General features: G+C 41.4%; 1 protein-coding gene, 1 long non-coding RNA gene and 1 other non-coding gene across 3 annotated transcripts in view; 2 read left to right on the forward strand and 1 right to left on the reverse strand.

Annotated features, from left to right (window-relative positions):
• The first annotated feature begins 10296 nt into the window (after positions 1-10296).
• Positions 10297-114988, forward strand: FAM53A (family with sequence similarity 53 member A). The gene is made up of 5 exons (XM_065404942.1): positions 10297-10343; positions 40754-41002; positions 49230-49284; positions 52270-53072; positions 113797-114988. The coding sequence occupies exons 2-5, from the start codon at positions 40925-40927 to the stop codon at positions 114121-114123; spliced, it is 1263 nt and encodes a 420-aa protein (XP_065261014.1). The 5' UTR covers positions 10297-10343; positions 40754-40924; the 3' UTR covers positions 114124-114988.
• On the reverse strand, positions 109088-109195 carry LOC135879791 (U6 spliceosomal RNA). The gene has a single exon (XR_010561466.1). It is a non-coding gene; the product is annotated as a U6 spliceosomal RNA (small nuclear RNA).
• A 24500-nt stretch (positions 114989-139488) lies between the features above and the next one.
• LOC135879422 (uncharacterized) overlaps positions 139489-144179 on the forward strand; it is a 5859-nt gene continuing 1168 nt past the window's right edge. Inside the window, exon 1 of the long non-coding RNA XR_010561456.1 lies at positions 139489-139636. This is a non-coding gene — a long non-coding RNA (uncharacterized LOC135879422). The remainder of the gene's footprint in view (positions 139637-144179) is intronic.

A 144179-nucleotide genomic window follows, 5' to 3' on the forward strand; every position in this document is an offset into this window, starting at 1 on the left:
GTGTGTTTTGGCTGGATCCCTGCCAAGCTGGTGGCAGGCAACCCTGCCACTGACAGGGCCCTGGGTTGGGACCCTGTGGAGCGGGAGGGCCTGGGTCCCCCTATCCTGACTGCCAGCCAGGTGGTGGCCCATCCTGACAGTGACTGACTCTGGCTGCTAGGCTGTGCAGCCCTGAGCCTGGGGAAAGCCATTGACTCTGGCTGCTAGGTCGCGCAGCCCTGAACCTGGGGATGTGCAGGAGTGACCACGGGCCTGACCTGTGATAACCAGTTTTTAAAGACCTGTGGCTGATTGCTATGGAATGGAAGGCACTTGTCTTTGGCACAAATTAAAATCTGACTCTAGAAAATTGAAAATGAGTTTAAATTGCAGATATCTGGATAAACAGGATTGTAGTTCAATAAGAGGAAAAATGCTGAATTAAGGCAATGTTTGGAGTCACTTATATGTACTTCTCTGACACTCTAGCTCCATTCAGGCAGGCACATACTGAAGTCTGAACTGAAATCAAATTACTATGTCCAGTTCTGCAGTTTCAATCATGTTTATAGGGGTCTTTTTGTCTTGAATTAGGCAAAATGTGAGCCCAACAGGAAATTAAGCAACCAAGCAAAATCAGGAAATTCACTCAAGTGGCTTAGCCAGTGGAATGCCATGGCTATCTGCAAACTAAGGCTCCAAAGAGAAAAGGTTGAACTGCAGTCAGATTTATTTTCAGAAAGGCTAATGTGCTTTTAATTTGTATAAGACTAGTAACTATGAAAAAAACCAAGGCAGAGCTTTACACTGTTGTTTTGAGATTTGTTTTTTATTCTTAATATATTATGCATACATATATACATATAGGAGTATAACAATACTCTACTTATACAGCAAACATCAGACTGCCACATTCTCAAAATTTGGTGTTGAGATACTTTTTTTTCTTGCTATAAATCAACATTTTTATGTTTAAAAGCTCAAAATGAACTGGAGCAGAAAATATAAATTCAGAAATTGCTCCTCACTCCTCGGACAAAGAAAATCTATGATGATTCACTTTAAACATCCAAGCACTATTTATTTTTGTAGTGGCCTCTAAAATTGTGTGTGTAACTCCGACCGACTCCGGACAGGATCAAACCTGGGATCTTAGTGCATAAGCCTCTACCACATGAGCTAAAGCCCATATAGCTCTTCGCTAAGGCTATAGAGCAAACTCATATTAATCTCGCTCTAAGTGGTCTCGGTGCCACTAGATGGGACAGAACACCACACCCAGCAGGTATGTGGGTTACATGTGCAATTTTGCATGTCCAATATTTTTCTGCATCCAATTTTTTGCATGTAACCTCTGATTTGCATATTTGCAGTAAGCAGAATACGTAGACATGTATGTATGCCTAGGATTCTTACTCATGGACTGGGACTCCATTGTGCTGGGTGCATACATACACACAACAAAAAGGTGAGCAAAGAACAAACTAAGTGGAAGACAAGAAACAACAGATGGATACAGACGTGGTGGAGCGCAAGAAAACAATGACACTACTGGTCAGCACGGTAGGTAGTGGTATCACTGTACCAGTGGACTAATCATTGTCGTTGTGATGAAGGAGAATTCTGAGGAAGGTTTTGAAGGAGGATAATGAGTGGCTTTGCAGATGTTTACAGGGGACTCCTCCCAAACGTGAAGGGCAGCGTACAAGAAAGCGCACAGGTGCTTGTTTGAAAATTTAACCAGTAGGTGATGGGACTGACATCACTGGCCGAGTAGAGAGGGGAGTTTATGCTTAGGCAGGGAATGAAAGATAGAGTGTGGGATTGGCTGTGAAGGCCCTTGAAAGTGAAGACAAGCAACTTACATTTGCTGTGACTGAGAAGAGGGAGCCAGTGGAGCGATGCAAAAAGAGGGAGGACATGGTCAAAGCAGCGAGGAAAATTATCTTTGCAGCGGCATTCTGCAAGGATCTGAGCAGGGCAAAATGGCATTTGTCCGAGAGAAGGCTGTTGCAGTAAGTTGATGAGCGCCTGGATGAAGATTTTAGCTGTATGGATGTATAGGAAAGGTCTGATCTTGGAGATATTATGCAGAAAGAATTGGCAGGATATACACACAGCCTGAAAAGGAGTTGAAGATGACTTCCCGATTACAGACCTGAGTGACAGACAGGATGGTGATGTTCTCCACAGTGATTGAGAAAGGACGTAGCGGGAAGAGCTCGGGGGAGAGACTGAGTTCTGACAGCTAGACATCCAAACGTAGATGTCAGAGAAACAGGCTGAGCTGCTAGTTTGGACAGAAGGAGACAGGTCTGGGGAGAGAGATCTGTGAGTCCTCAGCATAGAGATGGTAGCTGAATGTGTTTGCGGATGAGATTACTCAGGGATAAGATGTGAAGGGAGAAGATGCAGTGTGAGCATAGAAAAGAGGTTTTGCATGCAAAACCCTAGGTAAAGGACATTGTATGCCTAGTATTTTGGGCATGCATTATTATACCCACAATTAGACAACTGAGTTGAGGATTGTGTGAAAACTTGGCCCGTAATCATAATTTTGAATATTGTCATAAACTATAATGGTTTCTTCCTTTATCAGATGATAGTAATGCTCTGAATATTTTGTATCAGATAAAGTGAAATAAACAGATTACTGGCCTACAACGTTTGCTAATAAAATCTCTTTATTTCCAGTAAAGTTTTCAAGTTTGAAGGGACTTTGGTTCCTGGGAACACGTAAAAGTTACTGAGGCCTGACACAAAGCTCCTTGCCACAGCACACCATGCTCACCACAGTTCTCAGATTTCCGAACAGAACAAAAGAAAATGCATAGTTGTGTGATTCAAGACAATTCCCATCCTGTGAGTACCCCACCCGTCCAAAATTATCCTGCATAGGGATGCTACTATAAATTAGTCCATTTCTTTTGTGCCCAATAGATTTCTGGGAACCTAGTTATAGAACAAGAGACCAGAAAGTTGGAAAATATGGTTTCATTTTTAAAAATATTTTAGCTAATAAAAATCATCAGAGGAGAAATGGCTGTTGGTGGTTTGACATAATTCAATCTTGGATAGTGGTGAAAAACGTCAGTGATGTTTTGGGAAAGCATACCCTGGGTAGTTGTACCTAACTTTATTTCCCTATGACTCATGTCACATATCCCCTCAGAAACTGCCAAAAGCGTCCCCAAAAACTGAGTTGCTTGCAACAAATTTATATTTTGACATCCTTCCAGATTCTATAGGATCAAAATTATTCTAGCCAAATTCTGCCTGCATACACAAGGCATCTGCACCTGACATTATCTTTTCAGGGCAAAATTTTGGCCCCATGTTTCTTTATATTTAGATGACCTTTGCAAACTGCCTTGTTTCTCAGTTTCAGATTATTTTATTTAGCATTCTTATTGCTTTATCTTACTCACTACAACTCCTCCAAAGAACAGACAGTAAGGGAAAGCAGTTTACAGACAAGCAAACCTTAATCTGTTAGAACAGTCAGAGCTAAACTAGCTTTAGAACCCACCAAAAGGCAAACAGTTAGGTCAGGACTTCCCTATACCATCAGAATCCAGACATTTAGCTGTAGGATTGCCAAACAAATAGACTTGGGTGGGGAAGTGTGAAAAGCCAGTTTGATAAATTAGGCCATGCTAAAAATTCCCACTCCCATATCCCACTAGAATATGAGGGATGTCATGGGACTCTTAAAGAAGATTGCAGCACCTGCTCTAAGTAGGACTACAGAACCAGTTTGGTTTCTTTCTTCACCCATCACCAAGAAGATTCCATCAGCTCTGGCCCTAAACCAAATGGTGCCCCACACGAAGAGCATTTTCAGTCTCTTCTCCCCCCCTCCTCATTTGTTAAACTTTTGAATACCTTATTTTTTATTGCATATGTAGCCCATTTCACAACTTTGATGCATGATTTACCCCGTCATATAAGATGATACATTTGCACGCTAGATTAGATAAGCAAATAAATTTTTCCCCCTCTAAGCTTATAGAAACTTGTGAATTTTAAGAATAACTGAAATGTTCAAACATCAATACCTGAAACATTTTACCTCAAACATTTTTTCCCTTTTGTCGCTAACAACAAAAAGAGCACCCCGAACTTGGTGCCCCCCAAACCCAGCACCCCAAGTGATTGCCTGGGTCGCCTGCCCCTAAATCCGGCCTGGGCTTCATGGGCTAGGAGATGGCATCCAGGTTGGTTGATTGCTTGCCAGCTAAGGGGGGTTGCAAACTGTCCCTGATACAAAGAGGATCAGCTAGGGTTTTATTGCATCTGGAATCTTTCTGACAGGGCTTCATAAATTTCACCGGTCTCTGAAAACAGAGGCCCCACTTGTATCATAAGTATTTTACAGGGGAACAGATGAATGGCCAGAAGAGGAATATTATGATTTTATGTAACTTAACTGAAATTTGCTAGTAAAATTCTAGACTGCTTACCTGTATTACTCTCTCAGCTCTTAAGATGCAGAAGAAACAGTGTGGAGCAGTTATGCATATGCTCAGCTGCTTTTGGATTAGTAAAGTTAATGACTTCACACTTTAAAATGTGATTACTGCATCATTATATGGTGCAAAATATTTTTTAGTTAATGCAAAATGCACACCTGAAATTTAATATAATTCTGCACTGTGGATAAATATGGCATCTCATTCACTTTACTGCTTCTCTCGTTTGCATAGGCGTGGGAAGTAGGTGCGTGGGAGGTGCTGCAGCACCCGCAGGTTTTGCACGGGGTCTTAGCTGCCTGCCCCATGCCCGGGCGTTCGGCTCCCGGCCCACATGCAGGATCCTGGCTGCCAACCCTGTGCCCCAGGGCTCCACCCCCACCCCCAGCTGTGGCCCCAGCCTCAGCCCCTTTACCCCTGTCTGCACCCACGCCCTCCCTGCTCCTGGCCCCAGCTCTGGGGGGCGGTGAGGGGCGTGGACAGGGGCAAGGGGGGGCACAGCTCAGCACCCCACTCTAAAAACTGTTTCAGCACCACTGCTTGTTTTTTTAAAAGATAAGATTCGATTCCACGATGAACCCAGAGGATATGTAAAAATCTATGGGTTAGATTGGCACAATGTCCTCCCTGCTTCCCTCCTTGCTAGGGGTGGGGAAGGGGGGTTAGTGTGGTGGTAATTCACTGCTGGCCTATAGTGGCAGCAAATTGCTCCCTCACATTCTAACCCTAACTCAGCTCTCCTCCACCACACCAGTCAGCAGGAGGCAAAGCCCAGGCTCTCACTCCCCTCTTTCAGCAAAGGAGGGAGAAGCACCTGTGTACCACTGTACAATGGGACCCAAGATCCAGGTGGCTTATGGGAGTTTTAAACTCCATCGAACACTCCTGCATGGGCATACAGCGAAGGGATGATTTAGCCCAAAATATATAGATTGCTATTTTTAATATATATTCTAGAATCTTCAAAATGTAGAGCTGGAAGGGACTTCAGTAGTTCATCTAGTCCAGCCCCCTGCACTGAGGCATGATCGAGTATACCTATATCATCCCAGATGTTTGTTAAACTGGTATCTATCTGTATAAACAAAATACACTCCCATTTAATCCGGTACTTTGAGTGTATGGTGGGATGCAATAAAATAATCCAGAAAATGGTATTTTAGAATAGTCATCTCGTACAGTAGCTCTGTATAGTGCTAGATGATTACTATTGAACCTTGTCGCAGAGGAACTTTGGGTCCACACTTTCTAAGACCTCAACTATAATCCAGATCTTTGCCGGGTCTCTACTCTTGTTGGTATAGAAACTGGGGAGAGACCATAGCTGAACACTTGATGCCACTTGTTAAAGTTGCCACTTGCCCTGTTTCAGACTGGGGATATGATTCTTAACCCCCCCACTTCCAAGCTAGTCTCTAGTTTTTGGGCCCCCTGCTAATGTGGGAGTGCTACTTAGTATAGGCGCTGACTCCGTGGGTGCTCCAGGGCTGGAGGACCCATGGAAAAAAATAGTGTGTGCTCAGCACCCCCTGGCCACTGCTATTCCCCACCCCCACTGATCAGCTGATGTGAGTGTGGGGGTGCCGCTGCTGCCCAACAGCTGATGTGGGGCTGTGTCGCTGCTAAACAGCTGATGGAGGCGTTGCTGTTGGCGAAGGGCTTGGGGGAGGGCAGAGAGCGGCTGGTGGGCGGGAGCCTCGGAGGGGCGGAGTGGGGGCAGGAAGAGGTAGAGCAAGGGCGGAGCCTTGGGCGAAGGGGTGGAGTGGGGGCAGGGCCCCAGGCAAAGTGGGGGTGAGCACCCCTGGGGAAAGGTAAAAGTCGGTGCCTATGCTACTTCGGCATCTTCCACATAGCTTGTCCACTTGTTGGTGCCTCACATCAAATAGAATAGGAAGCCATTAGGTGATTGGAGGAGTGTGCCACCTGGTACAATTACCTGCTCGTGGCTCAGATCCCCACCTGCTCATGTGCTAGACAGAGAAGAGTGGGCCCATCAGAGGTAATGAAAAATAGACTGGAAGCTTTTCCTACGTGTGACAGGGGAAAGAGACCGGGAGAGCTGCAGAAAGAGATGTCAGCGGAGGGAGTGGGAGCAAATGAAGGTAAGGACTTGTGAGAGTTAAAGGAGGGAAGGAGACAGAAGATCTAAGAGGTATAGACGATGAACCTTACTACAGGACCTGGAAAAAGAGTTGAAAAAATCATTACTGCAAAGACTTTTGTTCCCTATAACATGATAGGAACAAAGCAGTGTGGCAGCACTAAGCATACATAATGTCTCAAGTTTGTTAGGATTGAAACTTTGAAAAAGTTAAACCAATAGGTAAAAGAGAACCCAAGGATATAATCTGATTAGAGATCTTGTCAAAAGCCTTTTGATAAAGTCCCTCACAAGAAGAATCTACTAAAGAAACTTGGTAACTATGGCATGAAAGGTAAAATTATAAAGTGTTAAAAACTGATTACATGTATGACTAAATGGCCAATTCTGTGTGTGGAAAAGGGTTAGTAGTGAAGTGCCCCAGGGATCAGTTGTCTTCAATAGGGAGTTATTTGTACAAAAGTGATTGCAGGATATGGCTGTATCACTGCCAAACAAGGTCATGGACAGGATCATGAAAACAGATGGAATACAATTTCTCATGTGTTTAGAATGGATAAGGCCAGAAGATGAATACAACCAAAAACTATTTCAAGGACCAGCATTAGGAGCTGAAGGAGAGACCTGTGTACTGTAGGTAATCTCTTCAGAAAATCTTGGAAGTAAACTAGTGCCTGAAGAGGTAGTGTACAAAGAGGTCATTTGTTTCAAAGATAACTTCTTATACTGTGATGATATGGGAAGGGTGTTCTGACAAAATTGTTTGGGAAGGCTTTAATGCCAACATGGACATTAAAAATACAGGGGATAAATTAAACAAACTGGGTGTCATAGGGCTTGCAAAGAAGAAAAGCAAAACCTGACAAAGGAAATTCTGAAATAGCGTTGGGGGGTAAATGAATTCTGATTTGGCCATATGCTAGTGCTAGAATTAAAAGCATGAAAAACAAACAGTATGAAATAGGGGTTTCCTATGGACAAATATAGCGATGATTTTGGGCCCTAATTCTGCATCGGAATCTGTTAGGTTTGGCTCTTGCGCCACTGCAGTCTCATGATGCATCACAAATTTACAATGTAGTCAGATACAATCAATACATAGGAAAGATTGGGAGGAAGGTAGTGTTGTAACATTATATTACTATAAATATCTACAAGCATTGGAAGGTGGAAATAGCAAAAATCTATTAAAAGGATTTTAATTTATGATTCTATTAAGGGTAGTTGTAATTCATTATTGTGGTAATGATAGGTATAAATGCAGACATAAGAGCAGGGCCGCCCAGAGGGGGGGGGGGGCAAGTGGGGCAATTTGCCCCAGGCCCTGGGCCCCACAGGGGCCCCCATGAGAATATAGTATTCTATAGTATTGCAACTTTTTTTTATGGAAGGGGCCCCTGAAATTGCTTTGTCCCAGGCCCCCTGAATCCTCTGGGCAGCCCTTTATAAGAGACAATCTCTGCCCTGTCTTAGTGCTGTCCAAACAAACACCCTCCACTTCCTATTGTAGCTGCCTTGGAACTGCTTTTCAAACACTCCAATAGAAGCCTTTCTTGTATAATAAGAAACAAAACCAGTCCATCCTGTCCTCCATTTTGAGAGACTAGAAAATGGGGATGTGGAACGATGGGAGTTTTCCAGAAGCATTTGATGCCTTCTCCCACAATTCCCCTGGGTTCCCCTAAGGTTTTCCTGGAAGCCAGAGGGCTGGGAACTGTGGGATAAGACAACCAGAGAGCAGTGCAACTGTAACAGTGCAGTACAGCACAAAGTAAGTGTGCACATCTATTCAGGAAGTCAAGTGAAATTAGTTATGGAGAATATATCAAGAATGTTAAAAGTTTAAAAATAAAATAAAATCCTGTAATGAGGGGAGAATCTCAATGTCATCCAGTCTGCATATTGCTGCCATTTGAGGTTACAGTGACTCACAATTTCCCCCAATGGTTCCCATAGAGACTAGTGTTCTTCATCCATCTGTGTGGGCATCCTTAAAGAAAAGAATGGAGACTTTTCAGTCTTTCCTGTCAACCTCTGCTACATCTCTGAGGTGAGAAGTAAAGTCACAGACCATGGTCGGTATCAACTGCTACAGATGGACCCTGGAGGATGAAATCCTCCTGCTAGCCACAGATAGGAGATCTTCTACCCACAATACCAGGACTGTCTCAAGCGTGTGACCTTGCCTGAAGTGCAAATGGGTGAGGTCCAGCTGTAATGGAAGCAGTTCTTGGCTAATCACTCAAAAATGGGAGCTCTGACACCAGAGGAGCTGGAAAGGTTTCCTGAGGATTGGCTGGGACTTTGCTGTACTTTAGAAGGGACAGAAGGCTGCTCTCTATGAAGGCGGCATTGGACCTTGCTGCCAACAAGGTACCTTTCACCATCTAGAATGGGCCTGGATCTGCATCTCAGGATCTTGGAGTTGCAGGGAAGGATGAGGAGAATCCCTCAATCCTTCTCTCCAGCATTGCAAGCCTTTTTTAAGGCTCTGGCTGTGCGCGTGTCTCAACCCGCCTCACCCAGCCTCGCTGAGGCTGAGGACACTGGCACTGGGTGGGTGCATCAACCCACCTCTCCCGGCATTGCCAGCCCCTCTGAGGCCATCAGCACGGGGTGGGCATGTGTCTCAACCCCCACACCTGGCATTGCCAGCCCCTCTGAGGCCACTGGCACTGGGTGTGCGTGTGTGTCTCAATCCCGTCACCCGGTATCCCCCAGCCCCTCTGAGGCCACTGACACTGTGTGTGTGTGTGTGTGTGTGTGTGTCTCTTAATCCCCTCACCCGGTATCCCCCAGCCCCTCTGAGGCCACTGGCACTGAGTGTGCATGTGTCTCAATCCCCTCACCCGGCATCGCCAGCCCCTCTGAGGCCACTGACACTGTGTGTGTGTGTGTGTGTGTGTGTGTGTGTGTCTTAATCCCCTCACCCGGTATCCCCCAGCCCCTCTGAGGCCACTGGCACTGAGTGTGCATGTGTCTCAATCCCCTCACCCGGCATCGCCAGCCCCTCTGAGGCCACTGGCACTGGGTGTGCGTGTGTGTCTCAACTGCCCTTCCCCAGGCTGTCTGAGCCCATAGGCTCCGGGGAGCGTGTCTCTCAGCCCCTCCCCAGCTCTGAGGCGCAAGCACTGCAGTGGCCCCAACAACCCCCCCGAAGAACTGAGGGCGGGGGTAGGACGGGCATCGGGCCTCACCCCCACTCTCCCTGAAGCGCGCATGCCCATTTCCCAACAAGGATCGCATCACTAACCCCTCATTACCACTGCGCATGCGTTCACCGCTGTAACGCGTCCACATCTCATCTCAGGTTAATGAATTAATACACACGCGAGAGGAGCAAAGGCTCGGGCGAGGCTGTTCTTTTGCGGTTTCAGCCAGGGATATTTTGACATTTTATCTCAGCCAGAGCACGCGATACTTAACAGAGCAATACTTCCTTAACAGACACCTCCCGCCCCCCGCGCCTAGCATGAGCGCATGCGCATGTGTACTACATATGGCGCCGTGAGGCCGCTATGTCTTCTGGGAGTTGTAGTCCGGAAAGGGCCATTGAATGGGGCATCGCTGCTGTATAAGCGCTCCTGTGGCTAGTCCATCCCCTGTGGGCGGGGTGAGTGTGCAGTGCGGCCCTATGGCGGCGGGGGTGAGAGGTCAGCGGCTTGCAGACCTGGCCAATGGGAGGATCGTGGCTGGAGGGGGCGGAGCTCGCTGTGTTTTGTTCAATTGCCATTGAGGAGCGTTGTTCACATATGCGGAGGGAGGCGGCCCGGGCTGGCCTTGGAGGGCAGGTACCTGGTGGGGGCAGCGGGGCGGGCACGGGGAATGAGTGTGAGTCCGGGAGGGAGAGCGGCGGGACAGGTATCGGTGTCGCTATCAGCCGGGGGGGCAGTGGAGACAAGGACAACGGGGGCCCGGTACAGATGCCGCGGGTGGGGGGTCACAGGTACCAGCTGCAGTGGGGGGAGGTACCGGGCGCAAGTAGCTTCCGCGGGGGGACGAACTGCGGGGCCGGGCACAGGTCCCTGGGCGGCGGCGGGGGGAGTGGGGGAGCGAGCTGCGGGGCCGGGCACAGATTCCTGAGCGGCGGGGCGAGCTGCGGGGCCGGGCACAGGTCCCTGGGCGGCGGCGGGGGGAGTGGGGGGGGGCGAGCTGTGGGGCTGGGCACAGGTCCCTGGCCGGGGGGGGGGGAGTGGGGGAGCGAGCTGCGGGGCCGGACACAGGTTCCTGAGCTGCGGGGCCGGGCACAGGTCCCTGGGCGGCGGCGGGGGGAGTGGGGGGGGGCGAGCTGTGGGGCTGGGCACAGGTCCCTGGCCGGGGGGGGGGGGGGAGTGGGGGAGCGAGCTGCGGGGCCGGGCACAGGTTCCTGAGCGGCGGGGCGAGCTGTGGGGCTGGGCACAGGTCGCGGGGGGGGGGGGGGCGAGCTGTGGGGCTGGGCACAGGTCCCGGGGGTGGGGTGGGGGTGAGCTGCGGGGCCGGACAGGTCCCTGGGTGGCGCGTGTGTGTGTGAGCTGCAGGCCGGGCACAGGTCCCTGGGTGGCGCGGGTGTGTGTGTGAGTTGCGGGTCGGCCACGGGTCCTTGGAGGGTGGGGGTGTGAGCTGCGGGGCCGGGCACAGGTCCCGGGGGGGGGGGGGGCGGGGGAGCGAGCTGTGGGGCCGGCCACAGGTCCGGGGGATTGGCAGGGCAGGTGGTTGGAGGCATGGGCTGCAGGGACAGGCGTAAGTCTTGGGTGGGAAGGGGCAGGGCACATGTACTGGCGGTGTGTGGAGTAGTTTGCTAGGCTGGGCACAGGTACGGGGGGGGGGCAGTTAACCAGGCCTGCACAGGCACCAGCTCGCCCTGTGTGTGTATGGTGCTGATGGGGGCACAAGCAATGGGGCCAGGCATAGGTACCATAGGCATGTGAGGTGGGGGGGGGCAGAGGGGCGAGCACAGCTACTAGCTGTGGGTGGGAAGGGGGGGGAACGGGCAGGCAGCGGGGCTGGGCATAGGTACTGGCTGTGGGATTTGGGGGATCAGCTGGGGGAGTGACCACTCAGATATGTTTCACAAGGGGTAGTGGAGGGGCTGGACATGGCTTTGTGGACAGAAGGGCTTGGGTACTGGCTGATGGGCAGCGAGGTCAGGGTAGCAAGGCACCTTGGTTCCTCTGCCTTAGTGCATCTCCCTTGGGGAGAGCATACAAGTGCTGGCTGAAAGGGCTGGTCAGAAGGGCCCTATTCTCTTGGGATGGTATGGGTACTGAGCACCCCTCCCTCCACCAAGTGTAAGAGGGGAAGGAGGGACTTGTGCAGTGCTGATATATAGGATAGGGGGTGGGATTGTGTGTGTATGTATGTACACTGAAGGGTGGCTTAGTGTTTGTGTGGAAGTGGAGGTGATCATGTAGTACCTGTGTTAGTGTAACAGAAAACCACTGAGCACTACTTGCTTGAGGAGGTGTGATTCCTCACTCATGGCTGTAAATTGGTGACAATATCTATAATGGAGTTGTATTTAACATGATAACCTCTTGTCTCGATTAACAATTTTTAGTTATAGTAATTTTTAATATTTGTATTTGGTGTCAGGTAATACAGGCTCAGAATAAATGTTCGCTTCCCACCACCCTTTCAGCTGTTTACATTTGTTTTATAGTTGGAGTGGAAACAAACTTGGTTTTGGCAGAATAAAAATGTAGTAACATCAATAATTGCTGCCTAGATTAAAATTGGGTTTTATGTATTGCACTGTTATAGGTTAGAAGATAAAGCTGCTCCTCTAGGCAAAGAATTCTCTGGCCCTTATGTAAATGTATATATGTTTGTATATGAATTTTGCAAAGATAAATTTCTTTGGTGTTCATGTAAACACTAGCTCTTAGCACATTATTTTGTATTATGTCATAAAATATACATCCTGAAATATTTTAAGAGCTAAATAATTACTCCTTCAGCAGTTGAGGCATATGCAGTGGAACCAAGTTGTGTTAATATAGCTACACGTCTTCAACAATATCAATATTAGTCTTTTTGCAGTTCATTCCAAAATGTTGTTGTTTTTTGATAACAAATGCCTTTGTGGTTGGTGAACTAATTCTCATGTTAGTTGGTGAACTAATTCTCATAGCTTAAAGCATTTCAAGATCCGTTGGGATAGAAGATGTGATGTAAGTGTAAGATTGTTATTATGACAAACTCACATTGGCTGTATCTTTTTTCCAAACTGTGAGTTGGGTTTTTTTGTTTTTTTTGTTTTGTTTTTTTTAAGTGCAGTGAAATTCGTTCTCTGCAGTCACCCAAGTGACCAGCAAAACTAAGTTGCCTAGGAGAGGAAATCTTTAAAGGTCAAATAAAATTGTACTGGAAACCTTGCACACTCTAAAAAGGTAACTTTAAGATTAGGGGGATCTTTGCTGGAGATGGCCTTGTATTTTAGTATCATATATATCTTTTTCTAAACCTTGCCTGAGTTCTAAAAATAAAACCCTCTTTTTATGTACATCCTATCATATCTTTCCTAACTGTGCCAATAAATAGCTCTTTGAAAAATAGAATGCTTTATAGTAGTAACAGTACTTTAGGTCGTCTGATGGAGAGGAGCCTGAACTGTTCATGGGAAATCAGAACAGATAGATACTGTTTTGTTTTGGTTTTTTAAATGTGCATGCTGAGTTGTAGGCCTCAGGATGAGTTTAGCCAGCTGGTCAAATCTATTTTCTGGTCCACTGTGCTTACATTAAAATTAGCTCGTGTGAGCTGTTGCAGGCTTCGCTGTACATTGCCCTGAATTTTTGTGTTTTGCAGCTTTAAAATGTGATTAATCTTATAAAAATAGCTTTGAGCACAAGTCTTTGAGAGTATTTGGTAAGGAAAATGTTTTAATTATACTTTGTGTATGTGTGCTATGAATTGGAGTCTCAATGTTCAGAGCACAAAATTCCAAAAGTCTCCTTAATGAAGCATGGGATTTAAGTTGGGATTGTATTAAAAGTTTAAATGATTATTGAAGCTTTTCAGGCATGAGTGCATGATCAAGCCAACGAGGACTTTTTGTTTATTCCTGTATAACTATCCCATTTTTGAATTGGAATGTAACTTAAAGATTTGCTTATGGGGAGGACATGTGCTTGGGGTGAAGTGTAGGCAGATAATAGCAATTTACAGTACCTTAAATCTGATTTTAAAAAAAAAGTCTATTTTAAATTACTATTATATGTTGCTCTAATGACTTTTTAAAAATAGGATTGCTGCTACTTTATATCAGATCCCTAGGAAGCATTCATCCATATTTTTTCTGTTCTCTGTGTTGTGAAATACAAACTTGTACTCAACTACAGTTTTCACTAGAATATTCAAGTGCATTCTGTGTATGAGACATAAACATAAAATATCTGGCTATAATTATTTTGTTAATACTTGGCTCAGTGATGACTGGATGAGCCATATGGTGGTAAACTTCTACAAAATTTTATGTTGGAATAACCGGACTGTATTCTGTAGGCCTCAATCGCAGAAAACCAGCAGTTTGTGTCTAGCCCAACCTGTAACACTCCATATCTTAAATATTTAATATAATATAGCTCACTTACTACGTTTCAAAAACTATATTGAATTCCAATATTCTACTTTTCTTCTCTTTAAATGCAAGTTTTGTGCAAAGTATTATGATTTGGATGGGAAGAGAGAAGTATTATGAATAGTGCTTTCATTTTTTCTACATTAAGTTTTAGAAATCCAGTTTGTATGTCAGAACTTGTGGGAAATTTAGTTGATGTGATTGGAAAGCTTAATGTAGTAATTTAAAGTAATGTCATAGTAACATTACTACTTAATTTTTTAAACCAAAATTGTGTGTTGTGTGGGGTAATTTCCCCCCCTCTCCCCCCAATCCCCAAGAATTCCTCTGGAGTCTGGTAGCCATTGTTGGGTTTTTGCCCCCCACCCCCCAAAACACATTCCTTTGTGTTAACAGCAATGATGATGGCAGTTCTGGTCACCTCCTGTGGTTTGATAGATTATTCCCTTTAGAAACGTGTACTTAAAACTTTCCAACCCTGATTTTTGTTCCTGCAATAAATTTTATGATGCCACTTAGAGTTGTATTTGAGGAATCTGTTTTTTGTTTTTGCTTTGATTTTTTTTTTTAATAGTAAGATAAATCTCTTGTCAGACCATGTTAGAAGGTAGGTGATCGTGGGTTTATATTTTCATTTTTTTAAGACTTTAACACACACAGTTGTTCTTTGCATTCTTTGCATGTTTGAGGGAGGTGATGAGAACACTTAAAACATAGAAGAATTTTTCTGTTTGGGCATGAGTTTATAATAAGTTCAAATTTTCTCTGTTAAGGGATCTGAATTATAGTATTTCATAGGAAAATTTAAGTTAAACTTTTAAAAACTATGTTTCTATGAAAAAAAAGCTTGTTTAGTATCTAAAATATTCTCTTTAGAAGTCTTTGGTTATAAAGATGTAATTTATCATGCTCTCCTTATTTTTATGGCAATAGATTTTGTCCAGTGTTTGCTGTAAGATATTTTTGCTACTTTGATGTAAATATTTTCACAATGCCTCAATCCATTTTATGCAGAGATACAATGGGATAATCCAAAAATATCAGAAATCTAGCATGGCAGATTATGTAAATGGCTCCTGCCTCTTGTCTCCCTCCTATAATATCTAGCTTCTAAATTTTCACAGGCACACTTGTAGCATCTTTACAGTGTGGCCAAGAGCATTTCTGTTTATCCAGCTGAAGGAAACAGTTTATGACAGTAAATGACAGTATGTATATTATATTGTGAAACAAAAAAGGGGTGCTTCTGTTATTGGGGAGATTATGGGGGAGTCATTTGATACAAGATAGTCTGTGCTAACTATGGGGAGAAAAATAATGTTGTGCTAGCTGAATATGTAGCTCCTAATACTGCATATCTGTAGTGGTTGATATTAGTGTATAAGTGGACTATATTAGTAAAGTGGATACATACCTGAGAAGCAGTGATTTGTACTGACAACTTTTTTTTGGACATGTCTTGAGGCTTATGTGGTTAACATCTTAGCTGTCAGTGTTTATTAAGTATTCTTTCATACATTTATATTATAAAAGAAACAAAATATTGCATAAGAATATAAGAGTGGCCATACTGGGTCAGACCAATGATTGATCTAGCCCAGTGTCCTGTCTTCCGACAGCACTCAATACAAAGTACTTTAGAGGGAATGAACAGAACAGGGCAATTTCAAGTGATCCATTCCCTGTCATCCACTCCCTGCTTCTGGCAGTCAGAGTTTAGGGACACCCTAAAGAAAGAGTGTGGAGTTGTATCCCTGACCATCTTGGCTATAGCCTACATGAACTTATCTAGTTCTTCCTTGAACCCAGTTATACTTTAGGCCTTCACAAGGCATTCCACAGGTTGACTCAGCAAAGAGTCCTGTGGCACCTTATAGACTAACAGACGTATTGGAGCATGAGCTTTCGTTCAGCCACGAAAGCTCATGCTCCAATACGTCTGTTAGCCTATAAGGTGCCACAGGACTCTTTGCTGCTTTTACAGATCCAAACTAACACGGCTACCCCTCTGATACTTGACACAGGTTGACTGTGCATTGTGTGAAGAAGTACTTCCTTTAGTTTGTTTTAAACCTGCTGCCTATTAATGTCATCATGTGACCCCTGGTTCTTGTGTTATGTGAGGGGTTAAATAACACTTTCTTATTCACTCTCCACACCATTCATAATTCTATAGACCTGTATCATATCTCCCCTTAGTCCTCTCTTTTCAAAGATGAACAGTCCCAGTGTTTTTAATCTTGCCTCATATGGAAGCTGTTCCATACCTTTAATCACTTTTGTTGCCCTTCTTTGAACCTTTTTCAATTCTAATATATCTTTTTTGAGATGGTGCTACCAGAACTGCACACAGTATTCCAGGTGTGGGCATACCAGTGCTGCACATTGAGTGGATGTTTTCAGAGAACTATCTACAATGACTCCAAATCTTTCTTGCATACTAACAGGCTCTAAATTAGCTATCATTTTGTATGTATAGTTTTCCAGTGTGCATTACTTTGCATTATCAACATTTATCATCTGCCATTTTGTTGCCCAGTCACCCAGTTTTGTGCGATTCCTTTGTAATGCCTCACAGTCTGCTTTGGACTTAATTATCTTGAGTAATTTTGTATCATCTGCAAATTTTGCCACCTCACTGTTTACTCCTTTTCCCAGATCGTTGATTCAGTCCATATTTTTTTAAATAATATATAAAATTCTATGAAATCTTAAAGCCAATGAGGTTGTTTTCTTAATTCTAAAACTTTGTTAGAGGGACCCTGAAAGTCAAATTTCGCAGAAAAAATAAGTTTTGGTGATGGGTTTAAATTAAAGGCAAATTTACTGAGCATAAGCCCAAATATGAAGTATGTGTGTACTTTAGGCTATCCACTGGAATTTTTTAAAAGAAGATCTACAGTATTCAAATCAAATATTGTGGCATTATGCTAATGCAAGAAAACCCAAAAGATGGAAAATAACTACGAATCAAGTGAAATGGACTATTCTGGACAATGAAAACCAGTTGCATGGAATACTGAAACTGCACAAATAGTGGAAAAGCTAGATTTTGATGTATACATTAAAAAGATCTTCCAGTCATTCTTCAGTTCTTAATTTAACTGTTTATACGTTTATTTTATATTGGGAAAGACTGATGTATGAAAGCATAGTTGTTCTGACTCTTTCATTTGTTAAAGAGGGAGTTACGTGGCTCAGGCAGGCTTGTTACTAAATGTATTTATTTACATGAAAAGACAGTCAATTTATCAATAGCATTTTCAGCTGTGATATTAAAAAAAAACAAAAAACCCTTTTTGTTGATGATGAAAACTGAATTTGTACCTAATTTATTTTTCACCATTTGAACTTTGTTCATATCTCACTTCAAACAGTGAAACAGGCTTATTAGTTTTACCGAATGGTTCTTATGCCCTAATGCAGCAGTTCCCAAACACTTTCCCTGCATGACACCATGTTCAGATGTATTGATTCCTATGATCTCAGACAGCATGGAGGATGCCGTTTAAAAATGGTGTCCTCCATGTAGCATGACCTCTCACACACCTGTTGATTTCAGTTGGGCTTCATGTGAGCAGAGGGTTCCGCTTGTACAGATCCAGTTGTAGGATCAGGGCCAAAGAGTATAAAAATTAATCATACTGCATTACTTAACTGGCAACAGCAAACACATACTAGATGCTAGTTTTGCAAAAAAGTTTTAACAAAAATGATAAAACATCATTGCCATTATTCATACCAATGGAAGAGTTGTGTAGCATAGCAGAAAGAGTTATCAGGCTGTTCCTGAACTGATTGAGCCAAACTGAGCAGGGGAGGGTTGATGGAGAAATCCAGTACAGCACCCTGAATACATTTTTTTTGAAGGACATGCATTGTTTCTCAAAGTTTATGTAGTGGGAAGGCAGGATATAATATAGAATAGCTTTTCTCTGAAGAATGTCTGGCTTTTTAAAATTTATTTAAACATTTACCTTGCTCTGAAAAATATTAATTTAGACAACAAGCACAGGACTTGGTGGTGATGGGGGACTTCAACTACCCAGACATCTGTTGGGGAAGATAACACAGCAGGGCACAGATTATCCAGCAAGTCCTCGGAATGCACTGGATACAATTTTTTTATTTCAGAAGGTGGGGAAAGCAACTAGGGGAGAGGCTATATTAGATTTGATTTTGACAAATAGGGAGGAACTGGTTGAGAAGTTGAAAGTGCTGGGCAGTTTGGGCAAAAGTGATCATGAGATGATAAAGTTCATGATTCTAAGGAATGATAGGGAAAACTGCAAAATAAAGATAATGGATTTCAAAAAGGCAGACTTTAGCAAGCTAAGGTAGTTGGTAGGTAAGATCCCATGGGAAGCAAGTCTAAAGGGAAAAGCAGTTTGAGAGAGTTGGCAGTTTTTCAGAGAGTATGAAGATCACAAAAGCAAACTATCCCACTGCGTAGGAAAGATAGGAAGTAGGGCAAGAGACCACAATGCCTTAACCAGGAGATCTTCAGTGATTTGGGGGCACCACCAAGTCTTGCTCTGCCCTGGTCTCAGCCCTGCTTTCAACTGTGGCTTCTGACCACAGTTCTGGGGAAGGGAGGGGGACACCAGTTCCATTATGGGGAAGGGGAGGCGTGACTGAAAATGTTTAGGGGGACCCCTCGTGTAACACTTTTGCGCAAAAAAAAAAAAGCAAGCATCATTCTGGGATGTATTAGCAGGAGTGTTTTAAGCAAGCCATGAAATGTAGTTCTTTCATTCTACTCTGTGCTGATAAGGGTTCAGCTGGAGTAATGTGTCCAGTTCTGGGTGCCACATTGCAGGAAAGATGTGGACAAATTGGAGAAAGTCCAGAGGAAAATAAGAGACTGGACTGAAATCCAGGGCCTCTATGGTGGCATTCTCAGAAATGCTTCCAGTTCCATGCGCAGGGCCGGGTAGGCAGGCAGAGCTTCAGAGTCTCAGTGCATGGATGAGACGATGGTGTAGGGAGGAGGGGGGTTTAGATTTATTAGGAACTGGGGAAACTTTTGGGATAGGGGGAGCCTATACAGGAAGGATGGGCTCCACCTAAACCAAAGTGGTTCCAGACTGCTGGCACTTAACATTTTAAAAGGTTGCAGAGCTGTTTTTAAATTAAGAGATGGGGGGGAAAGCCGATTGCTGCAGAGGGGCACGTGGATCGGACAGAGACTTCTCTTAGAGGAGAGTCTATTGATAGAGATTCTGTAGGTTTCAGTCAGGAGGAGAGGATAAAGTATGGGCCAGATCAGACGAGAAACATTCACATAAAAAAGAATCTGACACATCAGAAAAGGGCAGACAAATAAACAGTGACAAGTTTTTTTTTAAAGTGCTTGTACACAAATGCTAGAAGTCTAAATAATAAGATGGGTGAACTAGAGTGCCTCGTGTTAAAGGAGGATATTGATATAATAGGCATCACAGAAACCTGGTGGAGTGAGGACAATCAATGGAATACAATCATTCCAGGGTACAAAATATATTGGAAGGACAGAACAGGTCATGGGGGGTTGGGGGGGAGTGACACTATATGTGAAAGAAAACGTAGAATCAAATGAAGTAAAAATCTTAAATGAATCCACATGTTCCATAGAATCTCTATGGATAGTAATTCCATGCTCTAATAAGAATATAACAGTAGGGATCTGTTATCGACCACCTGACCAGGACAGTGATAGTGACTATGAAATGCTAAGGTTGATTAGAGAGGCTATCAAAATAAAGAACTCCGTAATAGTGGGGGATTTCAATTATCCTCATATTGACTGGGTACATGTCACCTCAGGACGAAATGCAGAGACAAAATGTCTCAATACTTTAAATGACTGCTTCTTGGAGCGGCTGATACAAGAACCCACAAGGGGAGAGGCAATTCTCGATTTAGTCCTGAGTGGAGCGTAGGATCTGGTCCAAGAGGTAACCTTAACAGGACCTCTTGGAAATAGTGACCATAATGTAACAACATTGAACATTCCTGTGGTGGGAAGAACACCTCAGCAGCCCAACACTGTGGCATTTAATTTCAGAAAGGGGAACTATGCAAAAATGAGGTTAGTTAAACAGAAATTAAAAGGTACAGTGACTAGAGTGAAATGCCTGCAAGCTGCATGGACACTTTTCAAAGACACCATAATAGAGGCCCAACTTAAATGTATACCCCAAATTAAAAAAACACAGTAAAAGAACTAAAAAAGAGCCACTGTGGCTTAACAACTATGTAAAAGAAGCAGTGAGAGATAAAAAGGTATCTTTTAAAAAGTGGAAGTCAAATCCTAGTGAGGTTAATAGAAAGGAGCATAAACACTGCCAAATTAAGTGTAGAAATGCAATAAGAAAAGCCAGAAAGGAGTTTGAAGAACAGCTAGCCAAAAACTCAAAAGGCAATAACAAAATGTTTAAGTACATCAGAAGCAGGAAGCCTGCTAAACAACCAGTGGGGCCCCTGGACAGTCGAGATACAAAACGAGCACTTAAAGACGATAGTCATTGCGGAGAAACTAAATGAATTCTTTGCTTCAGTCTTCACGACTGAGGGTGTTAGGGAAATTCCAAACCTGAGCCATCCTTTGTAGGTGACAAATCTGAGGAATTGTCACAGATTGAAGTGTCATTAGAGGAGGTTTGGGAATTAATTGATAAACTTAACAGTAACAAGTCACGGGGACCAGATGGCATTCACCCAAGAGGTCTGAAAGAACTCAAATGTGAAGTTGTGGAACTATTAACTATGGTTTGTAACCTGTCCTTTAAATCTGCTTCTGTACCCAATGACTGGAAGATAGCTAATGTAACGCCAATATTTTCCCTGCCCCACCACAATCCCTCAAAATAATGTGGCTTTTTTCTCTTAAAGGTCATACTTTTTAAACCTTTTATTTCCCAATTTGATTGTGAAGTGTGTAATGGCTTTCTGCCTTCAAGTTTTCTGTTTGACGTTGAACTTTTTAAATTTTGGATAGGTGGAACCATAATATATCACATCATGGGTCTCCAAAGGTCTGCTGCATTGGCAACTTCAGAGCTCAAGAACTATCCCTAATCTGCATAAAATGGAGCAGTTTGTATCCATCCTGATCCTAAATAGGGAGGTTCAAGTGAGAACTGTGGGATACAACATGTACAGCTCTGTCTTAATTTGAGCAGCAAGTCTGCTTGAGACTAAATGGAGTGGGGTCCTGTAGCCTCCATAGGCCATAACTCCATATGAAAGATGTGGCTGGCCCAATTCAGCCACAGGCTCTTCGTATGCCATTTTAGTGAATTGTTTGCCTTCATATGATGTGTGATATCATAACACTTCCAAAAAGTAGATCTATCTTCATAACATATTGGGGGGGCGGGGACGACACTTTTCCTCATAAGAACTTGTAGTAACTTTAAAGTGCTACTACATGCTTTTGTACACTGCTTCCTGCTGTTTGTGAAAACGGGGTTTTTTATATATATTTAGGGGTGTGTGATTTGAGTCTAGATTCATAAGTACTGCACGGTTCACCTGCCAAAGTTTGTCAAAGACTTAGCCCAACTGTCCAAGTCTAACACACTTGCTGGTCTTTATTTACATTATCTATTTGTATTATATTAGTGCCCAAAGCCCCAACTAGGATCAGAGCACCACTGTAGTAGGTGCTATACGTAGGAAAAGACAGTTCCTGTGCTGCTGTGCTTTCAGCTCAATTTGAGGCAAGACTTGAGTGAGGCAAGTTAAAAAGGTGGGGTGAAGAAAGAGAGAAGAGGAATGAAAATCGTATCACATGGATACTTGCATACATTGGTTCAAATGATGTTGGATTAATTTCTTTTAGTGTAAAATACACACCTAAAGCTTTCTGTAAACTTAGTTTCACAATGCCTTGTTTCTGATGTAAACTTCCAACAACAAAAGGGAGAGACCAGACTTGTATGGCATGTATATAACAGAGACTCACTGTTCCTTGGAATGAAGGGCATTTGGGAGGTATAATGGTAGAACTACTGTTCAGAGAAACAAATTTGAAAATATTGGCCTGCTGTATTGCTCAGTACTTGTGGGGGAGCACATCTGGACGGCTGCATGTGTGCCTTCTTCCCCCACCAGTACTGTGCTTTAGATAGTCCTGTTTAATATTTGGACAGGACACTGCTGAACTTCTAATAAAAGATATTGCCTCACCCACCTTGTCTCTGAACTCCTAAGTGGTAAGATTTAACCATTAATGGGTGCTCTACCCTTTAGTCCCTTGTGACACACATCTGTTCAGAAACTTGGCACTTATGACAAGTCAGATAAGAGCTTTGAAAAATAAGGCAATAACTTTGGAAAATTAATAATTCCTACACCTTAAAAATACTAGACTTTCCCCTAAAATATATCATTCAAGAAGTGCATAGCACTTGTGTTTTTATTAAATGTCTCCATTGTTGTGTTTAAATTCTTACTGCAAGACAAAAGATGATGAAACTGAGAGTGATTTTCTTGCACTTAAAGAGAAGGGGGGACTCTAAAGATGTCAGAGTTGGGAACAGAAGCCACAGACTTCTTTTTAGCCTTTGAACTTAATTTAAGCTTAAACTCTCCTCCAAGTTTGTCTGTAAAATGGGGCTACATCACTAGCATTCTGTAATATCTAGTTCAGCTAACTTCCAGAGTTGGAAGTCACATACATTACAGCCAAGAGGTTGGGTATGTATTTTTATTTTATTGTGAGGAGACTTTTCCCCCCCAAACCTATGCCAGAGAGTAAGATATTACATCACTAACTGAAACTACAGCACTACTAGATGTATTAGAAAGATAAATCTATATCGATCCATCTTGGGGAATACGTATGTTTTTTTATTCTTTTGAAGCAAAAATCTCAGAGTGTTGGGATCAAATTCTTAATGCCATGGAAGATGTTAAACTGATGCTTTCTGATGTACAGATGTAAAATTAAGTGTGGCAGCTGTGATTTCTGTAATGCCATAAAGTATGTCCTCCTGAAAATATCAGGCTAGGTATTTTATGACTTAAGTTTTCATTTGAAAGGCAAGAGGGTGACTTACTTTTATTTTAATAAACATTACTAGCCATTTGGGGAGCCAGAAATAATGGTAATATTGGTAGTTTGATGGAATTATAGCCAACTCTGGCTACATTTCTGACCCTGGTTTCTGGAACTAAACCAATAACTGTGGCCCTAATTTTCCCCTGTTGAAATTAATGGATGTTTTGTTACAGGCTCAGGGAAGACTAAGTTGGGAGAGTGCATTGTGGTACTGAAATATTTGGATTTATGGTAGTGACTCTAGTTAAGATTGCCTTGAGCGCCTCATTTACAGCAAGGATAAAATCCCTCTATTTCAGGGGTTCTCAAACTGTGGGTTGCGACACCATTTTAATGGGGTCACCAAAACTGGTGTTAGACTTTCTGGGGCTGAGGCTGAAGCCAAAGCCTGAGCCCCACCGCCTGGGGGTCCTTGGGAAGGGGGGCAATGTATGCTCTAGCCTTACCAACGTTTTCATTGTTGCTCCTTTCCTGGAATACATCCACCTCCTTTATTTCTCCACATTTCATCTATCGAAGCTATCTTTTCCACCTCATCCATGTCACTCCACCAATCGCTTGCCTAGGCAACAGCTTCTGTGATCCCCAGCACCCAGATGTAAGAATGAAAAGGGATGCAGCTTCAGCATATGGCTTTTTACAGAGCAAGTGGATTATTGTAAATGTCTGAAAATAGTTTCTACTTTTCTATTTCAGCCACAACTCAGACTTCTGGAATCCTTTGTATAACTGTCATGGTCAAGTTTCCTATACAGGGAATGTTTCTCTAACAACAAGAGTGGAGGGGAAATCTGATTTCCTTGGCAGTCCCTGGCTGGCAAAATACTTACATGAGTTTAGTCGATCAGCTTTAGTAAATACAGTTGAATGGATACTTGATTTGCTAGGATACTAGGTTTCTAGACTGGAAGAGGTGGATGTGATGTTTTTGGGTCTGAAAATCTCTTTAACAAATGGCAGATGGACCCAAGGGCTAGTGCTATAAATGTGTGGGTGAGCGTGTGTATACGGACATACGTGGAGGTTGACTGTCCTCCCAGCCCTCTCAGCTCCAAAAAAAAAGGGGAGGGGTAGCCCTCTCCATAAACAGGACCTTTCATCTAGGTCCTTAGTAAAAACCTGGCTAGTCCTTATTAACTGGTTCATATACTGCAATAGTGTTCAGAGGTCCCAGACAACATGTGCATTACCTTTTGTGTTAGGTGCTGCACACAAGAGGATGGGATCTGTGCCCAAAAGAACTTGCAGTGTAAAGACCTGATGGCATAGGGGAGGTCTGTCCATGTGGGTCAGCTTATCTGTGCTGAGTCCTCTTTACTGTTTTGGCTCCACTTGGGTATATGGGTCCACCGCTAGAGATCAACTTGCAGGATTGGTAACTCATTTAATTCTCAAATCAGTAGTATCTAGATGTAACACCTGTACAGTCTCACTCAGAGTTTATTGCATATATTTAAAAAAAAAAATTTTTGGTGGAAGTAGTATTTTAAGCTTTAGTCAGGAGGAGGATAAATTGCATGAAAAATTCAAGCAGGCTACATATGAAATGGTAAAACCACAGCTGCACACTTCTTTCTCAAGACATCCTCAAACAGTAATTTTTATTAAGTATGTCTGCAAAGGAAAACTGATGGCAAAATGATTGTTATAGAGAAGAGAATTTTATAATTTAAATAAAGTTTGTAAGGAAAGGTATCCAACCATTGTGCCAATGAAAATAGTGTACCTATGGAAGGATAAGAAATTAGTTTTTGTATCCGGAAAGTACTGTGTACATAGGCATTAAGTTTCAGACATCAGTTACAAAGCAGGTAGTGTGGAGGAGGGAGGGCAGCGTTGTGGCTGCATGTTCAACCTGAACATTGTTTAACCATTTAACCTATTACGTGTGCTAAACATAAATGAAGTTATGGTTTAATTGAATTGGAAATATAGACCACTTTGCTCAGCTGAATTTGTTTTTATGTACAGGAGAGCAGTTAAAATAAACTTGGAAGAGTTGTGGCCTTAACTATATTACAAATACCTTCTGGGATTAAAACTGAAAATGCACACTCTTCAATACTTATGCTGCTTCTACCCTGTACATTGCATTTCCCAAAGGGAATGAAAAGGGGGAGTCATTTCACTTTTTGGTTCCCATGCTCTATTATTATGCTATGATGTTTGGGATTACAAATGCTACAGACAAATGTTTAAATCTAAACAAAATTCACAATCATGCAATAGTAAAAAACATAGTTCTGTTTTTAAATTTAATAGCCTAAATTTCGGGCCTTGCAGTGTCGCTTTTTAAATACCTAGAAAGTGTTTTCCCTATTTCCCGAGTTGAAAGTTTACTGTTAGTAATAAGCTGCTACATATGTTTAGTCTTGATTGAGAGTAAGTTTGGGCTGCAGAATGGAGCTGTCTTGTCTGTTGTGCACTGTATCTTGTATCTGTTTTGTGCACTTTCAAGATAGATGATACAGCAGAAAGCCTTTTTAAATGACACTTGTACGCCTGTAGAGTTCACTTACATAACTAATCCTATATCCATTTGTTCTCACATAATTTTTCTCTTGTTGGCTTTTCTTTAAATATATTGCAGGTGTTTTGGGGGACACTTTAACGTGTGTGTGTTTAAATAAACAAAAACCCTCTGGTGACAAAGTGGTGCATTGAACATAAGGACTACCATATTGACTGTGAAGATACCAGGCTATGATCCTCTTTCTAGAGGTAGAAGCTAAATCTGGATCTTTCAGAGGAGGATGTGTAAACTTTCTTTATTGCATTAAATTGAATAGAACTATACCGTGGGAGGGAAAATTTCAGATTTGCCCTGAAGAATGAGGCTGACAAAACCACTAATGTACAATATTTAACTACTGTAGAAATAAACTAGTCTTAAAATGATTCCAGTGAAATTTTGAATCTCTCTATCCATAAAGCCAAGTGCCTTAAAATGCAGAGGTCTGACTGTACAGGACTGAAGGGGAAATAACAGATTTTTAAAACTTACAAAATCACTTAATAGCTTTCCGGTGTGCACACAGTCAAATATTATGGGAGCTTCCATGGTCAGAGGTATATAAAGCTCCTTTTTAGAGCCACACAAGGTCATGAAGTATCAGACCTTAAGCTGAACGTTTTCCACCTGGCCTGAGGCCTTAAACAGGCAAATTTCACATTTAGGGAGAGTAAGAAGAAAACAACTTTTCAGGAAGGCTTATTTATGTAACCAGAACAGCTGTTTGAAGCTTTTGAGAAGTGTGGAATGTTAGAATCGTCCTTGGGAGAAGGGTCAGTGGGCAGAGTAGATGAGGTGGTCAAAGGTACTTGGTAAATGCATTTTATTATATGTTACATAAGAATGGCCATACTGGATCAGACCAATGGTCCATCTAGCTGAGTAGCCTGTCTTCTGACAGGTCAGGGCCAGATGCTTCAGAGGAAATGAACAAACCTAGGCAATTTGTTGAGTTATCCATCCCCTGTCATCCAATTCCAGCTTCTGGCAGTCAGATATTTAGGGATAACTAGAGCATGGGGTTATGTCCCTGACTACTTTGTGCTAATAGCCATTGATGGACCTATCTTCCATGAACTTCTCTAATTCTTTTTTTAACCCAATTATACTTTGGGCCTTCATAGCATCCCCTGACAACAAGTTCTACAGGTTAACTATGTTGAAGTGCTTCCTTATGTTTGTTAAACCTACTACAGTAAAAGCTTTTTTAACTCGTATAGTCTGGCCCAGCAGCTCCCATTGGCCGGACTATAAATCGGACTTTCTATGAAGATAAGAAATGTCATTTATAGAGCTTTCTGTTGGTGCAGGGCTGCATGACACAGCTTTTACTGTACCTATTAATTTCATTGTGACACCCTTGGTTCTTGTGTTATGTGAAGGGGTAAATAATGATTCCTTATTCACTTTCTCAATACCATTCATGATTTTATAGGCTTCTATCATACCTACTCATAGTCATCTCTTTTCTAAGATGAACAGTCCGTCTTTTTAATCTCTCCTCATATGAAGACTGTTCAATGCCGCTAATAATTTTTGTTCACCTTCTCTGTACTTTTTCAAAATCTAATATATCCTTTTTTTTTTTTTAAGATGGGACGACAAGAACTGCAAGAAGTATTCCAGGTGTGGACATACCATGGATTTATTTAGTGGCATGATATTTTCTGTCTGATCTATCCCTTTCCTAATGGTTCCTAACATTGTTAGCTTTTTTGATTAGTGCTGCATCTTGAGCAGACTTTCAAAGGACTATCCACAATGACTTTCTTGAGTGGTAACAGCTAAATTGCACACTATAATTTTGTATGTATAGTTGGGATTATGTTTTCCAGTATGCATTACTTTGCATTTATCAACATTGAATTTCATCTGCCATTTTGTTGCCCTGACGCCCAGTTTTGTGAGATCCCTTTGTAATCTTTTGCATCTTTGCATAGTCAATTTTGGAATCTATGCATATATATTTTCTCTCTTTATTTGCTGTAACCATTACTGCCTACTGAATTGTCTACATAAATAGCTCCCTTTCTTAAACTCAGAACCAGTAACTGTATACAAGTAGCTGAAATTATTCCTTCAGTTTTTACTAGTTTGGCCTTGTGGACCCCAAACTTCACGAGTTGTTTTTGCTGGGACTTTTTGAAGATCCTTACAATCCATACTAGAGTCATAGATTCCAAGGCTAGAGAGGACCCTTGTGATTATCTATCTAGCATGACCTCCTATATAACACAGGCCATGGAACTTCCCCAAAATAATTCCTAGAGCAGATCTTCTGGAAAAACATCTGATCTTGGTGGGTTTTTTATAGTTTTTTTATTTCTTCTTTGTTTTTAAGTGTTTAAAAAAAAAACTGTTAAAGTTTGCCACTTCATTATTCATCCCTTTTCAGGTTATTAATCAATACAGAGAACACCAACCTTAATACTCACCTGTGGGGTATCCCATTATTAACCTCTTTCCATGGTGAGAGTTTGGCTGTTTATTCCTACTCTGTTGCTTCTTGTCTTTTAACCAGTTTTAAACTATAACAGGACTTGTCACTCTGTAGTTAATAAGATTCCTTTTTAGCCTCTTGTGTGGGACTGTATTTAGAAACCTTTTGAAGGGCTAAATAATTTTTATCTACTTGTTTCTTGCTTTCTCCTCCCCCTCCCCGCCCCCCGAGAGACATGGATTTCCCTTTATAAGGCTCAGCTAGCTTGCCCTGTGGTTTCACTATGCACTGTTTTATCTTACTTTCTATTCTAAATGTTAATTAAAACAAACTTTTCTGAAGAAAGAACATCTAGAAAACTCTCTTTGAGGGATGGGACCAGCAGTGCAGCTGGCCTTGGTCTGTTCTCAGGTTTTTCTTCTCCCCTCTCCTTCCCCCCCCCCCCCCCCCACTTGAGTGCAGTGAAGGGTCATTGGAGTGACATAGCCAGCTGGGCTACATCTTTGTACTCTCTGCTTCAGGTCCCCGAGCACTAGCCTCTCTGAAGAGTACAGTAAAACCTTCAGGGGCTTAGGGCACTATTATTCTGTCAGTGTTTAATGTGTAGAAATTCTTATTCCTAATGAATTATGAGTTTCATGTCAGTTTTCCCCCAGGATTCTTTGTTTTGTGTCTTGTTAGAGAGACTTAAATTGTTTGAACAGTTATTTCATTCTGTTTTAAATGGCACATGCTCATAAAAAGAGGGTGTGTTCAGATGAAATTAAATAAATCTGCTCCTATGATGGCTTGTTCCTAAACTTAATTAGCTGTTATCTGATTCATGTAATTTTGAAGAGTTTTTAATAGTTAAAATTAGCTGGTGGCTGTCTAGCCAAGTACTTTTTAAAAACCCAAAACATATTTTAGGCAACTAAAATATTTCAGTAAACTGCCTAGGACTGTATTTTCCTTGAAATATGTGTATATGGAGAGACTTAACAGAATGGATCAGTAGTCACTGCCCAAACTCCTTGAGTTCCAAACTAGTAAAGCTAATTCTAATAATGGTAAAAGCAATGTATGAAAGCCTTACTAGACCAGACTTTATAGCACAATATTAAAGGATATGGTGTAGTTATGCACCAGTTTAGTTCAGTAACACTATGTGGGAGAAACCTTTATTCAGATTTGGTGGAGAAAGAACCTCCAAAAAGCTATTTCTCCAGGTTTTCTGCAGCTGATGTCAATAGCAGGCACATATGGAACTGGATTTATCCTCTTCAAGTGCAGTTGTGTCTAGATGCTGTAAGTAGACTTTAAAAAGTCACTAGTGTGTTCATAGATTTTTAAGGAAGAGAACAGAGGTAATATAGGAATTTACATATTGGATCAGGCCTCTGAGGTTCATCTGGTTCAGTGTTCTCTCTGACAGTGGCCAGTACCATATGTTTCAGGTCAGGTTTTCTCAACGAGTGGTCACCTAAATGTACTTATTGAGTTACATCAGTGGATCTCAAACTTCTGTATTGGTGACCCCTTTCATATAGCAAGCCTCTGAGTGTGACCCCCCTCCCCTTATAAATTAAAACCACTTTTTAAATATATTTAACACCATTATAAATGCTGGAGGCAAAGCAGGATTTGGGGTGGAAGCTGATACCTCATGACCCCCTGAGGGGTCTCGACCTCCAGTTTGAGAACCCCTGGGTTACATGGTGTACTTATCTAGTACTTACTAAGTTAATGTGTATATTATATCATGGGTAAAAAATACTTAGTAAACCAGATGTTTTTTATACTAAAGCTATTTATTGGGTCATGACAGGCCATCAAAGTTTACAAAAGGGTCCTGAGCCCCAAAAGGTTGAGAACCACTGTTTCAGACGAAGATGCAAGAACCCAGCAGTATGAAGATGTGGGATAGTCACATCTGATCTTGGTGGTGTGTCTCATCCTGGTCTCTAATAGCTAGGTGTAAGTGCAGAAATGATGCTTAATATCTCTTCCAAAATTATCACTAATTATACCTTTTGGATAGTCTTGATATCCATATAAATGTCCAATTTCTTTTGAATCTTGCTAATTGCTTCCTATAGCAATTAGTTCCACAGTTGGACTCCTCGTTTATTTACATTTATTGGTTTTGAATTTGCCCGTTTAGTGCTATTGAAAGAAGGATTGTGTCCCACCTTATAAAATAACTTGAGGGGGGTGATCCTCCTAGGAAGAATTGCTATATTTGTGACAGTGGCCTGAAGAAATAAAGAATAGAACTTTTAGTAAGCAATAATATATTGAGGAACACTTTAAAACTCTTTTGACTGTATTGAAATATTTCAGTTTCCATGTAAGACTCTGAGTTTTTGCTCAGACTCCTGTGCCAGTACAGGCAGTGGGTTTTATGCCTCCTTTACAGAAGGGGGAGATGGGTTAAAAAACAGACCAACCTTCTCTTGTGGCACTTCTCCTACATGAGGGGTTTGTTGGCTGCCTCCACTGCCAGGAAGCTGTCTTTCTGGATGCTCTTTGGTTCGGTTTAAAATTTATAATTTTTTCTCCCCCTCCCCCCCACCCACTTGTAGGTTTTCCCTGTCTAACACAGAAGGCTTTGGGTGAGGCTTAGTGGCATGGTTCTCAGGCAGTCTTCTGATCTTATGCACTTCACTCCCTTTGAGTACAAAGGCCAGGTCAGAAAACACCAGCTCCTGTTGAGTACAGCAGTACCGTGAACCTGTGTGTGGTGGTACAGGCTTTGTTCTCTTGCAGGCAGACTTGCCCATCCAGACAGTGGGAGGTAGGTAAGCAGTTTCCAATCTGTGTAGGATGTAATCTCTAATTTGGTTGTATTTTTTGTGCTGCTTTTCTCCAATTGCTGGAGTGGACAATCTGTTGCTATTGGTTGGTGAAGATCTAGGATCAGACTTTCCTCTGCTACAGGAAATGGGTCTTGGCCTAGCAGTCTTTATAGGTTCTGGATTCCATGGCAACTTGGCTGAGTCTAGCTCTCAAAGGTGCACTTAATGTATTCTCTTCATCCCTTTTTTTCTGAGCTAATGACCCCCTGAGTCTTAGTTCTTCAAATCTAGTGTAGCTGACCCACTGGATAATAGGGTATTTTGTAGAGCAATTGAGATATCTTCTTCTATTGTAGACCTACTTCTGAAGTCATTCACATGCTTTGTGTTTCTCCAGTCTTGATATTGTCTGAAAATTAAACTCAGTATTTCTCACTTCATAGAAACAAAATGTCTCTTCAAATATTTATAAATCTCTTTTCTCCCCACTCCCCTTCTAATGTATAGCATACCTAGCTGAACACTGCATAGAAACTTAGAATTCTGTGGCATGTTTTGGAAAGCATTGTGTGGAGAATTGGCGAAGCTTTTTGTAGCTAAGGTCACTGTAATTCTCTTAGCTGAAGACACTTGGAACGTAAATGTTTTGTTAGATTCCTTGTATTTTTTGGTTCAGTTCCTAGTTTTTGACATTAAGGTTATGCTTACTATCTTTGTGTAATTTTTTTATACAATGTTTGTGCATGCCAGGGAAACAGTAACTGCTGCTGAAGTAGGATTTGCTAGCTAGATGTTAAACAGTATATCTGGTCAGCACAAATGGAGCCTACAAACCTTGTTTTTAACTATGGATAGGACATCAGTTCTGTCCCACTGCTTTCTGAAATGAACTTCTGGCTCGTAAAAGGAGAATAACATTAAAAAAAAAAAAAAAAAGACTTTCCCATATTAAATAAAGATCCCAGTAGTACTTTCTAGACCTGGTGGTTCATGAGAATCATGCCCCTGGTGTAGCAGTAGTACTTCTCTGGTACTTTGGCCCCAGGACTAAATACTGGAAATGTACTAATCTAGTAATATTATAGTAATAGTAGTAGTAAAGGCTTCATTAGAAAATGACAATTAGGGATCGAAAACTACATAGGTCTCAAACTTCTGTAGTCAGTCTTCGACTTGAACCAAAAAGCCCTACTGGTCCGAGGAACTGACTTTTTTTTGTTTTTGTTTGTTGTGTCATGAATACCCCAGGGCTAAACTTAAAGTACTTTGGAATTTTAATCCTGCCAGGCCATGAGCTTTTTGAGTTTATAAAAACATATTTTGGTTACCATCTTGATATCTTTCACTGAAATTCTGATATGAATTTGGAAGCTGCTCTCTTTGAAGAGAAGGAGCTAGCACATAATGGCTTCTCTGTGATAACTGGTTTGGAATACCACTTTTCCGATGGCATAAAACATAAATTTATAACTTTAGCAATTAATAACAGATGGGCTTCTTACATGGTTGTAGGAGTAAAGCAAGACTCTGGGGGGTTGTGGGGAGAGGGCAGGTAGGTGAAAGCAGGGTAGTAATCTGAGATGTTCTACTTGGTGCATTACTTGTTGAGGTGTCCAGGCAGCCTCTCAAAGCCTAGGGATACACAATCAAGGATCTGTTGTTGGAGTCTGCTGGTAAAGTAAAGTCTAGATCTGGAATCCAGACCAATGGGGTGACTGGCTGCTTTGATTTGCTGAAGTGGAGATAAGAGTTGGAGACCCTTGTTATCCTAATCCAAAATCTGAATCTTCAGCGAATTCTCCTTTTCCTCAGACTATCAAAAGATAAGCATTTCCTGAAGTACCTGAAGAAACCTAGAGGTTACTTCCTGGATGAACTGAGTCTTGCTGAGACTGTTGGTAAGAAATCTTGTGGAAAATGGTGGAAACCAGGACTGCTATAGCTTGTCTGGGTAACACTCAGAGGTGATACAAAGAAAGGATTTGTCTTTTTCATCTGACTGATAAACAAAAACAGACACTGCAGGCACTAGGATGTAGAGGAGCTTCTTTGAAGTTCATTCTCAACAAGTTGTCTACATTGCAAAGGTGACTTCAAATATTCTTTCTTCAGTTTTGGTTATGAAGATCACACTAGCGAGCACAAAAAGTTATGCCATGACAAATGTTTCTCCCTTAGCTGTAGGAGATGTGATCAGTGGTGACCAGATCTGATGTGAATCATATCTCGATTCTTGAGATCTGTGGTGCATAAAAAGATTGAAAGGAGCTTTTTGTTGACAGTCATAGAAAACAGTATATTCTGAAGCTTGCTTTCCTTTATTAAATAGTCTGAGGACAGAATCTGTCTATATGTATAGCCTTGACAGATAACCTTTGGAGGCATTTTCTTCAGGTTGTACTGAGATTATGGCTCCTACTGTATGCTTGGAATTTCTTTATTCTGTGTATAAAATTCCTGGTATAGAGGAAAGAGGGGAAACCTTGAAATGTGGGATGTCTGTTGCATCTGGTTCTGATTACCTCAGTCTTGGCACTGACAATATCGACCCCACGAAGCAGTGGATTTACTCTGCCTCTCTGTCATACACTCCTTCTGATACAGCAGTCCTCAGGTGTGGCGGTGACTTCTGTGACCCCAGGACCATCTGGGTTGGCTACTTCAGACTACAGGCTGTTTCTGGTGTCTTCCGCAGCACCAATTAAGAATCATGTTACAGAATTGAATCCAGTCCGATTATCAGCACTGAGATATCTTTTGTCGGAACTGATATCCTGTTCAGCCCTGATGACAATCCCAGCTTCTACACTTTTGGTACAGACCAGTTCTTCAGATTCAGTACAGACCTACTCAGCACTGATGGCCATTCTGGTCCTGAGCATTAGTCCCACATCAGTATTGCAACTGGTACTCACAGGTTTGGCTACTGTACTGTTCTGAGCACTGTGGGATTCTTACTGTACCTAAGGCATTCTGAATGCTTTCTGGCTCCCCAGGGTAGCACCTGCCTTGCCTGCAGATTATTTGAATGGTTCCTCAGGCTCAGAGTTGTCATCTATCTGCCTCCTTCCAAAAAACAGTGTTGGAAGTCTTCTAGGTCTCTGGGGTATCCACTGTGGGTACGAGGACTGGCACAGTTCCAATAGGGAGAGAGGTTCTTGGCCCAGTACATACTGGTGTCCTGTACCATGTTCATTTCAGTGGAGGCCTCCCTGGGACCTTTGGGATGCCTTGGGTATCCGAGCTGAGTTTGTCCGAGAGAATACCTATGAATTGGTAGACATTCTTCATCCCTGGTGAGGGTAGCTCTCCCTATAAATGATGCTCTTTTGGAGCTTGCAGAGTCCTTGTGGCATACCTCTGCTTCCTTATCTCCCACAGCAGGGCATACGGATAAGTGGTACTATGTACCTATGCAATGATTTGAGCGTTTCTACTTCCATTGAGACCATAACTCTTATTGTAATGGCTGCAAATGAGTTTGACAAGGAAGGTACAAGGCAACACCTAAAGACAAAGACTGAGATTAGATTTAACGGGGAGAGAGATTTATTTTACCTCATTGTTACAGATGCACACTGCAAATCAGCAGGTGTTATCTAAATATGATTTTGTAAATTGGAACAGGATGTCCAGGTTTCCAGGTAAGATGTCACTGCAATCAGCACTTGATGTAGCAGATGCTTCCTTCAGGATTATGGCCTCAGCTGTAACAATGAGAGAAGCTTCTTGGGTTCAGAACTCTGGGGTAGCTCTCATGGTCCAAAAAATATAGAAGCCTTACCTTTTGATGGCCTGTTCTTGTTTTCCGAAAAGAAAAATAGTGGAACACTGCATTCTTTTAAGGACACTTGAACCACTTAGTGCACATTGGGAGTTTATACCCCAGCTATTAAGAGTGGACAGCAACGACTGTATCATCAATACTCCCAGGAGTATTTCAGGTTTCAGAGTAGCAGCCGTGTTAGTCTGTATCTGCAAAAAGAACAGGAGTACTTGTGGCACCTTAGAGACTAACAAATTTATTAGAGCATAAGCTTTCGTGGGCTACAACCCACTTCTTCGGATGCATATACGAAAGCTTATCCTCTAATAAATTTGTTAGTCTCTAAGGTGCCACAAGTACTCCTGTTCTTTTTGAGGAGTATTTCAGACAGCCAACTTCTCTTGTTAGGCAACAAGATGTCTCCAAAAGGAAACGCAAGAGAAGAAGGCCCTCTGGGAAACCAACCATATTATTCTTCGTTAGCTTTGAGCTAGTAGTCAATTTAACTCTTCTCTTGAGGTCAGCATACCACTTGTCAACAACTTCCCTGACCGTATCTTCCTGTTTGGGGACAGGCTGTTCCACAACTACAAGGCTTGGGGAAACAATAACCACAGACAAATGTGTTCTGAGAGCTGTGGGATCAGGATATGCCATCCAGTTCCTAAACCATCTCCTCCCTTGCCTCATCCCTTTTGAGGGATACTTCTCATAAGTTACTGTTTCTTCAGCAGATTTAAGACTCAGGTTTGGGAATCATAGAAAATGTTGCCCTTCATCATTTGGGGAAAGGGATTCTACTCCCATTACTTCCTGATTCGCAAGTTCAAGGGAGGGGTCAGACGTATTCTCGACCTTTTGAAGTCTCAACATTCTATCAAATATGAAATTCCACATGGAAACCCTAGCTCTAATTCTTCCTGCATTGGATCACAATGACTTGCTTGCTGCCCTCGATCTTCAAGAACCCTACTTTCATGTAGCAGTTATGTGAAGCCCCAGGAAGTTCCTGAGATTTGTTGACCCACCACTACATTATCTATACACAGTACTCCCTTTGGCCTGCCCTCAACCTTGTGTGTATCTACCAAATGCATAACTGTAACAGCAGTCTATGTCAGGAAAACAGGGATTCACATCTCCCTTATCTGGATGATTGGCTAGCGAGGGACAAGTCCAAAGACCAAGTTCACTATCAAGTCCGGTTCATACTGTCTCTTTGATTGGCTGAGGCTGATTTTGAACAAAGGGAAGTCCACATTAATTCCAAAACAAAAAATGGATTTCATTGGGGCCCTACTAGACTAAGTGCGAGGGCCTTTCTCTCACACAAGTCGTTTCAGACAATTCGCTGCCTATATCCGTGTCTCAAATCTTCACCTCTCAACCACTGTTTGGGTATGCTTGACATTGCTAGCCCTCATGGCTTCATGTACTTATGTAGTTCAGCATGTGAGATTGCGCTTCCGTACTCTGCAAGGATGGCTGAAATTGAAACGTTTCCCAAATTATCAATTTTTGAACAGCCTAGTCTGAGTACCTTCGGCAGTTCTGGAGTCCCTAGAGTGGTGGGCAGATCAGAACAATGTATGGAAGGGTGTATCCTTTGCTTATCCTCCACCAACCAGGACTGTAGTTACCGATGGCTTAACAATAGGTTGGGGGGCACATCTAGAGACTTTAAAAGCACAAAATTTGAAACAGATATGAGGAAATAGGTTGGGTTTTTTTAGCGTAACTCATAGTAACCAGTGGAACTTGCTGCCACAAGATATTGAGGCTGATTTTGGTAGGATTAAAAAAGTATCAATTTAGGTAGATGGTCTATCGGTATAAATTGAGACCATCTACAGTAATGTTTTAGGAGGATTTCTTTTTCTTTTAGAAGAGAGAAACACTCATACTTAATGGCATAAACTAACTACTAACTGGCAAGGTTAAGAAGAAACTACTCCATCGGTAGCTTGGACAATTAGTTTTTTCCGAGGCATTAGCATCCTGACTCAGTAGCCCGTATAAGAAGTGGCAAAGCAGACTGGGATTAGAGCGCTGTGCTGTAGTTTGTCCAGCAAAGGGGGGGTCTGAATTGAAAGGGGGAAGGAAAAATTGTTGAAGCTTCGGTTTGGTGGAATGAACCGCTCTAATCTATGAATGGTATAAAGAACTGTGGATGCCTATGTATGAGAACACGTCAGTTAACATGCAGGTTACCTCAAAATAATTACCTTTTATAAGAAAACTTTTAATTTTTAGGAGTGGTCTGAGTGCTGTCGTAACCACACTGAGCTGTCTACCGCAGTCTCTCACTCTGTGATTACCCAGTGCTGAAAGCTGGGATTTCCCAGAATGACAGGAGCTGAAATCTAGTAGAAAGTTAAACGAATTAGTCTGACTAATGTAATTTATCTTTGTAGTACATACTCTATCTTCCACAGCTTTGGTAAACTTAGTAACTTCTCACAGGTAACTGTATTGAACATGGGTCTCTTTTTAAAGTCTCACTTTGAATTTCCCAGTAGGATCAGCTTTGGGTGAAGGAGTGGGTGGGGGGAGAAGGAGGGAAGATACAAACTAGACCTATATCTATGCTTGTGGTTCAGTCTTATGAATGTACATGTACAGTAATGACAGTACATATGGAGGAAAATATAAACAGTGTAAATTGCCCAGTAGCAGAAAATTGCCTTAATGAGTCTCCACTTAAAAAAAAAAAAAAAAAAAAAAGTAAAAAAGTAATTTCTCCATCTTTGTGATTATCTGGAACTAATAAAGGTGACAGCTCCCTGATGGCTGGTTGCTTAATCTGAGTTTGAAATAGTGTGCCATGCTAGTTCAAGAATTCTTTTTCTCGATTTAAGTTGTGGTCTGGAATGTCCAATTGATTAAAAATTAGTATCCAATAGCCTTGTCCCCTCCATTTACTTTGCATAATAAGATGCATTAATTGAACTAAGGTTTAAGTTTCTACAATATGATGCAAAGAAAAACCTTTAGTATATAGTCTTGTTCTAGCTGGTACTTTCTATATCCATTATGTAAATGTTCCTTTGTGTATCATCAGTCACTTTTTTCTCTGCTAGTTTGATTGGATTTGCCTACCTGTCCTTTCTAAGCAGACGATTTTGTAAGTTTTTGCACGACTCTATTTACAGAAGAAAAGGGAAAGGAGGTGAAATGAAACTGCAGCTGAAAAGCTTAGCAGGAGTTGGTGGCTGCCCTTCTGGAGTAATTGTCCTATGATAGTTTCTTAATCTGAAAGCCTTTGCATTAATATGTCAAAATGAAATACCTTTTAATAACATATACTCCTCATCTGAATTGATGGAAGCATAGTAAATGGCAAAACCCAACTTCAGATAAAATGCTACAGCTTTCTAGACTTTGAGTCAGACTCCTTTTCTTGGTTATGCCTACTTACTTCCAGTAAAGTAAGTCAGGTTGCCTGTGCATAACATTTGGCTATGTGCATGCATCTATAGATATAAGAACAGAATATGAAAGCAGCCTTAAGTTGTGTTGTATGGTATGGCAGACACTTTACTTTTTAAAAAAAAAACACCACCACACCCTTCTTAGTGATGAGTGCATCAGTGCTCTGTAGGAGTTTTTCAATTTCTGATTCAGAGATTTGATTGGATTTCAGGAGAGGCATTGGCAAACGTTTTGAGTCTTGGGTGCTTATAAAGGAAGACAGCATTGTGCTTTTAGCTTGCATTTCTGTACAAACAGACCAATGAAGCATTCGTGCTCCTAGGAAGCATTCAAGTGTTATCCTAAACAATACCTACTTCATGGCAAGTAAAATCAGAGTGGAGTGAGGGGCAGGAAGAGTGACAGCAGCATATTTATATTATCCCAGCAATTTTACTGTTTCCAAAGAAATCTGCTGTTATGTAGGGCTATAATATGGAATTATATTCTCAGGATGTACTTCTAGGTGACGGGTTTAAAGATAATTAGGCAGTATTGTATGGGTAATACCTAGGTTTTAAATGGCTTTAACTTAAATCATGTACCCAAATAACCTCTGGCTTACTATTAGCAGTTATTTAAGAAACTGATTAGTATATGTGGAAAATACCGGACATATTTAAAATATAAATACAATATGTTGAAGTATGTTTGTAATATAAATTTACAAAATAATCACTTATTTTCCAATATTCCTTAGATTAATCTGTTTTTATCACAAATTGTATGCAGTGTTGTTGCTGTGTCGGTCGGTTAGAGACAAGGTAGGTGATGTATTGTCTTTTATTGGATCAGCTTCTATGGGTGGGCGAGACAAGCTTTTGAGCTTACACAGAGCTCTTCTTCAGGTCTGGGAAACGTACTCAGAGTGTCACAGCTAAATACAAAATGTAACAGATTGTTTACCATACATGGTTAACACACATTTCAATCTGCTCCATTTTGTATTTAGCTGTGACACTCTGAGTACGTTTCCCAGACCTGGAGAAGAGCTCTGTGTAAGCTTGTCTCTCTCACCAATAGAAGTTGGTCCAATAAAAGACATTACCTCACCCACCTTGTTTCTTTATCACAAATTCAAATATAAAAGTTTTTTTTTTAAAAGTATCCTGTTGAATGCAAACAAAACTTGTTGATGGTTTGGTGCCTCTTTTTTAATTTGTTGAGTCTCTTCCTGTTTGGCCATTGCCAACATTGCAAAACAATTTTGAAGAGTAAACAGTCTTTGGTTACTTTACATTTGACTTGCATCTCTGAATATGTGCTTGGGTATAAATAGCACTCTGTTCCAGTTTTGTATAAATGCAAGTGTAGCATCTCTTCCTGATGCTTCACAAAGCACATGGTTTAAAGTGAATCAGTCTGACTTATTAATCATTTTTATTTGGTACTATAAATTTACATGATGTGTTTACAAAGGCAGTGTGATGTGTCCCTACATTTAAAAGCGGACAGTCTGAAATAAGTAAGCTAAGATAGGGGACAACAGTTCACTGAAGGTTGGGTGTAGAGAAATTATTGCTGAGACAAAGGTAGAAGTGAGTTTGGAAGCCTAGAGGGGTCCAAGGTAGAAGATGGAAAACCAAAAAAGAAGAGAGATTTACATCATTGCATGGAGAAGTGCAAGGAACAAGAGGAGAGTTAGAGAAAACGAGCAAACATGATGGGGGTGGCTTTGGTAAGACTGTTCTTGATGTAAGTAGGTAGCTAATGATCTTCGAAGAAGAGGCGTGATGAAAGAGAGGTTACTTTCTGGGCAATGGTGATAGTAGGGATAGCAAAAATAAAGGTAGGTAAGGGCTGACCAGGGTACAGCATGCACAGCAGTGAGCTTACTGTTGGTTTCTCTTTATTGCTCACCAAGGAAATGTTCTCTTCACTTTAAAATGTGTATTTAGAATGCACGTTTACCTTTCAGTCAGCTTTCTGTTTTACAACTCTCAGATCCAATTTTAGCTGAAGATCAGTAATTATAATTGTTAAATATACATTTTTATAAGCATTATTGGTCTCTATACATATGTACCTAGAAATATAGGGAAGCAGAAAATATATTCAAAAAAACCTCTATCCCATTCTGTTCATACACATACAAATCTTTCAGCTAGATCTGCCAGAGGGGCCTATTTGGGAAACATAATATCCATTATGTTGAATAGCCTGAAGATCTTTCCTGTTTTACGAAGCAAGATTCTACATTTGTTTGTCCTTCCTCTTATATAAACTTGCTTTTCTACACACACCTGTCACTAATTTTGCTTTAGTGATTTTTTTTTTTTTTTTTTAAATGAGAAAAAGGAGTCTTTCGATAGAGCATACTGGTTGCTGTATAGAATGTCTTGTGGGAAGGGAGAAAAATAAGGGCTGACAAAGCAAAATTACTGAGATGTGACTTCCGCCTTTGTGGTGGTAATTGTCAGCGATCAGTATAACAGCAGTAGGATCCATACTTCGTGAAATGAGACCTGTAATCTGTGAGGCAAGGGGAAAAAATGCAAGATAAATTTGGGGGTACTAACATCTTTGGCTATATGTGAAAGGTCCTTAAGTATAAATCCAGTTATTGTAAAGAATTTGGTGGGTACAAAGCTGACTTTTTTTTTTTTCCCTTCCTCTCCTCCAACTTTACAGAAAAGCAGACATGATACACTGAAGGCCTTTGGATATAAACTTTGGCAGTAAGATGGAAGCATAAATCTTGAGATTTAGAACAGAACCAGAAATGGCTCACGAATACTGAAACAGGACACAGAGGAGCCTCCAACACTTCTCAGTGTGAGCAGTGGCAAAGGGACAACTACCATGGTAACACTAATAACGGAAAAGCTGCAGAACCAGAGCTTGGACGATCTGACATGTAAAACATACAATATTCACCTGGTAAGGACATGCCAAACTACCGTGTAAGTTTGTTGAAGTAGTAGGTAGTAAAGAAGCAGCATTCATAAAATACACACCAAAGCCAAGAATGGAGAATTAAATTAAATTATGGATTTATGTTGGGACAATGGGTGAGAGTTCCTAAATGTAGGAGGGAAGTGAAGCAGGGGTCCTGTGGAAAAAGAATATGTAGTCATGTAGCTGAAGACTGTATCATAATGCATATGTGCAAGGGAGCCAAATTGAGGTTGCACAGGCAGCCGTAATTCTGTTTCCTAACATTTGAGTGCTTGACTTTGCCACCTTAAGGTTCTCTTAGTGTATATGTTTTGTGTGTAACTTGCTTGAGGTTAGAGGGAAGCAAGGATGGTAAGTATTGCATTGTAGATCAGGAGAATCTTATTTTTAAATTTCTGTAAAAATTTGTCCCTTAAATTTTGTTTGCCTCATTTATTCAGAGAACTTTCTCAAGTAATACGAATACTAGTTAGAAGGCATGGTTATGTGGTTATGGTGGGCCTTGAGAAGATATGATGAAATGCTAGAATGTTTTGTCTGCAAAGATAGTAGATGCTTTCCTTGCAGCAGAGATGCCCCAATTGCGACCTTCATTTATTCACCTAGTTCTACTGCAGGAACTATAAAGCAGCAAACTTTTGTTGTTTTGTTTTGTTTTTTTAATCATGTGTAGAACTCACAGCTTTGTGGTGAATTATGGTATGTCTTTGAGTGGGGGCAATCTGCTACACCAGGGGTGTGCAAACTTTTTTTGGCCCAAGGGCCACATCAGGGTTACAAAACTATGGAGGGCTGGGTAGGGAAGGCTGTGCCTCCCCAAACAACCTGGCCCCTGCCCCCTCCCACTTCCCGCCCCCTCAGAATTCCTGACCCATCCAACCCCCCCTGCTCCTTGTTCCCTGACCCCCCCCGTCCCTAACTGCCCCCCCCCGGATCCCACCCCCTACCCAACCCTCCCTGTCCCCTGACTGCCCTGACCCCTATCCACACCCCCTTACAGGTCCCCTGGGACTCCCACGCCTATCCCGTCCCCCCAGAATCTCCACCCCAACCAACCGCCCCCTGCTCCTTGTCCCCAGTTTGCCCACCGCTGTGCTACACTTTCACTTTTAGTACATTGGTTTGACTCCTTGGCTAGTAGCTATCATTTGATGGTGCTTTGCTCTGTGAGAAATAAATTCTAGAGGGTGACTGCCATGGACAATTTCATCAGAAATACTAAGGGTTGCATGAGTTTGGAGACTGAGCTAGCTTTTCACCCTTACTGGTGTACTCACTGAAGATTTAGGAGTAGGGATACACTTGTGGGGGTTGAGTAGAGAAGCATATACTCTGCTTCTAAGGGCTGTATCTGGTCTGTGGATGACAGTGCTATGCATCTAGCAATGTTCACAAGCCTTGTATATTAGGTAATGGTGGAGCTCTGTATAGAGGGATCATTTAACAAGTTTGAACTAGGGGAAATGGGGAGGATGAACCAGGGTTACAGTAATTGTGGCTATTCAGTTTTGGCACTTAGACATCTTGATGGTTCCCCTAAGCAAAACTTGGTTTTGTAAATCAGCTTACACCTTGCAGGTGATGAAAGAGAAACAAGCTGCTTCCAGCCACACAGGGGAGGAGGGGGCAGGAAGAGAGAAGCTCTGCAAAGAAACGGGCCAGGTTATTCTTTCCCCCTCTCCTATAAGCAGCTCCCATCCCTTCCCTCCTGCAAGGCTGCTGCTGGCCACGTTCTGGTGTGAACCCTGGCAGAAATCGGGGAGGGGGGGGACATGTGACCCCCGCATGCACCCCACTTATAGAGTCTGGAAGATGCGGTACCAGGAGAGGTGGGCCCAGCTAGGCATGGAGGGTGGAGACTACTGGGCAGGGATGGTCGGGTCAGTTGGTCACCCCCCCCCCCCATGTGAGAGAGGTGTACAGGAGTGTGTGTCACTTTTTCGCGTGGGGGTAGGGGTGTGTCACCCCTGCCCGTGTGAACCCTAAATCCTTAAAGATAAGAAGGTAAATAAAGAATCCAACTATGCAGTATTTCTTTTTAACAGGGGCTCAGTCAACATGATATTAATTTGAATTATTTGTACTGCATAGTTCTGATTGATTGCAGTTGAACTCGCTTGAATAGGAGTAATTTTACCAAGTGTCCCATATTAAGCATAGGGAAATATGGTCGCCCTACTTATAAGCAACCAGTTTTGCTAACTCCCATGAGTGGTTGCTCTTAGCATGTTTTACTGTATCTGAAAAAGGTGCTGATCAGCTTCACCCATTATGGGCCCATTGTATCCCTGCTAGATTTTAATAGACAAGAGACTAATCTGCAGGTGGTATCTTGACCCTCTGCCCGTATCACTAGAAACTCCAGTGAACGGCACTGGCCAAGATGTACACTGAAAAGATTAAAAATTTGACCCATTTCCACCTTCTCAGGTCTCTCTTCCACCTGAAACTTCTCTACTCTATGGAGATTGGTCGTTGTCTGATTCCTCCAAGCAACTTTATCCTTAGAAATGTTCAGATGACTTTTTTTAAGGTGCTTTGTTTGTTTGACTTGTTTTTCTGTAAGGTCACATTGTAAATAAGAAGCGGGCAGCATTAGCTCATGTAGATGTAAAGAAACTTGTTTGTCTTAGCGATTGACTGAACAAGAAGTAGGACTTAGTTGACTTGTAGGCTCTAAAGTTTTACATTGTTTTATTTCTGAGTGCAGTTAGGTTTTAAAAAAAATCTACATTTATAAATTGCACTTTCACGATAGAGATTGCACTACAGTAATTGAGGTGAATTGAAAAATACTATTTTTTACAGTGCAAATATTTGTAATAAAAAATAATATAAAGTGAGCACTGTACCCTTTGTATTTGAAATACATATATTTGAAAATGTAGAAAAAGCTCCAAAAATATTTATAATAAATTGATTCTAATACTGTTTAACAGTGCGATTAAAGAGGCGATGAGTCCCGACTAATTTTAATCTAATTAATTTGTTTTGCATTAATCATTTGAGTTAACTGCAATTAATTCACAGCTCTAATTAAATTAAAAAGATATTTAGTAGTATATATTTGCTGCCAAGTTTGAAAGAAAGTCAAACCATTGAACTGGTGGAAATCACTGGCTTAAGCGCCTATCACCAGAAATTATTGAAGTGCTAACCTAGCTTGTGACAGCAGTTATCTCTTCTGCAGGTGCAGAAGAATATTTTCTTGATTTCAGTTCATTCAACTAGTTCAGGTCAGTGACTAGTTCATCCCAAGTTAAGAAACCAATTGGGATTTGAAAAAGCTGGAAGACTTGTTTTTCCCCTTTCAATCTGCAACTAAAACTAGGTGTGAAAAGATGAGATCTATTAGTTCAAAAATCTTGAACATAGTGGCGAGAAATAATCAGTTCACTAACTACAGGTAATACTTCCGTTAATAAATCAGCTAACTTTATTAAATGTGTTTTTCATTTAAACTTTCTTATGTATCCAGCATCTTTAAGATGCTTCATTTAGCTAAAAAAATTATTATGCTGCTCTTGTGCATTTTAATTGAATTTCCATCCAAAAGAGTTTGACACAAATCACAACTGAAAAATGAATCATCATATAATAAATAGGTACCCAGGCTCCCTATACAGTCCTAACGTATCAGTCACCATTTTCAAACGTCATATTTAAAAAAAAAAAAAAAAGGTAAGTTAAGCATCAGAATAAATGTAAGTTAAGCTTATGTGATTCCTTAAATAAATTTGCATAGTTGTGGTTTATCCTCTTGGTTACTAAAAAAACCCCCAAATTTAGTGTAAAATGTTATACTTGGTTCTAAATCAACATGTTTTAATGGTTACCAACCAGTAAAAATCAACCTTTCTTTAGACAAATAGCAAAAAAGTGGTGTGTGTGTGTGTGTGTGTGTGTGTACATATACATATATTCTGGAAAAGGTGGTAGATATTTCATTAGTCATGACATTCTGGCCATTTAATTTTTGGAACTAATATTCTGGTTCAGAGACTGACTGATTTGTGTACAGAAATAGTTTTCAATGCCCAATACTTCTAAAAATCAGATCACATGTTTCAAGAGGACTTTGGGCGTGCTGGGTATGAAGAATTGGATCCTGAAGTAGATTTACTGGTGAGTGGAATACTCAAGAGAAGACTAGATAGCTCTTCCAGTAGCTAGGAGAGAGCATGGACTCAAGGGCCAAAAGGGGAACTAGTAGCATTGATGTCTTATTGTCTCGCCCTTTTGTCCTTTAGGAAGAGGAAGCCATAAAACTAGGGGCCATGCTAGTGAGTCAGAAAGGCGTGCTCTGCCTGGGTTCTGTGATCTTTATATCTGGAGCTATAAATTAGACTTGATCATTTCTGACTGATATGAAAGTATATCTACAGAATGTGCTGAAAATACACTGCAGTCCCCTTGGGTTGCGGGTTTGGCCAGTGAGCTTTGTAAACTCTTTTTTTCCTTGAGCAAATGTGGCTGACATACAAAATAAGTTTATCCAAGCCGGTAAGAATCGTCAGAGGTTTTGTCTGCTGGTACTGTTGCTTTTGGTCTGATGGTTCTCACGTTGGGGCTGCTTTTTTTTTTTTTTTTAAATGACTTTTCATGGAAGTGAGCTATGCTATGTGAAGTAAGGAAGGAAATGCTGAATAGCAGTACCTATGACTTCAAGTTTTAGGATATTAACAGGCGAGTGTGAATGTCTTTGGACTCATAACCAAGGTAGGAGAAGGCTTTTAAATGAGCCAGCACTACTTAGGCTAGTATGTATAGAAAAATTTGCAGTGGAAGGGTCTCTTGGACCCAACCACCAGTGGAAAGCTTTGAAGGCTAGATTTGGGAGATGGCTTAATTAAATATCCCTTGGTTTATTGACAGTGCATGTGCATTTGAAGGTTCATACAGTAAAGGTCTTATCATGGTGGTATCTTAGTGCATCCACAAAGGACCCAATGACTTCTTCTCCCTTTCCTAGATGGTATGTTGGCTTTTTTGTTTTTGTTTTTTCGAGAGAATTATTGAACCCTGGTCTGCAAAGAATGAGTATCTATTACAGTAATTATGAATGCAAGTAATTTATGCAAAAAAGTAACTTACCTGTGATTTGTGGTGTCCGAAGTGAATGCTTGTAAAGAATCAGTCGAATCATTTCCCCCATTTATGAAGAGTTGTTTGCAGGGGAGAGAAAGAAAGAACTGATGAAGGTAGCTATGACTATTAGACAGGGCCTCTGATCTGTATTGTACTGTGTAAGAATGATCACCATGTTCTCCAGACATTTGTATTAGATGTTTTTTCCACCTCTTAATTACATTATAACTGCTAAAGAGCTAATAGGCTGGTTAAGATTGCTTGGTTTACGATTGGTTAGAACATGAAGCTGATCAAATAACTGGACTGCAAATATTTTAAAAACTAAATGTATTCTTAACAGATCTCTCTTGAATCATCTGGGCATTCAGTTAATGATGGCCTATGCAAGAAATTTGGGATCAACAATTTGCTATTGTTTTTTTGGGCCTTCTAAATATATGGTCCAAATTTGAGCCCTTAATCCAATTGATTCAGGTTTTTTGGATTTCTTAATCAGTCATTTTTAAAAAAAGACTGTTTAAAGATTTACTTACATCTCAGTCCTTTACCTTTTTTGTGGTTGAAGATGTACAGTTTTCTAAGATTTAAATATTCTTGTTTCCATATCTTAATGGTTTGAATTTCCATAGCATTGTGCTTCACAAAAGAAAATTTTGTAATCTGCCCTAAAATGCAAATACTGTACTTATAAAAATGGAATGAACATTCCACTGACTTGTCATTTTTCAAGGGATGGTTTGGGACACAGGTTGACATTTTCTCCAAATGAGACCTTAAATTGTTTCTAGTTTTCCAGTGGGATTCTACTCAATCCCACTGCAAGGCATACAGATAATACTGTTTCCAGTTTAAAGCAAAAGACAAGGTATAATTGTTAGCTGATGGAAACTCATGAAGTAAACCTTGGTTTTCATTATATAATATGATATAAACTGTGTGTATGTACACCCTCCTCCCCTGAGCTATGGTTTTCCCAAAAACTTGGTTCTGTAATTTTCTCTAGCACACAGTCAGTTGATAATGAGTGTACTTGAAATGTCTATGGTTATCTGAATTTGGAGGGGAGGGGAGGTCTTTAAATAACCCATTTAAAAGTCTCTTTAAATTTGTCACATATTGTCACTCTGTCCACACTTGCTCCTCAAAACAATAATGGTTTGAGTTGCTATCTCAAATTAGTGGATAAAACAGAGCGCCTCACTCTTAGTTTAGCACAATTGATTATATTACGTATTAATAAAATTATAGACTATGTAACTTGGAAAATTCAGTTTTACAAGATGAACATGAATGAAATAATGCTCCCTACCAGTCTCAAGATTAAAACTTTGAAACCTAAATTAGTCCTGGGATCCTAAGACTCTTGCTGTTTCTGGAAAAAGATTTTGTGCTTTATTAAGTAGCTAGTTCCAAATGCATCTGCAGATATAGAAAATATAGGATAAAAAGTATAGACAAAAGTCTATAAAACATGCAGGCATTTTTGTGTGGTAGGTAGTGGGGTAGGATTTTTTTAAAGAAAGCAAACTGTCCTTGCACTACTCAGTATCTTAGTTGTGAATTTGAAGTTCAAGGTTTTAAAGCTGCCAGTTGCACTTTGGTGGTAAACAGCAAAAATGCTCCATTGCCCAAGGATGTTTACTTAAAACTGAACTTGTATCTGGAAGGAAGTCTCTGAACAATACTATCTTTTTTTTTTTTTTTTTTTTTGGCTTAATACCGAAAACAAGGTCCAAAAAAAGCTTTTAAAAAAAGGGCAGGTTTTTAAAATAATCTGTCCTTCCTCCCCATCCCCAGAAAAACTCTACAACAATCTGAGTTCTAGTAAGATTATTAATTTGCCTTTTAGTTATTAGGAGGCTCGATATCAAGCTACACTACATATCTGACACAAATCTAGTCACTTTTCCATCTAAATTTATGATAACTGGGAGAAAAACATTGAGGCCTTGTCTACTGGGCTAAGTCAACCTAAGTTATGAAATTCCAGCTACGTGAATAACATAACTGGAGTCGATATAGCTTAGGTTGACTTACCAAGGTGTCTTCACTGCCCTGCATTGATGGGAGACGCTCTCCAGTCGACTTACCTTACTCTTCTCGTGGAGCTGGAGTACCGGAGTTGACCTGAGAGCATTCAGCCATCAATTTAGCAGGTCTTCACTTTGCATCGATAGCAGCAGCGTCGATCTCCCCGGTAGTGAAGACAAGCAGCGTGTACAAACTCTCCTTACTATGCACTAGACTTGTTTTTCTAAGGATTTTATAGAATGCACATATAGTAACCATGCTTAGAAGCCATGTTAACATGATGTATCTGATCAATATTTGCAATGATTTGTATGAAAAACTGCAGCTATTCTTTGACAACCATTAAAAATTTATTGTGAAAAATCTACTTTTTAAAGGGCAAAATCCACAGATCTACTAAAAGATCAGTAAAGCATAGCAAAATACACTCTTAAAGGGCAACAAATATTTTTCTCCTATAAATGCCATAATATGTTTATCCAGTCCTTAGTTATGTATTAATTGAGTCTAAATTTGTGTTTACCTAAAAGACTGGAATGGCTGTAGTAAAGCTGTTCAGGTATGCTGAATTTGCAATACCATAGGAGCATGAAAATTCAAACAGCTTCTTAAATTTCAATTTCCTGCTGTTTTGATTAATAAATTTTAGGTGTGGATCCAAAGCGCTCTATTCTTTTTTTTTTTTTTTTTTTCTTTTCTTTCTTTTTTTTGGGGGCGGGGGGAGGGAGGAGAGAGTTAGGGATAGATTCATTCAACTTTGGAATTACTTTATTTGGTTCATATTGCAACCCAGGAAATACTTGAAAGCTTTTTGAAAGATATTTTGGATTCTTGTATAGCGTTGTACCAAAAAATGAAAACTTATTTTTTTTTAATTACCAGTAACTTAGACTGAAGAGTATAGGTTTTTTAAGACTCCCAACCAGAAACATGGTCATTCCATTAATTATTAAATATATATATATATATATATATATAGGGAAACTGGGAACTACAATATTTTAAATTTTCATTAAGGCTTGTGCTCACTGCCTTTCACACCATCTATAGTTGTATGGTGTTGAAATTTTTTTCTGATTAATTTCAGTACTCATCTGAGAAGCTGAACAAAAGTGGCAGCTTGTTCCCTTTCGAAATCAATGGTAAGTTTTTTGTTCTTTTCCCCCCTGAAATCATAGCAGTGTTTTACTGAGGTAATTGTTATAGTAAGCAGCCTTTCTATTGAAATAAGGTGGAGGGGATTGGAGCATGCTCTTATAGAGCCTCCTGGCTTATGCGGGTCTTGGAACAATACTGGGAATCACTGGCTGTTAATTTTTGTACTTGTGATCTGCTTTGCATAGTAGAACCCTTCTTACATGTTTTTGTTCAATATCTGTTGTGATGTACACCGTTTTGTCCTGTCAAGGCTTCCTTCGGAGCAGAAAACCACGCATTTAACTTCTTTACACACCTTCATAAAAATAGGGCTTTGCAATATAGAATAAACCATATATTCGCTCTCAAATATCTGTTAACGTGATGCAAACAATCGAAGGTCATGTCCAGTGTCTTTTGATGTAGGAAAACCTGCATGTATGTGGTGGTTTGTGTGTGTGTTTTGTTTTTGTCCTGGGATATCTGGTTACTGTTCTATGTTTCTGCTATCTTACTGCCATGTCATGGTTTTTTTTTTTTTTTATATCTTTGATTTATTGATGATGAGAAAAGTTGACATTTTACATCAGCTTAATTTCTTTATAAGGGGTGGTACATTTCATTTACTCAGTGGGATTGTCTCCTGAGATACTGATCTTTGTTTCTTTGAGGTTCCCAAGGGAACAGCAGTCACACAATCTTACAACAGCATCGTACAAACAACACTAGTCTCAGCACATTTACTGTAAAAATCATCAGTGACTTTGAGCAATTATTTCTGTTTTTTACATGAACCCGCCTTTGTAAGAGATCTTAAAACTAGATGCTAACAAAATTTGCATTACAGTAGTGTCTCGAAGTCACAGACAGGATCAGGGCCTCACAGTATTAAGTGCTTTATTCACACTGAGTTAAGGATGGTTCCTGCTCTGAAGAGCTTATAGTTTAATTAAGGCAAAACACATATGACTGTACCCATCTGAAAGACTGGAGGAAGGAGGACAAAGGAATTCTAATAATATATATTTGCATAGGCCAGCTCTGGACAGTTATAGTTTTAAGTTGGAAGGGTCTTTTTGAGTAAACAAGATGCGGAAACTATTGGAAGACCCTACTGGCCATGTAGCATATACATCTTGTAGCTACTTGGGTTTGCAATCCTCAAAGCATTTTAACAAATCAACTTTTGCCTGTTGTTACTTTTATATTTAAAACAAAAAACAAAAAAACAAAAAACAACTAGCTGCAGTGGAAATATAAGAACTGCCATACTGGGTAAAACCAATGGTCTATCTAGCCCAGTATCCTATCTCCCAACATGGGCCAGTATCACAGCTTCAGGGGGAGCATACTGAACAGGGCAGTGGGAGTGATCCACCCCGTTTTCCCTTCCAGACTTCTGGCAGTCAGAGGTTTAGGGTCACCTGTGAACATGGGTTTGCATCCCTGACCATCTTCAAGATCCATATGTAAAATATTATTAATCAGTGAACCTAGACAACTTTTTACCTCCAGCTTCAAAAGTAATACTCTGCTCTAATATACTTTTAGTGTAATGAAGATAAAAACTTCATCTTCTAATTACAGGCTTTAAAAACTTAGTTGGGAAAGACCTTCGGATGTCCCAAAACTTTAATTCATCCTTTATTACCACACCCTCCGGATGAGTGAAATTTACTTGGCTAATTGGTTTAAATTAGCAAATTTTCTAACCAAGCATGAAGAGCTATTAACTGGCCAGCCGGACAATGATATGCCTTTCAATTTGCAAATCCTAGGCCTCTGTTGTAGTTCCTCTTACGCTTCACTCTATAATGTAGGGGAACAGCTGTAAAATGTGCAAAATGTTCTCAAAGAAAAGCTTCACAAAAGAGTGAGGCTTGGCTGGAAGACTTTTTTTTGTTTTTTTCTTCAACCCAGCATTGCCACTTCAGATCATAAGAAGTTGTACACTATGGGTTGTCTGTAGTCACAGTAAAATTTGTATAAGGTTTTTAAAAAGTGTAAAATAAGGGGAATGATGGCCTTTAATTTAGGGTTCTGAGGCTTTGTGTCATGGATATGAGTGGGAGGGACAAATGTCTCACTATCCAAAAAACAATCTTAACTAACAGTTCCTAAAATAAGAGTTCTCAGTATTTTATTTTTAAAGCTTTTAGTCACATTATAAAGAATGAACACACATCACATAAGGCTTGGATTTCCATAATGTGGTGTCTTGAAGGAAAAAACATTACAAACCTATAACTATTGGGCTTTACGTATAAAGTATATCTCCATAATGGAGGAAAACAAAATTATCTGTGGTCCCTATGGACTTAAAATGGTCATAGTTATCAGCTAGATTTTAATTGGTGTTTAAGCAAAAAAAACCCTCCAACCTGCTAGATTTTTCACAAGATTTGTTGAACCAGCTCAGCCCTACTTATCATGGTTCAGTGCTACTGGTCTTAATGGCAATATATTTTTTGTAGTCTCTGGAGCAGCAGTAAATTTGCCATTACTGCTTATTAATATCAACATTCTATTTTGCAAGTTTTGAATGTACAAAATGGTGTGCTGAGAGTACTATGCTTTGTAAAGTGACTTAGAGCTAAACTATCCATAGCTCTTAATGTGCAAAAGTAATTCACATTTTCACAGTTGCCATACTGAAGTACAAAGGTTGGGAATTAGGGTACAGAGTTCTAATGTTACTTCAGGAAGACTTCAAGAGAATTTGTGTATACTATTTTTTTGTTTGTTTTTGTTTTGTTTTGTTTTGTTTTACTCTGAAATACCAGAGTTCTCCAGTAGTAATCTTTCCCTTCAGAACTAGCTCACGTTAGAGGGTTGGGTTTTGGTGACGATGCAGAGTTAAGTGTCCCCTTCACAGCTGAGAGAACTAGGACTTCCAACTTGTTAGTTTTCACCCAAATAATATCTCTATTAATGTAAGCTAACTGTATCCTATTTTTTTTTCTCTCGTCCCTTACATTTTTCTTTCTTAGAAGAGAGCCCTTGGAAAGCTTTAAATGGGGGTTGTCCAATCCAAGCTGACGCGACCAAAAATTCAGCTTACCCTTTCCCAGTGTGCCCATTCAGTAGAGGCACAGCTAACAACGTGAGTCTGCAATGGCAGCAGGAATCTTCCAGCACATCTATGGTGTCCGGATGGATAAGTGAACTAAACCTTAATGAAAACTCGGGGCAGCCTTTGGCGCCGCCTACCAAACGCCACTGTAGGTCACTCTCTGAGCCAGATGAATTAGCTCGTTGTCGGTCACCATGGAAACCCGGCAGTTCAAAAGTTTGGACTCCTGTATCAAAGAGACGATGCAACAGCGGTGGCAGTGCCACCTTGCAACGCTGCAACAGTCATGGGAGTGCAAACTTACAGAGAAGCACAAGTATCAGCTTGCCACAAAATGTTCTGTCCTTAAATAACGTCTTCACTATCACCAGCTTCAATACTTCTCCAGTACCCCGACCTTCCTCTGCGAGCAGCGGCTTTGTGGACAGTAGTGAGGGAAGCACAAGTTCAAGTATCCGTTGGAATTCTGGAGGACCTTGTGACTTTAACCCTAGGCGTCGCCTCTCCCTCTCACAGGAGCACATCACTGAGACAGGAAACCTCTTGCCTTCAGCCAACAGCACTCCCACCTCCACACCAGAGCTCAGCCGGCGTCAGGGCTTGCTGAGATGCCGCTCACAGCCTTGTGTCCTGAATGAAAAGAAAAGCCGGCTAAAGCGCAGACGGGAGGAGGATGTACGGTGGAATCGTCCATCTTTAGACTTTTTTAAAATGACACGGGTGAGATTTTACTTTCTTCAGTAGGGTGTAGAAATGAATTTTGCATGTAGGCTATTCCTAGAAAATAGTTGGCTAAATCAAACTCTTCTGTTGGTGTGAAAGTCAGATAAATTGGTGTGTTAATATTGGCTTTTGTAATTCCAGCAATACAACAAGGCTTCTGCCACTTGCTAACTTCATGCCTTGTAGCTACCTATAACTCTCTACTACTAAGGCCCAGCTTGTGCACTGCAGCCTGTTTCTACAGCCTGTACAAAGGGTTGCATAAAAACACTTTAACAGGGTTGGGGCCGAAAAAAAATTCGGGCTTGCTTCTGAAATGCCACAGCAACTTCAGGGAGGAAGTGAAGGGAAAAGTAGTCAGTTAAGTAAGTCTGTTCCCATGAGATGGGATTAGGTGCAGTAGTAAAACATTCTATTGTGGTGCAAATGTGTTCTGGTTTAAGTAATCCCTTATGGCTCTAAAACCTCTGTAAGTCAAAGAAAAAATGAGGCAGAACATATATTGGCCGACTACAATAGCATAGATAAATGTGCATCAAAAAATCCTGTAGGTGAATGCAATTAAAGAAACTGCTAATAAAGAGACAACAGTGGAAACAGATGTATCCTCATAGGGCTTCTCTAAACATTGTCCCACAGGACTAGAAAAATGCATTCTTTAGACCAGCTGTGCAAAATTCTATTTCCCCACTCAACTGGGTGTGAGAATTTTCTTTGAATGAGTAACTTTTTTTTTTTTTCTTCTTCCCCATTATCTGCATAATCATGAGCTGGGGGAAGTGTAGACTTTGTCCATGGGTTAACATTTTCATAACTATGCAGTGCTGATGTAGATTTAAGCACGTGCTGCAGTTAAAAATAGAATCCCATTGTTTGGTGTCCATGGGAGCAATATCAAGTACTATCACTTGGGCCATAGAAAGAAATCTGGCATTGTGGTGTCATCATAGGTCAGCATCATCCACACCCTTTAACACATCTTCCATAAGATTGTTAAATCATTGGCACCAGCCTTGGAGAGGTTCATGTAACCTGCCTTCCTCTTCAAAATAGAGCTATCCTAGTGATAGCCTGGTGAGGGAGACAGTGTAAAAGGATGATAAGGAAAGATAAGATGAGAAATGATGTGTTAATGTTAGCGTAAGAACTACCAAATCTTTCAAAGGAACAAGTTGAAAGGAGTGGGACCCTGGAAATCTGTGGTTACCAGTTATTGGTGAATTTTAGATGAGGACATAGGGAAGTTCTGGTAAAGTGCTGTGGGATGAACTTTTAACTGTTGGATGTCTTTCAGCTGGACTGATTCTTACCTTTATTGTATTGTGGTAAGCAAAATTAATTTTGGCAGATCAAATACGAAATAGGCATATTTCCTTGCTTTCAGAAAGGTAGTATTCGTTCCCAGAGAGTGTCTGAGCCCAGAATAACCTCTAAGACCAGTGGGAAATAAAAGAACAATTGGGTAACTTTAGGTACAGTAGCAGAAGTAGGATAGCCAGATGTGAATAAAATTGACACCGCCTCTTCCTTTAGTAGACAATAAGTCGTAGAGTCTTCTGAAACTGGTCTTTCCTGGGATGATCAGATCATTGGTCAGATGGGTAGTTTTAGTTCATGAGAATCATAATATGAATTTTATATGGGTAGGGGAGGAGAGTTGCAGTTATGTGATCTTAGCCCATTTAAAAGGTATGTAGTGTGTGAACCTTTAATGAAAGTAAACAGTAAAAAAAAAAAAAAAAAAAAAATTCTGAGGGTCATTAAATTTCTAGTGTACTAAGTGAATTTTTTTAGCAAACCTTCATTAACTATAAAGTCAACATCTTAAGCTAGTCCTTTTATTTATCCCCCAGATAAATTGAAGATTCTCTGTGATAAGACCTTGACTAATATATTTTTGTATTATGTGAGTCCGTGCTCTTCTTTTGATATTGATTTTATTGGTTCTCTTTCACGTGAAGTAATTTTGAAAAATTTTAGTTAAAAACTGTACAAGACTTGGATTTGAAATGAGATCATGGGCCTTGATCCTGCAGCAAGTGCCAGGCAGTATCTACACAAGGCTTGATGCAGGATTGGAGCCAAGAAATCTGCTCCATGTTGAACTCTCAATTATTACATGCCTTTCTGGCTTTTAAGGACTCCTTATTCACAAAATATCAATAGATTGTGACATCGGTGTGTTTTATTAATTTTAACTTCATCTAAAATATGCAGTTAGGCTTATTACAAATGAGTCTTGATTAATCAGTCATGTAAGATCTTTCTGTGCTAACGATTGGCAGAAGTCTAAAACAGATTATGGAATTAGCTTTTATTTACCAAAAAAAGCTTACTGTAAATTAATGCTAACTCATTAAAATACAATTTCTGTCATTCCTCTAATAGGCTATAGGATTTGGGGGAAATTATTTGCAAAAAGCTTCATTTTGGGTAGTTTTTGATTTGCCTAATACTGATGAATCTGAGCCATGTAAGAAAAATATCCAAAGGGGCAATCTTGGTTTTAGTCAAAGGTTGCCCCAGTTTCTGATACTAGTCTATAATAGTCTGCCAAACTGAAAGCTAAGCACCTGCTTAAATTGTCTAAAATAAGAATATTTCAGAAACTGAAGCCAATTTGCATTTTCACTACTAGTGGTTCAGTTAACTTTGTCCACTATTGATCTATTTCTAATTTTTGAATGACTGTTTTTTAGTATATAATATTCACATACATATGTGGTGTAGCAGTCTTTTTGGAAGGAAGAAACCCTGAGAAATGTGTGCTTTAATTTCTTGAAACTTTTTATGGTGAAGGTCTATTTTCTGCTAGTAGTGTCTCTGCACTCTTACATAGGGTTAACACTATTGCACTATCCCTGCAAATTAAACCACTTGTTTGCTGTAAATACACAAGAATCTATAACTGTACAAAAGCCAGGACTGTTTCACCACTGCATTTTAAGCATAAAAATTTGAGCACCTTTCTCCAAAACCCTTACATAATCTAGCCTCCAAGCCTCTATGGTTGTTCTCATTTCCTCCCACTCCCCCACCTTACTTGATGCTCCTTCTTGTATCTCTTCTCCTGCACTCTGTTTAATGTCTTTATTCCTGCTGTTCGTTGTACTTAGAAGTCTCCTCTTCCTGTCCACCAAGCACAGTTATATTTTCTCTCTCTCTCCCTCCCTCCCATAGTCCTTCAAAATCTAATAGGAATCCTTCCTTCTATCTCCATTCATTGGAAGAACTGTTGTTCTGTGTCTGATCTACCTTAGACCATAAGCCTTTCAGGGTAAGAAATGCGGCTAGCTCTGAAAGTGGTGTGTAGACTTAAAATGCTATATATAAATATGATCTTCTAACTACTATATTAAAAAATTAGGATGATCTTGGGTGTAGATTCAGTCTTGTTTCTTTGTTCATGAAGGAAATACACATAATCATAATGATAAAGTAACCCCTTCAGATTTCCCCTACAAATGCAGTGCAGAAGTAATTGAAAACAGTTGTGGTGATAGGTGCAAAATAAGATGGTCGTTTTTTACCATAAACCTAACTAAATAATCCCCTTGCCCTTTTTGAAAGGTTGTTTTCAGATGTGCTCAAAGTTTGAGAGTAATAGCAAGCTCCATGTGGGAATGAGTTCCATGCCCTGAGGGCCTGTACAGCAAAGATTTGGTAAACTTCAGGTGAAATGACGCAATCTTTGCAGGATGTTTAAATTGGAACAGCTGTAGTTGAGTTAGATTCCAAGGCCAGAAGGCACCTTTGTGATCATCTAGTCTGTCCTCCTTTGTATAACAAAGGCCACAACTTCCCCAAAATAGTTTGTAGAGCATCTTTTAGAAAAACATCCAATCTTGATATAAAAAGTTCCAGTGATGGAGAATCTACCACAACTGTTAGTAAATTGTTCTAGTGGTTAATTAAAATATTAAAAATATGCATTATTTCCAGTCTGAATTTGTCTAGCTTCACCTTCCAGCCATTGGATTATGTTATACCTTTCTCTGCTAGATTGAAGAGCCCATTATCAAATATTTGTTTCCCCATGTAATGAAGGATTCAAGGAGCTCAATCTATTTATCTCAGTAAGGCATGTCTTTTAACCCTTTAGTCATTCTTGTCTCTTCTCTGAACTCTCTCTCCAATTTATCAACATCTTTTGAAGTATGAGGACCAGAATGGGCCACAGTATTCCTGCAGCAGTTGTGCTGGTGCTTGTAGCAAGGTGTAAGCTGGGCCCCTCTGGTTTCTGCCCCTGCTTCCCTTGCAAATCAGTCAGGGACTTCTCAGGTTCATGCAAACACCTGTGCTCTTTATTTACAGCCCTTTCCCACCACCACCTTACTATCTACGTACAGGTTTTCACAGCCAAATTTTGCCAGCAGCAGGCCTGGCCAACAGCAGACTAGAGGGCCCCACCCCTCTCTGTGCCTGGCCTTTCTCTTCCCCACTTTTCCCTCCTCTGGTTTCCTTCCTGCCAGCCTTTATAGCCCCTGGCTAATTAGGCTGGCAGCTGTTCCTTGTTGCCAGGCAAGCACAGGGCTCTTCAACCAGCCCCAATCCATTCCCCTTGATTTGGGGGTGGAGTGGCAGGGGGCTGATTAAGTCCTCCTTACTCAGCACCTGTCACAGTGCTGAATACAGAGGTAAAGTAACCTCTCTACTGCTACTTAAGATTCCCTTGTTTATGCATTCAAGGATTGCATTAGCCCTTTTGGCCACTGCATCGCACTGGGCGCTCATGTTCAAATGATTCCACCACCTTCCCCATATCTTGTTTGTTTGTGTGTTTTTCTTTTTCTTTTTCTTTTTCTTTTTCGGAGTCACTGCTTCCTTGGAAAGAGTCTTATAAGTATGGTCTACATTCTTTGTTTCTAATTGTATTAAAACACACGCTTGTGTCCAGTTTACCAAGTGATTCAGATTGATCTGTATCTGTGATCTGTCCTTTTCATTATTTACCACTTCCCCAATTTTTGTGTCATCTGCAAACTTTATCAGTGATTTTGTTTTCTTCCAGGTCATTGACAAAATGTTAAATAGTGTACAGCCAAGAACCGATCCCTGCAGGGCCCAACTGAAAACAAACCCACTCAATGACCATTCTCCATTTACAACTACATGTTGGGACTTACCAGTTAGCCAGTTTTTAATCCATTTAATGTGGATCATGTTAATTTTATATTACTCTGACTTGGTACTGCATGACATTTGATTATAAAGCTAAACACCTTACAGAAGTCTTAAGTATATTACGTCAACACTATTGCCTTTCTCGGCCAATCTTGTAATCTCGTTTTAAAAAGCTCTCAAGTTATTTGAGAGGATTTATTTTCTGTAAACCCATGTTGATTTGTTCTTTTTTTAATTGAATCCTTGTCTTGTCTGGGATTAACATCAGGCTGCCAGGCCTATAATTACCTAGGTCATCCTGTTTATCTTTTTAAAATATTGTCAAAATATTAGCTTTCTTCCAGTCTTCTGAAACTTCTCCAGTGTTCCAAGACTTAATGAAAATTAACATGAATGATCTAGTGAGCTCCTCAGCCAGCTCTTCAAAAAATCCTGGCTGCAAGATTTTGGATCTCCTGAGTTTTAGAAATGTCTAATTTAGTGGCTGTTGGTTAACGTCCTCCTGAGATACTAGAGGAATAGGAAAAAGTGTTATATGATATCATTACATTTGTTTTTTCCAAATACAGAACAAATATTTATTGAACACTTCTGCCTTTTCTGCATTATTTCTATTGATAATTCTAACATTTCCATCTAGTAATGGACCAATACCATTGTTAGGGTTTTTTGTTCCTAATATCTTATTGTCCTCAATTCTGCTGGCTATATATTTCTATTTGTGCTCCTTTGATTCCATTGTCAATTTTCCACAATTCCTAGCATCTGATTTATATTCATTACCATCAACTTCTCCTTTCTTCCATTTGTTAATATATTAATTTTTATTTTTATATTTTCCTTCACTTTGTCTCTAAACGAGGTAATTTTTTTAAACCAATATGGCCTTCTTTCTCCATTGGAAGATTGTGGCTTTTGAGAGATCTAATAGTGTTCTTAAACTATTCTTAGTTGTCATTCACATTTTTTCTGATTTTAAATTTTCTCCCAGCTAATTTGGCTCATAATTGTTTTCACCTTTGAAATTGCCCCTTTCAAAGAACTGTGTGTGTATATATTACTGGTCTGGACTTTATTCTGTTTGCACATTATCAACTCGATCAAGTCATGATTACTTGTACCTACAGTATCATTAATTTTTAGTTCTGCGATTATTTCCTCTTTATCTGTCAATACAATTCCCCCATGTTGATTGCAGCACTTTTTGGGTTAGGAAATTGTCATCTATAATATCTAGAAAATCTAAGGATATTTTAGTATTGGCAACCTGAGACCTCCAGCATATGTCACTCTAATTGAAATTCCCCAGGATCACACAGCTTTTTTTTCTTTTTCTTTTCTACATGTTATAGATAGGTGCATAAAGAGCTAATCATCTTGTTCCATAGTGTGATTTGGTGCTCTGTAGCAGACACCAATACCGCATATTGTGCTTTATTGGTTGATGTTCATCCATAAGCATTCGAGTTCATTTTCTTCAGAGTTATCGGTGACTTGGAAACAGGTAATGCCATTTTTGAAATTGTTACTCCCCTTTTGCCACCTGATCCTTCATAAGTAGGTTATAACCATTGATGTCAAGGTTCCAATCATGCGAATCATCAGACCAGGTTTCAGTAATACCAACTCTAGGCCACATTTATGCTGCTAAATGAGCAATCCAATTCCTGTGGTCTGTTACCCAGGTGCCTAGCACTGGTGTATATTCAATTATTTTCACATCCTTTGGTTCCTTGATTGTGTTCTCAGAATTCCAGTTTTGTTAGTTGAGAGCTCATATCTTCCTTCTTTTTACCCTCCTCTTAGTCAGGAGGGTGTTAATCTAACAACTCTAGCTAGCTTGTCCCCAAGGAGATTGGTCCACCTTTTGTGGAGAGCGGTGGCTGTATAGTTTGGAAAGCCTCCTTCTGAGTAGAAGGGGAACCAATGTTCCACAAAACCAAAACCCTCCATCCTACACCACTTACCTAGCCAGTGGCTCACCTCCAGAATCTTCTATCTTCCTTCACTGCTGGGATTGTGTGTATATTGTGAATAAAAGCTATATACATATAACTGCATTTTGGCCTGTTTTTACCTGAGGCTGGGAATCCTTGCTGAGCCGCAAGGGGGTTGCTTAGTGACTTCAGTATAACATGATCTGCTCTGCGTATGCACCACCAGACGAGTTTTGATCTCTGTGGTGCACTGGAGAAGGGCACACTGTCTGAACAATTATGCACAATGATGGACAGCCCAGACCTCCTGGACAAAGGAGGGGGCAATACTTAAAATGTTGGCAAAAATAAATACTGGTACTTGAATCAATACAAGTTGTCATGTTAGGATAGTGGCATTATCATGAGCTAAACTGCATTTCTGGACTGTGGTGAGGATTCCTGGTCCCTTTAGCTGCTGCAAGAAAAAAGTCATCCTGCTCATTTGGTGTGTCTGTGTCTCCTTTTGGGCTGTTGCTATCCTGCAGAACTGCTGATCTACACAGGTTCTCTGCATTCATTTCCCTGTGTGACCGAGAGGCTAGTAGTAAACGATAATAAGTATTGATGATGCCTATAACTGTAATGGATGCTGTTCTCCACTGACTTGCCAAGTTCCCCCACCCCCAGATGGGTGTAATAAAAAATAAAACACATTTGTAATAGATGAAAGAAAAAAAAATCCTGAAAAATAAAACATTTCTTGGAACCCTAGTTATAGATATTTTAGGTCCATTCCCATCATACACACACCTCCACACAACAGGCCCAGCAGGCTTATTTCCAATAAGGAATAGTATTTTACAGATATATTTTTATTTAAATCTATTTTATTTTCTAAGTGGCTACAGAATTTTTCTTACTGTCCAAAAATTTTCTGCAGCATTAACTCATTGAAATATTCAAGATCCCATTTCAATTTTAAATAGTTCTTGTTGAAATGGAGAATAGTATTTAGAAATCTGTCTAGGTTCTTACATGGTGCCAGTCACCATGGTACCTGATGAAATAATCTTTTAATGAGGAAATGTTGAACCACAACATAAACATACATAACAGATTCAAACTGGTGTGTGCTCTTCTCTGGAAGATACAAGAAGCTGGAAAGAAAAGTTTAGAAATTCTCAGTCAGTCTTGAACATTTTAGGACTCAAACATTAATGAAGATTTTGTTGAGGATTTTTTTTTTAAACTTGATAAGTCAGCTGAAGTAACTGACAGTTACAGGTGCAATATACTCTTGTGCAAAATAAATAACAGCATTACCATTTTTAAAACATAAATAAGCTTGAACTCCAAAGTAAAGATTTTTGTTTGGGCATCTTTTATTAAGAGTGAAACTTATTCCTGCAAACATTTTTGCCACTCCTTATTCATATACAGTACAGCAGGCATTTTGAGATAGATAAGAATACAAAGACTATTTGTATCAGTCTCCATAGCTTTAAATTTTAGTATGTATGGAATGCTGATATGCTTCCTGGGATAGGTTCCAACTAAGATATTGCATGGTTTTTTGGTATGGGTCGGATATCTCTTTCAAGAATTGATACTGAATATAGTGTACGATCAGTAAGTACTATGCATTTGTTTTTGGGTTTTTTGAGCCCTTTTAACTCTCTAAAAGGGATACTATCAACTGGAATTTGTGGAAATGACTAACTTTGAAAAAATCCAGTTTCTGATCATGTATTTCAAATAGGTCTTTAAAAAAAAATTGGGTTTTTTTGTTTGTTTTTTAATTTCAAGAGCTTTCTGCTCCCTTGCCAAAGTTTTATAAGAGCCTTTTAAGCAAGAAAGAAACTATGGTCCCCATACTGCATTTGGCATTACTAGTATGTACCTCTGTGCCCATACAAAGTCCCAATGAAGTAAAAACTGAAAATAAAGATATATATATCAGTGAATGTTAACACTATTGTGGAATAAGTGAGTTTTCAGAAGGCATTTAAGGCTCCAAATCAGCAAAGCACTTAATGTGTTTGAGTCCTTATGAAGTCCGTTTGACTCAAGCATAGACTTAAAGTAAGCCTGTGCTTAAGTGCTTTGCTATTGAGGCCTGTATGAGTAGGGAGTAATGGCTTGGTGGACCAAAATGGGAAGAAGGGCCTTCCAAGCATAGGGGGATGGCAGGATAAAGTCAAATGCTTGTTGGAGAAAGGGACAAATGGAATATCAAGTCTGGCATCATTAGCAGAACCACATTGAGCAAATGGCCTTTGTCTAGGGAACAGACTGGAAGTTGGGGAAAGGAGCCTCCTTGCTGTAGGAGGTGGTCTTATGAGGGAGGTATAGTCATAGTATTTGTGGCACAAACCTATATTTAGGCTTGGCAGTATTCGATTTGTATTTCTTTATCATTTTGACTGATATCGATGTTTGTTTTAAAGCACTTTTTCAATTTTAATTGATTTTGAATTTTCACAGTTGTCAGCTACTTGGCGGGGGGAGTTCAGACAGCAAGGGTCAGACAATCATTTAATGACAGACATTCAGATTAAAAAAGTTAAAGTTTTATGACTGTTAAAATGCAAATTGTCAACATCATATGTCAGAATATACAAAGTAAATATCGTTAAATCAAACTAAGTTCTCAAGCATCATTTTTTCTTTCTTTGTCTACTGTAAACTTATTGGTGGAAATTTTTTTTGTTGGTTTGGGTGCATATGGTGAAATTGGCATTTACTGATTAAAAATCTAATTCTTCCAAGTATACCTATGCTTGTAGATGTGTTTATGTAAGAAAAATGCTATTTTTTCTGTAAATTAAGTTTTCCCCAATAACTTCTCATTTTGTTTCCAATGAGACTTCATCTCTGTTTAGGAGATATATTTTAGGTTAATGTGTCTCCACATATTTTGAATGACCCGCTCTACACTGGGGTATGAATAATTTTCTCAGTTTGGCTTCTGAACTGTCTTTTTAGAGTGGGAGAGGAATGTCCTATGCTTACTCTGCTCAGCAGTGTAGTATTTAGTAATTAAACAGCTAGCTGAACCTTACTTTCCACTCATGGTATGCATTGTGGCTCTTAAAATGAGGTCATGTTGGTCCTTTTCTGTGATCTTTGGGTTATGTATGGTTGAATTATTAGCAGTAGTGTGGCCTACATTACTTACTTTAGCAAAAATGAAGTTCTAAAACAGTGTCCCTGAATCTTTTTTTTTTAATTTTTAACTCTTGTCACAAGGTATATCCATAATAGCAAAAAGTTGCCAATATTGGTGGTACGCATCTGTCATACATCCATAATTGCATTGAAATTCATGGACAGGTTATCTCCTCTTCTCCCAGAAATACTTCAGGAATCTATACGCTATTGCAGCTTTAAACAATATTCTGTAGTGCAATTATATCTCCAAACTCAAACATGGGGAGTGTAAATATGAGATATGGGACTTCAGATGTCATGTCATGTTGGGCTAGTCCCCATCCCCTTTTGCCTAATGCAAGGGGAGTTATCTGCCCAGATGGAGAGCCATATCAAGTATGCTAAAGAGATGTTCTGGGACAACTCTTGAGACTCTTGCAAGGCACCCATTCAATCAAGGTCAAAGATCAGCTGTGGTGGTGGCCTACAACTTGGTGCTCAAAGCTCATTCAGAGGCAAAGGGCCTAAAAGTTTGTAAGTGGAAATTTTGTAGTGCTTTGAATGGTTAATAAATTCCTCCACTTTCACCCCAACTTGTCTTCCAGCCTCCATCCAAAATATGACTATATCAATTTCTTTGCAGAAGACCTCCATGTTTCTTGTCTGTTCACATGGGATTTATATTTACAAAGGCTGAGTGCAGCAGGTCTGTAAGAACAATTGCTTTGATCTCTGCCAAACTTGTACATTTAAAAATAAGATTTGCCATATTTATAGTGTCTATATCTAGGTTGTGGATTTTTTGTTTTGTTTTGGTTCAGGCTAGGATCCTGATCAAGAAAATGAGAGCAAAGTAGTTGCAAACTACTGTAACTATATAGAACCCACTTGCAAATAAAGTAAGGGAGCAGATGGAAGAAAACTGCTGTGAACAAGGGCATTGATTTGGATCCCAGGCTAGGATTTGGAAAATGTGGCTTCTGATCCAAATCCTTAACCTCTGTCTTGGCTCCCCATCTGAATAATGGGGTGGGGGATGGGGGAAAGTAATGCTAACCTACCTTTTTATAATGCATTTTGGAAGTGATTAGTATGGAAAGTGCTATATCAGTGATTATAAACCAAATAGGGATGGAAGATGAGACCAAATTCTTCTGAAGGGCAGAATGTAATCCAGTTAACTTGTGGGATCCTATGAACCTGTTCAGTTCACTGATATCTAATCAGTGTACTATGACTACTTTTGCCTCCTGTGTTCACTTTATTTAAAAAAAGTTAGCTGTACTATGTTAACTTGGTCACTAATGTGGAGTGCATGTGGGTGGCTCTTTGTATGTGTCTTGCAGGGTCCTACAGCCTGGGAGCCAGCCTGACCCCAGAAGTCTACACAACAATGAAACAGCCCCACAGCTCGTGTCGGCTGGCAAGCCGTGTGTGTCTAGTTGCTGTGTAGACATACCCTGTCAGGAATTTTAGAGTTAAGCAGTTTAGACTGCCCAGCCCCTCTCAACTGCTTGGGTTCTCATCTCTTGCCATTTGTGGTGTCATGTCACTAGTTCTCCAGTCCTAGTGCTAGTCTGCCAGTAAAATAAGGTAGGCAAGACAGACCTTTCTAATGTCTAAAACAAAATAATGAAAACCACATGCAAACACAATATTTTTGTTTTGCAGGTCACTGAAAAAGGTGCTTGTAGCAGTAAAAAGTTTTCATGTAAAAGTAAATTGGTCTTATCTGCTGTGAAGAAATACAAAATGAAGAAACTGATCTGTTCCTTGACTTGCCTTGATCAAGCTGACTTCACTTTTCATGAGCTAAAATATTAGTGTGCTTAGTATTAGTTTCTTAAAACATCATGAGTTGTTCAGTTATGTGGTGAATTTTCCTGTCACGCTTCAGGTTGTTTTTAAACTGCGAGCAGGAACGTGACTTATAAAAGCTAAGGTTGATTACTGATTTGGGGAAGGAAACCCTATCTTTCTTTGTATGAGCTTGTGCACTTCCAGTTTGGCTGTGTTACTTATGAAGCAACTTAACTTTAAATGATTTGAATTGCAAACACTCGTATGAACTAAAACCTATCTACCTCTAACCACACTGTTTTTAAACTTTCTTCAGTAAAGATTTCTATCTTCTAGTACTTGTATCCTGCTGTGTTCCTTAGCTAGAGCAGTGTCCTTTATAGAGGAAAATAACTACTGATAATGTTCTAGTGCAGATGCTAGACTATTTTTGAGAAGTAGGCTTTTGTACTTTCTAACTAATAGTTCAGATAGTTTTCAAAGCAGCTGTTTGACCTTGTTGGAAATCTTTATTTCCCATTGGGCGTTGGGCTATTATCTAACAGTACTAGCTCAGTTCCATAAGCTTGGATTTTGTAGTTTTTAGGTTTTCTGCATTTTTTTTCTACCCTGGCAAATCTGAACAAGTTGAATGCGTATATGTGGTGTGAAAGGTGGAAATGTACTATAGAATACAGCTTTAATGAACATTTAATGGTATTAAAGAGTAATTATATTAATATAACATCAAATGAATGACTTATCCATAATGTGTATAGCTCTTGTTACTTGAGAATAGTGTTGCGGTTGCTGAAAACAGGTATGTTTTAATTTTCATAGGCAAGTTTTTTTCTGAAGATTTCTAGCATATGAAGTGCTAAAGTTCTAGCTGAGAATACTGTGTGGCAATTTTAACAGCAGCATCACTTAATAAAAATTTGCTGATAAAGGTGTTAAGCGCTGTACAAGATGTACAAAAACAGTCCCTCTCATTTTAGTGTTATGTGCCCGAGTATTTGTAGAAGTGTTTGGTAGCTTAGAACTTTGCATGCCTTGCCTCGCCTCTCTGGATGCCTAAAGTTAATCAAACACCACAACTACCACAGGAGTGCTATTATGTTTATGATGCAAGGGATCCAAGCTCAAGTGTTGAGCTTGATGCTGAACTCTGGGGCTCGGAGTGTGTTGTGGAAAATCCTTAGGGAGGATTATTAAATAACTACAGTTTATTAAAATAACTACAGGTCATTTCCTCAGGGGGAATAGTTGTATGTAAATCCCATATAAACATTCTCATACGTTCATAGTATGGAAATGGCACTTCAATATACAATTTAGTCTGAAATGAAAAACTGGTAACTTGAGAGATCAAGAGAATCTTTTTTAGAAGTCTCCAAATCAGTGGTGGCCAGAAGGGACCACCAGATCGTCTTGTCTGATCTCCTGAACATCATGGGCCACCAGCACCCAAACAGTAAACCCAGCAACCGAAATGAAACCACAGTATTACAGGAAATGAGACTTGTGTGCCACAGGAAGAGAATAGGAGGAACTGAAGTGCACCAGTGGCAGGGAAATGAAGAAGTGATATATATAGCCAGATAATCCTGGAAAGTTACCTGCATCCACATGTTGCAGGAAGATGACCTCTTCTCCTCCTCTCCCCCCTCCTTCCCCCCCCCCCCCCGGCTAATCTGACATGGGGAAAATTCCTTCCCAATCCCACAAATGGCAATCTGGTAAACCCTAAGCATCTGAGCAAGAACAGCCAGCCGTGCACTGAGTGTGTATGTGCTCGGTACCATATGGCCCTCCCCTTCCAATGTTCCATCTCTAGCCATGGCCACCCCTGATGCTTCAGGGGAAAGAGATTTTAAAAAAAAAACTAGTGGGAGGGGGAAAATCCCTTTTGGGTGGCCGGTTGGAAATCCTGAAACATGAATTTTTGGGAACATGAGAGAAACTGGGAGTGAGCCCCAGGACTGCTGAGCTCATCCCTCTACCATCACAGGCAATCTTACCATATAATCGCACTCATAAATTTTGTCCAGCTCTTAAAACTAATTAAGTTGTTTGCCCCCACAACTTCTGTTTGGAGGCTGTTCCAGAACCTCACCCCTCTGATGGTTAAAAGCCTTCTCATTTCTCCCCCTGAATTTGTTTATGGTTAGTTTATTCCATTTGTTGTTAGACCAACATGGTCCTTTAGCTTAAATAGCTCTTCCTTCTCCCTGGTATTTATCCCCTAGTGTATTTATAGAGAACAATCATATCCTCTCTCAGCCTTCTTTTTGTTTGTTTTCCAAGTCTCCTCTCATAATATAGGCCCTCCATTCCCTTGATCATCCTAGTAGCTCGTCTCTGCACCTTTTCCAGTGTAAATTCATGTTTCTTGAACGTAGTTGACCAGGACTCTACACAGTATTGCTAATGAGATCTTACAATGGCATTTTAACACTTCTCTATCTCTACTGGAAATGCCTCGCCCAATACATCTTAGAATTGCATTAACCTTTTTCACAGCCACATCACATTGGTGGCTCATAATCCTCCTGTGATCTACCCACACACCTACGTCTCTCTCCTCCTCTGTTGCTTTCAACTGATGAGCCAAGCGCACAAGCCAAAGAGACCCCAGAGCTGAAAAGAACAAATGGCCTTTTACGCAAGCTTCTGTACTTGTGAATAACTTGTAACTTTGCTACAAAGGTATACTTTGTTTTGTTCAGTTTCATTGCTAGCCTTGTCTAGAGGTGTGCTAGAAATCTTTGAACTGTACTGATGGATTTCCATTTTTTTTGTAAGTCATTCTCCTTCCCCCCTCAAGAATCTCCTTGCTCTCACAGTGGCTGTAATTCAGCTGTGAATGCCATGGAACCATTCTGGACTTTAGAGGATGTAAGTTTATTCCTCCTCATTTGAATGTATTCATATTACCTAAGAGGTCTTTACTGTGTTCCTAACTTCTGTCCACACATTTTCCTCTAACTTGTTTTTATTAAACAGCCTGATACTATTTACCTACTTCATTGAAGACAGATGTAATGAGAACTACTAAGCATTTTGTCTGTCCTTCCTCTTTAGTAGAGGACCAAAACTTAGTTTTATGTGAAAGTCATGCTAGACAACTGAAAATCCTTGGGCATTTTATAAGTATAATGTAGTGCTTGCTGTTTGTGTTGTCTAAAAATAGAGTAATTTATGGGTTACCATGCAAATTGACATAAACTGAGAGAATGTCATTCTTTCCTTTCCCCCAGGCCTCCTCCACCCTTAAAGTGCATGTTAAAAGGGCCCTTATATTTTCAGTGTAGACACTCCAGATCTCATTGCTGGTCCAAGGTCCTTAATTTATTATTTATATACTGTCCAAAATGTGCTTGTTTTTACTCCCATAATTCAGAGTTAAGATTTTAAAATTTCAGAATATCACCTCAGCTGTTTCATGGTGTGTCATCTGTTTTGAAAGTGGTAATACCATTTCTGTATCAAGCCATTTGGAGATGCAAGAGAAGGGTATGTGTTCTTCTGTCCCAAACAATCAGTCTGTCTGTCCTCCACCATCCCAATGTTTTTTTTGTTTGTGGCTGGCTTCTGGCTCAGCCATGTACAACAGTGAGTCATCTAGTCTGCCTCAGTTTGTTCTTTTGAACCCAGTGCTGAAAACATTAGACTTGAACAAAACATTGAGTTTTATGATTGGGGTAGTGGGGAGGGAACTGCTGATGCCTTTTTTAAAAAAAGTGTAAGAATATTTTGTCTTCCGTAGCTCTTTCTGCAACCTAATATTCCAGAAATTGGGAATAGATAATATTTTTGGTGGTTTTGCACCGCTGAAAGTAAGGTTTTATAATGGAAAATAATGACAAGTTCTCTAGACTGGTACAGCTCCAATGAAGACTAGTAGAATAAAGAAAAATTCAGAACACAAACCCTGTACAAAGCAGGCATTACATTTTTGTAAACAAGATGTGTGACACTCTGGTGAGGTACAATCTGGACTATGGTTCCTTTCACAATGCTCCACTAGAGACCAGCAGCCCCTTCAGGCTTCACTCACACAGCCGCTAGCATGTGAAGGCACACCCAAAGTTACATGCTGTCTCTGTCTCTTTTGAACTATACACAGGGAGACGACTGCAAATCCCCCCAGCCTTGCAGCCCAGAAATCTACCGTCTTGCACTGCTCAAGACCCTCTCTTGAACAGTGCAAGCTCATTAATTAGTTTGCCACTTCATCAAAGGAGAGTGGACATGCCACCCGCCTTTATAATCTAAGCAGATTCCCCAAACACTTTTAGACCAACTCACCGGTAAAGATAAAACATTAAAATAAAATAAATTTTTAAGTGATTTATATGAGTGCTAGGCATAGAGGTCAGAGTTGGTTACATAAGAAATAAAAGGTAAAATCGCAGTCTAAATCCTAAACTTTATCGGACTAAGCAAGCTTTGAATCAAGCAGTTTTTCTCATTCCACTAGATGTTGTAAGCAGTTCACAATTCTTAATGCACAGGCTGAATTCCCTGCTCAGCCTGGGACCAATCTCCCAAGTTCCAAGTCTTTTCTTCCAAACGTTCTTGTTGCCTTCAGAGTGGTTGGGGATGGAGAGAGGTGGACTCATGATTCCACTGTCCCTTATTTTATACTCTATTCCAGTGCCTGGAAAAATACTGACTCAAACATGGAGTCAAGCATCAAATGTCCTGATGTCTTGCTGAATCACAGAGTTAAGCAATCCCCATTGTGAAGGGCTTGAGCAACTCTCTTAGGGTATGTCTACACCCAGCCGCTAGTTCGGCGGCTGGGAATCGAAGTTCTGGGTTCGACTAATCGCGTCTTGTCTGGACGCGATAAGTCGAACCAGGAAGTGATCGCCGTCGACTGCGGTACTCCAGCTAGACGAGAGGAGTACCGCGGCGTCGACGGGGGAGCCTGCCTGCCGCGTGTGGACCGAGGTAAGTTCGAACTAAGGTACTTCGAACTTCAGCTACGTTATTCACGTAGCTGAAGTTGCGTACCTTAGTTCGAATTGGGGGGTAAGTGTAGACCAAGCCTTACTGAATCACAAATCTCTTGTTTACAATTCCTCTGCTGGTCAGTGGCTGGTGATCGTCGCTTAACACCTGTCTGGGTGTGGGTCACCCCCTTTGTTGCCAATTTAGGGCTAGCTGCGGGCGTCTCCCAGACTCTCAACATATTTCAGTAACAACCATATAGAATTTCATAACTCCATATACAATAATGATATACATATTTTGACAAAACAGTGAGTTTCAATAAATCATGACTTTTCATAGAATACCTTACAAGGCATTCTTTGTACAAAATACAATAACCATATACAAGTGGCACATGTGCGGGTTATGGGGTGCTATTTTCAGGTACAATATGTCACAGGATGAAATTCAGTAAGGTCAAATGCAGAGTACTCCACATAGAAAGGAACAATCAATTGAACACATACAAAATAAGAAATGACTTCCTAGGAAGGAACACTATGGAAAGGGATCTGGAGGTCATAGTGGATCACAAGCTAAATATGAGTCAACAGTATAACACTGTTGCAAAAGAGCAAACATCATTCTGGGATGTATTAGCAGGAATGTTGTAAACAAACACGAGAGTAATTCTTCTGCTCTACTCTGCACTGATTAGGCCTCAACTGGAGTATTGTGTCCAGTTCTGGGTGCCACATTTCAGGAAGGATGTGGACAAATTGAAGAAAGTCCAGAGGAGATCAACAAAAATTATTAAAGGTCTGGAAAACATGACCTTTGAGGAAAGCTTGAAAAAATTGGGTTTGTTTAGTTTGGAGAAGAGAAGACTGAGAGGGAACATAAGTTTTCATTACTACTCTCACTACTCACTAAGCTTTATTAATTGCATGGTATGGTTTTTTTGGGCTGGTTTAGGGAAATTGTTAGATGAAATTATAAATCAGAATTAACTACATAACGTCTAAAATGACAAATTGTCCCACTTTACAGGCAATGTGAATTTCTTTCACAGGATATCCTGTTTAGTCTCTCAATTCTTATTAATGGCATATGTTCTCAGTCAGCAAGGATTCAAGATGAACTAATCTGCAGATCTGATATTTACCTCCATTTGGGAGGCCAGTTATGTATAGCGCACTAGCATACATATTGCGCACTATAGCTGAATATTGCTCTAAACCTGTAATGATGAGCCAGCGAATGTCACTTGAGATGTTAGGGTATGTGTCAGCCGAAGTAGAGTTGGGATCACCATAGTCTCATTATGGGTCCTCACTCATTTAATTTAACTAGTCTGATTATTTGAATTTAATCCTATTTTAAACCATTTTCAAAACTTTAGCAATAATACTGGTGAGTTCAGCATGTCTCGAAAATTCCACTTGCCAGTAGTGAATACTAAACTTCTCCATACCTGCCACCAGAAGCTTAAGTCATTACAGAACTTACTTTTTCATTTAGGAGAAAAAATCTTTAGCCCCATAATTGGTTTACATTCAGCAGAATCACTAAATGCTGTCTTCCTGAGTCCGTACACAGCTTCAGTATCTCTGCTGCTCATACAATGGCTTTGCCAAGCAGAAATAATAAAAACTGATAAGATTCTAGTCCATTTCACTGTTACTGCTCAGAACTACCAGTGTGGCTGATGGCAACTTGTCATGTTAGGGCGTTGACCCTCAACTATAGTGTTGCGCTTGTCAGTAAACATTTCACACCCTGATTTATTGAAAGTTTGTCAATGATTCCCGTTTGTCAGGGTTTTTTAAAATTATTTTGCCATGAGGTCAAACAAAATCCAATTTGGAAGAGCCACATAATTTCAATATATTTAAATTCTGTGTAGATTCACTGCTGGAATTTTTAGCACTTCTTCCAGCAGCTCCACCTCCCCAGGCTCAAGGACAGAGTAAAAAAAATTCCAAATGGTGGGATTAGCTCGTAGGGCTCTTCCCCTCCTCGTGCCCCCCCCCCCCAAGAAATAAAAAAATTACGGTCTTTCCCCAAGTCCCACTGAGTAAAATCTGTGGTGCACTGGAGCTTGGGTAAGCTGAGTCTTCTGTGTAGAACAAATAATTGTTTCTTCCTTCTCCCTCAAAAGGCCGGTCTCCATAGTCATAGCTTTCATGGTACTGATGTAGAAGTTTAGTAGTGTAATAGTCCTTCTTGTGAAGGTTGATACAGATGTTCATCCCTCTGTAATCCTGCTGAATTTCATACCTTACTGGTCTTGCTCTCAATAACGTGTTTCAATATGAAATATGTCATCTAGTCTTGGTCAGACTTACGTTGGTATAACTACATAGCTCAGGGGTGTGGAAAATGCACACCCCAAACAACCAGTTACAGTGATCTAACATCTGGTGTAGACAGTGCTACAGTGGAGTACCTATGGTGATGGGAGAAGCTCTGTATGTGTAGACAAGCCCTTACAATTGCATTCCGTAGCCTACTCAATTGAGCAGATCAAAGTTAGCTATGAATTGGCCTTGTGGTCTGTAACCTAGTTATTTTCAAAAGACAGATTTTTTTCTTACCTTTTTGTACATCCTGTTGCCTGGGAGCTAGTCTGTTGATGGTATGCATAGAGAGCACTTGGAGAGTTTTGTGCCTTCATGTTCATGGCTGAATTTGGACCGACTATTTTTTCCTGTCCTAACTCTGTGTTAAGTGAAAAGCATTGGAAGACTTCTTTAAAAGAAAAATTGGGCTCTTGAATGTTCAAAGAATTCATTAATGTAGTAGGTTTTTTTTGTTTTTGACCAAAGAATGTAGGCACTTCACTTCTTTTCTAGTGTTAGTCTCAAATCATTTAAATATTTAAACTAAGAGGTAGACTACCTCCTGTGAATCAACACATTTGTGTAATGTTGACTGTTGGGCTTAGACTGGCAGAAACTTGTGTACTACTTAGCTAAGAACGTATTGTACGCCTTAAAAAGTGGTAAACTAACCTGTGCAGAAATGCATGCGTTGTTAAATCAATACATTTATTCTAAAAATAGTTATTCAATTCCTTTTTCCTTCCAGTCATTCTTTAATTCCACACCATGTGTGCACGTGTGCAAAATGCCAGTACAAAAATTCAGCATGTGCATTTACTACTGAAAGTTTCCCTACTCGGAGGGAGAGAATGGATCTGGATTTAAAACATAAAGTAATTCCCACTCAATGGTTGTATCGTCAACTGAGATTGGAGTGGTTGTTGCATTAAATCATTTTAAATGGCATGCCTCTCCCTCTTCCATTAGAAGTTCTGCTTCTTAGATGGTAATGCTCTGAATCTTATTTTTTCTGTTTTTATTTTTATTTTTAAATATACGTTGATCCTTGCTGCATTGCATTGTCTTGCAGACATTGGTTTGACTGCAGTGAAAGTTTCAGGGCTCATTTCTGTGTAGTGTCCAAGCGACACTTAGAGAAGCTGGGGAGTGATGGTGAAGGCAGTTGTTTGTGGGTCCCTGCTACTGAGGTGGTTAGCCCCGTTGGAAGTTAGACTTACACCAGTGGAGGATCAGGCAGAGCAGAGTTGTGTGCTACCTTGGTCCCTTCTTGCCCTATGTTGTGGTGTTTGGGAGGGGACTGCTGTTTCAGGAGCTTGCTCTGCTAGCTTTACATTACAGGAGAAGTTCCCCCTATACAGTACACAGAGAATCTTCCACTGGCCAGAATCCAGCCACTTTGACACAAGAGTGTTTATAAAATGGCTTTAGCATAAGTGAGAATTCTAAGCATATTACTCACTTTTTTGGGGTTTCTTTGCATTGTTTGGAGTGGCTTTAAATCTTACATTCTTTGCTCCACTGTGACAGGGAGAACTTTCTTCATTAATTAGTACCAGTATGGTGGATTCAATTTAAATCGTCCAAAATGCGAAGTGCTGGTTGTGGATTATGCCTGTAATCTCTTCCAGTAGGCAAATGGTTTCCAGGAAGATTAGGTTCACCTCTCTCCTCATTACAGGTTCCGTAGAATTTTTTAATCCAATTGGGATAGTGGTATCCTTGATACACTTTAGTCAGGGCTTGCAAAATATATCCATTGCCTGGAGGGGTATGTCTGCTAGTCAAAGTAATATGAAAGACCCACTGGAGGAGGAATCTGACCAGCAAGGTGCGGAGACCCATTGATGGATAGCAAGAGGGTACAGGGGCTTGGGGGGGAGTGGGGGGAGGAAGAGAGGGAGAGGAGGGCTGACTCCATTTTTCTTACCAGCCTCTTAGTAGTATTTCCCTGCCAGACTGGAAGCTCCCCCACTTTCAAGCAGCTAGAAGGAAGACAGGAGTACTATGTCCCTTCTACACCATCCAGAGACTGCTAGCTGCTGCATGAAAGGTTGAAGACTGGGGAATGGAGAAGTCTCTGCTATTTTGCCCTCCCCAGTCTTTGTCTTAAATTGTTTTGTGGTCCTCTCATGAATAACTCCAGTGCCTGCCTTTGCTTCTGTTCATAATTTCTCCAAGCAACAGTAGTGTGAAACTGACATGATTAAGACATCTCTGGGTTTTAAATGGCTTCCATTTACAGCATAATCATTTATTTAACTGCAGTCTCATGACCTTTCCTTGTTATCCTGAATCTTATTCTTCTACAATGGTGGGGCGAGGAGTGTGGGAGTTAATTACAGATCCATGAAATAGCACCAGCCACTTTAGGTTTTGTTAAAGGTCCTTGGTAGTAATGAAAGCAGCTGTCAGGTTACTAAATTCTGCTTTCTTGTCTGATTGACGTGTCTGTACTCCAACTAGACTAATGGTGAATGAAAAGTTCCCCTTTTCCTGTAATGATGAAACATCACAGTAATTTGTCTGAGAGCAGAAGAAAGTGTGACCTAATCAGGAAAAAAGCTTCAAACTTGTATTCTGTCTGTCAAGCAAACGGAGTGACCAATTTGGGGTGCTTTGAATTTGGCCTGTGTTTATTATAATGAAAGTCCTTTTTCACTTTGGTCTATCTTACAGGAAATATTGTCTTAATGTTCCTGAACACGGACTCTTGGGTTTCAGCTACTACCCTACACAATGGGGTCCCTCCCCCCCCCCCCCCCGCATTTGCAGTAGATACATTGCAGAAGGATTTGTGTACTTTGTAATGCAGGAAAATTATGCATCCCACTGAGATTCTCTATTCTTTCAAATCTCCTTGTACCACTATATTCAGAACTGTGTTTAAATCCAATTTTGAAATAAGAATCTGCAGTATGTAAATAAATAGCTGTATTACCCATAAATAACAGCAGAAATAAGTTTATCCTCTAAATCCACATTTGAGACTTGTAAGGCAAACTGGGACCGACTCCAAACTCTACTTAACCGAGGGCCATGTTGGTAACTTACCAGGAACTTGAAGGATGCACCTAAATGGGGCAGTTTGCTGTAGCTGCCCTAATCTTAAATTTGGATAAATGTGAACCATGAATGCCACAGATCCTAATGGTCTGTCATTCTGTATTAAAGGTGAAGGTAGCCGTGGATTACAATATATAACTGAGTCTCATTAGGCCACCCATTCCCTAATGCAGTGGCTCTTTGGATGTACTACTTAAGACGGAAATACCAAATGGTTGATGGAGGAACTCCAATCCCAATCCAAGAATTTCAATATGAATGGACCATAATGAGTTGCATTAATCCTTGCGAATGCCAATTTGCTGGCTTCCCCCAGCAGCAATCTGTTTCCCCACTACTGCGTGTTCCTCAGCTGTAGGAGAAGCACTGAACTTCCCTACCAAGCTGCATGGAGGAGTGGGGAGAAATCTATTGCAGCCCCTTTTGGTAGGGGGAGGAGGTAGTGAATTAAGAGCCATTCAGAGGAATGTGCCTTCCCTGCTCCAAAAATACAGTACCATTTGGAGCACTGATATCTCTTCTCTTCCCCCACCAACATTGTAACCTGGGGGGAAGTTGTTGTTGTCCGACCATCCCATCCCTTTGGTCTCTCCCAAGCTGGCTTGTTAAGAAGTGAGAGAAAGGATGGCTCTTATTTCCTTAGAGTCTAGAACTAGCTGCTGAGACAAGGTGCCTGACTGCTTTTGCTCAGTCCCCGCAGCCGACTCCCCATGCCTGGCAGCTTTGAACCTCCTCTTAATTCCCACAGCTCCGTAACAGGGGAGACGTTACCCTTTGTACAAACATTCCCAAGATGATATTCCCCAGTATTGGTTTGAGAACTTCTGCTATAAATGTCATTGATTGTGATCCGTCCTGGAACCAAGAAGCGAGACTGGGGCTGTCTAAATGTGTGGCTAAATTGTTTAATACTGTCCCTGTTTTTTTTTTTGTTTCCAAGATTCAAATTTTTCCCAGCTTGAAGGAAGGGAAGAATGTTGATAGCTTCAAGCTCGGTTCTTCACATGCTTGCCTTTTACAGGTTGAGATGGTGTCCCATTAAGATTGATGTACCAATTGTTCCTGTTTGGGGAGGGACCATTCATATTTTACAAAAATATATGCATCCCATTTTCAATAACTTGTTCGGCATGCATCTGGTTTTCTTGAAGCCATTTTTAAACATTGTGTGTGCTGAATGTTCCTCTGGGCAGATGTCTTTTTACATGTTTTTGTGCAGAGCCTAGTACAGTTGGGCTCCAATCCTAACTGGGACTCCTGGACCATCACCATATTATGATTTATATAAATTATCTACATTCTGGGATTGAGGCTAGATATGACAGCAAAAGTGGTGAAAGGGTAGCTGAAGTGAGTTCTTGAGAGAACTAAAGAGAGAACAAGGTAGCTTGGAGGAGTAAAGCTGTCTCTTTTTTTCAGGTCACTTGCATTGTCCCATTCTGTTACAGACATAGGAGTGGTAAGGCGAGAGGGAACTATAGTAACTGTAGAATTATTTATTCATGCTGCTCATTGTATATCTCAAGATTTAAAAAAAAACACTACATGGACTTTGTGGTTTTATTCTAGGACTTGGAATAATGAGTTATTCTGTAGTTCAAATATTGCTTTATTTCTTGACGTTTGATCCTAGTTTACAACTTTGTTAATATTTCTGTCTTTCTGGATGGCTCCACCAATGAGTTTTTTCCTAAGACCCAATTGTATTTTATAAGCAAGAGTGTTTAGAGTGTATAACAAGTGTGAATTTTTTAAACAAAATGACAACATACAAAATATAGTGGTGATGATCTGGCAATCCTTAATTTCAGGGGTAAGGTAGAATTTTCAGTGGTGCGTACTGCAGCTGTCATGGGTGTACTGTTCTCCTTTGCTGACTGTTGCAACAGCGTTACACTGTTGACTCATATTTAGCTTGTGACCCACTATGTCCCCCAGATCCCTTTCTGCAGTACTCCGCAGCCATTTCCCATTTTGTATGTATACAACTGATTGTGCCTTCCTGAGTAGAGTACTTTGCATTTGTCCTTATTGAATTTCATCCTATTTATTTCAGACCATTTTTCCAGTTTGTCCAGATCATTTTGAATTTTAATGCTATCCTCCAAAGCACTGGCAGCCCCTCCCAGCTTGGTATCATCTGCAGACTTTAAGTGTACTCTCTATGCCATTATCTAAATCATTGATGAACATATTGAACACAACTGGACTCAGAACTGGTCCCTGTGGGACCCTACTTGATATGCCCTTCCAGCTTGACTATGAACCACTGATAACTGCTCTCTGGGAACGGTTTTCCAACCAGTTATGCACCCACCTTATAGTAGCTCCATCTAGATCAGTGGTTCCCAAACTGGGGTTCATGAAATGTTATAGGGGGTTCTCGGGGGAAAAAATTCCCTAATGGCGCACAGAGCTGTCCCTAGGGATCCCGGGCAGCACAAGGCCAGCAGCCCAGAGCCCCTGTACTTCCAAGAGCTAAGCAGATCAAAGCAAGCATATCTATCACACTGAGGAGATTTAAACTTCAAGACTCCTTATAAGAAATGGAAAGGGAGGTGGATATTTTTTGCTGTTTTTAAAATTAAATAGGCAGCTGGTATTTTTAAAATTATGAAGAACAGTTTAAACTTTGTTGTAACGTGCGTTGTTTGCCTGGACTGCTCAAGACCTGAATGCTTGTGCAGGAGGAACTCTTTGAGTTGGCTTCTTAAATACCTTCATGCTGTTTCACATCTGATACTCCTTGATGAAACATAGGAGCCTTGTTTTAGAACAGGCTTATTCAAAGTGATACAAGCTACGAAAGTGAGATCTTGGAAGAGTGTTTCTGTTTTCAGAATGTAATAAAAATACTGTAATAAATAATTAATAATAGTGTGTAATAAGCATGTCATAAAAACAAATCTTATATTTCCAAGATCACTGCTTTTATAATTTATACTCGGGTAAAGGAGAAAATCCCTGGAAATATTTGTTTTTAAGAGGGGGTTCGCGAGACTTGACATTTTAGTGAAAGGTGTTCACAGGTTGTTAAAGTTTGGGAACCACTGATCTAGATTGTATTTCCCTAGTTTGTTTGAGACGGTCATGCGAGACATTAAGCTTTACTGATGCCAAGATATACCACATCTACCACTTCCCCCTATCCACAAGGCTTTTTACCCTGTCAAAGAAAGCTATTAGGTTGTTCTGACATGATTTGTTCTTGACAAATCCATGCAGACGGTTACTTATCACCTTAATTTGCGAACATCTGGAAGATGATTCATTACTTGCTTCATTATCTTTCGGGGGTACTGAAGTTAAGATGACTGGTCTGTAATTCCCTGGGTTGTCCTTATTTTCCTTTTTTTAGATTGGCATTATAATTACCCTTTTCCAGTCCTCTGGAATCTCTCTGGTCTTCCATGACTTTTCAAAGATAATAGCTAATGGCTCATCTCCTCAGTCAGCTCCTTGAGTTACCCTAGGATGTATTTCATCAGGCCCTGCTGACTTGAAGACCTCTAACTTGTCTAAGTAATTCTTAACTTGTTTCCCTATTTTAGCCTCTGATCCTACCTCATTTTCACTGGCATTCACTATTAGATGTCCAGTTGCTACTAACCTTTTTGTGAAAACTGAAACAAAAATGTCATTTAGCACTTCTGCCATTTCCACTCTTTCAGTCCCCCCACCCCTCATTGACGGGCCTACACTGTCCTTGGTCTTCCTATCTTTCCTACGCAGTGAGATGGTTTGCTCTTATGCCCTTAATATTGTCTCTTTGAAAGACTGCCAACTCTCTTGAACTATTTTTCACCTTAGACTTGGTTCCCATGGGATCTTATCTGCCAACTCACTGAGCTTGCTAAAGTCTGCCTTCTTGAAATCCATTGTTTGTTGTGCTGTTTTCCCCTCCTACCATTCCTTAGAATCATGAACTCTACCATTTCATGATCACCTTCACCTAAGTTGTCTTCCACTTTCAATTCTTAACCAGTTCCTCCGTATTTCTCAAAATCAAATCTAGAAGGGCTTCTCCCCTAGTAGCTTTCTCCACCTTCTGAAATAAAAAATTGTCTCCAATGCATTCCTGGGATTTGTTGGATAATCTGTGCCCTGTCATATTATTTCCCAACAGATGTCTGCATAGTTGAAGTCCCCCATCAACACTTTGCTTTGGATGAGTTTGCTTTGGATGGTTTTGTTTTGTTTTGGATGATTTTGTTAATTGTTTAAAAAAAGCCTCATCCACTTCTTCTTCCTGGTTAGGTGGTCTGTAATAGACCCTACCATGACATCACCCTTGTTTTTTACCCCTTCTATCCTTACCCAGAGACTTTCAACAAGTCTGTCTCTTATTTCCATCTCAACCTCGGTCCAAGTGGGTACATTATTAATAATAAGACAACACCTCTTCCCTTTTTCTCTGCCTGTCCTTCCTGAGCAAGCTGTACTCTTCTATACCAATATTCCAGTCATGCATATTATCCCAATTGTGATGCCAACTATGTCATAGTGTTTATTAACTAGCATTTCAAATTCTTCCTGCTTATTCCCCATATTTCTCAGATTAGTATACAGACATCTAAGATACTAATTTGATTTCCCCTTGTGTTCTCTTCTCTCCCTTATCCCTACTGTAACGGCCCATGCTCCCCCATGATCCACACAACTATTTCAACTACAGCGATTATTGTGTCAGAGCTGAATTTGTCTCTTGAGCTGCTGTATTTTTTGTTTTGTATTTAGTTTAATCATTGCATAGAAATTAAATTAGTTTTGTATTTAGTCAGTAACGTAGTAATTTTAGATAATTACTTGGTTGTTCCTTTATCCCCATTGTATTATGTTACTCATTCTCAAGTCTGACTCTACACAAGTTTACCTTGCAGGAGGTTCATTGGGTGGAGAAGGTAGGGAAGCCCTGATGGTCCTGGGTGCTACATCTCAGCTGGGAGCAAACTAAATCAGTATCTTTTGATGGTGGTGGTGACTTGACCTCTGAATATGTCTGTCCTGTAGGGTGTCACAACTTGGGAAGCCCAGTTTAATTCACTTAAAATTTGGTAGAAAAATTCTATCTCTGCTCCACAAGTAACGTACCAATCTTGGATGAATTTACTTTTCTATGGCTTGGATTTCTTTAGAGTGACAAACATCAGGCTTATAATGGAAACTTAGTTGCATCCTTAACTATATGAAATGATGTCTCTTCTCTCTCTCTCTCTCTCTCGCCCCCCCCCCCCCCTTCTTCCATAATGTTCAAACTGGGGTAAAAATCTTTTTTGGTTAATTTTCTGGCCTTCCCAGTCCATCTCTCTTTGATCTTTGTCTATTTAGATTTGAAGTACATCAGAGCATGGGCAGGGCGTGGGTGTTAACAGCACTGAGCACAAAGTTGGTTCTTAACCAATTCATCATCATTATTATTTATTATTGTTGTTTTATTTATTATTTATTAAGTTATTCTGGAAGCATGGCTTCTTTTCATTAACCAAACAAATAAGTCAAATGAGCAGGGTTCTTATAAGATCTTTTCTTCAGATAATACCTGGACAAAATGCTGGACTTACAGGGAGAAGGTGGGTGAGGTGATATCTTTTATTGGACCAATTTCTGTTGGTGAGAGAGACAATGTTTTGAGCTTACACAGAGCTCTTCTTCAGATATGAGTAAGCTCGAAAGCCAGTCTCTGTCACCAACAGAAATTGGGTCCAATGAAAGATATTGCCTTTCCCACCTTGTCTCTAAAATACTGGGACCAACACGGTTTCAACAACACTGCATACAGGAATGGACTTACAGGGATCTTTCTTCACAGCAGACATAAAGCTCGTAAAAGAAGTCAAGAGGAGTAAATGAAATTACAACATTTTAACATTGATACTTTGTGTTCTGTAGCTAGATGGTGGAGCTCGGTTGTCTTGATGTGACAGCAGGGACCCAAAGTTAGCCTGAAATACAGCTTTTCTTCAGGTCTTTGGGTCCTTGTCTTTCTCTGTTCTCTAGAACTTATGTAGTGTCTTAAACAGGATCTTTCAAGGTATGTAACACAGCCCGTAGAGATGAGACAGAAGCTAAAGCCGTATGAGGCCTTCAGCTAACTTCCTTATTGATCAGGGTTTAGATAATTTAAATTAAGAGGGTTGTTGTTAGCTTACAGGAAACATGCATTCTGTCATGGGAACAATTCTTTTGAGAGGTCAGTGAATCATGGAGCAGCAGGCAGAAGATTTCTAAAATAAGGCTATGAGGAATCTGCCTTACAGGTCAAGGACTGTCTGTGTTTGTACAGTGCCTAGCACACAGGGGCCGTGATCCTGGCCAGGGCCCATAGCCATCACTGTAATACAATTAATTAAAACAATATGACCCGGATGTGTCTGTCTAAATATTGCTTTTAGGATAATGGATTAGGGAGTCAGAAAAATTGAGTTCTCTTTCCAGCTTAGCCACTGACCTTGAGCAAATCAGTTAACTTCTCTGCCTTGGTTTCCCCCTATCCTTTGTCCATCTTGCTGCTGCTTTGCAGTGTTTCAAGTGTTGGAGACTACACCATTAAGTTTTTAGGTTTGCTGTGCCATGCAAACAGCTGTTACGTACTTTACCTAACTTTCAGAAAGAAGTCTGAATACTCAGGCTTCACCTGTCTACCAGTCTATCTTTTTAATGTATCAAAACAAAATAGCTCTAGTAAATATTTGTATTAGCCAACACCGATGAAACAAGATGTCTGTTAGTATAATCAGACACCAGGGACCTTGAACGTTAAGTCTGTAACCATAACAGTGTAGTTGAAACCAAAACACAGCTCCTGAATGGCACAACTCTTAATTCTCTGTAGTGTGATACAAAGCAGTCTGAGCTGAAATTTAATTTATAGTTAGTTAAACTGAACAGATGATTTTACATATAAAGTATATTATTCAGTGTCATTGTTCTGTGTCAGTTGTCTTGGTTTGTTTGGAAGTGTGCTTGTGTTTGCATCCTGATCTTACTGACGGAACTGGCATTTGCTTTTTAATTGTAAAACTGAACAATACAGAAGACAGTTTTTTTATTCACAGCTAAGATTTTTGACACTGCCTCAAACATATGGTTTTATAATCTCAATAGCTATTACAGTTAAGTCAGACTTTCCACTATAAATCCCATTAAACATTTTTTAAAAGTTGCTATGCTAATATTCTGACACTTACAAAAAGGTTTTGTTAGAGTGGACCAAGAATTTGGAACTTGCTACTAGAAGAAAAAAGCATGGCCACTAAACTTGCCACATTCAGAGCGAAATGTAAAACTTGCCTCTTTGCCTAAGCTTCCCCACAATAGTACCTTGAATCTCAGATTCATTAAAAGGGTTTTTTTAAAGTCTCCTTTTTTGGCATCGAAAGAAGATAAAGAGCACAGATTTTTTTTAAGCTTGTAGGAGATGGAACTGGGTTCCTACCTGCAGCCATTTAGCTATATTAAAAAAAAGGACTGAGGCCTTCATTTTTAATATTTTTTTTGTTCTTTGCCGACAACAATTTTGCAGACGTTAAATAAGATACCCTACTAGTAATGACACTGAAATGGGACAGTTGAACTGAATTATAGTCTGTTTTTAATTTTAATTTAGTTCAATTTACATTTTAATCTACATTTCAATACTACAAATTTTCATTAGGTTGAGGCTTTTCAAAACTACCGGTAATTTAAATTCCTGATGGAAATTGCCTTGACTTAAATTGCTATATCCCTTTGTCAGTGCACATGAATTTTGTTCTAGAAACCTAAATATACCAGACCATTCCTTTTTGTAAAATAAACATATCAAGCCAATACTAGTTCTTACCCTAGAGAAGCAAAAGCAACTCGTGTTGCTCTTTTGCACCCTTGTGTCCCTATCTCCCTCTCTCTCTTGGACTTGAAGCATCCTTGATTCTACCTGGGGGATGCTGTTGAGCTCCTCTGAACCAGACTTACATTAATTAAGCAGAATCTAATTAAATGCAAGGTACATAGAGCAAACCAACAAAAGGTATCTTCAGACCTGCCAAGCCTCTCTCACTCAAAGGGAAACTCCCTCAGTTGTGATTATGTTAAAAACAGCATTAGCATTCTTTCTCATGGAAGATTTTGCAATATGGTTAAATAAGACTTAAATCCTCTTTTTTTTTTTTTTTTTTTTTCATTTCCCTTATTCACATTCAGACTTTGACAACCTCCTGTTTTAAGCAGACAAGTCTTAACGGGGCACCACATATAATTTGGAAGAATGAGTTAGAGCTTGTCTACATGGAGAAGTTATTCCATAAAAAGGTAGGGTGTGAATTTAAAGCACAGTAGCTATTCTGGAACAGTTCCCAGTGTGGACTTTCTTACTCTAGAATAAGAGCCTCCTCCTGGGGGCCTATTCTGGAATAACTATTCTGATCAGCTTGACCATGTAAACAAACTTAGTTATCTCCGTTCTCCCCGATAGAAGAAAAACGGGGGGTAAAGAGGAAGCTTCCCTCCTAAGGGCTTGTGCAGAACATGTTACTTTGGACCACTTTGATTAAAATCCTACAAATTAAGGAGGACGTGTCATTGGCTAGAAGGATTGATCTGTTCAATATACCCCTAGTAGATGTGGTGAGAGAGAGGGAGTGGAATGAAAGACTAGAAATGTTGAACACTCCTTTCTCTGGTCTCCAGTATCCAAGAGTCTGACCGAAAATCATGCAAGCAAATAAATTCAGTTAAGGCTTTTCCAGTACTTGGGTATACTGGGTGCTCGTTGTTTCTTATTACTGCCAATTGTGTTGAGGTGTTGAAATCCTGATCCCGTAAGAATGTGTTGTGTAGGAAAGAGTCACACATACTAATGTAGGAGTGTGCAAGAGACCCTGGGAAGCACTTAATCAAACATTCATTCCACCTGTACAGTATCAGCATAGCTGAATAACTCTCATAATTTTGGAATCCAAGAAGTGGAAGAGCATTTCAGGAGCTTTGGAGTTAGTTTCCAAAACTCATTAATGTCTGCAAGCTTTGATAATGACAAATGGTGATTATGATGCTGGTCCAGTAGAAACAGTAATCAGAAATGTATATTTCTTGAATTGCAAGCACAGTTGAAAGTGTTTCTCTGAGATCCTGGAAGGGTTTCAAACCCTTAATTTTTTCCACTATTGGGGATTTGTTTTGCTTCCAGTATCCAAATGATTATGTTCCTGTTTGGTGTTTATATGTAAATTGTAATGCTTTAAGAAATAAAACCCTCTTGGTCTGTTTAAGATATACAAGTAGTATACTGTTTAAGTATTTGTACAGCATTGGAATACTGTCTGCCATCTGTGCTAAATGTTTATTTTGTAGAATTCAGCCCATCTTTCTTGTTGACTCAGTACAGCTGTAAAAATTGACCTAATTCCTCTTCTCTCTCACGTGAATTTTCTTTCCTAAAAGACGTAAAAGTGTTAAGCTCAGTAGGCTAAAGAAATTCAGAGGTGATTATGCTGTGGGACCGGATTATGCTGCCCTTACTTGGACAGAATTTAATGAAGTTGAGAATTGTCTATAACTTGTTCATTCTCTTTCCTCTAAAGAAGACTTAGGCTGGGTCTACACTGAAAAATTATATCAGCATAGCTATGTCGATCAAGGGGTGTGTGTGTGTGTGGGGGGGGAATTGAAAAACATACCCAGGACTGACACAGCTGTGCTGACACAACCTCCAGTGTAGATGTCACTATCAATGGAAGCAAACTTCTGTTGCCATAGCTAACTTCGTTCAGGGAGGTGGTGTAGGCTGCAGCTGTATTACTGGGCTATGCTGGATTGCTAAACCAGTATAGTCTCTGTAGTGTAGCCATGTTTTGGGAAAGCGTTTAGAGCCAGTTACTTTCTATTCTAGATCATTGATCTAGTACATGGCTTTATTTTTCCTTAACTATTTCTCATTAAACTAGTATCAAAGTTAATTTCTTGTTTTACATTGATCACTATGCACCCTGCCACCCTTCTTTGACACCTATTGACGGTAAAGGTGGAAGATCTTTGCAGTGAGAGGACAAGAGATCTAGGGCATGAAATATTGATAAGAAATACTAGACAGTAAGTTAAATAAAAATAGTATTTGTGACCTAACTTTTTGTTTCGTGAAAAACCTAGGTTTTAACCTTTTAAAAACATACCATTTTTCTTTAGTGCCAATTACATTATAAAAGATTAGAAGCTGTTTAAGACTTTTTTTAAATTAGGTGGGGTTGGGGTAGAGGTAGAAAGTGATTTTTTTTCCTTTTTTTTTAGCTCTCTTATTCTAGGGTCTAACTGTAGCACAATCTGAAAATGGGGGTCTTCGGTACATATTTGGAAAGTATTACAATATTGGTGTCACAGGTGTCTTGTGGCTTAACCGTCTTGTGCTACTTCACAGACTTTTCTCTCATGTTTTATGTCTATGTGTAAACTAGTTTCCCGGTTCCTTTTTGAAATCAGGATGTGCTTGTTGGTGTTGATCCAACTGTACAGCATGTCTAAATAGAAATTAAAAATTCTTATTTATTATCGTACAAACTTAAGATGTCACAAGTGGCTGATATTATATTTTAAATGTAGTGTATCAAGGTTATAATTTAAAAAGAGAACTCCAACCCTAAACACCAAGAACTATGGAAATAATTAGCCAAGGTAGCTTTTGTGTATAAAAAGCTATATTCCATTATCTTTGCAATTATTAGCATTGTTTAATATTATTAGAATGTGTAATGAGTAGGGGGGAATTTTGACAAACACCCCAAAGTCTGAACCAGAACACCAGTTAAGAATTTGTATATAGCTCATGGTTGAAAACTCACCTTCCAAATTTTTTAAAGCTTAGGTTTAACTGTAATGTTACATTCATGATAGGAACTGACCTGATGGAGCTGAAGTGGGAATTTCCTGTGTGTGCGCACACGCCTCCTAAAACTAGAACCCCACACCTTATGCACTGGGCGCATAAAGTTTGTTGTATATGCTAAGTTTATAATAGTTTGTGCATAAAACTGTGCACCTGACAACTTTTTGTGGTGCCCAACTCTTGAGTCAAAGGGCGAGAGAAGTCTGGAGTTGGAGTGATGGAGGGTACTACATATGGGCATGGTTTGGAGGGTTTGTGGTGGGTGGAGTAGAATTTAACAAATATATAATGAGCACAAGATACCTGACCTCTGCTGGAATGTGGAAATTTTAATTTTTAAATCCTGGAATCTCCCGAGCCACTCAAAGTGCCTTGATGTTTTAAAGCAGAATTGAAAGCCCCTTTCCCACATTCCCTCTGATAAACACCAGACATACCTCCTGTACAGCTGGGAAACTCCATAGAGAAGTAGCAGCATCTTCCTTGAGCCCAAGTTGTCTTTTGTTACTATTGAGCTGTTTAAGATTTCCTGCTTCTACAAGCAAACTGTCTTCTTGCTTAAGTGGCTTAACAAGAAAACTGTAAGGAGCTCAATAGATTCCAGTACTATGAAGAGATACTAATCTCCCCAGTGTGCCTGGGCTACTACCAAGCTACCACCCTGTCCCTGCAAAATTCATACTGCCTTGCAAGAGTTCCTAAATCTGTGGAGGCTGGAATCAAGAACTCTGCAGGGTAATGAGATCTCACGTAGGCTTACCTGAAGACTTAAAACATTTTCATTTGGTTCTCTGGTATAAAATAGTTTTTGGTAAAAATTAAGTTGTGTTTGAGACTTGTGTAGATTTAGATCTAACTTAGCTTTGTTGTCGCACTTGAAAACTTATGTGTAAGTAAAACCTTAAAAGTAAGCGGTATAACTGATGTGCACATCTTATTTTCATCTAAGGGATTTTAACCCTGCTTTGATTGAAACTAAATGCAAATTTAACTATGAAGCTGCTAAAACCTCTCTAACGTAAGACATCAAGAACATGGCAGGTGTAAAATACAGTAATATTAAAGTGTAGAAGAGGCCTTAAAATCCCCACTTAACTGTGGGGCTGTTCATACATCATGACTATCAATTTCCCAGCGTCTAGTATCAGTTGCTGCTTTAATGAATGCTGACACACATCCAAATGAGAAGTTATTAAACACTGAACAAATCAAAATAGGTGACCTTACTTTAAACTCCAATTTGATGCAGGGGGCTAAGTCTGGTTATGCTCAGTCTAACAATTAATCCCATGAAACAGGATGGTACGAATGTGTTTAAAAAAATTAAATTACACACTTTTCTGACCCATGTCTGTTGTCTCTTCCCCCTCTCCAACCCCCCCCCCCCCCCCCAGTAAAATAGTTTGTGCCAACAGCATATTGTTATAGTGTTTAGCGGGGGGAAATAGATTCACAGTGCATTAACAATTGTTCATGATAATGAGCATTATAAAACGTCCTATTTTTGGCTAAAAAGATTTCTAAGATAAATAGTTGTAATAGTTACAGAAGTGCATGTGATTTGGTCCTTTCTATAATTTTTTTTTTTTTTTAACCTAAAAAACAAGCTGCAATTTATAAATTTGGTAGGTTATTTATCCTGGTCAGGTAGCTAGTGAGAGTTACAGACTTCATAAGTGTCCTAGTAACTAGTCTATAATAACTTTACTCTCTCCCCGCTCCCCCACTCACCACTCATAGTTGCTTGTTACAAAGATTCACCTCCCAACAGGATGAACACTGGCAGAATAAGATTGAGTTTCATGCACTCCTACTGAGTGGGTCTTTTGACCTTAGAAAGAGAACTTCTGCCTGTTATGTGGACACTGACCTCATGTCTCGGTGTAAGGTTTGCCCCCTCCCTCTAATTCAGTGGTCCCCAAATTTTTCAGTGTTGCACCTCCCCTTACTTCTGTCTGCACCCCCTCCCCCACCCCAGGGCTGGGCGTGGGGGATGTGGACAGAGGTAAGGGGATTGAGGCTAGGGTCGGGGCCAGGAGTGGGGCCAAGGCTGGAGGCGGGGCTGGGACTGGGTGTGGAGCTGCGGTCAGGGGGTGGAGCTGGGACCGTGGCTGGGGGCAGGGCTAGAGCAGAGCTGGAAGTGAAGTGGGTGGGTGGTACTCCCTCTCCGCCCTGCCGTGGGGGCTGGCCCCAGTCCCGCTGTGCCCCCTTGAACGTTCCTTTGCACCCCCCTACGGGTGCTGCACCTACACTCCACTGCAGGGGGGAAAGATACATGTATGTAGCTTTTGGGAAGCACTTCATTATCTTTTGGGATGAAAGGCAATGTGCAAGGTTGTGTAGCTGTAGCAGAACTTGGGCCGTTTTGACACAGTAGTTACTGTTTCATGGGTATTGGCTGAAAATGGTTCACAGTGCTTGATGTGTAGATCAGATTGTTTCCGTAGAGTACTGTCTATTCTCCTCCACTCCCCTCCTTTTGCCCCCACAAAAAACCAAACCAAAATCACACTTGAGTGCTATTTGCACAGACTTCTTTTTCCAACTTCCTGACTTTCTTTATACCAGGGTTCCAGCCTTACTAAAGTCTGGATATAGGAGTCAGGCCCTCAATCTCAGAATGCCTTTCCTTCAGACAGGCTTTCCTTTCCACTGGCCATCTGTTTCTAACCAGGTATTTTAGCCCTGTAAAAGGGTCAGCTGGCTTCCAGCCAGTCAGAGGACAGCTAGCTCCTTTATTCAGTTTCATTTGGGCTTTCTCGTAGTCACCTTTTCCCAATTGCTTTCTGGGAACCTACAGTTCTTCTCTGTCCGAGTAGTCCTGTCTACTTCAAAACACTCTCGAGCTTTATGGCACAGGTACAGTAGAACCTCACTTATGAACACCAGAGCTACGAACTGACCAGTCAACTATACACCTCATTGGGAACCGGAAGTATGCAATCCGGCAACAGCAGAGACAAAAAAAGCGAATACAGTACAGTACTGTGTTAAATGTAAACTACTAAAAAAAGGAAAACATTAAAAAAAGATTTGACAAGATAAAGAAACTGTTTCTCTGCTTGTTGCATTTAAATTAAGATGGTTAAAAGAAGCATTTTTTCTTCTGCATAGTAAAGTTTCAACGCTGTATTAAGTCAATATTCAGTTGTAAACTTTTGAAAGAACAACCATAACGTTTTGTTCAGAGTTATGAACATTTCAAAGTCACAAACAACCTCCGTTCCTGAGGTGTTCGTAACTCTGAGGTTCTGCTGTATTTGTTAGCTTGTTTCCTCCACTTTTCCCTGATGGGGCATGTTCCTGTAGTAATCTGTGAGTGTCCTTAAAAATCCATAAATGTGTGGTTACACCAGATTACAGGGGTTAGGTGTGTTGGACAGAAAGTTGGAGGTAAAGTTTCCTCAGCCACTTGAAGTTTGGAAACTATAACACAATTTGCTAATAAAAGCAGTGAGTCTCAAACCCTCTGGTTGCAGGCAGGAACCTTCATCAGCCATCACATTCTTCAGTAATTCACATTCTGTAAATGCATGTGCAGGTCGTGCAGCAGCCTTTGGGAGTTATAATTCATGTTGCCAATTGCTGAGTTTTACTAAACAAAAACAAAAACAAAACAAAAAATTGTGGTTGCCAGGTATACTTTTAATTGGCTATTGTGACATACAAAACTTATTCCTGTTGGAGTGTTTAAACTCCCCCGCCCCCCCCCCCCCCCAAGTTCACTCAGTGTATGCTAGTTGTGCTGTCTTCCAGAAAGTGACTAAAACCCAACTATCAGGGCCAAGTGAATTTGATTTCAATAATATGGATTGCTTGAAGAGTTGGTTTGAAATCCTTAGAATTTTATTTATAGGTCTAGAGTTTACTAAAGAGATCGTGTGTGCGTGCACATGTGGCTATACATGTGACTATATCATGTGTTCCAAGTACATAAGTGAGTTAAATATTGCATAATAGCGATCATTTCTTTGCTTTTGCAGCATAACCCCTATTTTCTAGGAACATCACCCATAGCTATGCTGCAAGTCCAGTAAACCTGATAACCTTTAACACTGCTGCCCCACACAAAGGGTAAGAAGAACATTTGTTCAATACTAACATTTTTTCTCCCCTGCTTTAAGTAGAATTTTTTAAATCTGACATAATTAAGAGCAAAGCCTTTAAATATTTTTGCTGCTATTTTGGTTAAAAAGGAAACTTGGATGTGTCATATGCTCCTACTCAATGTGTTTCTGAGAACTTAATCAGTATGCAAGTATCCAAAGCATTACTTGAATCAGAATTCGAGAAATCAGCAACCCCTTCACTCTTATCCCTCTTGTCATGCTGAGGAGGCCACCAGTGTTGTGTCCCACGCTAAGAGCAGAATATAAATGTGAGTTTGAAGAGTTAATTTGGTGGGTTTGGGGGGGCTCTTGCCTGGGTGGCAGCTGCTGTTTGAACCATCTCATCTCTGCTGGGGCAAGTTGCCTGCAGCAGCTGCTTCCACTTTCCATTTCCCTCTCTATAACGGTAGTGTGGCCTGACAGAATGTACTTGTTACAAAATATCTATGGGTTTAATGAGGTTGAAACTTGGCAACTATCTCCCAGAAAAACACTGCCAGGAGTAAACATTTTTCAGATGGTTTAACGCAGTTAATGAGCATTTATTACTTTCCAGATAGTAACATTCTTTGTATGAAATGTATTGCCTGTTGTTACTTACAAACTTGTGCAGATTTTTTTTAACTGAAGACAGTCCGGTTTGCACCAACTCAGAATTATCTTCAGTCTGCTTTCTTTTAAGTGGTATTTTCGAAAAGGTGATTGTGAAAGATTTGATAGCTATCCACAGAATATGTGATGCAAACCTGCACCTTGCTCTCAGTTCTGGTAACTGGAGCAAGTTAAGAAGGTCAGTCATAAGGAGCCATATAAAAGTAAATTCTACTAACTGGGGAACAAGCAACTAGAAAAACAGATGGCGCCAAAAATAGTTTATTACCAAGCCCCAAACATGATTATGTAATTTTTTTCTTTAAAAATAATGCAACTATAAATCCTGCTGAAAATCAGTAAGTACTGAATTAACTCCAAACGACTGAGTGTTGTTAAAGCCTTTTGGCTGCTTTCCAGGCTTGGTGTTGCCCTTCATTCACAGGATCAACATTTAATTTCTTAATGGGAAACCTGAAGAATTCATCCTTTTTGAATGGAAACAGAGACACGGTGAGCTTGAATGAGTAGCTACAGGCTAAAGCGTCCCATTGGAATGGAATGGGAGCTGTGCTTGATGAGATCCTGCTAGGTTGCAGCCAGGATGAAGCTCGGGTCTTTCTTTTCAGCAACGCATGAACAATCAAAGGCCCCCTTTTTATCTATTGTTACCAGGGAGGACATCCATTTAAAGTTCAAATTCCAGCAGGCTTGGGAAGAAGGAAAGGAGATAGCGGAAGGCCAGGCTAGGAGATGATAATCAAGCATCAAAAGTGAGCTGAAGACAAGCCAGCACTTTGTCCTCTGACAGGAGAGACCAGGCTGGGGGTACTTCGTTTTGAATGGGGGCTTGAAGTTTTTTGCAATCGTGAATGAAGCACTACTGAGGTGGCAGGCACAGAGAGCATCTGGCGCTTTGCTTTCTTTGCATCAGCAGAGTGGATCACAATGTGAAATTAGGCCCAAAATGGCATTTAATGAAGTGAAGCTTCTGTGTTGCGGGCCTCCCTGTGCTCTAACTGCAAAGGACAGCCCAATAGTGTGTGATCTGGGGACAGCAAGGAAAGGAAATCTCATTAAGGATACTGTTTTTCCTTTTACAAATGTCACTTGTATAACAAATGTCTTACAGATAGCTGGCTTTCTCATAAGTGTTCAACACCATGTAGCCCTCCGCCAGCCCTGAAAAGCAGTACTTAAACTTACAGTACTTTGTTCTGGAAGTGTGCTCATAAGAGGATGAAGCTTAATATCCGATGCAGATTTACTGTTCCTCTTTGGCAAGTTGCTTAAGTACAAGTAAGAATTCATTGTTGAAATAGCTAATGAGGACCAGACCAGCTGCATCTGACCTTATGTGAAAAGGGGCTATCCATAAACTCCCATGTAAGCTTGCAGGCAGCTGTGGGCTTTTTAAATTAGTCAGTGATAAACAAGTTCATGCCAAACCTGTTGTTGATCCTTAATATAATAATATAACTATCGAGTATCAAGTTAAGAATCATGGTACAATATGCCAGCTATGAGATTTTCTGTTGGTTTCCAAGCTTGTACCCAAAGGGCTATGTTGATGGTCCTGGTTCAGTGCATCTGGGGCTAAGGAGGTGGCAGAGAGAATTACTGATTTCCCCCCCCCCCCCCCCCCCAGAGTCTGGGACGTAAAGAAGTTATTCAGCAAGTTTCCATCATTAATATGGAAAACCACTTTCTGATTTCTAAAAGTAATTTGGCCAGAATGAAGGTCAATTATTAAGATCCTTAGAAACTCAAGAGAAATGAGTTAATTGTATCACTTATTCAGTTAATAATTCAGTGGAATTCTTTAAATAATTCTGCGTTTTATGAATGAAGTATTGGGTGTGGAGTGGTGTTGCAGTTATTTAGTTCTAGAATGAAAGAGCTTTTTTCATTTTGAAACCAGGTTGTCTTTTTTATACATTAGAAGGTATTCGGTGTAAAACTGTACTGTAGGAGGTGTACTTTACTTGTTTTTGACTGAAGTCACTGTCTGAGCAATTTCTTCGGAAAGTGCAAAAAAACAAAACACAAGCTTTGCAAAGCCTGGAGTGATTATAAAAATACATCCTGTAGGGAAATACCTCAGCTGAATCAGTTTAACTGTCACTTAGTCTGTCTTTCTGCTAGACTTGCATTGCACAAACCATTTTCTGTTGTACACAGATACTGGCACATAGGTAAACAGATGTCTCAGATGTACTGGAAGATGGGCTAAATTAAGCTGAGTATGCCAGCCGCCTTTATTAGACTTTGATTTCATCCACTGGATTTTTAGAATGGGAAATACTGGTTTATTCATGATTATACATTCCTTTTCTTCAAAATGTACAAACCTGAAAAACACTTTTTTACACTAATAAAACCTACTCCTTTTAAATAAATGTAACCCATTGATATAGTCAAATTTTACTATTTGAAAGTAACCTAGCTATTTCAAAAAATAACTCTCTAAGCATTGGCATTGGCCTTAATCAGATATATCAAAGTATTTGAGAATAAACAGAATGAGCTATTTATATTTCTGAGGGTGATTGATAGAGAATTCTGTTTGCAGTCATATATTGCAAACTGGTGTGGTGAAAAACTGGCTTTCAAATATGTGACTTACTTCCTACTTTAAAATGTTTGCTTTTACTAATAAAATTTGTTTCCTTTTGTTTGAGTTAGGATAATGATGAAATCAGTAAAATATTCTTTCATGTTACATTGTTTTCCACAATAAAAGAATGTGAAGAAATTTCCAATAGTAATGCATGAAATTTGGTAGCATGGACTATTTACAGCCTTTTAAAAACATGAAATATGTGATATTTATCATTTTACATAAAACCTTTCATCCAAAGGCTCTGGGAGTGCATTACAAACCAGAGGGAGGAATCATGGAGTTGGACAGCTGATGCACAGCACACTGCGCTTCAGTAGGGAACTGAGACAAACTCTTGCCATTAAGAGAAATGCCATAGGAATTCTAATGTTCACTCCAAACGGGCAGGATCTTTATTGTAAAGTCTTACTTACCTAAAAGAGCCTGCCTGCCTTCCTCCTTTTCCCCGCCCACCATGAACAACTATGATATCCATTTGTCTGACACAAAGGATAAATGACCACTTGCCTTGATTTGTGAACCTTGTCCAGGGAATCTGTATCCAAACATCCCTTTCTGTGAGGTGCCAAGCGCCCTCAGCACCCTGTGACTTCTGAACCAAGAAAGGATATTTCCAAACAACATTGTTCTAAACTTCTTTAAAAAGCACAGGTTGACCTGATACTGAAATGCCAGTCTCTTTATGGCTTCATGTTAACTAAGTTGTCTCAAAACAGCCCTTGTCAGAAAGCATTAATATTAGATATAACCGCTATTGTATTTTAGTTTATAGGTGCTAGATATAGCGAACATACTAGACATGACTATTGGGCATTTTTTCCTTTACGCATACAAATGTAATTTGCTCAGTTTAACTGTCCTCTGGAAATAATCAATGGCCCTGGTGCACCTGTAGTTTGGATTAACAGCCAATAAGAATTCATTGTAAAACGTACTTTTTTTAAGTTAAAGTGAACAAAACATTCCTAGCATCTTTGCTTTTTAATGCTTATATATCAAGAATATATAAATCTGATTTTCTTTTTGTGTAAATAATAATAATAAGTAAAGGGGATGAAATTGCTTCCAGACTGAGACCTTTTTTCCCCCCCAGCTGGGAGTGAATTTTATGGCCTAATTATAAAACCCCTTAAAATGCTGGTTATAATAGAATGCCAACACAACCTAATAATGTAGGTGAGGTTGACATCTGTCAGTAATGAGTGCAGTTTGAAGTTTAAAACTCAACGTTTACTTTTGTAATCTGGTATAAATCTTTCTAACAGATACATGTCACTTTAATATTCACAACACAACGAGCTTTACTGGTCTGTTCTATACCTCACCCTTCAGTAAACTCTGCAAAAAAAGTACAAAATGATAGTTTTAATAATGCATAGGGATGTGAGTCTGTGGACTTCTGAGCAGGAATGGGATGGCTGCAGCTATGAGTGCATGAGACCATTAGTGTTGCTAAATGTGTCAGGTATCGTAGAAGATGCATAGTCCTGCATAAAAGTCAAGATGACAAATGTAAGTGGTAAGAAATAATACCATTTGGCAATGTTTCATAGACATAAAGGATGAAATTCTGTCCTCATGTCAGAGGACAAAGGCAATGGATTTACATCAGTGCTAAATGAGGTCCAAATCTGACACAATGTTCAGTGTGAACATGAAAAACAGTTTTGACAAAATATTTGTAAGTTTATAATTTTTTGTCCTTTTATTTAGAAATAGTTTCAGTTAAAGATGATTCATTAGTGTCCAGTAAAATACTACTTCATTGCAAGTTTTCTCTCAGTGAGTTAGCTATTCTTATATTATGTGCTAGGTTATATTCACTGAAATGTACTGCACTCTGAGGCCTGGGGATGAGGGGGAATGTGTTGTACATTGTTTGAAAGTTTTATCTTTCTGAATAAGTAGCCAAAAACATACAAATACAGCACCAGTGAAAAACTATGGCAGCATTGGTTTTGGATCCTAAAGACCAATACTGTTAGCCACTACTGCTACAAGCAGTCATTCTCTTGTTGATCACTGTCCATATACTGTTCAGAAATGTCAACCTGAGCAACCATAGAGTGTATTCTCGTCTCTGTGTAGAGGGACTTGTTAGCATAACTCCCTCATGCAAAACAACGTGAATATACCCCTTTGTGTCAAGATACCCATTCAAAAAAAACAAAAACCGAAATGCAGATAGACTGGAGAGAGGTCAATTTATATGAATTTTAAAGAGACATGTAAGTGTAATGCTAACAATAGGAAGCACTACAAACACTTTCTTTGTATCTGTGAAACTGGAAATATGATCTTCATAAGTTAGTGTCTTAAATGATAAATGCGAAAGCTCTCACACTTGATGTGAATTACTAAATCAGATGGGAGAGGGGGAAACCCCCTATAAACTTAGAAGGGCACTGTGGGGGGATATGAACAGTTTTTCTTATGTGATTTTTGTGACTGAGCAAATGACTGCATAATTTTCCTTTAAGCAAAGATGTATATATTTGTTTGCAGCAGAAACCTTTCAAAAAAAAAAAAAAGGCCATTTTCCCTCTGACAGAGCCCATCAGGGGAAGGGTTGGCTCATTTCTAAGTTTGTACAGCACCCAGCGTAGTTAGGCCCCAGTCCCCAGTATAAATAGTTTAATAACATTCCAGCTTTTTGGCTTGTCCATCGTTTTAGGAGCTCTGCTGAAGGTGGACTCTTTGGTCAGGTCGGGAGCATGGGCCACTGTGGGAAGTGGGGCTGCTCTGCGTTGCCCTCTTCTGGGCCACACATGGTTCTGTGGACACTCCCTACCTTAGTCTGCAAGGTTTGGCCACCTGCTTGGAGCAGAGTATTCTGTGCCATGAGCTTGGTGTCAGTCTCAAAACAATCAAAGGACAAAATGGCAACTCAAGACTTGGCCGTGTGCCCGTTTAGACGGGGGGGGAGGGGGCGGGACAGCAAAAGGCAAGCACTTAATTACCATGCTTAGGGCAAGGCCCTGGTATGAGTCTGGGTTAGCCCTGAGGAGCTCTGGTCCAGTCTCACCCAGCTCTGTCCCTGAGCAACAGCAGGCCTGCCTTCTTAACTGGCCTGCTGGTTCTTGATTGGTCAGTATTTTTTTCTTGGCCCTTCCAGGCCTCTGGAGGACTGTCTCGGTGGTGGTCCAGTTTGAGTGAATTTTCCTTGGGCGGAAAGCTGAGGGGTAGAGAAGGCCTGATGTACTCAGTCACACACCTCCCCTGTAGAACAGGCCCAGGACTCTGATCTCTTCCCCTCTGCAAGAACGTCAGTCCTAGGAAAAGAAGTCCACATTCTAGAGCTGTGAACTTGGCCGGTGTCGTACACAAAAGACGTATGGTTGTGATGACCGATACCACTGAGTAATGTATTAGTGTCCTTCCTCACTTGCAACCATTTAAAGGGTGCATGGTCTATTACTAGATCAAAGGAAGCCCTAAAAGATAATATTGTAAGGCCCCTACAGTCCATTTGATGTCCCGGCACTCTCTTGATGGCGGAGTATCCGCTCTCCTGTGGCTGCAGCTTCCGGGTTATACACAGTATCGACTATTCCACCCCCTGAATGTTTTTGGACAGTATTGCTCCCGGTCCAACTGTGGAAGTATCCATTTGTAATATAAACATGAGTGAGAAGTCCCAAATACTGTCGCACAGGCTGTTGTCTGAGGATATCCTTATCTTGGTAGAGGCCTTGTTACACTGAGTTGTCCCCTGGACTGCTTGAGATGCATTGGCCTTCTTGAAGTCAGTCAGTGGTGCAGCAAGAGTCATGAAGTGGGGCATGAACCTTTGGCACTATGTAGCTAGACCCAGGAAAGCCCACACCTGCTTCTTGGTGGTGATAACTGGGTCTTCCTCGGGGCCTTTGTCTTGTCCTGTAGGGGTTGTACCCAGCCACTTCCTAAGAGATACCAGAGATGGTGGGTTTCCAGCATCCCAAACTGGTGATGTATCTCACCTGTCTGGAAATTCTTCTCCACGTTGCAAAGTAAATAATTTTGTAGTTCGAAGTGGGGAAATTGGGAGTCCTGACCCTCCTATGCAATGATTCTGTTAATCACCACATGCCAATTGTGTGCCTCTCTAATGATGATTTTCCTGAACCAAATTAAAGGTCCTAGCTGGTGGTATCATTGATTCAGTGTCAAGAAGTGTTGTCCCGAGGTGGTTCTGTTGAGCTGCCAGCTATCCAGCTTGCCAGCTGCTAAGGCTGCTCGTTACCAGGCCTTCCTGGCTGCTTGTTGCTGTTTCCAAGTCGTCTTGGGTTGCAGTGGGCCATCACAAAGGTCACATATGGCAGTTGGAAAGATGTCAGACAATCAGACTGGAACAGTACCCGGGTTCTCCGGGTGACGCAATAGTAGCAAGGAGAAGTGTTCTCAATCCCTTTAGATTATTTCCCATGGCAAGTTGGGGATTACTCCAATTCGAAGAGTTCTAGCCTGGTTCCCTATATTCAAATGCACCCAGGCCATAGGGTAGGTATGAGTGGGGACACGTGCATTGGGTCATCTTGCAACTCTTCCAGATCCAGTAGGGTCTCACGGACGAGGCTGTAGGAACATCCAGAGTCTATTAATCCTTTTTCTGTTTGGCCCCCCCAAGCACTACTGGAGCTGCAAATGTCCAGCAATACCTTTCATGGCAAGGGCTTACCTGCCAAGAGTCAGGTTTCAGGCAATGAACGTTACCCTAGACTAGATCATAACCAACCCCAGAATGCCTTTCAAAACCTCTTTCTCTCCTAGGCCATATGTCCTCATGCATTTATGTCACGCCTTTTGCAAGACTCCACCTTCATTGCCTATGATTGTAGCTTCAAACTGTGTACTTGCCAAACCAACAATCCACGAGAACCATAGTGAGTGTTCCCACCAAAGTAGTGCCATATCCCTGTCATGGTGGAAAAATCCCCATCAGGCTTGCATCAGCATTCCCTTCATCGCCTCCGCACCAGAAAGAACAACCATTATTAATGCATGCCTGTTGTGTTTTGGAGCTCACCTGGACAACCATACAGCATAAGGCACCTGGACATCTTGAGAGTACAGGTTGCACATCAATGTTCTAGAACTACAAGCAGTTCGAAGGGCTTGTGAAACCTTTCTCCCTTTCATTCAAGGTCACTAGACCCTAAGTAAAGTAAAATGAATGGAGATATCCTATCTCCTAGAACTGGAAGGGACCTTGAAAGGACATTGACTCCAGCCCCCTGCCTTCACTAGCAGGACCAAGTACTGATTTTGCCCCAGGTCCCTAAGTGGCCCCCTCAAGGATTGAACTCACAACCCTGGGTTTAGCAGGCCAATGCTCAAACCACTGTCAGACACCATCATGACTGTTTTCTACATCAACAAACAGAGAGGAGCGAGATCTGTCCTCCTGTGTGCAGAAAGGTCAATCTGTGGAACTGGTGCATTGGCAACCAGATTACGCTGGCGGCTGTCTACCTCCCAGAAAAGCAGAATGTGCTAGAAGACTGTCTCATCAGGTGCTTTGCAGTTGATTGTGAGTGGGAGCTTTGACTCTGTGGTAAACAATATTTTCGCTCTATAGGGGACCCCAACCAGGCACCTGTTCACTTCTCAAACAAAGTGTAACATATTCTGTTCCAGAGGAGCCCGGGGTCACCACTCACAGGTCATCGCTCTACTCCTTCCATGGTCAGATCCTCTGATCTATGCCTTCCCTCCACTACCACTCCTGCCTCTAGTTTGCATAAGATTCCTCAGGACAGGGCATGAGTCATTCTCATTGCCCCAGATAGTTTTGGTTCCTGAACCTCCTTCACATGTCATTTTGGGCACTGATCATTATTCCTACGTTTCCCAATCGCCTGTGTCAAGGCTGTTTCCCCACTTTGAACTTTAGGGTACAAATGTGGGGGCCTGCATGAAGACTTCTAAGCTTAACTACCAGCTTAGATCTGGTCCGCTGCCACCATTCCCAAAGCTAATTCCCTTCCCTGGGAAGCCTTGAGAAACCTTTCACCAATTCCCTGGTGAATACAGATCCAACCCCCTTGGATCTAAAACAAGGGAAAATCCATCAGGTTCTTAAAAAGAAGGCTTTTAATAAAAGAAAAAGGTAAAAATCATCTCTGTAAAATCAGGATGGAAAATAACTTTACAGGGTAATCAAACTTAAAGAGCTCAGAGGACCTCCCTCTAGCCTCAGGTTCAAAGTATAGCAAACAGAGATAAACACTCTAGTAAAAGGTACATTTACAAGTTGAGAAAACAAAGGAAAACTAATACGCCTTGCCTGGCTGTTTACTTACAAGTTTGAAATATGAGAGACTTGGTTAAAAAGATGTGGAGAACCTGGATTGATGTCTGGTCCCTCTCAGTCCCAAGAGCGAACAACAACCAAAACATTGAGCACAAACAAAAGCCTTCCCCCCCGAAGATTTGAAAGTATCTTGTGCCCTTATTGGTCCTTGGGTCAGGTATCAGCCAGGTTACCCGAGCTTCTTAACCCTTTACAGGTAAAAGGATTTTGGAGTCTCTGTCCAGGAGGGATTTTATAGTACTGTACACAGGAGAGCTGTTACCCTTCCCTTTATAGTTATGACACGCCCCCCAAATCACAGATAGTGTTGGACGTCCGGTTCCACACTGGCTGTGATTTCTTCCTGGAGAAAACAGAGTTAATAAGACACATGCACCTTTAGACATACTACTGATTATATAAAAACTAACAATATGTTCCAGTCCAAGAACAATTTTTAACCAGTTGACTCCGGGAAACTTTCCCGGGAGAGTGCATCAGCCACTTTGTTAGAAGCTCCTGAAATGTGTTGTATTTCAAAATCAAAATCTTGGAGAGCTAAACTCCACCGAAGAAGTTTTTTGTTATTCCCCTTGGCGGTATGAAGCCACTGTAGCGCAGCATGGTCTGTTTGTAGTTGGAAACGCCGTCCCCAAACATATGGGCGTAGCTTTTCCAGCGCGTACACAATGGCGTAGCATTCCTTTTCGCTGATTGACCAGTGGCTTTCCCTCTCAGACAGTTTCTTGCTGAGAAACACGACAGGATGGAATTCTTGATCCGGTCCTTCCTGCATTAAAACTGCTCCCACGCTCCGCTCGGACGCATCTGTGGTTACTAGGAACGGTTTGTCAAAGTCTGGGGCCCTTAGCACAGGGTCAGACATGAGTGTCGCCTTAAGCTGGTTAAAGGCCTGTTGACACTCATCAGTCCACTGAACTGCATTTGGCTGTTTCTTTCTGGTTAGGTCTGTCAGCGGGGCGGCGATTTGGCTGTAGTGTGGTACAAATCGCCTATAATATCCGGCCAAGCCTAAGAAGGATTGGACCTGTTTCTTTGACTTTGGAACCGGCCACTTTTGGATAGCATCCACTTTGGCCTGTAGGGGATTTATAGTTCCTTGACCCACCTGGTGCCCCAGGTAAGTCACTCTGTTTTGGCCTATTTGACACTTTTTAGCCTTAACAGTTAGTCCTGCCTGCCGGATGCGCTCGAAGACTTTTTCCAGGTGCTCCAGATGTTCTGTCCATGAATCAGAAAAAATGGCCACATCATCGAGGTAGGCAACTGCAGATTCTCCCAATCCCGCTAGGAGACCATCTACAAGTCTTTGGAAGGTGGCGGGTGCATTTCGCAACCCGAAAGGGAGTACATTGAATTCATACACCCCTGCCTGGGTGACGAAGGCTGACCTTTCCTTAGCGGGTTCATCTAGTGGTACTTGCCGGTACCCTTTTGTTAAGTCTAAAGTAGAGATGAATTTGGGCATGTCCCAATTTCTTCAATAGCTCATCTGTGCTGGCATTGGATAGTTGTCAGGACAAGTTACAGCATTTAGCTTACGGTAGTCCACGCAAAAGCGTATTTCCCCATCTGGTTTGGGAACTAGAACCACTGGAGATGCCCATGCACTATTAGAGGGGCGGATTATACCCATCTGTAGCATGTCCTGGATCTCCCTTTGTATAGTAGTTTGGGCATGAGGTGACTCCTGGTAGGGTGGGGTTCTAATTGGGTGAGCATTACCTGTGTCAATGGAGTGGTATGCCCGTTCGGTCCGTCCTGGAGTGGCTGAGAAAATTGGTGCAAAGCTTGTGCACAGCTCCTTGATCTGCTGTCGCTGCAGACATCCAAGGGTCGTGGAGAGGTTCACCTCTTCCACGCCACCATCCTTTTTTCCTTCGTAGTAGACACCTTCAGGCCACTCCGCGTCATCTGTTTCCTGGGCTGTAAACTGACAAACGTTTAATTCTCTGGAATAAAAGGGCTTAAGAGAATTAACATGGTATACCTTAGGCTTTATGTTGGAGGTGGGGGAGGCTATGAGATAGTTAACAACTCCTAGGCGCTCCTGGACCGTGAATGGTCCTTCCCACGACGCTTCCATTTTATGGGCCTGGAGCGCCTTTAAGACCATGACTTGGTCTCCTACTTTGAAGGACCGTTCTCTGGAATGTTTATCATTCCAGGCCTTTTGCTCTTCCTGAGCATCCTTTAGGTTTTCTTTAGCAAGGGCTAAAGAGTGTCGGAGGGTGCTTTGTAGGTTGCTTACAAAGTCTAGAATGTTAGTTCCTGGAGAAGGCGTAAACCCCTCCCATTGCTGCTTCACCAACTGTAATGGCCCCTTAACCTCGCGGCCATACACAAGTTCAAATGGTGAAAACCCTAAACTGGGATGTGGTACAGTCCTGTAGGCAAAAAGCAACTGCTGCAACACTAGGTCCCAATCATTGGAGTGTTCATTTACGAATTTACGTATCATGGCCCCCAAAGTTCCATTAAACCTCTCCACCAGGCCATTGGTTTGATGGTGATAAGGGGTGGCAACCAAGTGATTCACCCCATGAGCTTCCCACAGGTTTTTTATGGTCCCTGCCAGGAAATTGGTTCCCGAATCTGTAAGGATGTCGGAGGGCCACCCTACCCTGGCAAAAATGTCTGCTAATGCCTGGCACACACTTTTAGTCCTGGTGTTGCTTAAGGGTACTGCTTCCGGCCATCGGGTAGCAAAATCCATGAAAGTCAGTATGTACTGCTTTCCTCTGGGTGTCTTCTTTGGGAAAGGACCCAGAATATCCACAGCTACTCACTGAAATGGGACCTCAATTATGGGTAGTGGCTGGAGAGGGGCTTTAACCTGGTCTTGGGGCTTTCCCACTCGTTGGCACACCTCACAAGACCGGACATAATTAGCAACGTCCTTGCCCATTCCCTCCCAGTGGAAGGACTTCCCCAACCGGTCTTTGGTTCTGTTCACCCCAGAATGGCCACTGGGATGATCATGGGCTAAGCTCAAGAGCTTTACCCGATACTTAGTGGGAACTACCAACTGTCTTTGAGGATGCCAGTCTTCCTGGTGTCCACCAGAAAGAGTCTCCTTGTATAAAAGTCCTTGTTCTACAACAAACCGGGATCGGTTAGAAGAGCTGAGAGGCGGTGGGGTGCTCCGCGCCGCCGCCCAAGCTTTCTGAAGGCTGTCATCTGCTTCCTGCTCGGCCTGGAACTGTTCCCTTGATGCTGGAGACATCAGTTCCTCCTTGGACTGTGGACTGGGGCTTGGCCCCTCTGGAAGCGATGCAGGTGCTGGGGCTGTTTCCATTGACTGTGAACCGCTGTCCGCTGGTGCACTATGTGGTATTTCAGGCTCTGGCTGAGCCTCTTGGGTAGGGTTATCTGCTGCTTCCGCCAGTTCAGGCTCGCTGGTGCCCTCTGGCATTGCAGTTGTAGACGGGTTTGCAAGCGCTGGACTCAGTGCTGGCAATGGTTCTGGTGCTGGCTGCGTTGCCAGTTCCGGTTCTGGGACTGGCTTTGGCTGGGTCTCTGGAATTGGATCCACTACGGCTGTTGCAGTCGTTGGCAGGGGATCCGGTTCCACCACCTTTGTTTGGGTTTCTGGTAACACAGACGGAGCCCTGGTGGACGGCTCAGGAACAGGGATGGGGGTGAAAGCTTGCTTAGCCTGGCTGCGGGTGACTATTCCCACCCTCTTGGCTAGCTTCACATGGTTGGCCAAGTCTTCCCCCAGCAGCATGGGAATGGGATAATTGTCATAGACTGCAAAAGTCCACATTCCTGACCAGCCCTTGTACTGGACATGCAACTTGGCTGTAGGCAAGGTTACAGACTGTGACACGAAGGGTTGAATTGTCACTGGAGTCTCCGGGTTAATGAGTTTGGGGTCCACTAGGGATTGGTGGATAGTTGACACTTGTGCCCCAGTGTCCCTCCAAGCGATAACCTTCTTTCCGCCCACTGTCAAGGTTTCCCTTCGCTCCGAGGGTATGAGAGAGGCATCTGGGTCTGGGGATCTTTGCTGTGATTGTGGTGTAATGAACTGTAATCGGTTGGGGTTCTTGGGGCAGTGAGCCTTTATATGTCCCAGTTCATTACATTTAAAACATCGCCCTGCTAAGGTATCACCGGGGCGATGTTGGTTGGTGAAGACTGGTGTGGTGGGGTGAGAAGGCGTCTGGGGTTTCCCTTGGGATGTGGGTGGGGCCTTGGGTTGTCCCCGGTGGTAAGGTTTTGTTTCGGCTTGCCCCTTCTGATATTCACTCCAACCGCTACTAGTTTTTTTCTTTTCTGCCACCTCCACCCATTTGGCTCCAATCTCCCCCGCCTCGGTTACAGTTTTGGGCTTCCTATCTAGGATGTACCTTTCTATTTCCTCAGGAACACCCTCTAAAAACTGTTCCATTTTTACTAGGGAAACCAGATCTTCCAGAGATTTAACATTTGCTCCTGATACCCAGGCATCACAATTTTTGTCCATGTGGTAGGCATGCCGGGTAAATGACACGTCTGGTTTCCACCTTAGGGCTCTGAACCGCCGACGGGCATGCTCGGGTGTTAGCCCCATTCTGAGTCTGGCCTTGTTTTTAAAAAGTTCATAACTGTTCATGTGTTCCTTAGGCATTTCAGCCGCCACCTCTGCTAAGGGTCCACTGAGCTGCGGCCTCAGCTCTACCATGTACTGGTCTGGAGTGATGCTGTATCCAAGGCAGGCCCTTTCAAAATTTTCTAAGAAGGCCTCAGTATCATCGCCTGCCTTGTAGGTGGGGAATTTTCTGGGATGGGAAGTGGTACCTGGAGAGGAGTTGCTAGGATTGGCTGGTGTATCCGGCCTAGCCCTTGCTACTTCCAGCTCATGCTTCCTCTCTTTTTCTCGCTCCTCCATCTTTTTCTTTCAGCTCCATCTCTCTCTTGTGGGCCCCCTCTTTGGCTTTCTCTTCTCTTTCTGTAGTCATTTTCCTGTTTTCTTGTGCTGGGTCACACCCCTCTGAAACTGGGATGCACTCAGCTCTGGCTGCTGCTGAGTTAACAGAGACTTTCTAACTAGCTACTCCCGAGGATGTAAAAAGAAAAAAAAACAATTCAGCTTGTAAATTCCTTTTACCAGTTTGCTCATTGATTGAACCCTTCTCTTAACAAAGGCCCTTGTTAAAAAAACTTAACACCTCTGCCTTCAGGCAAGGAGAGATAAGATATGCATCTACCTTCAGCTCTGCTTTCCAAGCAGCTAGAAGGAAAAAAAAATCTTACTGGCTTTTGGGTTTAAAATGATTCCCACCGCTATGCCACCATGTCGAGGCTGCTTCCCCACTTTGAACTTTAGGGTATAGATGTGGGGGCCTGCATGAAGACTTCTAAGCTTAACTACCAGCTTAGATCTGGTCCGCTGCCACCATTCCCAAAGCTAATTCCCTTCCCTGGGAAGCCTTGAGAAACCTTTCACCAATTCCCTGGTGAATACAGATCCAAACCCCTTGGATCTTAAAACAAGGAGAAATTAACCATCCCCCCTTCTTTCTCCCACCAACTCCTGGTGAATACAGATCCAACCCCCTTGGATCTAAAACAAGGGAAAATCCATCAGGTTCTTAAAAAGAAGGCTTTTAATAAAAGAAAAAGGTAAAAATCATCTCTGTAAAATCAGGATGGAAAATAACTTTACAGGGTAATCAAACTTAAAGAGCTCAGAGGACCTCCCTCTAGCCTCAGGTTCAAAGTATAGCAAACACTCTAGTAAAAGGTACATTTACAAGTTGAGAAAACAAAGGAAAACTAATACGCCTTGCCTGGCTGTTTACTTACAAGTTTGAAATATGAGAGACTTGGTTAGAAAGATGTGGAGAACCTGGATTGATGTCTGGTCCCTCTCAGTCCCAAGAGCGAACAACAACCAAAACAAAGAGCACAAGCAAAAGCCTTTCCCCCCCTCAAGATTTGAAAGTATCTTGTGCCCTTATTGGTCCTTTGGGTCAGGTGTCAGCCAGGTTACCCGAGCTTCTTAACCCTTTACAGGTAAAAGGATTTTGGAGTCTCTGTCCAGGAGGGATTTTATAGTACTGTACACAGGAGAGCTGTTACCCTTCCCTTTATAGTTATGACAGCCTGACTCAGGGGAATGGCAAGATCATCAGGCATCCCAACCCAAAGCTGCTTCATCTCAGAGCCTGGTTTTTGGATTGGCATTGTCCTTAAAGCAGTCGTGTTCTGAAGCTGTACAGAAAATCCTTTCTAATAGTAGGAAGGATTCCACTAGGAAATGTTACCTAGCCAAGTCGAGGAGTTTCTCAGTGTGGGCACATCAGATGGATTTCTCCAGAAGCCACAGATATATTCCTCTCATTCTGGACTTGAAGACAGCAGATTTCTCTATTGCCAAGTGGACCCGTAAGGAACTGACAATCAGTGCATACCACCCACCTTCCCAGGGCTTCTTGATATTCATACATCTTTTGACTAATAGATTCAGGAAAGGCCTAATCAGAAACTTTCCGCTTATTTATAATAAAAAAAATTTTAAAAAAAACAAACCTGCTCCTCAGTGGGACTTGAACTTTGTTCTCTCCATACTAAGCATTCTTTTGAACATTTAGCTTCTTGCTCCGTGTTTCTCCTATCTAAGAAGGTCGCATTCCTGATAGCCATCATCTCAGCCAGCAGGGTTGGTGAGCTTGAAGTGTTGATGGCAGATCCTCCTTACACTATATTACAAAACTTTATGCTTATGGTACATTGACACCCTAAATTCACCCCCAAAGTAGTCTGATTTTTACCTGAACCAGTCTATTCACTTACCTGTGTTCTTCCCAAAACCTCACACCTGCTCAGAAAAAGAGGTTCCATTCTCTCGATGTTTGTTTGGTGAACCTTTAGCCTTTTACCTGCAGAGAACAAAAACAATCAGGAAATCCCCTAGACTATTTGTTGCCATAATGGAAAGGGTCAGAGGTCAGCCTATATCCTCTCAAATAATCTCGAAATGGATCTCTGGCTCTGTTTTGCTCTGCTATCAGCTATCTAACCTTCCCATATTCATTGGATAAGAGCTCTTTCCACAAGAGCACAAGCAACATCTATGGATTGCTTCAAAAGGTGCCTCTAATTGATATTTGTAAGGCAGCTATGTGGCGCTCAATCCACACATTTGCTAGACACTATGCCATGGTGCCGTACTCCCCTGCCAGTGCATCTTTTGGAACAGCAGTCCTCTGGCTCTGCCATCTATGACCTTGCACCCTCTTCCTATTTGAGTACTACTTGTCCAGTCATCCACAGTGGAATGCAGATAGGGACCAGCACTTGAAGCAAAAGAGAAAGTTACTTACCTGGTAATAACTGGAGGTTATTTGAGATGTGTGGTCCCGATCTGTATTCCACTACCTGCCCTCCTTCTCGTCTGCTTCAGATCTTCTCTGACTTGTGATGAAGGAACTGGAAAGGCGGTCGATCTACCCCGCCTTCTGTCTCCTCATGGAGTGCATGCCTGACCGCAGTGGAATACAGATAGGGACCGCGCATCTTGAAGAATCTCAAGTTACTAATAAGTAACTAACTTTGCCTTACAAATCAAAGTGGCAGTTTTATGCCCAAAACAGTCTTATAAGTTTTAAACTTGAGAAAATGTATTTCCATCTAAGTTTTTAATTTTAACTTTTGAGCCTGGAGTGAATCTTCAGATGCTATAAATCACTTCCTTGGAATTTTAAATTACAGATGCTCCCCGAGTTACGTAAACCCAACGTAGGCAAATCCAGAGCTTATGGAAAAAGTTCCGTAAGCTAGAAATAGGAGGGGTTTTGGGTTTTTTTGCGTAATGGTTGGAAATACGTTTCCGACTTACACCTTGCATAACTCGAATTTTAAGTAAGTCGGGGAGCATCTGTAACAAATGTTAGTAGGGTCCAAACATTCAACACTGCAATGGATAATCTTATTTGTTTGTATTTTTTCCTCTCCTTGTTTTCTGCACTTTATGTGGATAGTTCCACCTTTCTGCCGGATTGTAGGGTCAAGAATGCCTCTTGTATTTGTTTTGCACAGAGCCAAGCATTTTGTGAGTGCATCACTGATGATGATGACATTACGTTTGAGTCAAACATCAAAGGCCTTATTCTCCACAGTTACGCTAGTGCAACCTCATATGCTTCAATAAGTATGCAGGTGTAATAGTGGAGAATCAGGCCACCTGTGTGCATATGGTTTTTGCACGATCATTCTGTGCAATGTGGCGTAGCTGTTAAATTAGTATATCTGCTTTTATGTGGTGTGAGCAAAAATTGCTGCTACTGTGTATAAAGTAGAAGCTGCAGTGATGGAATGACATGGGATCAAATATTTCTTGAAATGTCTGAAATCCTTGGAAAATTCAGAGATCTTTGTAAACACTTTGGGGCACAGACTGCAACCTACTGTGTTTTGTCTGTCATAATAGACACAAACTGGTACAGAGCCCCCACATGATGGAGGTCTCTGGGTGCTACCACAACATAAATTAGTAATACTTGCGCATATCTGATCTCGATTTTTAAATGGAAACTTTTTAAAGAACAAGTTTTGTGGTAATGTGAAATGTATGATAAAGGTGGCTTACAATAATTTATAGGCATCTTAGGTGCATTTATTAGTAATTGCCCTAATTGTAATTAGGGGCATAAACTACTTCATGAAAGTGGAACACTTTCCCGACTGAAGCTCGATTTTTAAAGAGATGCTGGATTCCTTCTGTGGTGACTCGGTGGAAATATTTATTAAAAGGTACGCTGTAATGGTGGTGGGATTCAGGCTCACTTTGCTTCCCTATGGACATTTGTTCTTTATTTGTCAACCTTTCCTTAAGAACACCTTTTTCCACAGTCCTCGCAAGACGAGATCTGTGCAGTTGAGCACAACAAGCCTGGTGAGTGTTGTGTAGACTTTCTGGCTAAACTTAAATTGTGAGCTTTCTGGGGCCACGATGATATTGTCTAAGTGCTGTATAAGTAATTTCTAAAATATTTTGTTAAAATGGTGCCTTTCATAGAGAGGAGAGGATAGCTTGGAAAAAGCAGCATTGCCAATCCCAAGCATTCAAAAATCAAATCAGGCCACAAAATACCATGAGATTAAAAAATAATTTGGGGAGAGTGAGGGGGAGTCTCTTAGTTTTTGAGCCTTTAGAGTTTGTTTTCAAGCTTCCATCCATACCAATGAGAGCTAGAAACCAGCTACTTTTTTTTTTTTTCAAAATGAAAGTTTGAGATTCTCATGTAATCACGAATTTGCATGTCATCTTTGCGCAGGGGCCATGCTAATCTTCTCTGTATCGTTCCAATTTTAGTATATTTGCTGTGCTCCAGGAGCAGGAGGTTTAAGAAAAGCACCACATCTTGCAAAACTTGCAAGATAGTGATGAGAACTGGCGACACTTAGTACACGTGGGATTTGTGAAAAAACTATATTTAGCCTTTCAGAGAGAATTGACTGTAACAAACACATTTCTAATACACACTCTGGGGTTTTTAAACACCGCTAAGGACATGGCTAAATTGAATGTGTTGTGTAAATTCATGTAGCAAAACGCTCCAGTGAAATCACTTTTATTAAAACAAAAAACTTCAGAAGTGTATAGTGACTTACTGTGAAATTTCTGAACCAGAGATTCAGAAGAGTGCACACACATCAGCTTGTTTTCAAATTCCTGTGGGCCTTGCTTGCTTATTTGATTTGAAAGCAAGGGTCTAGGGATATTTTCTTTTATTTCCTTCCCCCAACATTGTTTCCTACACAGAGTTTTAATATTCAGACATTTTATATCCCTATTCCTTCTAAAACTCTCTTTGAGCTTCTTTTCTTTCTTTCTTTCTTTACACAAAAGAATACTTTTGGCTGATTGAGTTCCATCCATTGCCAACTGTGGGTTCTTTTGTTTTGTTAGTCCAGCATCCTTTTATAAAATGAGAACCATTGAGCAAGTACTCACTGACTCCCCACTGAGCATGATTGTGTTTGAAAGGTGTGGTACTGTACTGGTGTAACATGTAAAGCTTTAGTTAGCGGGTTTTGAATGCATTTCAGTGTCTACCTTTTTTGCTTTGTGAAAAGTAGTGGGATTGTGCTTGAGATAATAAATCCACCTATTTTTAGTTTGGTGTGGTTGTGACAAGTGGGTGAACAAAGAACTAACTGAATGCACTTGCTGTTGTGTTGAAACCAGCCAAAAGTTCCCATTCAAGTGGTTTCAGTGCAGTATAGCTAACTGGCAATTTTCTGTTTTATGTACACAACCCTAGAAAGACAGCTGTGCTTAGTTTTGATTACTCTGTAGTAGTAACTTGAATAAAGCTGACTGGAGGACAATTCAGGGGTTCAAGAATCCCTTTCCAAAAGCATAAATAAGTTTGTTTCCTTGTTTGAACAGGAGCAGTAACCAGTATCTACCATAAGATTTAAAGGGCTACCTAGAAAATACTTTTTTCCTCTGTCTGGAGACAGATAGCAGGAAATGTTTTCACCATTTCAAAGCAGTAGGCTACAACTAAGGCCTGGTCTACACTAACCCCCAAATTCGAACTAAGGTACGCAACTTCAGCTATGTGAATAACGTAGCTGAAGTCGACATACCTTAGTTCGAACTTGCCGCGGTTCAGACGCGGTCCACACGCGGCAGGCAGGCTCCCCGTCGACTCCGCGGTACTCCTCTCGCCGAGCTGGAGTACCGCAGTCGACGGCGAGCGCTTCCGGGATCGATATATCGCGTCCAGACCAGACGCGATAAATCGAACCCGGAAGTTCGATTGCCAGCTGTCGAACTACCGCGGTAGTGTAGACCTGGCCTAGGATTCAAAAACAACAAGGAGTCTGGTGGCACCTTAAAGACTAACAGATAGTCTTTAAGGTGCCACCAGACTCCTTGTTGTTTTTGTAGATACAGACTAACACGGCTACCCCCTGAAACTAGGATTCAAGTGTCCTTGACACCATTTCCTTGCTGTATTGCAGCAGTTCTCAGCCCAGGGCCCCCTGTGGGGGCTGCGAGCAGGTTTCAGGAGGGCTGCCAAGCAGGGCCAGCATTAGATTTGCTGGGGCCCACGGTAGAAAGCTGAACCCAGGGCCCTGAGTCCTGCCACCTGGGGCTGAAGCCTAAGCAATGTAGCTTCGCAGGGCCCCTGTGACGTGGGGCCCCAGGCAATTGCCCAGCTTGCTACCCGCTAACGCCGGCCCTGGCTTGTATAGGCAGAAAACCAGTTGTTGTGGCACAGGTGGGCCATGGAGTTTTTATAGCATGTTGGGAGCCTCAGAAAGAAAAAGGTTGAGAGCCCCTGCTGTATTGCATTATTGAAATTCACTGTTTTAAAATCTGGTGTAAATATGAATGAACCCCATATTCCCTCTTCATATACAGGATATAAAAATGTTTGTTTTCAGTAACTATGTATACAGATTGCTATGGATCCATTAAAGACCTGAGGGTGGCTCATGAAAATTTCATACAGATATGTAAAAATACACATGATCTGCCTATAAGTATCAACATAGGGAACAGAAATTTGATGAGAACTCTTCAGCCTCGCAGACAAAGATAAGATCTGAGGGCTGGAAGTTGAAGCTAGACCAATTCATACTAGAAATAAGACGCAGAACTTTGCAACAGTGATGGTAATTAACCACTGGAGCAATTTACCAACAGTTACGATGGATTCTCAATCTACCGATGAAAAGCGCTAGATAAGAGCCTAGTTGTTGTTGTCGTCGTCATCATCACTGGAAATCTTTAAATAAAAATTGGATGTTTTTCCGAGAGATGCTCTCGTTCGGCCACAGCTATTGGACTTGAAGCAGGAATTAATTAATGGAATTCCTATTAGCTGTGTTATGGAAGAGGTCAGACTAAAAGATCACAATGGTCCCTTCTGGCTTTAAAACCTGTGAGTCTATATAACAATGTGTAGAGAGAATCCGTGTAATGCTGTTGACTGCTGCAGACTTACTACCGCCAGAGAAAAATGACTCAAGCCCACTGTACAAATAATGGTAGCAATCAGAAGCCTACTCTTGAAGATTTGTTCCACTGTAGCAATATGATTTGGTGCAGGTTGCCATGAGATACCGCAATAGAAGTTCAGTGGTCTCTACTGTGCAGCAAAATCTCATTGAAGTCCTTTCTAAGAGTACAAAGTCAGTGAAGCATGTTCATCTTAGTAGTACTATAATCCGCTAACTTTAATCCAAGTTGCGCTGTAAAATCATTCTAACATCTCACACATTATATGATCTCCCCTCTTCCCCCCCCTCCCCCGCAAATAGAATACTTTAATCCTTGAATGTGCTGGATTCAAGTTGTGCACATCTAGGAAGTGACTGGATTTGTAGTAGTGAGCAGGGGGTTGAATGTGAGAGGAGCACCCAAGTTCAGTGATTTATTTGGTCTTGGGAAAGTCACTTCACCTCTGTGCCTCTTTCCCTACTTGTAAAAAGGGGAAAGAATATCGACCTTCCTTCCTCAGTGGCGTTGCGAGGGCTGGTTAGTAAATGTCTGCAAAGCTCTTTCAATATGTACAGTTCTTTCTAAAAGGCCTCCTGTGCCAGACACTGGTAACATAATGACTGTGTGTACAGTGAGAAAGGAATTGTATAAAATTCTCAATGAGGAATTAGCATATACTGTATGATATTGATAATTATTGGTCAGTGAATAGATTGATGTGTTTTAAAAACCAGGTTTTTAATGAAGAATGAAAGCTCAACTGTAAAAACACAGAAAATTAGAGGGGTCCTTAGTCTTTTTGTGCATGTGGATCCAATTTACGGTGTGTGAGCACCTCATGCATGGGAGAGCAGAACCTTTTGACACCAGTGTCCTTTGGGGCCATGCCTGTGCCCTGCATATCTCAGTGCGCATTCCCCCCTCCCCTGTTCTGCCTCCCTCTCCCTACATGAGGGCATATGGGGCAGAGCAGCTTCTACCACCTCTCGCTTCACTTGTATACCCCAGGGCAGCAAGAGAGAACTCAGCAGCCTGTGTGCTATCCCCCAAAGTACCCTTCAGAGTCAATTTAGAATCATTCAGTTACTTTGCTTAGCTTACTGACAACTTTCTTTGCTGCTCCTTCTTTAAAATGTGTTCTTTCTTCCACTTGGTGCTGAGGTGCCTTTCCATCTAAAGGCCAGACTAAACCCCTCCAGGTTCAAGCCAGGCCTTTCACTCTTTTAACTGAGGGGGGAAATCAGTGTCTACTCTCTGTGGGGGAGAGCAGTGTGCTGCTGATTTTTACTTAAACCAAATAATTAACCTCTTATTCTCTTTTCCCCCAAGCATCACTTAAGCCTGGGATAAATCAAGTTCCTTAGTTTAGATATTTCCAGAGCCTGCCTTTATTATTTAGGTAGAATAAAGCCATTCAGGAAATCAACCCTGTTTGTGACATTAGGGAAACGATCAGATCATCTCTTCCTGGAGATTCAAATGGATCACTCAGTACATTAGTCTTCTAGCAACTAGTAGATATGGCCTTCCCTCAGTCATCAGGGCCCACTCAGCTAGAGACCAGGCAATGTCTTCAGCATGTCTAAGAAATATTTCTGTATGGGTCATCTGCAGGGCAGCCACTTGGAGCTCAGCTCATACTTTTACCAAACATCATGTCCTGGATTTGGTGACTAGATCAGATGCCAAATTGGAAACAGTGGTTCAGAAATCCTTATTTGGCTAGCTGTAGCTAGGACGTCAGACTCGTATTAAGCTGGAAATTGCTAGCTAGTCTTTGTAAGTGAGATGACATGGACAAAACATCTGAGAACTGCAGTTATTGCACAGTAAATAACTTCTTTATTTCCCAAATGGATCCCATTTGCAGAGTTGCTGTAAATTCTCTCCTTAACCACTTTCCCTAAACGTTTGAAGGGGTGGGCAGGATATATAATGTCTTTTCTATTGTTTTTGGTTAATATTTTTTTTTAATTACAGACTTTAAAAAATTCGAAAAGTCTTTGCTCCCTTGATTATGAAGAAGATGATGATGACGACACACAAATGAAGACAATTGTGTCATCCCCATGTGATTCACATGACTTTATGAACATCACCACCCCTGGTTCCAGTCCAGTGAAAGAGCAACTGGATGAAGTAAGGCATCATGGGCCATGCCAAGTTGGCTTCAATGTAAGGGATTATAAGAAGGCAGCTGCAGTGTGTGAAAGTGACGAGGACACAAGTGATTGTGACAGCACTGAAGAGGGCATCTTTCCGCTAGACTGCGGGGACTTGGATCTAGAGCAGATTGAAAACAACTGAGGCTCAAAGTTGTGTACTAGAATCAGAGTTGTTCTAAATTAAAATGATTAGTGGATTACCTTTGCAATGCATAATCCATGTCCCTGAATCTCTGTATTGCCTATCTTGGGCCTGTGTTAGAAGAAATGTTTCAGGTGGGGGGAAAAAAGAACCATTGTTACCTGTTTATAGTCTATTGATCAGTATATGAACAACAGCAAAAGACAACTGGAGGTTAAATGTTATTTTGAACATTAAGAAGTAACTTTGATTACAAATTTCCTAACAGATATTTTGCATTTTTATGGCTTTTACAGTTCTGGAGAAAGGATCTCTATTTTGAAATGAATTTTCAGAAGGGCATTCTATAAAACGAAATCTGTCTACAGTGATTCTGGTGCGGGTATATGTTCCATTTGTTAAAGAGCTTAATGTGAAAAGTGAGTTGCATAATTAAATTGGTAATAAACCATTGGATATCTGGAGATCTGAACGCTTAAGTATCTGGTTGACAACTGGTCCAAAATACTTAACTGTCTCCTTATACAGTGAGTGGTTATAAAACTTCATAACATGTACAAATGGTTTTTCATACATTCAAGACTTTTTGATCAAAATATAGTAGTGACCTTAAAGGTTAACACTTTCCATGATTTTACTACTTGAATTGTTTTCCAGCCAGAAGCAATGCTAATTTAGGTGGGATGAGACTGCAAGTAGCTGCCCACCTTCTTGGTCATTATTATGTTTTCTGTGGTTCAAAAGAATGTACAAGAGCACTTGAACTTTTAAACAGGGACTTTGTAATGATCAATTCCCCAGGAGGTGATCCCTTCAGCAATACTAGAAGGAAACTAGTCCTTGAATTAAATAAAATGACATTTTGCTTTGCATTTGCATGTGTTTATGAATTTTATTGGGTGATCTATGAAGTCTTTGGCAGATACTGTAGCGTGGCATCTCTTTTTAACACGGGGGTCGTAGTTTTAGATTATCTATCCAGAATATTTTTGCGGGTTTCACGGGGTAATTAAGTGTATATTCACCACTCTTTAAAATGTAATACTGTATTGTTGCTGACTATTACAACACACCATTATTAATGTGGTTAAAGTGAAGGAATTTTCCTCAAATAAGGAGGATTAGTTTGGGGACACTTAATTTCTACCTTCCCCAACTCCAACTAATTTAATTGTGGAATCGTTCAGGTCGTGGATTGTGTAGGACTGGTTAAATAAAGCTGAATCCACTGCAGTTTCTGCAGAAGTGCCAATGCATTGCAATGGAGATTTCAGTCCCCTCTGCTAGAGCTCATTTTAAGCTGCCTTAGTGGTATAGGGGGAAATGAGTACATCAGTGAATGTGGTGGGGGAAAGAACATTGACACAGAGCCTAATCCTGTGTCATTGAGTGCCACAGCACTTCACAGTATTGGGTTCCAAATAGCTAACCCACGGAGATGTGTAGGGTGTCTATACAAAATGAAAGAAGCATGGGTAATCAAGAAGTGAAAGTCACTTCGTAGACACAGTGTATGCCAAATGACAACCTTGCTGCTCTAGCAAATGTGGCAGTGTAAAAAATAATAATAATAAAACAAATACAGGTTTAGAAAGGTATAATGTATACAGGAAAGACCTGTTTGTGCACATCATTGTACAAAGACAATGAAATCTTGCACCCATGAAGCATGCTGCACACGATGGAGGGATCCACACATGCACACCATTTCAAAGTAAATACACACAACTACTCCGAAGTAATTTGTTGTTTTTGAAGTGCAAGGATACAATGCCTTAAGTGCATCCAATCTCCCTGGAAATGTAGAGGATGTGCCAGTGGAATAGTAAGCCACAGTGAGGGTCCCAGAGGTGCCTTGGTTGAAAATCAGGTATTAGTGGTTGCAGTACAACCATATTCTCCATTTTTTTTTTAAATGGAGCAATAAAGGCAAGTAAATTTTGAATGAACTTAATGATGCAGAGTGATAGCCAAGGGCAGTAGGATGGCTGGAATCACTTAACATCTAATCTTTCCATTTTAACACACACTTCTCATTTCCTGAAGTTTTATAGTTTTAAGAAGATTGGTGTGGTGACAGCAGGGGCTCTTAACCAATAAGAGGAGAGCACAGAAGAAGTGAAAATAAAAGGAGAAGTGTCTTTCGAGGCATGTATACAGAGGGAGTTCAGGGGAGAGGCTCAGCAAGGAAAAAACTTTACATTTGTGAATAAATTATAGATGTGTTTTAAAAATAATAATTAAAAAAAACCCTTACATTTATTAGAGAAACAAAGTTTGAAAGACCTGCTGCAAGCAGAGGACTGTACACCAGGAACTCCAGATTTCTAATCCAGATCCGTGGTCTGAGCAAGTCAATATTCTGTGCCTCAGTTTCCCCCAAACAATTAATTCCCCCCTCACAGGTGTGCTGTGACTAGGGAACATGCAGAGCTGTGAGGACAGGAAGCGCCGTAGAAGTGCTAAACAGTCTTTATTTAAGAGAGTACAGAAGCAGTTAGGGCCACTCTTGGATAAAGAAGAACAAATTTCATGGAAAAATAAATGTAGTAGTAACCACCTACTTTTCAGCTTGGGTTTTTATTAGAGGGTGACTAAGAAAATGAGTTGAACAGCTGTACTAGAAAAATTGCAAAATCATGGGCAAATGAAATCTGTTGAAAGAGGAACATGTGTACTTAAGTCTACAGACTAATATAATCCCATGTGAGAGCTAGGAATTATTGCAATTTTATGGTCACTTCAGACAGTGATCCTGCCATTGTATAATGCACAAAATTATAGTGCCTGCCCCAAAAGAGCTTATTAGATAATGAACTCGCCACATTTATGTATTACATTCAAGTGCTCCAGGTGAACAGGGAAATGTCCCTAATAACCTGCAGTGGGCAAGTGTAATAGGGAGTTTTCAAAAAGGAAGTCATACAGCATTGTAGGCCAACTAGCTGCAGTCTGTCACAGGTTGAGCTATGCCCTTTAGAGGGTTCAGATTTCAGCTCTCAGCTGTGCTTGGTCCCAGGCCGAGACCCACGTCTTCTGGGGGAGATATGAAGTAACCTGTCCTCTGTAGGAGGAAGAGCTGGTAGGAACAGAATAAGATGAAAGTTTGGCTGTGCTTCCCTTCTGCCAGAGAGCCAGTGAAAGAACCCTGGATGGAAGAAGCTAGGAAAGGACCAGAGGAGACCTGGAGCTAGGCTAGAGAAGTACTCTGGGGAGCCAGAGAAGAAAGCCCTAATAGCAACAGCCACCACAGACATGGCTTTGGGAAACCATTGAGAAGGGCAGCCTTGGGTTTAGGGAAGTATGTGGCCGCAATGGAGGGCAGAGCTCCATAGTAAGAGGAGGGTCCAGACTCCTGGGTAGTAACAGCTAGAGAGGTGGTGAGAAAACCCTGGCACCAGGGCAAAAAGGGCTGTTGAGTCTGGGGAGGGCTGATGAAGGAGTGATCAGGGTATTTTGTACTTTCTTTACCCCAAAAGGGTTGTGTTGTGTGTTGTGAAAGACCCAAACATCAAATCATCAACTGTCCCATTGGGAAACTGAGGCAGACGATCTGTCCTTATGGCAGACCAGGTAAGCTGCTGTTATGCGGTCCCAGGTGAAGCCAAAACAATCAACTGGGTTCTCACTCTGCTGTTGCCAGGAGGTTCCATGGGGCTCTGGTTTGCACCCAAATGATAGATACAGCCTGAAAAAACAGTTGATGTTGCCAGCTCTTGCAACTTCCCTTTCCCCCTCCCCCCCCCCCCAAATTATGGGATTTGATTGTCTGACTTCCACACTTGTGCACTGTTGACAGTTCTCGGGGAGCCCAGGACTGTGAGTTGCCTCTTGTCTCCAAGGTGAGGGAGTCTTGCCTGTGCCTGGCTGGGTGTCTGCTCTCTAACACCACCAGCCTTTCAACCACATAAGCACTCTCCTCTGGGACATACCAACCCTTATGTTGCTTTGTAGGTTAACAATGCACTCCAATCCCTGAGTCCTTTTGAATCATTCCCCTTCGATAGCCAGCCTCTGAGTTGGGCTAATTCCCCATCCTTTGTGCTCCAGAAGTGCAGTGTACCCCAGTTTTATCTTAAACCACCGCTCCTGTAAGCCACACTGAACTTGTGAGCACTTATAATAAAAGAAGGTTTAATCAAGACAGCGTAGTTACTACTGGGCTGGTGTCGTGGAGATAAGGGGCAGCCCCTAGGCAGTGGTTGGCGAGCAGGAATCTGGGTAGTTGCAGGAGCCAAAATCAGTAGCCAAGGGTCAGGGTCAGAGATCGAATTTCAGTAGTTACCAGCCTGAAGTTGGGAGTCAGGGTCAAAGTCAGTCTGGGATCAGAGCAAAACAAGGTGAGGTCTGGAGCCACAGCAAGCCAGAAGTCTTATGTGGTTGCCCAGATGACTTTCTGCAGCATCTTCCAGGGTTAAATAGTAAGCGGTGGGCCCGTCCAAGGCTGCGGGGTGCTGTCGCACTGGCCACTTTAGGCACTGCGGGAAGTAGCACCCAATCTCCACAGGGCTCCTTTGATGTGCTACATGTGGCCATCCACTGGCAATGTGGGAGCATTTGCTGCCCCAAGCTGTACAGACCTGGGTTCTAGTTCTGCAGCTTCTTACATTACATCCCCGTCAGGGGCACCTTTCCTCTGGGTTGGCACCAGGCCTGGTTTGTCTTCATGAAACCAAGTCAGGGGCGTGGGCAGCAGGTTCCCAGGAGCACACTTTGGGACCATAACCTTTCCAATCTAGAGGTCGTACAGTCTCCCCTCTGCAGTCTAGAGTTGAGGATAGTTTGGACTTCTATATTCCTCATGCATTTGGACCTGGTCCAGTGGGAGCCGGGGAGACAGAACAGATGGGGGATTGGGAGGTGGCAGATGGAGGGCCGGAGGCATGCAGAATTAATTGCTGAGCAAGGAGATGGGCAGATGTGGTGGGGAGAGCTCCTGCAGTGGTGGCCAAGATCACCTTAATAAATTTGAGAGATTCAGCAGCACTAATTGTCTCCAACGTTGAGGAGTGGTGGGGCAGGGGGAGTCCAAAAATCCAGACAAACACCTATATAATGTATTTTTAATTAGGAAAAACCTCATGATTTGGGGACCAATGTCATGATTTTTGAGGGTCTGACATGATTTTTGAACCTTTGGGGTTTAATCTGCAGTTAAAGGGTCGGTGGATACGTGTTTCTGGCACTGAATACAAACTCTTTGGTTAACAACAGCAAACGTCTGCTATCTATATCGTTAGATAGCAAAGCCAGATACTGACAGCTACTGTGTTCTCTAAGGGCATAGCCATGGAAATGGGTCTGTACCTGATCCCTCTTTGAATCTTGGTGAGTTCTGGGCCTCAGCAACATCCTTGTCAATGAAGTACGCTTTGTGTGAACAAATGCTTCCTTGAGTTTTGAGTTGTCCATTTTTCAGTTCCCTTGCACATCTCCTTGCTCTTGTGTTTTGAGACCCAGGGAACAGAAGCTTTTGATCTACCTTCTCTAGACCATTTGTATTGTATATACCAGTGTTCTTCTCCTTTCTAAGGTAAACAATCCCAATCTTACAATCTTTTAATGTGATTTTTTTGGACCAACTTAGCTACTCATGGCAGCTAAGATTGCCACAGGAGGGAGAGGGGGTGTGTGTGTGAGTGAGTGAGAGAAAGAAAAAGAGAAGCGGCAAAATGCATCCTGGGAGAGAAGCAGCTCCTGAATGAGACCTTGAAGGAGCACCCAGTAAGGTAAGAGGAGACCCAGGACAGAACTGCACTTTGCTAGACAAAAGCCTTTTCATCCTCTGGTGATTAGAACTTCCTAAACTGCCTCGTGCGACACGATCACTCAACCCCCATCAGACCCTTAAGTTACCACGGTGATGTCCCAAAGCTGCACTGACTGAAGAGTGAGAACCCAAAGGCCTCTCTATTATCCAGGGCCAGATCCTCAGCTAGTGTAAATCCATTCAATGGAGCTATGACAACTTACACCGGTTGAAAATCTGCCCCTAGGTCTTCTGCTTGGCAGCATCATTGAGCTTTCAACATATTTTAGTTGAATAGCAGGTGTGTAGCTGATGGACCAAAATGCACTGAAAATGACCTGAAGAAGAGCTCTGTGCAGCTTGAAAGTTTCTCTTTCACCAGCAGAAGTTGGTCCAATAAAAGATATTACCTCATCCACCTTCTCTGCCTAATATCCTGGGACCAACAATGCTACAACACTGCAAACCGAAAATGAACTGTCAAAGGAGCATTTATAGTCCAATAGCCTGTTCTGACACATTTTTCAAGTGGGTTTTGACACAAGTCATTTTGGCCTCTAGGTGCATCTCTTACTGTCTTCACTTGCTAGGTTCATCTGGTCACTGTGGTCTCTCTGAAAGTGCTAAAATTGTGTAGGGAATGATAAAGCATAATGTAGTGTTCATGGGTTATAAATAGGCTTGGAAGGATGAAATTTTTATCGGTCAATGTTGGTAAACTTCGATTTCCCCGTAAATGCACATTGATGAAAAAGTGCATTTCAATTGATGATTGAAATTTACACATAGGCAAAGTAAGAAAAATGCTGCTTGAGAACTTCTTAGAGTCTGATTTAAAGATAGTTACTTCTTATATTTTGACATGAGATTTTGATCATTTGTGTTTTAACGGTTACAAAGTTTTTACTTTCTGAATCTCAATGTCTGCTGCTGTTAAATAAATATTCTGACCATCCCGCTCATAATTTCCCACAACTGTGAAGAATCAAATGGATAAAAAAATCTAACAAAACCTGCTTCAAGCCCATAATTTTGTGAACTTGTGAAAATTTTAATTGATCAAAATATACATGATTATCCATTGAAATTATTTAAAAAAAAATTAATTCGGTCAAGCTACTTTAAACAATTGTCCTAGACCTATATACTCTTACAATCAAGTTTAAAATTTCTCAAACAAGTGATTCTTTTATTATATATTTTTTAGACTATTTCATTCAATAAGGATAAATCCATAGAAATACAAATGTGGTGTGACATGTATGTGTACGTGTTTGTCACAGTATGTATAACCTCTCAAATTATGTTACAAGAACTGTAAAGTTGCAAAGTCAAGCATTCAAAAGTTAGGAAATGCCAGACTTAAGATTGCCCATGCAAGATTTGTTCCCCTTGTGCAAATTCATTTTGACAGTCTTTAGTTATGTAATCTCAGACTATTTTTCCCCAGGACCCCTGCCTCATTCAGTGCAAAGGATGGAGCGTGCTCACTGAATGGGTAACTATGCAATATTTCTTTTTTATCCTCTTTCAGCATGTGGCCCCATACATTACTTACAGCAGACTATTCAAATAAATGCAGATAGAAAAGCTCATGAGGAAATTAATCTATGGTGCCCCATCATCTTAGTTCTTTACAAGCATAAATGAATTCATCTTCACAACACCCTTGTGACGAGAGAGGGTATTATGACCATTTTACCCATGGGGAATCAAGACACAGAGATTAAAAACAAAATTGTCCACAGTATCCGCTATTTTAGGTGCCCAATTTAAGAAGCCTAGGGCCTGATTTTTTTTTTCAAAGTACTTAGCATTTTACAGCACTTTATATGTTCAGATCACAGCTCCCAGTGACCACAGTTGCAAGTGCTCAGTACTTCTGCAAATCAGACGATAAGGCATACACTGATTACCTGTGGACATGGTTTAAGTGACATGCCCAGTATCACAAAGGAACTCCGTGGCAGAGGCAGGGATAGAATTCAGTTTTCCAGGATGACGTTCAACAGCCTTAATGGCAAGCATCCTTTTTCTTTCTGCAGTTCCCCAGATCCCTGCTTCATTCACCACCCACCTTCCAGCTTTTGCACTAAATGAGGCAGATATACTGCAGACAACAACCTCATTCATTGCACAGCCCTAATTCATCCCCAGAGCAGGTCCATCCCAGGCACCGTGTGTGGCAGGGGTCTCACTGAAAAATATAGTATGTGATTAAAATGTGATCTTGTAATTACATATGCACAAAGGGGCTCAATTCAGGTTGCGTATACATCTGGCATTTCTTAACTTCTAAGTACGTGACTTTGCAACCTTAATATTCTTTTAATGCAGTTTTTATAGTAATTTTCTACATTAAAAACATTTTTGCTTTTTCAATTTTCGTGATGTGGAACATATTGAACATCCCCGCCTCAAACACGCACATAGCAGCAGCAGGGTCGGGGCCTTTAGATCCACAGTACAGTCCTCTATCACTTTTGCTAATGAGGTAACTAGTAGCAGTTGTAAGCTGTTATCTTCTATATGAATTGGCTACTAGAAAGGGAATGAGACACACTTTGACAGTGGCATTCACAACTATTTGGTAGACAATATGGAATGTTTAGTCCGGGGAAGCAAACTTTTTGGCCTGAGGGCCACATTGGGGTTCCGAAACTGTATGGAGGGCCAGGGGGGTAGTGTATTAAATTGCTCCCCGTACGAATGTGCTACTTACGCTGTAGTACTTACGGCTGCCAGTCCTGGTAGGGGGGCCGTCCCGATATCTGGGCGTTTGTCCCGCGTCCCGACCGATGTTTGGTTGGGACACAATTTGTCCCGATATTTCACGGCGGCAGTCCGCCTTTTTTTTTTTTTTTGCTCTGCCGGTGACACCCCCCCGCCCCCCATGTGTCCTGATATTTTCTTCCTCTCATCTGGTCACCCTAGATAGGCGTGGGAGTGCCAGGGGGCCTGTCAGGGGGCACGGGTGTGGAGAGGGGTTGGGGCAGTCAGGGGACAGGGAGCGGGAGGGGGTTTGGATGGGGGGGGTTCCGGAGGGGAGGGGGGGTCCCGGGAGGGGGCAGTCAGAGGACAAGAAGGGGGGGTTGGATGGGTCGGAGGTTCTGAGGGGGGCAGTCAGGGGGCAGAAAGTGGGAGGGGCTTCCCTACCCGGGTGTATTGTATTAAATTGCTCCCCGTAGGAATGTGCTACTTACGGTGTACTACTTATGGCTGCCAGTCCTGGTGCGCCATAAGTAGCATATTCCTACGGGAGCAATTTAATACACAACACCCCGGCGGCACTTGCAGCCATGCTGCCGAGCAGGAGCTCACAGCCCAGTGGCAAGGAGAGCTGAGGCTGCAGGAGAGGGGTTGGGGGCTAGCCTCCCCGACCGGGAGCTCCGGGGCCAGGCAGGACGGTCCCGCGGGCCGGATGTGACCCGTGGGCCGTAGTTTGCCCACCTCTGGTGGGTTCAATGGCAGGTTCTGTAAGGGCATGCCCTATAGTGGTTACAGGCCCTTTTGCCTCTGTACCCTCCCGTGCTGCTATCCCCTCTGGCTGCTAATTCCTATTCTCCCCCACCCCAACTTTCTGCTCCCCACATGTTCCTCACTCCTCTAAATTCCAGGCAGGCTGCTCCCTCCTCCTCCAGGCCACAATGCTCCCTAAGAGCATCCAGCAATTCAAGAGAAAATCCTGCCCCGATCTGGAACATGCTCAGTTGCAATGTGGGCATAGTGTATTTGCAATCTGGTTGGCACCTTGAAGCTGTGAGGGGGGCCTGGAGCCTGCGCAGGGCAGATGGAGTTTTCAGAGAATTTAGCTTGCCAAACTCTCAAAAGTCTCTACTGAGCATGTTTAATCTGAGATTTTTTTTCAGAGTCTTAAGACATGGGCAAATTTAGATGTGATTTCACAGGGACAGCAAAAGGCACATATCTGACCCCAGGGCAAGTATCTGCTACAAAGCATGCAGATGCTAAAACTTCTCAACTAAAATAGTTGTAAGAGGTTTTTGTTTAACATGGGTAAAACAATGTATTTTCCCCCCGAACCTCATTTTGAGAGATGATTGAATTGTTTTAGCCAAAAATTTCCTTTACAACAGGTGGGTGGGAGGCAGTGGGGAATCAGCCAGAGGCAAACAATCGGCATTAGAAAATTACAGCCTGAATGATTTGTTTGGCAAAGTTATAAGCAATTGAAAACAAGGTCTTATAATGGAAAGTGGTGGGTAACCTTAACTATAGGCAGTGCTACCTTCATTGCCTAATATGATGTGTAATGGAATTGACAAACTTGCTAAGTCTAATAACAAATCCATGAGTTCAAATGTCATTGAATTTGCAGTGTGTTTAGGGCAAACGAGGAGGGGAGGCAGAAACAGACTGTGAAGAAAGCAACAGAGAGAGAGAGAGAGAAATTCTAATGAGAGTAAATTCCGGCTCTCTTTAGTTAGAATGGAAAGCACCTAGTACAATGTGGAGCTACGGCAAACATAAGGTGACACCTTGAAGTTCTTGCAAACATGAAAAATAACTATTGATAAGGTTCACACTTGTGCAAGTCTGGATCTGACTGGGATGATCATGAGGTTCTATCCTTAATACTCAGCATAATTAAAAAAAAATTGTTACTCTTGGGGGAAGGAACGTGATTTTAACTTTATGGGGGAAAGATTTGTGGGCTTGATCTGATTTGTACACATACACAAAATCGTTTGCAGTTATCTAGATTTGAACTCCTCCAGGCGTGTATCTATCTCACATATTAACTATAAAAAACTGTAGTATAGGCTGTAACAACACACACAGCCAAAGGGGAAAGGAATGGGTCTTTTCACTGATTTTGTATGATGCCAGGTTGTGACATGTTTCAATATTCATCATGATGCCTGTTCTTAAATTCATTTGCAAATGATAATATCAAGCTGAACTTTCACACATTCCTTTTAATCTCCATCAGGTTAAGGTCTCTGTCCTGATTGATTTGTTGTTGTTTTTCACAACAGGGGTTTGTATACCAAGTGTCAAGAGCAAACTGAATGGCTTAAGACAGCCTTAAATGTGAGAGATGCAAGTGGCATTGCTGCTCTATAGCAAACTACAAGCCTGGGTGGGGAAATCTTTAATATGCAAACTAAGCAAGCCAGACATCAGGACAATAGAATTATATAATCCATTTTCAGAATGACCAACTGTTCCATTAGGAGGCTGCTCAATTCCCCACTCTTCTTTTTCCCCCAATGATAATTATGCAAATGTGTGGTGAGACAGGAAGCCAGCTGGGCTACCAATTGAAATATTAAGCTGTGCTTTGTAACTTCAGACTCCTTATTAGCAGTGCTACTTGTAGAGCTGCAAACTGTATGAGGGATGTCTCTGGATGGGGCTTGCCATTTGCCTTAACTTACCATCAGCCCACCCAATGCTGTAAACACAAAGTTTGTAAATTGTTGAAAGCAAAAATGTTGTATCACCTCCACGCTCATCAAAAATGTTTGTTGTCAGAAAATCCTTTCACTGTGCCGAGAAAGGTTCTATTTTAAAATAATCCACACACCAAAAGAATCATGGTGTTGGTACAAATGGTCAGAACGCAGGTTGAGTGCAAAGTTAATGGACTCATATTGCACCATTGTTTCATCCTCTGCCAGTTTAAGCTACCTTCACTATGCTGTGTGTGTCTGTCTGTCCCCTGATTTTTGATTTATGTTCTTGTCATATACATACAGATAAGGGTAGCATAAAATCCCTCCTGGGTAGCTGTACTGAATCTTTACCTATAAGGGGTTAAGAAGCTCAAATAAACTGGTTGGCACCTGACCAAAAGGACCAATAAGGAAAGAAGAGACTTTCAAATCTGGGACGGGGGGGAGGAAGAGAGGTTTTGTTTGTGCTCTCTTTGTTCCCTCTCTGGATGGAGAGAGAGACCAGGCAGGTAAAACATCTCCTGAAAACATACCTGAAATGAGCCATATAAGATTACAAAAATTGTAAGTAAGGGCAAGGAAATGCGTTAGATTATCTTTTGTTTTAGCTTGTGAATTTTCCCTACGCTAAGAGGTAATTTCATTCCTGTTTTGTAACTGGGAAGCAGAGTCAGAGGGGAGTCCTCTGTGTTTTAAATCTTTTTATTTTATTTTTATCTACCCTGTAAAGTTACCTTCCATCCTGGCAAATTCAGGAAGAGGGTATGCTGTGTCTGCGAGTAGCACCAGTCCCCTTTGTCAGAAAAAGACCAAAAGAAACTATTCACACACACACACACACACCTTCCTTCCTACCTTCCAGGACTTCTGTAAACATGAGACAAAAACCAAAGGAGGTACAAGTCTAGTGTTGAAAAAAATTCTTTGCCAATCACCTTTAAGAGCCCACGAGTGTGGCTCCAGAATTCTCAGGAGAAGGATGCCAGTGCTCAGGCATGCTACCTGCAAGGCATTTCCTTCCTGACTACCTGGTGTTAAGAATGCAAGCTCTGCAATCATGCCACATGCGAAAGTGAGGACCCTGCTCTCCTGTCCAGCAATACAGATCCTGGGCAAGTTGTATGTTTACGTTTCTGTGGAAGAGGCTTTTCAATACATCCTGAGGCCCCTAAGTGATGTTCACTTTCTAAAACCATTTCAAATAAATACGGTTTGTCATGGATGTGCTATTAGGCCTCTTTTGCTTGCCCTCCATTAAATTTGTTCATCTCCTTCCTCCACGATCCCCATTATTAATATTTGATAAGTGTCCACAGCCTGTTAGGTGCTGCATGAGACACTAAATATAGTCACAGGGAGATGGGTTATAGGAGAAGCAGGTGCTTCAAGGTGGGTATCACTGGAGGAACAAAAGGGGCCCAGGGTGATGCAATAAGAAATGAGGTCAGGGTTGTAGGTTGGAGCAAAGCTACATGGGTGCAGTTCAGTGTCCCCTATCCCTGTGCTATCAATAGAACATAAGAATGGCCATACTGGGTCAGACCAATGTTCCATCTAGCCCGGTATCCTGTCTTCCGACAGTGGCCAGATGCTTCAGAGGGAATGAACAGAATAGAGCAATTATCAAGTGATCCATCCCCTGTCCTAACTTCTGGCAGTCAGAGGTTTAGGGATGCCCAGAGCATGGGGTTGTGTCCTTGTCCATCCTGGCTAATAGCCATTGATGGACCTATCCTCCATGAGCTTATCTAGTTCTTTTTTGAACCCTGTTATAGTCTTGGCCTTCACAACATGTCCTGGCAAGCAGTTTCACAGGTTGACCATGCGTTGTATGAAGAAGTACTTCCTTATGTTAGTTTTAAAACTGCTGCCTATTAATTTCATTGGGTGACCTCTGGTGGTTGTGTTCTGTGAAGGGGTAAATAACACGTTTTTTCCACACCACTCATGATTTTATAGACCTCTATCATATCCCCCCTTAGTCCTCTCTTTTCTAAGTTGAACAGTCCCAGTCTTTTTAATCTCTCCTTATATGGAAGCTGTTCCATACCTTAGACATTTTGTTGCCATTCTCAGTTTGTTTCCCAACTACAACCTACCTTTTGTTGAGATGGGGCAAGCAGAACTGCATGCAATATTCTAGGTTTGGGCGTACCATGGAATTATAAAGTGACATAATACTTTCTATCTTCTTATCTGTCCCTTTCCTAATGGTTCCTAACATTCTGTTAGCTTTTGTCACTGCGGCTGCACATTGAGTTTTCAGAGAACTATCCACAGCGACTCCAAGATCTTTCTTGAGTGGTAACAGTGAATTTAGACCCCATCATTTTGTATGTATAGTTGGGATTATGTTTTCCAGTGTGCATTACTTTGCATTGATCAACATTGAATTTCATCTGCCATTTTGTTGCTCAGTCACCCAGTTTTGTGAGATCCCTTTGTAACTCCTCACAGTCAGCTTTGGACTTTGAGTAATTTTGTATCGTCTGCAAATTTTGTGACCTCACTGTTCACCCCCTTTTTCCATATCATTTATGAATATGTTGAATAGGATTGGTCCCAGTACAGATCCTTGAGGGATCCCACCATTTACCTCTCTACATTGTGAAAATTCACCATTAATTCTTACTTTTTGTTTCCTATCGTTTAGCTAGTTACTGATCTCTGAGATGAACTTCCCTCTTACCCCAGGACTGCTTACTTTGCTTAAGAGCCTTTGGTGTGGGACCTTGTCAAAGGCTTTCCTAAGTACACTGTATCCACTGGATCCCCCTTGTCCACATACTTGTTGATATCCTCAAAGAATTCTCATAGATTGGTTAGGCATGATTACCCTTTACAAAAACCGTGTTGACTCTTCCCCAACATATCGTGTTCATCTATGTGTCTGATCATTCTATTCTTTTCTATAGTTTCAACCAATTTCCCTGGTATTGAAGTTAGGTTTACCGGCCTGTAATTGCCAGATCACCTCTGGAACGTTTTTTTTTTTTTTTTTTAAATCAGCGTTACGGTAATTATCACCCAGTCATCTGGTACAAGGCTGATTTAAGTGATCAGTTATGTACCACAGTTAGTAATTCTACAATTTCATATCTGAGTTCCTTCACAACTCTTGGGTGAATACCATCTGGTCCTGGTGACTTATTACTATCTAAATTATCAATTTGTTCCAAAATGTCCTCTATTGACACCTCCGTCTGGGGACAGTTCCTCAGATCTGTCATCTAAAAAGAATAGCTCAGGTATGGGTGATCAGATAGCAAGTGTGAAAAATCGGGACACTTTTATTTTCGGGGGGGGGGGGAGGGGTATAGTTGCCTATATAAGACAAAGCCCCGAATATTGGCATGATCCTGATAATGTCGGGACATCTGGTCACCCTATGTATGAATATCTCCATCATATTCTCTGCAGTGAAGACTGGTGCAAAGAATTCATTTAGATTCTCTGCAATGGCCTTGTCTTCCTTGAGTGCTCCTTTAGCACCTTCATCATCTAGTGGCCCCACTGATTGGCTGGCTGGCTTCCTGTTTCTGATGCACTTAAAATTTTTAAAGATAGCTTCCATTTAATTTATCTATAAGGTGTTAGACCATCCAGAACCATTGTTCTGGGTTTACTGTCTTCCATCCCACCTTTTCTTTGACTTTAATGAATGAAAGGTCCATTTAGTTTATTCATGTATTCATTTCCTTACCACTATTTGTGGCCACAATTGTTTTAACTGTTCTGTGGACTTAATCCTGCTCCTCTGGCAGCCAATGGCAAAATTCCCTTTGACTTCAGTGGGAGAGAAGGGCTAGCAATGCACACTTGTCTGTCCTTGTAATAACATCTGCATGTTTGTGAAATGCACAGCCCATCATTACCATATAGCAGATCTTGACAACCAAAGACTTTGTGACACTTAAAATTCATGCCGCAAGCAGCTGGGATCTGTGTAATGAACTTCAGTAGAACAGGACGATGGTACAACATGCTTGCAGCAGTGAAGATTATACTGCTGAGGATTCATTGGAATGGTTACATTTTCCTTTTTAGGCTGAAGGTGGAGTGTGGGCTGGCAAAAGAATCTATTAATATGAATGATAATTCACTTGGCTGAAACCTGAAAGTTATTTCAAGGGTTGTGACTTATGGCTGTGTTGAAATCCGCCCATGCAGGCAAACACTGAACTGCAATTAGTCATGGAACTGTCACTTTCTTAAATGCTAAATTGTATTGTGCAGGAAAAAAGAGACAGAATGCATTCAGTAATGTAGGAGGCCAAATGCTAAGCATTACTTACAATAGCTTGAAGTTTGGAGGAAGGAAAATGTAATGAATGGGGAAACTCCTGGACTTGTTTGCAGGGCTGAAGGAATAAGACCACTATTTTTTATACAGGATAAGGGGAAAGCTGGCCTTGGGGTTAAGGTGCTGGAGTGGGGTTTGGGTGGCCTGGGTTGAATTCACAAGTCTCCTGCTGATTCCCTTTGCAACCTTTAAACAAGTCACTTAATCTCTCTGTGCTAGAGCTCCATCAGCAAAATGGGGAGAGTAATGCCTACATGTAGTTGAGGCTCTGATATTGTGGAGATGGGAATCATACAAATACCTAGACCAGTAGTCCCCAAGCTTTTGAGGGACATGCCCCCCTTACCCTTGTCCTCGCCCCTCTGTTCTCCCCTCCCTCCCCCCCCAGGCCGAGAGCAGGGCCATGGCTGGCGCGGGGGATGGGGTAAGGAGGCTGAGGCTGGGGCTGCAGCTGGGAGTGGGTCTGGGCAGGGCCGTCCTTAGGATTTATGGGGCCCTATGCAAGTTACCTGGGGGGGATACTGAGGGACAGTAGAGGGGAAGGCGAGGGCTCCTCTGAAGGTGATCCCCAGCCAGCACTGCTGACCCCAGTGTGTCGAGCCACCACCCCCACCCGTGGACCCCCAGAACCCGCTCCCCACCCAGTGCTGCCCTTCCCTCCACTGCCCACCTGGTGCGGTTTCTGCTGGGGCTTGGGGCTTCCCTCCACCGCCACCCCAGTGTGGCTTCTGCCGGGGCACCCAGGTGAGCTCAGGGGCAGAGTGAGACGCTGATGCAAACTGCACACAACTCCAGCCAGCCTGTCTACGGGTAGGGGCAGCGGAGTCAGAGCTCAGCACAAACAGAACAGGGTGGGGGCAGGAGCAGCGCTGCAGCCGGGCCCATGGCTAGGTGCCGCTCTGCTCCTGGCCCGCCCCTGCCTCGGCCCCAGGGTGACTAGATAGCAAGTGTGAAAAATCGGGACAGGGGATGGGGGGTAATAGGCCTCTATATCAGAAAAAGCCTCAAATATCAGGACTGTCCCTATAAAATCGGACCATCTGGTCACCCTACTCAGCCCCAGGCCAGGAACAGAGCCGGGGCCAACAGCCCAGGATGCAGGCAGGCGCGGGGACAGGAGTGGTGCGCAGCCAGGCCCTTGGCTAGATGCGGAGCCGAGGCTGGGGGTGGGGCCAGGTCGGGAGCTGGGGGTGGGGCGGGGCTGGGTGGCGCTCCCTCCCACCCCCTGTGGGGGCTGGCTTGGGGTTCCCACGCCCCCCGAACGTTCCTCCACGCCCCCAGCGGGGGGCACGTGCCACAGTTTGGAGACCTCTGACCTAGGCAGATCTGAAGCATAACCAGCAGTTGTACAGTGCATGCACTGCCATATTTTCAGTGCTGTAAAGGGTACAATTCAGCTGAACAATCTGCTCTGTGCTGAAACTATACATGCTAATTGTCAGCCTGAAAGCACATCTTCTTAAATCCAGTTTGCTTTACTACAATGTGCGCTTCTAAATTGTCCCAGAGCCAACTCCCGAGAGGTCAGGAGTATCTGCTGTCCCCACGGTAGCTAAGGGAAGCTGCAGGTGACACTTTCACATCGGGCCCGATGTAAATTAAACGCTTTTTTTAAACCACCTGACGTGTTTTAAAATGTTAAGCATGGAATTATGTGACGCTCACTGTCTATAGTGCATGTGCATTGTATCAGTGGTATTGTGAGAGAGGGTTTTTTAAATTGTTTTTAGGGTTTAGAATGATGATATTTGCCTATGCATCCAGAGCTTGGGGTGGGCACATTTTGGAAGTTAAAATAAATATCTGTCAGAAATGTAATATTCCTGATATTAAACTTGATATTAAAAGGTTTCTTAATTTGCATAATAATAGATTTTTGGTAATGATCATTAGCCCTTGTTAAAGTCTAATTCTACCACATTCCAAATGAAAAGCAGAAATGTAGGTCCCAATCCAACAAGTTGGAAGAACAGGGTCTTAATAAAAAAAGAAAAGAAAAGAAATAAAGACCAGTTAAGGCACAAGAAGACTTCCATCTTTACAACAAGAGATAAGTCTGGGTATTCCCTGAAACAAGAAGACAGTGTATGAATTTGTTCTGAATATTATTGCCTCTGGAAAACTTCCCAATTGTGGCCATGAATTTCAAAAGACTATCCAATTTTTGGGGGGGGTAAACTAATGGAGGAGATGAAGTTAGAGGTCCTGAAAAACTATTACCAATAACTGTCACAGAACTCAGATGCAGCTAATCAGTATATATACGTTTGTGATCGAGTTTGATGTTGCTTTGCAGCTCAATATTAATGACCTGTAAGGTGGTTAACGATAGACGTTTAGGGCTGGTCTACACACAATTATACTAGGATATTTATACCAGTATAGCTTATTCCCCTTCAAGTCCCTGTTCTGCCTGATTCAGAGCGAATGCTTTTTAACTTGTCATTTATTTTGATACCCATTTTCTCTCTCTACCCATCCCCATTTATTTCTTCCGCAAATGAATAGGAAAAACTCTTGAGGCTTTCGTTAACCCTTGTTGCTAAAGATTTTACCAGTGGTTTTTAATGCACGTTGTAAGCACCTATCTAAATATTTACCTAACTCCTCTGGAGACATTTTAGTCTATTGGCAACATCATGTGTTTTCTAGTACACGTTAACTGGCTGGTAAAAGCTGTTCGGGTCTCTCAAGTAAATATGTGTTTTAGAGCCATTATTTTTTTAAAGAAAAAGTAAAGCAGGAATTAATTAGAAAAAAAATTACATTTCTGCATAATAAGGTTGTGTGAGTTCAAGCAGGAAATCATTGCTGAGGATACTACGCACTTACATAGCAAACGTCACGCAAGGATCTCTCAGCATTGTGCAGGCATTAAATAATGGAGCCCCTCAACCATCACCTTTGGAAGCAGGGGAAGGTGCATCATTCCCATTTTACAGATAGGAGATCTGTTGCACAGAGCTAGGCTAAGCGATTTGCCTTAGAGCCAGAGTGGCAGTCTGGGGCACATCTAAGAGTAGTATTCTGCTCTCCTGACTTTCAGTTCTGTGCCTTGCTCACCCGCCTTGCCCATCCTTCCTCTCTTCATTAACTATAAAGCTGAACCTCAGTGCCTTTAACTTGCATCATTTTTTGTTTATGGCTTTTCTGGCAGCTGAGTAGGACGCAAAGCTTGTCAGCCTCAACTTTGAATATCCTGGTTGCTGTTGCTTTGTGAAACAATAACCAGAACGTCACTGAAATGGATTTTATGCATGTGATCGTGGTCCACTTTTATTTTTGATTTCATTTGGGCTGCTAACTCAGTTCAATATATCCTGATGCAGACTCGCACAGAGGGCTGATAGTTGGTTTGGATAATTTTTTCCCTGAAAGGAGGAAGCCGTATGACAGTTTCTTACTAGGGGGAATGTGCTGTGTACGTTTGATCTTCCTTTCAGGGCTGCAAAATGCTGCTTTCAGGAGACACCAGTTAATAGCATAGGCCGAGGCTTTCCCTCACTTTCATGATGCAACTGGATACTTGCTTCATCTGTTCCCTTTAGTCAGTTCAGCCTTAGCAAGGGGAGAAAGCCGCTCTCAGTTTAACGAACTCCAGCTCTGGCCTAGTTGTGCTCCATTGTTTCTGCGGTGTCCGCCCTTTCGGCTGAGGATCTCAGCATAAAGCAAACTCCAATTAGAGGGGGGGAAAAAAGAAAATAGATAGAGGCAAAGTTAGTCGGCTTCTCCAAATCCATAGCACATGGATTAAACAGATGGAATCACGTGGCCAGTTGCTTTGCTGCAGCCTGGCCTCCTAAGCAGGTGGTTGTGATTCAGAGGGGCATTCTGGAAATGATGAGCAGTTTGCCCTTCTAATTCATGGCTACCCAGCTTACAATGGCCATATGTTGATTACAACTTGACTTGGCTCCTGCTGTTGCAGGAATTGGAACATATTTGTACCCCTCCAACCACACGCACAAAAAGCCTGCCATAGACGGTAAAAAACAAAACAAAAAAAATACAAATATCCAACACTTGTTGAGTGCAGGTTTGGAGACCAACCATGGTACAGAACCGCATGGGTATGATTCCTTGAAGGGCTAATTGCTGACTGCCTTTCATTAAGAGACCATCGCTGTGGTTCCAGCAGAATTTTGAACGTTTGTTCCAATGGGCAGATGGCCCTTTGCTGTAATACAAGCAGACGCATCTAACGTTACAGATGGATTATTATGTTGATTCATCGCTAAAAGAAAAACTTAACTCACAATAGGGGATTCATTTGAACAGTAATCCTTCTCTAGCTTATGTTCCTCTTCCATGTTGCTGGTGCTTCCTTTGTGGAACAAAGTTCTCCATCACTACTGCTGGTGCTTACCCTCCCCCTTGCAAAAATTAAAAATACAAAGAGTTGTAAAAAGCCAGTGTAAGAATAAATAAATATTCACTAGAGATGGGGATTAAATTTGATTATGAAGTTAATTTCCCTATCAGGATAGGATATTAGAAGATATATCAGATATTAGAATCCATCAGTTGACTTGGAGTTTCATATTTGCCCTAACTTGAAATGCCTGTGTTCGTTTTTAGAGTGCTACTGGACAAGCAGTTTCTTTTGACTGATTGTGTAAGTGATGTCTGGATTGCTTACGGAGGCTGAGAGCTGTAATGTATGCACCGTAGTCTGAAAATGTCCATGGTCATCAACACTGGGAGGAACTCCATTTTCTGTACTCAGGTAAAATGTATTTATGAGTGTGTTTATTAAGAGACAGTTGTGGGTTTTGTTGGAAGGGGAGATATTTGGTGGTGTTTCCCCCCTGCCCCCTCTCCCCCAAATGATATCATAGAATCATAGAAGATTAGGGTTGGAAAAGACCTCAGGAGGTCATCTAGTCCAACCCCCTGCTCAAAGCAGGACCAGCCCCAACTAAATCATCCCAGCCAGGGATTTGTCAAGCCGGGCCTTAAAAACCTCTAAAGATGAAGATTCCACCACCTTCCTGGGTAACCCATTCCAGTGCTTCACCACCCTTCTAGTGAAATAGTTTTTCCTAATATCCAACCTAGACCTCCTGCACTGCAGTTTGAGACCATTGCTCCTTGTTCTGTCATCTGCCACCACTCAGAACAGCCTAGCTCCATCCTCTTTGGAACCCCCCTTCAGGTAGTTGAAAGCTGCTATCAAATCCCCCCTCACTCTTCTCTTCTGCAGACTGAATAAGCCCAGTTCCCTCAGCCTCTCCTTGTAAGTCATGTGCCCCAGCCCCCTGATCATTTTCGTTGCCCTCTGCTGGACTCTCTCCAATTTGTCCACATCCTTTCTGTAGTGGGGGGCCCAAAACTGGATGCAATACTCCAGATGTGGCCTAACCAGTGCCAAATAGAGGGGAATAATCACTTCCCTACATCTGCTGACAATGCTCCTACTAATGCAGCGCAATATGCCGTTAGCCTTCTTGGCAACAAGGTCACCCTGTTAACTCATATGGGACGAACAGACTGGACAAAAACTCGAGAAAGACACCACTTGATATGAGCCAGCAGCAATAGGCAGGGAGGTTTCAAAGGAAACATTTTAGAGTCTCAGTTTGGCCCAAAGTTTTTATTATCAGGGAATTCAGTACGGTTTCTATAAGTCAGTGTATAATTGTGCTGGGGTGCAAGTTAACTCTATTCAACTAACTCATTGAGCTGTATGAACTGAAAACTGTGGAGGAGGAGGAAGAGAGAAAGGCAAGAATAGTGAGAGACAGAAAAGAAAGGAAATGAGAGAAAAGGAGAAGGAAATCCCTTTCTCTCTCAGCCTGCTTCCAAGTGAAGACCGATGAGGCAGTGAGGTGAGAACATGCAGTAAAAAGGGATCATGTGTAGGGGCTTTGGTAACATGAAAATGCCTTGCAGCATCTCCTGGGACTGGGAGAACAAGTCCACACTGCTTATTCTAGAGAGGGTGACTTTTTCAGTTTTGAAGGTAGATATTAAATTTGATTTCTGCTCGCAGACTGAGGGAAGATGTGGAGCCGTACTTTCCTAATGTCTAACTAAGAGCTGTGAGGATACATTCTTTAAGACTGGATGGTCTCACTCCATCCTTATCAAGGCTGAGCAGGCAGAGCCTAACAGAAGGAGTAAAGGGTTGTCCAGTGCTTGTGAGATATAATTGCAGATGGCTGTACACGGGAGGGTTAGCATGTGGAAGGAGTAAAGGATGTGTGATTGTGGGGCCTGTGAATTGGTTGTATCTCCAGGATGTTCTCTGATATTCCTGGCCTGTGGGACAATCCACACTGGAGAAGGGGGAGAAAAAGCTTCAAGTAACAGCCTCTGGGAGCCGCTTATCAGGTACATTCCAGACTTAACCAAGCAGGCACCATCACTTCATTCGCCTTCCACCAAACACAAACAAAAAACAAAACAAGAGTTCAGTCTCTCGTTCTGCTTGAAAATGATACATTCCGTTAGAACCAGGCACACCCTGTCTGAGCACACCACCACTCCTCTGGAGGAATTTATCTGCCTACACTTTGCTGGCCAGTGTTGCTAATTGATACCAGCTCTCTGCCACTCTTCCTGACTCTTATTGAGGAAAAAGTAGAACGAAGAACTTGGACTCCCTCTGGGAGATAAAACTTGGAAATAAATTTGGGGCAAAAGCCTATTCAGTGTATTTATTTATAGAGTTCCCTAACAGGCAGATTCATAGAACATCCCTGTTTTGCTTCAAGAGTTTTAATAATGGAACAGCAACAGCGAGAGACAAAAGTTGCCATCCAGCTGAATATGATCCATTGGCTGAGTCACCCCTGTGAGGTCTGGTGTGGTGTTCCCCTTATCAATGGATTATCGCTAAACACTCAAATGAGAATATTAAATTGCAACTATTCAAAACGAATGGTAAGTCATTACTTGTACTTACCGGTGATTATTTAGGGCTTAACTGTGCTGTATAGACACCTGGCCCTGTGTGGAGCTACTTTGCACTAGGAGACATTATATTAAAGAGGATAAAGGATCTACTACTACTATAGTGCAACCCAAGGGAGATCTCCAATAATTGAAGGTCAAGATTTTCACAGAGAGGAACTTAATGTCAGATTCCTAAGTCCTGATATAGGCTATTGAACATGGCTCTAATTCAGCAAGCACCACTGCAGTCAATTATACAGACACATGAAATCAAGTTTCATTTGCAAACTTAACACCATCAATTTGGGCTTGAATAGGGACTGGGAGTGGCTGTCTCACTACAAAAGTAATTTTCCCTCTCTTGGTATTGACACCTCCTCATCAATTATTGGGAGTGGACCACATCCACCCTGACTAAATTGGCCTTCAACATTGGTTCTCCACTTGTGAGGTAACTCCCTTCTCTTCATGTGCCAATATATATTTATGCCTGTATCTGTAATATTCACTCCATGCATCTGAAGAAGTGGGTTTTTTACTCATGAAAGCTTATGCCCAAATAAATCTGTTAGTCTTTAAGGTGCCACCAGACTCCGTGTTGTTTTTGTGGATACAGACTAACATGGTTACCTCTCTGATACATGAAATCAAGTGGGTTTAGGCACATGCTTAAAATTAAAGGGTTGACTTAAGTATGTGTTTAAGTGCTATACTGAATTAGTGCCTCTGTCAGCTGCCTTTTAAATGGGCTCTGAGCCTCCAGCAGTTCCCATTTAAATAAATGGGATCCTTCGTTAGAGTATGGATATCGTGTTCATTTTTTAGGCACTTTGGTGGGCTCCTGGGGATGGAAGGCACTATAGAAATATATTGCAGCTGGCACCAAGCCAAAAACCTGGGTCCAAACACCTCCAGACTTTGCGGCTGGATCTGAATTTTGTGGCTCGGACCAATTTTATGCTCAGCTCATCAGTGTGCCATTTTGTGGACTGCACACTCTGTTGCTGGATGGCAAGCCAGGCTCCTACATGAGCAGAGAGCTAATCTCATTGTATTTTTTTCTTCACGATCGAGTGGGGGAGGAGGGAAAGGGAACTTTGCATAGACATATAAAGCTCTACCGGAGAGAGGCCACTGCCACATTGCATCGAAGGGGCATAAAAAGCACAACAGTAAAGGAGCTTTCACATCTTTTGGCTATTTCATCAAATGCTCTCTGTCTGTATAATTCACAGGTAATATTGCTCCCATCATGGCTTGTATGTATATGGTTTGCCAAAGGGTCACATTTCCTGAAATCCAGTTTTTTTTAAAAAGAAAGCAGCCATATTTATTTATCCAGCTTGTGGCGTGAAGAATCGCAAATCAATAAAAAAACAAGTCAGCGCATCAAAAAGATGCCAATACATAAAACATAAATATTATTTATATTTCTCTGCTAAATGCCTAGCACGCATTTGGGAACTTTAAAAGAGTGATTGTTTGTTGACATTGATTTTTTTGCACATTCGTCTAATTTTCTTCGGCACCTCTGTAGAATATGCTCTATTGCTCTGCTGTTCAATGCATGTAATTATCTGAGGCTATTAGTGGAGGCATGGGGTTGTGGTATCTTCTGTATGACACCTACCTTTAAACTGCTATCTCATTCTATCTTTGTCTAGGTGCTTTATATGGCTCTCATTACCTGTAGCCTACAGAGATGTTGCTTGCTTATGTTTATATAGAATTGTTGAAATGTAAGTAGGCCACAAAATCTATTTCTTTGACAATTGTCAAGTGAGGCCTGGTAAAATATGAGTAAAGTGAAGTGACACAATTCAGAGGCAAGTTGAAAATAAGTTAGGACATACATAACCCCAGGTTATGTTGTAAACATGTTTTGGTCCTTACTGGTTTTTACAAGTGTTTTAGAGAAATTTTTAATGTTTTGGAAAATGCGATCTATATTGATAGTTATTGGTATGGCATTTACACAGATGCTAAATGAGATGATGTTTAATGTTAAATAGCTAATGAGAAAGTAGAAAATATTTAATTATGCTAAAAGGTGGATTTAATGTTAATTAATTCAGGGGTATTGTTATAATTGATTATAAAAACAGCAGCATGCTAATTTTAGATTAAGCTCCATTTACCGTCAAGGTATTGTTAGAGACCGGATTATACCCGTTCTCCTCATGAAGGGAATGATCACCCTTAAATGAATCATTTCATTTTACAATTGACTTTCATCCACACCATTACATTGACTTTCTCCACACCATTCATGATTTTATAGACCTTTATCGTATCTCTCCTAAATTTTCCTTTTTCTATGCTGAGCAGTCCCAATCTTTTAAATCTCTCCTTGTAGGGAAATTGTTCCAGACCCCTAATCATTTTCATGGCCCTTCTCTGCACCTTTTCCAATTCTAATATATCTTTTTTGAGATGGGACAACCAGAAGAGCACACAGTATTCAAGTTGTAGGTTTATTGTGGATTTATATAGTGGCATTATGATATTTTTGTCTTCTTTCCTAATGGTTCCTAACATTCTTTTTGTTTTTTGTGACTGCCCCTGCACATTGAGCAGATGTTTTCAGAGAACTAACTGCAAAGACTCCGAGATTGCTTTCCAGATTGGTAACAGCTCATTTAGAGCCCATCATTCTGTATGTATGCTTGAGATTATTTTTTTCAGGGTGTGTTACTGTGCACTTATCTACACTGAATTTCGTCTGCCATTTTGTCACCCAGACACCCAATTTTATGAGATCCCTTTGTAACTTTTCACACTCAGCTTTGGGCTGAACTATTTTGAGTATTTTTTTATTGTCTACAAACTTTGCCAGCTCACTGTTTACCCTTTTTTCCAGGTCACTTATGAATATGTTAAGCAGTACAGGTCCCAGATTCTAGGGGGAACCCATTATTTACCTCTTTCCATTGTAAAAACTGACCATTTATTCCTATCTTTTGTTTTCTATCTTTTAACCAGTTACTGATCCATGAGAGGACCTTCCCGCTTATCCCATGACTGCTTATGAGCTTTTAGTGTGGGACTTTGTCAAAGGCTTTCTGAAAATCCAACTACACTGTATCCACTGGATTGTCCTTGTCCACATGCTTGTTGACCCCCTCAAAGAATTCTCATAGATTGGTGAGGCATGATTTCCCTTTACAAAAGTCGTGCCGACTCTTTCCCAACATACTGTATTTAATTTATGTGTCTGATAATTCTGTTCTTTACTATAGTTTCATCCAATTTTCCTGGTGCTGAAGATAGGCTTACTGGCCTGTACTTGCCAGAATCACGTCTGGAGCCTTTTAAAAATGTTGGCGGTACATTAGTCATCTGGTCCAGAGCCTGATTTAAGTGCTACGTCAATAGAAGGATGCCTGCAGACTTCAAATATGCATTTAATAAGGCTGCTAAAGCTTGGGATGACACGCCTCACACATCAAACTAAAATGATTGCCTTGCATTGTATTAAATAATGTCACATGATGAGGGAGTGTGGTCTAGTGCTTAAGGAAGTAAATGACTTTGTGGATATATCTATACTGCAAAACAAAGGTGTGCTCCTAAGTCGGGGTAGCTAACTGCCCAAAGCCGAGACTGGATAACAGGGAATGGATCACTCAAAATTGCCCTGTTCTGTTCTTTCCCTCTGAAGCACCTGGCACTGGCCACTGTCAGAGAGAGGATACTGGGCTACATGGATCATTGGTTTGACCCAATATGGCCATCGTTCTGTTCTTACATAATCCAACTGAGCTAAATTGGGTTAAAATAGCATTAAAGATCCAGCAACTCTGCTCTTAACATTGATTAGCAGCTTGAGTTCAACCTTAGTTGTGGGGGGAGGGATAGCTCAGTGGTTTGAGGATTGGCCTGCTAAACCCAGTTCAATCCCTGAGGGGGCCACTTAGGGATCTGGGGCAAAATCAGTACTTGGTCCTGCTAGTGAAGGCAGGGGGCTGGATTCAATGACTTTTCAGGGTCCCGTCCAGCTCTATGAGATTAATATACCTGTCTGCTCTATATGCTTGAACTCAAGCTGCTACCCCAAATGAAAAGCCAAGTTGCCATCTCTTCACTGCTGTTTTAACCTGTGTTAGCTAACAGGGGTTAGCTTACCTGAGTTGAGAACACACTTTTGTGTGTGTGTGTGCAGAATAAACATACCTTATGACTTCAGTTCTAGTTTTAGATTCACCCTAAACTAGCTCTATGCAACAGTTAACCCATCTGTGAAATAGGGCAGTTGATATTCTCCTACCTCCCAGGGTGTTTGTGGGCCTTAATTCACGTTAGCACAGCACTCGGCAATCTTTAGATGAAAGTCACTTTGTAGGTGCAGTGAGTGCTCATTAGCACCCCCTGTCGTCATCAAACGCAACATGATTCAGTCTATCAGTTCATTCATGAGATATATTAAACACAAGCAGTTACCTTTAACAAAAATAATCATTTTAAAGGGGCAAACTTAAAGGGAAAAAATCAATTTAATTTGTTAATGCTGTCATCTGATCCTGAATTCACCCCCAGCATCTATGTCTTGGAAGAGTTGGTGGTGATCTTACAAACTAATGCATGTTTTGTACCACAAGAATGCAATGACCTACATACTGACCTTCAACAGTCAGATTAACTGATCATAATGGTCCCTTTTGACCTTAGGATCTATAAATCTATGCAGGCTGCCATGGCACTCAACATATGTGTTTGCCTTCTTATAAAACTAGGACCAATCAAGGTTAATTTTGCTGATCACCACCATCAATAACTATCTGACTTATCAAATGTATTTTTCAAGCTCTGTACTGCTGCTCTTCAGGAGACTTATTATTTATACACAATGAGCCAGATTTTCAAGTACCCCAAATAGTAGCAAGATTTTTCAAAAGTGCTTAGCACCCAGCAACTCCCATAGTGACTCTTCTGACCTGATTTTTCCAAAGATCTCTGTACCCAGCTTTCTGAGCTCTTTCAAAAATCAGGCCACTTATTTTGGTGCCTAAATGGAAGTTGAACTCCTCTGAAAATCTAGCCAAAATATTCCTTTTATAACTAAAAAGGAAAAAATAATGTAACTGTTATAACTGACATAAAGAAATTCTAGTATCGGGGGTAGCCGTGTTAGTCTGTATCCACAAAAACAACGAGGAGTCCAGTGGCACCTTAAAGACTAACAGATTTATTTGTGCATAATCTTTCGTGGGTAAAAAAAACCACTTCTTCAGATGTATGGAGTGAAAATTACAGATGCAGGTATTATTATACATGAAGAGAAGGGAGTTACCTTACAAGTGGAGAACCAGTGTTGACAGGGCCAATTCAATCAGGATGAGGAGGAGTCAATACCAAGAGAGGGAAAGGTGCTTTTGTAGTGAGCCAGCCACTCCCAGTCCCTATTCAAGCCCAAATTAATGTTGTTAAATTTGCAAATGAATTTTAGTTCTGCAGTTTCTCTTTGAAGTCTGTTTTTGAAGTTTTTTTGTTCAAGTATGGCTACTTTTAAATCTGTTATGGAATGTCCAGGAAGATTGAAGTGTTCTCCTACTGGCTTTTGTATGTTACCATTCCTGATGTCTGATTTGTGTCCATTTATTTTTTTACGTAGAGACTGTCCGGTTTGGCCAATGTACATGGCAGAGGGGCATTGCTGGCACATGATGGCATATATCACATTAGTAGATGTGCAGGTGAATGAGTCCCTGATGGTGTCTCCCATGTGGTTGGGTCCTTTGATGGTGTCGCTAGAGTAGATATGGGGACAGAATAGGCAATGAGGTTTGTTACAGGGACTGGTCCTGGGTTAGAGTTTCTGTGGTGTGGTGTGTAGTTGCTGGTGAGTATTTGCTTCAGGTTGGGGGGCTGTCTGTAAGCGAGGACTAGCTTGCCTCCCAAGGTCTGAAAGAAATTCTAGTATCTTTATCATTTAAGGCAAGTTCTTGGAGAGTTCTCTAACCTGTATTTTGCAGAGACACAGTGGAAGTATATTTCCTTAGTTCTCAATAAAGGCAAGATAGTGTAATGGCAGAAAGAAGGAAATGTTGGGTTATGATTACAATTTTTCTACTCAGACCTAATGTTGGCCTCATCCATTAACCGATCAATGTCAATTAATTAGTTTGGAGCAACGCCATAGAAAATTATTTCTTATTAGGATCCCAAAGGGGAACCCATAGAAAAACCCAGTGGATTCAGGCTAGTGAGAAAATCATGCCTCATCCATTGCAGAACACTTAGAGCAGGGGTGGCCAACCTATGGCTCCGGAGCCACATGCGGCTCTTCAGAAGTGAATATGCGGCTTCTTGTGTAGGCACCGACTCCAGGGCTGGAGCTACAGGCGCCAACTTTCCAGTGTGCTCTGCCACAAGCCCTGCCCCCACTCCACCCCTTCCCATGCCCTCCCATGAGTCTGCAGTGCCCTTGCTCCTTCCTTCCCCCAGAGCCTCCTGCATGCTACGAAACAGCTGATCGGGAGGTGTGGGGAGGGCTGCCGGTGGGTGGGAGGTGCTGGGAGGGGGCAGGGGAAGCTCATGGGGGGGGCTGCTGACGTATTACTGTGGCTCTTTGGCAATGTACATTGGTCAATTCTAGCTCCTTCTCAGGCTCAGGTTGGCCACCCCTGCCCTAGAGACTTCTATTGCAATGGTAGGTGAGGGGGGGCTCTGTGAACTTTGTAAAGAATGGGCTTGTGCAGAGATATGCCTGCCCCTTTAAGTGAGAGAATTTAGTTATCATTGTGCCTCCCATTTTCTGAATCTGCCTTTGTGAGAAACACGTGGGCTTGGCTATGGTCAAAAATCGGCCTCAGTTTAACTGAGATTTGTAGTGAGACCATGTTGGTGCGCTGCTGGCCCAGAACACTGATCAGCCTTAAAGCTGCATTATTTAGTCTGCCAAACTCCCAAGACGTGATAGGAAAAGGGGGACTCTCTTGCCCTCTAGTCCCTGCAAGGTCCAGCTGCCGTATTTGCATCACAAATAACCAAACATTCATTTGACTAGAATATAATCTGGGCTACTGGGGAAAGCGTACTGACTCTGTCTGTGGGCAGCTCACCCCTCCTACAGCCTCACTCCTCCTCCCCCCTGATTCCCCTTCCCCCGCAGAGTCCCATCTTCCAACCTTTCAGCTCCAATGCCATAATACAGCACTACATGAAGGATGACTTTGGCCCCGTTTTATTAGGCCCACATTGACGGTAAATGTTTATCATACAGAGTCATAATATAAGGATGAAAATAACCTGTTGAGTAGGGTGACCAGATGTCCCGATTTTATAGGGACAGTCCCGATTTTGGGGTCTTTTTCTTATATAGGCTCCTATTACTCCCCACCCCCTGTCCCGATTTTTCACACTTGCTGACTGGTCACCCTACTGTTGAGTCAAATTCTGCTATCAATTACAAATGTAACCTGCTTTCTTGCTTGAATGTTAATGACAATGGAACGTCACCCACTGGATAGAAACTGCTCTAAAAGCAAGTCATGGGCTAATCTTAAAGGAAACAAAAAATGAACGTGCACCTTTTTTCCCTCTTGCTTTCTGATTTATAAAGAGGACTTGAATGCGTTGTGGGGTTTAAAGAACATTTTTTAGAATTCGATTTCTGTTTTACATTAACTCAGGTTTGGGTCTCCCCTGGAAGACTTAATGGCTGGCTGGGAAACTGGTAAGCTTGTGA

The sequence above is a fragment of the Emys orbicularis genome, chromosome 5 (genome assembly GCF_028017835.1).
Source record: "Emys orbicularis isolate rEmyOrb1 chromosome 5, rEmyOrb1.hap1, whole genome shotgun sequence".
Taxonomy (NCBI): domain Eukaryota; kingdom Metazoa; phylum Chordata; order Testudines; family Emydidae; genus Emys; species Emys orbicularis.

Coding starts and splice junctions, on each gene's coding strand:
- FAM53A (XM_065404942.1), top strand. CDS start 40,925: ATGGTAACACTAATAACGGAAAAGCTGCAGAACCAGAGCTTGGACGAT. Junction 41,003..49,229: donor AAACATACAATATTCACCTG/GTAAGGACATGC, acceptor GATTAATTTCAG/TACTCATCTGAGAAGCTGAA. Junction 53,073..113,796: donor ACTTTTTTAAAATGACACGG/GTGAGATTTTAC, acceptor TTTTAATTACAG/ACTTTAAAAAATTCGAAAAG.